The 144179-nt window shown below is 40.4% G+C and overlaps 1 protein-coding gene across 1 annotated transcript; it reads right to left on the bottom strand.

Annotated features, from left to right (window-relative positions):
* Positions 1-23014: 23014 nt before the first annotated feature.
* Positions 23015-141331, bottom strand: MARCHF11 (membrane associated ring-CH-type finger 11). The gene is made up of 4 exons (XM_060007102.1): positions 140787-141331; positions 139476-139631; positions 44212-44404; positions 23015-23612 (listed from the first exon to the last, which is right to left on the bottom strand). Exons 1-4 carry the CDS (start codon positions 141300-141302, stop codon positions 23290-23292), a joined length of 1188 nt encoding a protein of 395 aa, XP_059863085.1. The 5' UTR covers positions 141303-141331; the 3' UTR covers positions 23015-23289.
* Positions 141332-144179: the final 2848 nt, after the last annotated feature.

The following is a 144179-nucleotide window of genomic DNA, read 5'->3' as shown; positions in this document are numbered from 1 at the left end:
GTAGTGGTGGCTCCCGGGCTCTAGAGCGCAGGCTCAGTAGTGGTGACGCACGGGCTTAGTTGCTCTGCGGCATGTGGGATCTTCCCAGACCAGGGCTCGAACCCGTGTCCCCTGCATTGGCAGGTGGATTCTTAACCACTGTGCCACCAGGGAAGCCCATAGCTTACAATCTTAAGTCATAAAAATGCCACACATTTCCACCTTGTTCTTCTGCAACACTGCCTTTTAGAACCCAGCCACATGCTGCAAGGAAGCGAAGCAAACTGTAGAGATGCCCCGTGGAGAGGAACCAAGGCCCTTATCCCACGGCCCTGACTGAGCTCCCAGCTGACACCAGCACCACTTGCCAGTGATGTGAATGAAGGATCTGGAAAGCAGATCCTCCAGGCCCAGTCACACCACTCTGCCTTCTACCATGGGCAGCAGGGAGGAACCGTTCCTTTTGAGCACTTCCGAAGTACAGATTAGTCAGCAAAATAAAAGATAGTCATTCATTTTAAGCCAGAGTTTGGGCCGTTTGTTATGCAGCAGTGGATAACTGCAGTGAGTGCTTTGGGTTTCACTGGTATGTTTCACAGAGGGAATGGAGAACTTAGGTCAATTAATGGGTCTGTTAGGTAAACATCCCCTATAACTTCTCCAAGATTACACAAGGATTAAAAGATAAAATCTAGTTTTGAACCCAGAAGTCTGACTTCAGAATTATATTACTATGTCCCTGAAAACATTTTATAAGCCCCTGATAAGCCATATATAACAGCTGATGATTCACAATAATTTGGTTTTATTTCTTAACTCCATGCTTACAGACAAGCTCTTAACATTTACAGGGTCCAAGGCAGGAGTACAAATAAATCCCAAGATGTCTAACATTTAAAAGTTTAAAATGAAGTTTAAAACAGTTAAATACGTTTTATCCTCTTAACTGTACACATAGCTTCATGAAGTCTAAATGGCCAGGTTTGAGTTTTTGGACTCCATGGCTCTGCCCTCTCTCTTTCTACCCCTGGATCCTCACCTCACTGCAGTGGTTTTGGTCACATGTGTGCAACCTCCAGCCTATACAGCCAAGCTTCATTCATGGATCCTCTTGCCCCATCAGCTGCCTCTTGGACAGCCCTAAGTTCTATAGGGATGTTCATCCTGGTGGATGGTCAGTTCCAGGAGAATAACCGAGGAAAGAGGCTCGTGAAGACTCAGGAAGTAGACTTGAGCCATTTAGGTAGAAAATTCTGAGATCCTAATGCTTAGAACATGGTCCAAATAAAGAAGTAGAAGTGGGCTCTGGATGGACTCTGGTGGGCAGGTACCCTTGGCCTACCGTCCCCTTGTGCCATGTGAAGCAGTGTAGCTAGAGGAGACTAGAGCAGCACATACACCATGAGGGACACAGGACAGGGACCCCTGTTCTCAGGTCCTAGGACAGTAGTGACTCCACCTCCCACTTGCTGTTTCTCTCCAAGCCCTCTCCCCCACACCCTCGTTCACAGTGTCTGACACATGATGGGAATGGATAAATATTTACTGAATAGAGTAGCCTTATTCCCAAAGGCAAGTTTTACCCGCTCAGTCTTGGGTGCTGCTGGGGGTTAAGCCTGTCAGCCCTGGGTGAGGTCATAAGGCTGGAATAGGAGCCAGACTTCCCCACACCTCTGAGCACAGCTACAATTGATGCTAAGTGAGTCTAAAGAGCAAACATGATGAATGGGAATTAGATTTGGCTCAATGAATGGGAGCACAACACAAGCACCGGACGTTTGAGAAGGAAACCTTGAACACTGACTGTCCCAATGTTTTGTCCTGACAATGACGTTTTCCACTGACACTGAGAAACTGCTGTAATCTCTCCCAGATACCTGTGCCCAGCTGAGAGCACCCCCTCCCTACCCAAGTACATATATTCTTCTGGTAATGACAACCGAGTAAAGCGCAAGTGTTTGGAGCTAATAGTTGCTTTGTTGCTCTGTAGAATGTTGCAACTGCACATTTAGGAGATTTATTTAAAGAGAACTACTCATCCTGATTGTATTTTCAAAGCAGCCTCTGCAGAACCACAGAATCTTCCAAGTCCAACACCAGTAATGATCGTAGCACACTATTATTCACCAGACCTGTAAGTCACAGACCTTCCAAACTTGTGTATGTCATGGACAAAACCCCACTTACTTAGTTTCAGTGCTGTGTTTCAAGCACATTCTCTGCTACGTCCAGAAAAATCATTACCCATGGAAATAGTTGTTTTGGTTAATCGGAGCTAGATATATACAATTTAAGTCCAAACATAAAGGCCTTGAGTCATGAAGTCCTATAAAAAATTTCCCGTCATTTTGATTAAACAGTCCTACTAGCCTCAGAAAAAGACCAAGGTAAGTTATACCCCTATGTATTTTTAGTAAAAGTGAAAAGTAAAGGAAACTTTTCGTCTTGCAATTCTGTCACTAAATTTAATTTACTTTTATTTGGAAGGGGGTTAATGCAAATTCTTCATAAACATGGCTATGTGAAGATTTCTAATGGAACAAATGCTGAGGCATAATTCTCCTACGGTCTAATTCAAAAGTGCACTCGGAATTCTGTTTCCTCTAAAGGTATCAGATCCAAAGCAAGCAACAGGGATTAAAACCATGAGAAATGAATGTTGCACCCTCTCCCTGAATGTTCTTTGACATCTAAAACATCCCTCAGCTTCAAGAAATCCATCTCTACCTAAACTCATGTTTGGTGTTGTGGGCATAGATATTGACAAAGAATTATATAACTTGTTTTAAATGGTACTTTTATCTTTAGAGATTTTGAGAGTTTCATGAATGGGGGGGGAGGAAGAAAGCAAACTGTGGAGATCGAATTTATTAATTATTAACTATTAATTGTTTTTTCCCCCTATGTCCATGGGAAACTAAAATATAAGAGAATAATACTCCTCCCCCCATCTTCAAGGCTGTGTTGGCACCTTTTTCCTGTTATGGGCAGTTTATTTTTGTTTATTATTATTATTACTTTCCATGAGGAGAATTTCACTGGGTCCTGGAAGGGATGGGAGGTGAGAGATGCAGGGATGATGTGTTCTAGGTCAAAGAATGGCCTCCCGAATATGCCCAAATTCTAATCCCAGAAACTGGTGACTATGTTATTTTACATGGCAAAGGGGAGTTAAAAGGCAAAAAGTTTCAGAGTGAATAAAAAAACAGGACCTAACTATATCCTGTTTACAAGAGGTAAACTTCAAGTATAGAAACACAAAAAATTTTAAAGTAAAAGGATGAGAGAATATATACCATTGCAAATAATAACTATAAGAAAGCAGATATGGCACAATTAATATTGACCAAGTAAAATTTCCATATCAGAGATAAAGAACATTTCATAATGAAAAAGGTCAATTTATCAAGAAGACAAATGATATCTATAAAAGCAAAGCTTTAAAATATGTGAAATAAAAAGTTACAAGTGAAAAATAGACAAATCTACAATCATAGTGGAGTCATTTATAACAACATGTAAATTTTAAAAATCTGTAAGGATATAGATTTGAATAATACTGACCAATTCATCATTATAGAAATCTATAGAATACCACACCCAACAACTGCAAGAGCATACTTTTTTTCAAGAAGCCATGAAAACTCCATGAAGTGTAGTACATTAAAAATGGCCACATCTGGTGGGAATGTGAATTGGTTCAGCCACTATGGAGAACAGTATGGAGGTTCCTTAAAAAACTACAAATAGAACTACCATATGACCCAGCAATCCCACTACTGGGCATATACCCTGAGAAAACCAAAATTCAAAAAGAGTCATGTACCAAAATGTTCATTGCAGCTCTATTTACAATAGCCTGGAGATGGAAACAACCTAAGTGCCCATCATCGGATGAATGGATAAAGAAGATGTGGCACATGTATACAATGGAATATTACTCAGCCATAGAAAGAAATGAAATTGAGCTATTTGTAATGAGGTGGATAGACTTAGAGTCTGTCATACAGAGTGAAGTAAGTCAGAAAGAAAAAGACAAATACCGTATGCTAACACATATATATGGAATTTAAGAAAAAAAAAATGTCATGAAGAACCTAGGGGTAAGACAGGAATAAAGACGCAGACCTACTGGAGAACGGACTTGAGGATATGGAGAGGGGGAAGGGTGAGCTGTGACAGGGCGAGAGAGAGTCATGGACATATACACACTAACAAACGTAGTAAGGTAGATAGCTAGTGGGAAGCAGCCACATGGCACAGGGATATTGGCTTGGTGCTTTGTGACAGCCTGGAGGGGTGGGATAGGGAGGGTGGGAGGGAGGGAGACGCAAGAGGGAAGACATATGGGAACATATGTTTATGTATGACTGATTCACTTTGTTATAAAGCAGAAACTAACACACCATTGTAAAGCAATTATACCCCAATAAAGATGTTATAAAAAAGAAAAGGCCACCAATTAATTGTCCCTCCTCCTGTCAAATGGTAGAATCTACTTTCTCACCTTCTTAATCTGAGCTGGTCTTGTGACCTGCTTTGACCAATGGCATATGGTAGAATTGATGCTATAGTACTCATGAGTCAAGGCCTCAGAGGCCTTGCCACTTTATCTCCACCCTTTTGCAACGTTGCTGCCACTATGCAAGGAAGCAGAGGCTAACCTCCAAGAGACTGAAATATCACATGAAGAGAGGTCCAGACAAACCAGTGTCCCAGCTGGGCCCAGCCCCCAGCTAACCCTCCAGTTGAATGCAGTCTCATGAGTGAGATCAAGGGAAATTAGCATGAGAATCATCCAGACAACCAACAGAATCAGGAAAAATAATAATTTATTGTTTTTAAGCAACTAAGTGCTAGGGGTGGCTCATTATGAAGCAACAGATCACTGATACACTAAGAAAGACTGTATTCTTGGCCATAAAATCATCCCAACAAATTTCAGTGGATTTAAATCATACACAGCATCTTCTTGACCACAGTGAGTTAAATTATAAATCAATAACAATAAGACATCTATATGCCTACAAACATTTTGATATTAAGCACGTAGTTCTAAATCATTTATGGATCAAAGAAGAAACCACAAAGGAAATTATAAACTAGTTTGAGTTGAATAATAAGGAAAACATATGTCATGATATGTTGTGTAGTTAAAACAACACTTAGAGGGAAATGTATAGTTTTAAGTGCTTATATTTGAAAGGAATAAAGGTTTAAAATTCATGATCTAAGCTTCTACCTTAAAAAACTAGACAAAGAAGAGAAAAATTAAACCCAAATTTAGTAGAATGAAAGAAATAATACAGTCATTATTTATAGATACATACCTGATTATGTATTAGAGAACATCAGGTCAATAATAACAACAAAAACCTTGATAATAACGAGGAGATTTAGTCACATCTCAGGACACAAGGGCTACATAGAAAAATGAATATGTTTCTACATACTAGCAATAAACAAATAAAAAAGCTAAATTAAAATATACCACCTACAAAAGCATGAAAGTATAAAGTACATAGAAATGACTTTAACAAAATATATAAAGGACCCCTACACTTAAAACTATAAAATGTGGGGGCTTCCCTGGTGACGCAGTGGTTGAGAGTCCGCCTGCCAATGCAGGGGACACGGGTTCGTGCCCCGGTCCGGGAAGATCCCGCATGCCGCGGAGCGGCTGGGCCCGTGAGCCATGGCCGCTGAGCCTGCGCGTCCGGAGCCTGTGCTCCGCAACGGGAGAGGCCACAACAGTGAAAGGCCCGGGTACCGCAAACAACAACAACAACAAAAAAAAGCAATAAAATGTGGTTGAGATAAATTAATTGAAATCCTAAATAAATGTTTATGTGTTAATAAAAGACTCAATATTCTTACAATCACTATTTGCCCCCAAATTCATCTATAACTTCAATGCAATGCCAAACAAAAGCCCAACAGGCTTTTTTTTTTTTTTGCAAAATTGACAAGCTGATTCCAAAGTGCATATGGAAATGCAGTGATTCTAAAATAATCCAATCAATTTTGGAAGAAATGAGACAAAGTTGGAGGGCTTACACTAAACGTTCTCAGGACTAAACTACAACCAGAAATTCTATCTTAGATACGTTTATCTAAGAGAAATACTTTAAAATATATGTTCATAGAAGACTTGTACAAGAAAGCCATTTTCTTTGTAGTAACCCCAAACTAGAAATACCCTAAACGTCCGTCAAAGGAGAATGGATAAACAGTTTATTCGTGTAGTAGAATACTACTCAAAATACAAAAAAGAACAAATAACTGATACACATATATTGTGGATAAATCTCAAAAACATTTTGAAGAGCAAAAGTTGTCAGGCACAAAGTACACATACTGTAGTATAGAGTATATATGTATTTCATTTACATAAAGTTCAAGAACAGCCAACGCTAATCTATCTCAATAGAAACTACAACAGCAGTTTCTTCTGGAGGGCACCGAAACTGACTGAAAAGGTACATAAAGGAACTTTCTGGGGTGATGAATATGTTCTACATTTTGATTCGGATACTTGTTGCACAGGTGTATACATTTGTCAATACTTACTAACTGGGTGCATTTTGCTGTATGTACATTAAAATGATAGAATTAATTTATAAGAAAAAATTAATTAGCATGTCTGCAGGGAGTTTTCAACTCCTGGGACAAGCAAATCCCATAGGACAGGCAGCCCAAAGCTAGGAACTGACTGAAGGATCCGGGTGAGAGCCCAGGTTGGGGTGTCACTCAGCCAGGAGTGATTACCAGACTTCCTTGGGGCAATCACCACGTAAGCCCAAGTAAGAGAGGAGGCATGTGGGCTACTGGAGCAGCAGAGGTAGTAGGCAGCATGGCTGATGCCCAAAGACCCAGGGCAACTAGCTACACCACAGACTGGGGTCAGTGGAGCCTGTAAAGTAAGATCACATGCAGACCAGACAACCTCCTCCCACCAGTGGTGTATAATACAAATCTTTCCCCTTTTCCCTTCTGCCTCCTGAATAAAAGAGAAGAAAAAGGAGGAGTGTTGAAAATCATTTTTTAATAAAAATACTTGTTCACACGATACAGCTTTTATTTAGAAACTTGTGTTCTAAAGCAGAAGAGGTTGGAGTCACCTTAACCAGCAAATTCAAATACCCGACCCAGGCTATACCCTTGCGGACAGCAGGGGCGCCAAAACTCCATATCCACAGCTATAAAAATGAAAATCCCTTCTTTTGTTTTGTTTTTGAACATTTGGGCTACAGTATGTATATTTCAATCTTGATTCGTTCTGATTTTCAGTCTTCATTCTGGCTGGGACAGGTGGGATCATGGCAGGTAATGAGGCTGGAGAGAGAGAAAGGAACCAAGCCCTTGGGTACAATTTCAGGAGTTTGGATCTTATCCTGAAGGCAGAAAGGAGGAGGCTTTGACATTTTTTAAATCAGAGAGTGACACAATTAGATTTGTGACTTGGAAAAATGACTCTGACAGAAGTATGGGGTTTGGTGTGAGCAAAATTAGAAACTGGGAGACTAGATAAGAGGTTATTGCAGAAAGCTAGGCAAGGAATCGTGAGGGTAGTTTTTAAGAGAGTGGCAGTGGGTGTGGATAAAATGGCACTGAATGAGATCAAGGAAGTCAATCCACAAGAAGGCAGAATATAATCTACAAAAACAAACAAACAAACAAAATGGCTCTGAAGAACCTAGGGGCAGGACAGGAATAAAGACACAGACCTACTAGAGAATGGACTTGAGGATATGGGGAGGGGGAAGGGTAAGCTGTGACAAAGTGAGAGAGTGGCATGGACATATATACACTACCAAATGTAAAATAGATAGCTAGTGGGAAGCAGCCACATAGCACAGGGAGATCAGCTTGGTGCTTTGTGACCACCTAGAGGGGTGGGATAGGGAGGGTGGGAGGGAGACGCAAGAGGGAAGGATATGGGGGTATATGTATATGTATAACTGATTCACTTTGTTATAAAGCAGAAACTAACACACCATTGTAAAGCAATTATACTCTAATAAAGATGTTAAAAAAAAAGAGTGATGCCTATATCTTGGCTTGGGCAACTGGGTAGATTGTGATGCCATTTAATGAGGAAGGAATACAAGAGGGTTGGATTTGAGGGACAGAAGGAGGAAGATGACAAGTTTAGCTTTTATCCTGTTACAGTGAGATGCTGATTCAGGAGGACACCTCCAAGGTCCTGTTGCATTTTAAGTTTTAAAACTCAGCAGAGTTTTGGCCTGAAGTTAAAGAAAATAAAGAGATCAAAAAGGACTAAAGTAAATTCTTGCCTGAAAATTCTACAATGGAGTGGTAAGGAGAATTGGAAGATTGGGTGTTCAGTTTGCAACAAGATTGCTTTTTTTGTAAAAACAAAACCAAATCAGAAAATCCAACTACTTGACAGAGTTTTATTCGTCTCAAGAAAAAGCTAGGAGGTAAGTGGTTGCTGACATTGGTTCAGTTGTTCAATGATGTTATCACCAACGTATCTGAAATTCTGTTATCCTCACAATTTCAAGACGGCTGTTTCAGCTCTAGCCACCATATCCATTCAAAGCAAGGAGGAGACAGTATCACTGCTCTGATTCTTTTTATTAAGAAATCAGAAACTTCTCCAGAGCTACCCTACCTGGCTTGTGCCTGTGTCTCTTTTCCCAGAGTGGTGGCACATAGCCAATCCTGGCCAAAAAGGTGGAAAAGTGAGTATACTTACGAAGTGACATATATAGCTACAAGAGACAAGATACAAGGTAGTAGGAGATGGATATTGGGTTGACAAAGCAGCAGTGTTTGCAGAGTCCAAAGCAACACACAGGTGTTAGTGATGAGGCAAGTTGGACAAGTCTATAAAGGGAATCATGAAGGGTCTTTTTCTATTTTTTTTTATTATTGACTTGTAAGAGTTCTTTTTTTTAAATTTAATTTTATTTATTTTTTTTATACAGCAGGCTCTTATTAGTTATCCATTTTATACATATTAGTGCGTATATGTCAATCCCAATCTCCCAATTCATCCCACCACCACCACTTTCCCCACTTGATGTCCATATGTTTGTTCTCTACATCTGTGTCTCTATTTCTGCCTTTCATGCAAGGTCTTAATACCTTAACTAAATAGATTTTTTTAAACCCCTTATTTAGATATTTAGGGAAATTTAAAAAAAAACTGATTTGGAGAGCTTTATCTTTATATGATACTAAAACAACCAAGTGGTAGGTGGGATATCTTGGAGCTGAAGAGAAAGAAACTTGTCAGGCTGCCTGAGTTTCCACTCAGCTCTGCCACTCACCAAGTGGTAGCCTTCCACATTTCAGTTACCTCCTGTGCCAGAGTTTTTTCATCCATAAAATAGAAATAATGAACATTCCAAACACTGCCTAGCACGGAGTAAAGACTCACTGATGTCAGCTGCTTTTATTAAATCATGCACTCTGAAGGTCTTCAAACAAGTCATTACATTTAATTATTATAATGGAAAATTACATTTAAAGAAGTAATCAGTTGATTTTTATTCTGAAGCTGTGCTTTCTAAAAAACATTCTCATCTATAATTTGTCAAATAAAATTGTATGTTTAAAACAATTCTAAAATTAAATAACAGTAACAAATAAATAAAAACAAAAGCAAGGGAAATTTAGAGAGTGACATGATTCTGCTTGCAGGTCTATCTGACTCCATTTCATTGCCAGTGAATTCGACTGGGCTTCTTTTTTTTTTTTTTTAAACATCTTTATTGGAGTATAATTGCTTTACAATGGTGTGCTAGTTTCTGCTTTATAACAAAGTGAATCAGTTATACATATACATATGCTCCCATATCTCTTCCCTCTTGTGTCTCCCTCCCTCCCACCCTCCTTATCCCACCCTTCCAGGCGGTCACAAAGCACCGAGCTGATCTCCCTGTGCTATGCGGTTGCTTCCCACTAGCTATCTACCTTACGTTTGGTAGTGTATATATGTCCATGCCTCTCTCTTGCTTTGTCACACCTTGCCCCTCCCCCTCCCCATATCCTGAAGTCCATTCTCTAGTAGGTCTAGTAGGACACAGTCTTTACTCCTGTCTTACCCTTAGGTTCTTCATGACAGTTTTTTTTTTTTCTTAAATTCCATATATATGTGTTAGCATACAGTATTTGTCTTTCTCTTTCTGACTTACTTCACTCTGTATGACAGACTCTAGGTCCATCCACCTCACTACAAATAACTCAATTTCATTTCTTTTTATGGCTTAGTAATATTCCATTGTATATATGTGCCACATCTTCTTTATCCATTCATCTGATGATGTACACTTAGGTTGCTTCCATCTCCTGGCTATTGTAAATAGAGCTGCAATGAACATTTTGGTACATGACTCTTTTTGAATTATGGTTTTCTCAGGGTATATGCCCAGTAGTGGGATTGCTGGGTCATATGGTAGTTCTATTTGTAGTTTTATAGGGAACCTCCATACTGTTCTCCATAGTGGCTATACCCATTCACATTCCCACCCAGCAGTGCAAGAGTGTTCCCTTTTCTCCACACCCTCTCCAGCATTTATTGTTTCTAGATTTTTTGATGATGGCCATTCTGACTGGTGTGAGATGATATCTCATTGTAGTTTTGATTTGCATTTCTCTAATGATTAGTGATGTTAAGCATTCTTTCACGTGTTTGTTGGCAGTCTGTATATCTTCTTTGGAGAAATGTCTATTTAGGTCTTCTGCCCATTTTTGGATTGGGTTGTTTGTTTTTTGTTATTGAGCTGCATGAGCTGATTATAAATTTTGGAGATTAATACTTCATCAGTTGCTTCATTTGCAACTATTTTCTCCCATTCTGAGGGTTGTCTTTTCATCTTGTTTATGGTTTCCTTTGCTGTGCAAAAGCTTTTAAGTTTCATTAGGTCCCATTTGTTTATTTTTGTTTTTATTTCCATTTATCTAGGAGGTGGGTCAAAAAGGATCTTGCTGTGATTTATGTCATAGAGTGTTCTGCCTATGTTTTCCTCTATGAGTTTGATAGTTTCTGGCCTTACATTTAGGTCTTTAATCCATTTTCAGCTTATTTTTGTGTATGGTGTTAGGGAGTGTTCTAATTTCATACTTTTACATGTACTTGTCCAGTTTTCCCAGCACCAATTATTAAAGTGGCTGTCTTTTCTCCACTGTATATTCTTGTCTCCTTTAACAAAGATAAGGTGACCATATGTGCGTGGGTTTATCTCTGGGCTTTCTATCCTGTCCCATTGATCTATATTTCTGTTTTTGTGCCAGTACCATACTGTCTTGATTACTGTAGACTGTGTAATATAGTCTGATGTCAGGGAGCCTGATTCCTCCAGCTCCATTTTTTGTTCTCAAGATTGCTTTGGCTATTCGGGGTCTGTGGTGTTTCCATACAAATTGTGAATTTTTTTGTTCTAGTTCTGTGAAAAATGCCAGTGGTAGTTTGATAAGGATTGCACTGAATCTGTAGATTGCTTTGAGTAGTAGAGTCATTTTCACATGTTGATTTTTCCAATCCAAGAACATGGAATATCTCTCCATCTATTTGTATCATCTTTAATTTCTTTCATCAGTGTCTTATAATTTTCTGCATACAGGTCTTTTGTCTCCTTAGGTAGGTTTATTCCTAGATATTTTATTCTTTTTGTTGCAATGGTAAAAGGGAGTGTTTTATTAATTTCACTTTCAGATTTTTCATCATTAGTGTATAAAAATACCACAGAATTCTGGGTATTAATTTTGTATCTGGCTACTTTACCAAATTCATTGATTAGCTCTAGCGGTTTTCTGGTAGCATCTTTAGGATTCTCTATGTATAGTATCATGTAATCTGCAAACAGTGACAGCTTTACTTCTTCTTTTCTGAATTGGATTCCTTTTATTTCTTTTTCTTCTCTGATTGCTCTGGCTAGAACTTCCAAAACTATGTTGAATAAGAGTGGTGAGAGTGGGCAACCTTGTCTTGTTCCTGATCTTAGTAGAAATGGTTTCAGTTTTTCACCATTGAGGTCGATGTTGGCTGTGAGTTTGTCATATATGGCCTTTATTATGTTAAGGAAAGTTCCCTCTATGCCTACTTTCTGCAGGGCTTTTATCATAAATGGGTGTTGAATTTTGTAGAAAGCTTTCTCTGCATCGATTAAGATGATCATATGGTTTTTCTCCTTCAATTTGTTAATATGGTGTATCACGTTGATTGATTTGCGAATATTGAAGAATCCGTGCGTTCCTGGAATAAATCCACTTGATCATGGTGTATGTTCCTTTTAATGTGCTGTTGGATTCCGTTTGCTAGTATTTTGTTGAGGATTTTTGCATCTATGTTCATCAGTGATATTGGCCTGTAGTTTTCTTTCTTTGTGACATCTTTGTATGGTTTTGGTATCGGGGTGATGGTGACCTCATACAATGAGTTGGGGAGTGTTCCTCCCTCTAATATCTTTTGAAAGAGGTTGAGAAGGATAGGTGTTAGCTCTTCTCTAAATGTTTGATAGAATTCACCTGTGAAGCCATCTGCTCCTGGGCTTTTGTTTGTTGGAAGATTTTCAATCACAGTTTCAATTTCAGTGCTTGTGATTGGTCTGTTCATATTTTCTGTTTCTTCCTGGTTCAGTCTTGGCAGGTTTTGCATTTCTAAGAATTTGACCATTTCTTCCAGGTTGTCCATTTTATTGGCATAGAGTTGCTTGTAGTAATCTCTCATGATCTTTTGTATTTCTGCAGTGTCAGTTGTTACTTCTCCTTTTTCATTAGAGAAGACTCTATTGATTTGAGTCTTCTCCCTTTCTTTCTCGATGAGTCTGACTAATGGTTTATCAATTTTGTTTATCTTCTCAAAGAACCAGCTTTTAGTTTTATTGATCTCTGCTATCATTTCCTTCATTTCCTTCTGATCTGATCTTTATGATTTCTTTCTTTCTGCTAAGTTTGGGGTTTTTTGTTCTTCTTTCTCTAATTGCTTTAGATGCAAAGTTAGGTTGTTTATTTGAGATGTTTCCTGTTTCTTAAGGTAGGATTGTATTGCTATAAACTTCCCTCTTAGAACTGCTTTTCCTGCATCTCATAGGTTTTAGGTCGTAGTGTCTCCATTTTCATTTGTTCTATGTATTTTTTGATTTCCTCTTTGATATCTTCAGTGATCACTTCGTTTTTAAGTAGTGTACTCTTTAGCCTCCATGTGTTTGAATTTTTTACAGACCTTTTCCTGTAATTGATATCTAGTCTCATAGCATTGTGGTCAGAAAAGATATTTGATACGATTTCAATTTTCTTAAATTTACCGAGGCTTGATTTGTGACCCAAGATATGATCTATCCTGGAGAATGTTCCATGAGCACTTGAGAAAAATGTGCATTCTGTTGTTTTTGGATGGAATGTCCTATAAATATCAATTAAGTCCATCTTGTTTAATGTATCATTTAAAGCTTGTGTTTCCTTACTTATTTGCCTTTTGGATGATCTGTCCATGGGTGAAAGTGGGGTGTTAAATTCCCCTACTATGATTGTGTTACTGTCAATTTCCCCTTTAATGGCTGTTAGTATTTGCCTTATGTATTGAGGTGCTCCTATGTTGGGTGCATAAATATTTACAATTGTTATATCTTCTTCTTGGATTGATCCCTCAATCATTATGTAGTGTCCTTCTTTGTCTCTTGTAATAGTCTTTATTTTAAAGTCTATTTTGTCTGATATGAGAATTGCTACTCCAACTCTCTTCTGATTTCCATTTGCATGGAATATCTTTTCCCGTCACCTCACTTTCAGTCTGTATGTGTCCCTAGGAGTGAAGTGGGTCTCTGGTAGACAGCATATATATGGGTTTTGTTTTTGTATCCATTCAGCCAGTCTGTGTCTTTTGGTGGGAGCATTTAATCCATTTACATTTAAGGTAATTATCAATATATATGTCCCTATTCCCATTTTCTTAATTGTTTTGGTTTTGTTATTGTAGGTTTTTTCCTTCTCTTGTGTGTCTTGCCTAGAGAAGTTCCTTTAGCATTTGTTTAAAGCTGGTTTGGTGGTGCTGAACTCTCTCAGCTTTTGCTTGTCTGTAAAGGTTTTAATTTCTCCATCAAATCTGAATGAGATCCTTGTTGGGTAGAGTAATCTTGGTTGTAGGTTTTTCTCCTTCATCACTTTAAATATGTCCTGCCACTCCCTTCTGGCTTGCAGAGTTTCTGCTGAAAGATCAGCTGTTAACCTTATTGGGAATCCCTTGTGTGTTATTTGTTATTTTTCCTTTGCTGCTTTTAATATGTTTTCTTTGTATTTAATTTTTGATAGTTTGATTAATATGTGTCTTGGCATGTTTCTCCTTGGTTTTATCCTGTATGGGGTTCTCTGTGCTTCCTGGACTTGATTAACTATTTCCTTTCCCATATTAGAGAAGTTTTCAGCTATAATCTATTCAAATATTTTCTCAGTCCTTTTCTATTTCTCTTCTTCTGCAGGGACCCCTATAATTCGAATGTTGGTGCATTTAATGTTGTCCCAGAGGTCTCTGAGTCTGTCCTCAGTTCTTTTCATTCTTTTTTATTTATTCTGCTCTGTAGTAGTTATTTCCACTATTTTATATTCCAGGTCACTTGTCCGTTCTTCTGCCTCATTTATTCTGCTAGTTTTCCCTTCTAGAGTATTTTTAATTTCATTTATTGTGTTGTTCATTGTTGCTTGTTTCCTCTTTAGGTCTTCTAGGTCTTCGTTAAATGATTTTTGCATTTTCTTTATTCTATTTCCACGATTTTGGATCACCTTTACTATCAATTATTCTGAATTCTTTTTCAGGTAGACTGCCTATTTCCTCTTCATTTGTTAGGTCTGGTGGGTTTTTACCTTGCTCCTTCATCTGCTGTGTGTTTTTCTGTCTTCTCATTTTGCTTATCTTACTGTGTTTGGGATCTCCTTTTTGCAGGCTGCAGGTTCGTAGTTCCTGTTGTTTTTGGTGTCTGCTCCCAGTGGCTAAGGTTGGTTCAGTGGGTTGTGTAGGCTTCCTGGTGGAGGGGACTAGTGCCTGTGTTCTGGTGGATGAGGCTGGATCTTGTCTTTCTGGTGGGCAGGTCCACGTCTGGTGGTGTGTTTTGGGGTGTCTGTGGCCTTATTATGATTTTAGGCAGCGTCTCTGATAATGGGTAGGGTTGTGTTCCTGTCTTGCTAGTTTTTTGGCACAGGGTGTCCAGCACTGTAGCTTGCTGGTTGTTGAGTGAAGCTGGGTTTTGGTGTTGAGATGGAGATCTCTGGGAGATTTTCACTGTTTGATATTACGTGGAGCAGGGAGGTTTCTTGTGGACCAGTGTCCTGAACTTGGCTCTCCCACCTAGTGGCACAGGACTGACTCCTGGCTGGAGCACCAAGAACCTTTCATCCACACAGCTCAGAATAAAAGGGAGAAAAAGTAGAAAGAAAGAAGGAAGGAGGATAAAATAAAATAAAGTAAGATAAAATAAAATAAAGTTATTAAAATAAAAATTAATATTAAGAAATAATTTTTTAAAAAAGTAAAAACAACAAAAAAAAAGGACGGACAGAACCCTAGGACAAATGGTGAAAAAGCAAAGCTGTACAGACAAAATCTCACACAGAAGCATACACATACACACTCACAAAAAGAGGAAATGGGGAAAAAATAATATATCTTGCTCTCAAAGTCCACCTTCTCAATTTGGCATAATTCGTGGCCTATTCAGGTATCCCACAGATGCAGGGTAAATCAAGTTGATTGTGGAGCTTTAATCCGCTGTTCCTGAGGCTGCTGGGAGAGATTTCCCTTTCTCTTCTTTGTTCTCACAGCACCCAGGGGCTCAGCTTTGGGTTTGGCCCCGCCTCTGTGTGTAGGTCGCCTGAGGGCGTCTGTTCGTCTCTCAGACAGGACGCGGTTAAAGGAGCAGCTGATTCGGGAACTCCAGCTCACTCAGGCCGGGGGGGAGGGAGGGGCATGGAGTGAGGGGTGATCCTGCAGCGGCAGAGGCCGGCGTGACGTTGCACCAGCCTGAGGCGTCCATGCGTTCTCCCGGGGAAGCTGTCCCTGGATCCCGGGACTCTGGCAGTGGCGGGCTGCACAGGCTCCCGGGAGGGGATGTGTGGATAGTGACCTGTGCTTGCACACAGGCTTCTTGGTGGCGGCAGCAGCAGCCTTAGGGTCTCATGCCTGTCTCTGGGGTCCTCGCTGTTATCCGTGGCTCGCGCTGTCTCTGGATATCCCTTAAGCAGCGCTCTTAATCCCCTCTCCTCGCGAATCAGGAAAGAAAAAGGGAAGAAAAAGTCTCTTGCCTCTTCGGCAGCTCCAGACTTTTCCCAGACTCCCTCCCGGCCAGCCGTGGCGCACTAACCCCTTAAGGCTGTGTTCATCCCGCCAACCCCTGTCCTCTCCCTGCGCTTCGACCAAAGCCCGAGCCTCAGCTCCCAGCCCCGCCCGCCCTGGCGGGTGAGCAGACAAGCCTCTCTGGCTGGTGAGTGCTGGTTGGCACCGATCCTCTGTGCGGGAATCTCCCCACTTTGCCCTCCCCACCCCCTGTTGCTGTGCTCTTCTCCGCGGCTCTGAAGCTTGCCGCCTCCGCCACCCGCAGTCTCTGCCCGCGAAGGGGCTTCTAGTGTGTGGCAACCTTTCCTCCTTCACAGCTCCCTCCCACTGGTGCGGGTCCGTCCCTATCCTTTTGTCTCTGTTTATTCTTTTTTCTTTTGCCCTACCCAGGTACGTGGGGAGTTTCTTGCCTTTGGGAGGTCTGAGGTCTGCCAGCGTTCAGTAGATGTTCTGTAGGTGTTGTTCCACGTGTAGATGTATTTCCGGTGTATATGTGGGGAGGAAGGTGATCTCCGTGTCTTACTCTTCCGCCATCTTCCTCAACTGTCGAAAAAAATTTTTTAAGGGAGGGAGAAATGAAAACTCTGCTCTGAGAATACAGCCATTTTGTACTGTCATTCATAATTAGATCACAGTTTCTTCCCCACCAACAACTTCACTGATACTCCATAGTCCCGAGCTGACTTTTTCGTTGCAGTTGACACTCTTGACCTCCTTTTCCCTTTTGAAGCAGTCTTTCCCCTTGACTTCTATACATTCAACTCCTTTGGGTTTTTTTTTCCCACTCTGGCTGCTGCTCTTACATGGCCCCCAGGTGCTGGTCCATCTATACGCTGATCACTCCCGCACGTACGTACATCCCGCAGAGACCTTGCTCTTGAGCTCTGGACTCACACATCCAAATGCCTTTTGGACATCTCCATGCTGCTGTGTTACAGCCACGCAAACTCAGTGAATCCACAGCAGAACTTAGAATCATTCTGCCACCTCCTCCTGCCCTGTGCTCCCTGTTGGCACATTGCCCCTCTGCTCTCCAGACCCTGGACAGCTCTCAGTTTCTGTCTCCCTCCACCCCTTAAATCTCCAAGTCTTCTGCTCATCTCCAGATGTACTGGCTTCCCGTGAACGCTCCCTGGCTTCTGCTTCTTCAGGTTCTCAGTTTGGAGGTTACCTTCTGTAGGAAACTTTCCCTGAACCTTCCATCTGAGTCATCTGCCCTTCTTAGGCATTCCTTTCTTAAATTCTTGTTTGTGGCATCACAGCACTTAAAACCACCTAATTGAATCTCCAATTTACTTGACCTCATCCTCCCCAAGACCACAAACTTCTTGAAATCAGCCTGTCTCTTATCCTCATCCCCAGGTGGCCTTCCCTCATTGTTGCCTCCTGGGCAGTCCCTTGGACTTGTTGCCACCATGCCCCACTTTTTCCTGTCCCTTCATTGTTGCTGCCTCTCCTGACCTCTTTCTGACCTCTCTAAGGGAGGCACTCTGTGCAGCCCATCTGGGAAGCTGGTCCTTAGTAATGTGCCCACCAGAAGCAGCCTGTTGTGTGCCTGGGTCAGAATATTTGTAAGAATGGCCTAATGGGGATGAAGCCACCTCGTTTGCCTAAGGCAGGATTAATGAATAAGGAGGGGAAGGTACAGAAGGAAGCATCCTGAGAGCTGCAGCTAACAAAGCCATCACATTGTGAAGAGCATAGTTAAATGGTGCTGCATTTTTCTTCTCCTGTTCTCTGAATCAATGCTTTGGCTCCTTCTTCTTATTAAGTCCTGACATTCCCAAGACTATTACGGGAAGGGTGTCCAACAGAGCATCTCCAGGCTCTATCCACATGGCCCTTGTTGCCATAGTAGCCTCTGGGCAGATCTCCTGTATTCCCAAAGCCCCTGTACAGCTGTGACGAGGAGGTAAAGGTGGCACTGTCAGAAGACATTTCTCCCTTGGTTACTCACCCACGGGTGACGTCTTTCTGTGGTCCAGCAGTCAGGCTGAATGTTCCTGCTTGATGGCTCCATAAGACAGGATATAAAATGCCCAGGTCATCATTACCCGCCTACATACATTAGGCTTCATTGCCTGTGCATCTGAGAGCAAACCTCTTTTTTCTTCTTGTGGCACTAGAAAAAGATAATTTTCCCTTAAAGCCCTGAAAAATGTCTCAAAAATATGAAAAAGTTTCAAGAAAACTAAGGGACTGCTAACTTGTCTTGGAAAATCACTGTGAAATGCTTTGGCGTAAGGTTTATTAAAAAATATAATACACCTTCAAAATTTTACGGGAGATCATGCATTGTTTTCATTCTCCAATGGGCTCCCAGGGGAAAATCCCTTAAAATAACTTTGTTTATTAGTCTTTGACTAATTTACTAGATAAAATCACTGTGTATAAAATAGCAACTTTATGAAGATGGTGAGTAATTCTGTAGATTCCACTGAGGCCTGGAACTTTGAGCTTTGCTATAAATTATGGTACCTGTTACAGTCCTGTACCACACACATGATGGGAACATTTTTTTCTGAACGGATAAACTGGAACTAAACTAGTTGTGTGAAGTATCTTCTTAAGATCTTTAACCAATTATTTCTAAATATACAGAACATAAATTTATGAGTTACATCATTTATACAAACATATATATTGAAAATAAAAACCAAATTTTGATAAAGGATGTTTGATAAAGGATGATCTTGGAAAGATCTTGGAAAGATCTTTGATAAAGGATGATCTTGGAAAGATCTTGGAAAGATCTTGGAAAGAAAATGATAGAATATCGTATATTTGCAATCTACTGTCATTAAAATGTGTAAGTAAAAAAAAAATAAGTCTTAAAGGAAAATATGGACAAATAGTGACCTCTGTTTAAAATAAACATCAATTGCTAGATGACAACAAATCAAATTCTGGATTAGCAAAGACAAATCGATTTTGCGATTTAACTCCATAGATAAAGAAGGACTGAGAATCAAACGTAATAGGCTATGTTAACATTGCTAGTCTATGGGAAAATAAGGAAAAGAATAGCAGACCCAGATGGAAACAGAAGCAAGAGCGAGAGCGTGCTTTATTTTGGCATATTTTTAGCTGAACATATAGCATTCAAACATTTTTAAATGAAGTTTAAGAAAAATCAGAGGATAAAATTTATTTACTCTGGGAAATATTTGGAAGTGCTTTCAATAACGGAGAAACTATATTCTACCTCACAAGAGCTACGATATGCTTTCCTCTTCTGAATTAAGGGTTTTGCTGTCTTCTGGGAGAGAGGAAAGCCGTTTGATGCTCCAATATTTCTACTCTTTTAGCTAATTTATTGCAATAGTGCTTGCATGTGACTGCTGCCTACTATTTCATTTTGTAGGATGTCTTCAAACGCTTTTGAGGATAGGGTCACAATTCATTACATTTTACCCCTGACCTTGAGAACTGGGAGTGTTACCCATAGGTATAAGGTCAAGAGAGGACATCCATCCCCCAGAGATGACCTTGCCAACCTTTACCATCTGTTTCTTGAGCACCATCTTCTCATGGGTCCCTGTGGGCTTCAGTCCCAGCTACCGAGCCAACCCCATAGGGCTGTGTCATGTCTTCAGATGTGCGCTATGCTCTCCCACATGAAATCTCCCACAATTACCGGGACACGCCTCTCTTTTACCCCCAAGCTCTTCCCAGAATGTTCTTCTCCACTTACCTGATTGGCAAACTTCTACTCATGCATCAACGCCCAGGTCCCACCAGCTCCTCAGTGATGCCTTCTCCAGTTGCCTCAGGGCAACCTGACTGCTCCCGTGGACTGTCACTGCCCTCCACTCACCTGTGACCTGACACTTACCATGCTGGACGGCACTTCACCCACTCTGAGTCTCCCTGTGAAGCTGGGTCATTCCGTGGCCACAGCTCATGGTGTCTGGCACACAGCAGGTACCCCATCAATGTTTGTTCTGTAGATTAGTGGTTGAAAAGAGACAGACTGGATACAGGTCTAAGTTTCTATATATTTGAAAAGATTTTTAAAGTATTTCCAACTAATTTTTTTTTTTTACCACGAATGGTTTTGCGATTTAAGACAGGCTGAGTTTGAATTACAGCATTCACAATTGAAATTTAATTGTTTATATCATAACTCATACAGCATATTAGAATTTTATTTATTTATTTATTGGTCCTCTGCCCACACTCCCGCGTGGCATGTGGGATCTTAGTTCCCCAACCAGGGATGGAAACCACGCCCCTTGCAGTGGAAGCATAGAGCCTTAATCACTGGACCATCAGGGAAGTCCCTAGAATTTTTATTTTTAAGCAGTGAATTCAATTCTCTAAATGCACCCATCCCACCCTTCACCCAGAGTGCTGGAGTCTCTATGTAATCATATCATGGATTGTACATTTTGAGTGGAAATTCTGCCAGATCCTTATTCCCATATTGATTTGTGTCACATATGGGTGTGTGAGTGTGTGTGGGCGTGTTAGGAGCTGGGGCCTGTGAAGATGGTGAAGGAAGAAAATGGGTGTAGACGAAAGGGGCATCCAAAGGGCAGGGCCCTGGGAAGGAGGGGAAGCTCGGGGCACACGTTCCTTTCAGGCTGACAAACCCGCTGTGCATCTCATCTCCAGGTGTCTCTGCCTTGTGCACCCCATACAGGGGTTACAGAGAGAGGGTTTCCCATCCTCTGCCCCTCCTTGCTTTTGAGTGAGTTGATATGAATACAAAGGTGCATACTAGTTAGAATACAAACGTGTACGCTTGCTAAATACTGGAGCAGTGATAGTCTAATCTGTGTCTAAAGTCTCTTTATCTGGTATTTTTAACACAATGCTCTAAACAACAGTACCCACAATTATTCTCCATTAAATGTGGCGCCATTGATGACTTCCCTTAGTGATTAAAGTGTCCAGGACAAGCACCCACACCTGCGGGACACAAATAATGGATTGCTGCTTTGACAGCAGGTCTGCATCCCTGGCTTCTCTATTAAACAGTCTGCCTTCCTGTCCCAGGTGGCTAAACTCAGGGCAGAGACCAGGTTGCTAGGACTGATCTCCACCTCTCAGTGCCTCACCCAGGACTGTGCTCACGTGACATCAAACAATCAACAACACTCTCATTTCCTATATGTGCCCCGAAAGAGTGGCTGAATTTTCCTTCTTTCGTTACTTACTGATTCTTCATATTTCTGCAAATGGTCACATCTTTAATTCATTTGTGACACACTTTTTTAACTGGGAAAATATTATTTCAAGTGTTGGTAGAATTTGCTATGTAGGAATCACAATGCTACCTGTAAATGTTAACTATTCTATTATGAATCATTCAAAGGTTATTTTTTAGAAAATATTAATAGAATGTAAAGCATTTTATTTCATATGCTTTAAAATCTAATCATCAATTACTTCAAATGACCTACATGTCCAACTTCTGTTTCTAAGGAAAGCATGGCCTCCGGCCTCATCTATTCTGTTGCTACCCATTAAAATATGTCATTTACCTCCATTAGAAGGAGAAAAAGGTGCAAAATCCCCAGGTATCACTATTTAGCAACCTGTTCATGGGGAGTCAATAGCCTCATTTTTCTTTTCCTCTTTTCATTTGAAAAATACTTATCTAGTCAAAGAGAAACACTTCTCGCTGCTGGAGAATATTGCTTCATTAAACCAAGTAATAGAATCAGTGTTTAGATGATTAAGTAGGTATATAAGCTTTCACAAAAAGAAAATCTAATTAAGATGGTACTCATAGAAATCAAGACACGAATAATTAACAAAAATAATTGCGGCTGGTCTATGAGAGGGCTATGCAAATGTGAAGCAGTGTTATTATTACACGTGCAATGGTGCAACATTTTGGTGAGCTTTCAGGGTTATAAGTATGCAGGGTGCCTTGTCTGTGTAATATGTACTGCAGGACAGGCACACCTTGTTTTATTGCGCTTCATTTCTTTTCTTTTTTTTTTTTTTAATCGTGCTTCGCAGACATTGTGTTTTTTTTACAGATTGAAGGTTTAGGGCAACCCTGTGTCAAGCAAGTCTATTGGCACCATTTTTCCAATAGCATTTGCTCACTTCATGTGTCTGTGTCACATTTTGGTAATTCTCACAATATTTCAAATTTTTCCATTATTATACTTGTTATGTGACCTGGGATCAGTGATCTTTGATGTTACTATTACAACTTGAAGGTTCAGATGATGGCTAGCATATTTTAGATTTTTAAATTAAGGTATGTACATTGTTTTTTTAAGAATTAATGCTATTGCACACTTAATAGACTGAAGTATAGTGTAAACGTAACTTTTATATGCTCTGGGAAGCCAAAAAATTTGAGTGGTTTGCTTTATTGAGATACTTTATTGCGGGTCTGGAACTGAACCCACAATATCTTCAAAGTATGCCTGTAAGACTATTTTATTCCAATTATCTTTATCTTTTTACAAGCTCTCTGTACTGTTTCAGAAGTTAGAAAACAAGCCATAATTCCTAGAACTTGCATTCCTGGTGACAGGTTAATTCATCCTACACAAAAAGTCATGCTCAAGTGTGCCAACCAGCCTGAGGCATGAGGAAGACCAGTGCATCACAGAATCACCTCTGTGCTTCGCCCTTGATGGGCACTTTGGAATTTGCCCACAGCATTCTAAACTCTTCCCCATTGGTAGCATGCCTGAAAAATTACACATGGAGCAAAACGTTTGATAAAAATATATTTAAAACAAGCAACAAAAAAATAGTTTTGACCTTAAGGATAATGTTCACCATTCTTTTAACCAAGTAGAGTTAAATAATATGTATAATGATTTCAAGTACCAACTTATAAAAGATGTGATAAATCAGAAAGCAAAGAACAGGAAGACTCTTTTTTTCAGAAAAATGTATTTGCAATTCAAATGTTCATATAAAAAGCATAAATTTTAAAAAGTTCATAGATGTGTGTTTTTAGAAGTGCTATGGTTTTGCCATTCACTGCAATTACATTCCAAAATGTGCAGGGTGGTCCACACCGCACCTTCTTAGCTTTGTCACACTGAAGTCACTCTCATCACAACCTCCCCCGAGCTGTTATCTTCTGACAAATCTTCATGGGGCCTCATCCGATTGAACAGATGTAATAACATGTAGCCACACTGAAACCTTGGGGAGGTCAACTGTGTTGGGTGGACCAAGTTCCTGTTTCGTAGAGCCGTCAATGGCAACCATAAAGTTCTGCTTGTGGAAGACTCTCCCCGGCTACTTTCTTCGATGTCTGTGGCTTTGTCATAATTTAATACATCCCAGTGTAAGTTGACAGCTCGCCAGCGTTTAAACACTCTGTAAACTGCAGCTCCTTCATGGACAATGAGACCTAAATTTGAGGGAAAAATGAAAAAGACTGGTCATCATCAAAAGTTGAGAATGTTATTTTGTATACAAGTAAGATTAAAGATATAGTCTATTCTCTGTTACGCATCATCATCAAAAACGTGGTATTCTGACTGCTCAAACACTATGTCTAATGGCAAGCTATTACCTGTATTACATAGGAGTTGTCAATATTCAAAAATAAGAATCCACTGCCATGCAGACAGTAAAGTCATCATGGGTATAAATTACTTGCTCCATTATGGCTCAGAACATCCTTAGGCATTTACGTTGCCTTAGGAGAACCATTAGGTTCGTTTCTTCATTCAGCATCTCTTTCTTGAGTGCCCACTGTGAGCCCAAGCAATGTGTTAGAGACTTGGTCCCAGTTGGCAACTTGATTTGTGAAAGAGACAAATATCAAGGTCACTGCCACCTCCCCAGCCTCTAGAACAATGTCTGACACACAGGAGATACGATCGAACCTTTTGTTATTTTTCCTCTCCTCAACAATTCAACAAATATTTATTAAGCGCCTACTTGAGAGATTTATGTATATTATCTCATTTATTTCTCACCACCCCCTTACAAAGTAAGCACTAGCATGTCCCCCATTTTACAAACAAGAAGTTGCTCAAGAGCAGACAGGTGGCAGCAGTGGAACAGGGATTCAAACCCAGGCAGGCGGGCTCCAGAGGGCTCTTTGCTGCTATACAGGGAATTGATGATTCCACATTTCTGAGACGAACTTTCAGGAAAGTAAACAAAATAATACGGGAACCTTGGGGACTACAAACTAGCCAACCGTAAGTTGGATATGGTGCCCTGTCGCATGGCTCCATCTCCACCATCCACTCCAGATCCCACCATACCCTGCATTTTTCACACATTTATATTTCAATGTGTAGTCCAAAAGCTTTTGAATCTGTGACCTAATACAAAAAGGAGTTCCTGGTGGGGAGGTCCCTTCAGGTAGAAAAGTGAGGAGGAGCTTCTCTCAGAGGAATTTGCAATTCCATTGAAAGTTGGAGGAGAAGCCAATGAAGTCTTTCTGAAGAATGGAATATGGCACGTAAGGAGGATGTGTCAGTTTTGACACAATCACTTTTAACCAAAATTTGAAAATGAGAAGATCTTACCACCTCCTAGCATTTAGAATCTCGGGAGTATGTCCTAGAGAAGCTCTCATAAATATGAAAAAGGAAGCATGTTCAAAAATGTTTATTACATATTTGTTTGAGAAAAAAAACGCAAACAATCTCAATGTCCATCCTGAGAAGAATGGACAAATTGTCCTGGGTGGATCCAAAGGACTATAGCAATGAAAGAGAAGGGAACAAAGTCACATGCACTAACACGGATAAATCTTAAAATAAGAGTGGAAATCTCAAAGCCACATAACAAATGAAAATTTCAGAAGTATAAATGATTGAAGAAATACTATAAATTTTTATGGATACAGATACATATGGTTAAAATGTTAAAACGTGCATGGGAATAATAACCATTAAATTCATGATAGTGAGGGAGGGTGAAATTGGAGAGAGGCTTCAAAGAGGGCTTTCTATTGTGCCTTTAATATCGCGGTTTTTTTAAGCTGGGTGGTGGGGATATGAATGTTTAACGTGTTATTCTATATACTTTTCACGTACCCAAATAATTCATAATTTCAAAAGTTATGGAAAATTTATTAGGAAAGTTGACCTAAGATGGGTTGAAGAATAGACAACAGAAGTAGGGGAGACAAGTAAGGAGGTTACCACGTTATATGTGAGGAGCAGAGCGTTAGCAGTAAGGAGAACACAGAGAAACAAAGCAATAAACTTGTCAGAGGAAAAACTGACAGAAATTGTAAATGCAAGAAGGGGAAAAAAAAAAATCAGAGGCTCACATTTTTAAGGCTAGAAGCCTGGGTGACTGAAAGGATGATAGTAACCTTCCCAGAGGTATAATGAGTACGGGTTTTGAACAAGTTTTTATTGAGGAGATTCTTTCTTTTTTTTTTTTTTTTTTTTTTGTCAATTAAAACAACACCACAGAGATGATGGAGATACCAAGTCTTTGAAAAATCACACCTACCTAATATGAGAATTTAAATTTTACATCTATCCCTTACCAGGAGATAAACGTCTGGCACACGTGACTTAAGAGCATTCCAAAGATACTAACATAGGCCACTAAAAAATGCATATGCTCTAATAGATAAAAACGTCTTAAGCCCAATTATTGTACATCACCAAAATAATGAGAAGTAATGTAAACTTCTGCTAATCATAGCAATTCAATGGTTTGATTCCTTTTTCCTAAAGAATAATCAGAGTTGACCCAACTGACCAGATGTTTTGGGGAAACAGTCAGAATTATAAGTCAAGACTACCAGAATTTAATTGGTAATTCTAATATTAGCTTTTTGAAATCTCCCTGGCTAATGATTTAACTTTTCTGGTTCTGTTTTTCCTCCTTAAAATGCAATTGGAATGCCTAATCTATACATTCAGTGGGATGGTATGAAGATAAATTGGAATTCATGAACTATAAAGCACTCAGATTTCTTTGGAGATGGTAACTATCTAAATACAAGACATTATTATTGATTAAAAAATCAATAGTGAATCTATGTGGTGAGAAGCATTCATTCACACTAATCATAAGACCATTACAGTCTGCAACAGGTTCATTCTTGTTAAGTGCAGTGATGGGGGGCTGACTTCACCAGGGGAAACCACTTGTTTCACAGGATCCTCTTCTTTTTTTTTTAGTGATTTCCTTTGAAAGGCCAGAAATCAGATCATTTACTCAAGCTGAAAGTCATTTTCTGGGAATATATTCCTGGTAGCACTTTTCTAAATATTATACATAAATCTACCCAACGTGTAGAAATAAATCCCATAGGTCTTTATAGTACATTTTGAACTAAATTTAAAGAAAGAGAACTACTTGAAGTTCTCATGAAGACATAGTCCTCCTGAATTTCCAGCTCCATGTGCTGCTTCTTCATTGCATTCAGGTTATGAGTGACATTTAGACTTTGCTTTATTCCCCGTGAAAGTTTGGAATTACTCCTCATCCTCTAGAGGCTTAAATTTTACTGAAATAGGAGGAACCCCATCTCACCCTCCTTTTTAATGTAAACTTTTCCCCTTTTCCTTAAGATTTTTCTGGGGCAGTGGCAAATGCCATTTGTACTAGTGGTTATGAGAAGACTTGACTACTGTGATCATTGAAATCCAGAGGTAAGGATTCATTTAACTCTAGTACAATGTGTTGAGAATCTGGCTATTAAAAAACGCACTGCCCTCCTGTCTTACTGATGATAGGTCCCCTCTTGTTTCATAACTGATCAGTTCACATCCTTGAGTAGCCTTCACTCTCTGTGTAATACCTCAAGTTAAGCCTTAAAATGAATCTGTCACCTTGACATTTCAGGTCATAGGAAGACAGGCTTGGATTTGCTTCATCTGAGTCACTAACTCTGAAGGGAAAAGCAATTATAATTTCTATAAAATGTAAATATTATATGTTACTTGCTACATTATTAATGGCAAAGGTGTCAACAAGGTGTGATTCATGGGAACTTGGGGTTTTGAAACTTGAGGACCGTGTGTGTGTAGGTGTCCCTGTGTGTGCAGTTGGTTGCTTCTTATCATTTTCTTGCCAGTAACATTAATTTGAGCATTCCCTTATTGATGTGCAAAGGAACATTTTTGTTAGGGAATAATCTTTAACGACAGAGCAGGTTTAAGTATTTTTTGGTTTCATTGAAATAAGAGCACAGTGTTTATGTAAGTAAAATATATCCCAAATTTGGAAATGGTGTGTTAGTTGAAATTCTTACAAGGTAGTAGAAAATGGGCTAACTACCCATGAAATAATGGGAAGACTCTCAAGGTACACAGACTCACGCATGTGCATGTGTGCGCACACTCACCAGTTGTCTATGTTTATTTCAATATAGACAAATGGTGTGTTACAATTAACGGAGACTTGCAAAATTTATGTTCAAATACAAACAAATGTTGATATTAGCTACCAAACCACCAGTCTAACCATTTCACTTCTTGTGTTGCTTGTTTCAGCTTTTGTTTGAATAGATTTGGTCATTTTTCATAATTTAAAAACTAAATTGTTATCAAGGATCTGTTCTGTGCCAAGTGCTTTTACATGCACAATTTTCATTTAATCTTGACTGCGACTCTACAAATATATATTATTGAATAGTTTCATAGTTAAGGAAATTGAGACCTAGAGAGATTTAGCCAATTGTCCAACATTATGAAGATATCAGCTCTGAGAAGGAAGCCCCAAAATTTGTCTATATGTAAACCTTGAGTGCTACAGTGCTATTCATTCTAAATATCCAGGGGATGGCAGCCTCTCCTAGTCACAGAATGACCAACTGAAAGAGATATTGCTATGGACTGAATGTTTGCATCTCCCCCAAATTCATTTGTTGAAGCCCCAATCTGCAACATGATGGTATTTGGAGGTAGGAGGTAATTCATGAGGGTGATTAATGCCCTTATAAAAATTGGGAGAGACATAAGTTTTCTCTGTGTGTGTGTGTGTGTGTGTGTGTGTGTGTGTGCGCGTGCATGCACCAAGGAAAGGCCATGTGACAATATAACGAGAAGATGGCTGTCTGCAAACCAAGAAGAGAGCCCTCACCAGACTGAATGTGCCAGCACCTTGACTTTGGACTTCCCACAGCCTTCGGAACTGTAAGAAATAAATGTTTGTTGTTTAAGCCACCCAGGCTGTGGTATTTCGTTAGAGCAGCTCAAACAGGCTAAGACAGACCTGGTATAAAAACTACATCATCCTCATTTAAAATATGAGTAAATTAAGCCCCGGAGACTATGATTTGGGCAAAGTTATACAATTAGTTGCCATTTTTAATATCCTTGTGTGTCACTGACACTGTTTCATCTCTAGGAGTGCCAATAAAACAGTGCCTTCCATCTGTCCCCATCCTAGGAGAGAAGAGGGTTGAGGAACCTCATATGAAGGCAACACTGTAAGTGGTGAACACTCCATCTGGTAAGCTGCACTCATCCTGAGCTTTCCCAAGAAATGTAAGATCCTGATAACACAGCCTAAACGCCTGTGTGCTGTTCAATCACAGAGACCCTTGGGAAAGCTAAAGAACTCGCAGCTCGCAGCGGATATTTGGCCAGAAAAGGCTCTCTTGATTGTGTGAAAATGTCTAAGATTTCTCAGTTAAATTTAACCATTCTCCCTGGCCAAGATTCTCATTCTCATTCTCCCTCTCTCCCCCTACCTCTCTCAGTGAGTTTCATTCTGGAAAGTCAGCGTGCACCAGAGCGGAATGGTGACTTTGGGGCCCCTATGGTTACAGTTAAGAAGAACAGGGCTTCCCTGGTGGCGCAGTGGTTGAGAATCCGCCTGCTAATGCAGGGGACACAGGTTCGTGCCCCGGTCCGGGAAGATCCCACATACTGCGGAGCAACTAGGCCCGTGAGCCATGGCCGCTGAGCCTGCGCATCCGGAGCCTGTGCTCTGCAACAAGAGAGGCTGCGACAGTGAGAGGCCCGCGCACCGTGATGAAGAGTGGCCCCTGCTTGCTGCAACTAGAAAAAGCCCATGCAGAGAAACGAAGACCCAACACAGCCAAAAATAAATAAATAAATAAAATTCAAAAAAAATAAAAGAAGAACAGATTAGAGAAGATTAGAGTCAACCTCATAAAGTGGCTCCATTTTTTAGTCCTTAATTCCCACTGGAACTTGGGGAAGACCAGAGTGTGGTTGCACAAAAGAGGGTTAACTAAATGCGACTGTGGCCCAAGATACCCTTTGTTGGGAATCATCATTGCTAGAATGTAATCAAACGCGTGAATCCTCCTGGCACATCTTCCCAAGATACTCTACATTTAAATGCCCAACCATTATGGAAACTTAGTAAGTGTAGAGGTGATCACTTTAAAAGTTACTCTTCCATTGTTGAATCTTGTTAATATGAATCCTGAAGAAATAACCACAAGTCATTTCTATATACACTGAATGGTTTTTGTTGGGACTCAACTATATATGAAGCTTAAAGTAAAACAAAAACCAGGAAAGAAAAAAAAAGCAAAAATATAAAACTTAAAGAGAGATATAAAGATTGAAAGACAATACATATTCCATTACAGAAATCACTAAGCTCACAAAAGAAAGCTATCATCAGCTGATATCCTAAAATCTAGGCCTCTGCAAACTACAGTATCCTGATTATACATGGGGATTTTTGTGAAACATATTTCCAATATTGCCCATCAGAACAAATAAAGAAAAGAAATATCCTGCATAAAATGTACTTATATCTCTAAAAGATAAGTTGATTCTTCTATTGTTGAATATTTTATATATATATATATAAAATAAGAACCAAGTTGAGAATGGCAGGTTGGTCATCAAAGTTTAAAGCTCAGGGGTTCAAACACAGATTCATCATTAGCATTGGTAGTAAGATCTGCTTTGCTAAGAAATGTGATAAGGACAACGAATTATTCAGAAACTTTCCACAACATGAAAACCCTTGACACTAGGGGCTGGCTAGTTTCCAAATATGGATGAGCTAATCCACCTCACCCCCAACGTAAAGAACAGCACACATGAAGAAATGATTATGACAACGATTATGACAACAGAGACTAAATGACCGTTTCTCTGAGAGCACACCAAAGGAAATTCATGGTGTTTGTTTTACAACACTGCCACCCTCTATGTCTCCCTCTCTCCACTCAATGAAATCTGCCGTCATCAGCCTGGTTGCAAAGAACACATTTGTGCTGTTCCTTCAATGCTGAGGACCAACACTGCCTGGGCACAGAACAAGATGCAAAGGCAAATTTTAACATGGAGTGTAACCTCTCACTAGTCGGCAGTGAGGGAAGCACCCCCTTTTCTAGAAGGTCTTGACATAGGTTGGATCTGGTTCTTAACCTACCATCTTTATTTCAGTTAATGATCATCCCCCAAGTCAGTTAAGCTGAAACCCAAGAATCACCTAGACTAGTCTATCCTCTTGCATGAAATTCTGCTAATTCTCTCTTCTTAGCAAATCTGAGATGAAACCATGAAACACAGAATCATCTCTCCGTGACCCCAACCAGTCATGTGCTCCCTGAGGACAGGAACCCTATTCCTACTTCAATTACTGTCATGAATCCAATAGTCACAAAATGACGGTGCCCAGGCCAAAAGCCTAAGAGGCAGACATGGATTCCTCTCTTCTATTTCCAGGCAAAACAGGAGAATTAAAAAAATGCTGTCCATTTATCTGACCACTTGCTCTTCTGAGAAGCCAATCCATCAATCAATTATTTTAATGAATTTTTTTATTCCTTATTAGAGAGGAGATTCCGCTGAACTTTCAATTACTAGCCCTGGAGCACAAATCTACCATAGGCATATTCACAGAATATTCCTCAAAAGCTGCAAACTTGTTATACATTATAAAATACATGATATGTTAATTTTTTAAAAAAAGGATTAAAAGAATTCACTGGAGAGAAGAATTGTTATATTATCTAAGTTTCCATCCAAAAGGGCTTGAGGAAAAAAAGATCTATGGATATGATTATTTCAATAAAAGAAATAAAGGAATGAGTCCAATACTTTTATAGGTAATAAAGGTATCCTAGAGTTCCCCTGTAACTGGGAGCATGATTTAGAATCAGTTTAATTTCAGCTGAATGCAACTCCAATTCATGGACAGATGGAACACCTGGTAGCAAAGAGTAACATCATATCACAGAGATGAGAAGTTGTCAAATGTAGTCACTGAATTTCAAAATTAGGAAATATTGGGTATGATTTAACCCAACCTGTTCACATGGGGGGGATGAAGTCTCTGAGGCCCAGAGAAGTGGCACGGCTTGACCAATGGGCCACAGTTAAGTGTCCAAGCCCAGAATCAGAGCCAGACCCCTGATGCCTGATCCAATGCACTCCCTCTGCAAGAACTCATATCTCAGGAGCCACCCCTGGCTGAAGTCGGTCCTCGCTAGTGTCTGTTTGGCCCATGGGATATTATACTGACTATGAAGTAGACAGAATCAAAATCTCTTTTCAGACTAAGATGGTCAGTTCTCCTCTGGCCTTTATTCTAAAGTGTGCATTGCAGCATCTGGATGGTAGATGGGAGTGATCCTCCCAGTTTATAAAATAAATAACTCTGCAAACCTCAATATTACAGTATTTGGTTAAAAAGCCTATCAATGTCTATCTTCTGGGTTAATTAATGCCTCAAGGATTGGGAATCTACTTTGGTAGATTTCCATTTGTTTCCCACACTCTGGACCAAACTGTCTACTCCAAACTTGCAGATTATGATTTTATTAATCTTTGGGGTAAACAATACATGTATTGATTGTTCCATTTCAGGGGTGAGAACAGCATTTTAAAAGTTTTAATTGATCTAATTAAAACCTGTGGGCTTCCCTGGTGGCGCAGTGGTTGAGAGTCCGCCTGCCGATGAAGGGGACACGGGTTCGTGCCCCGGTCCGGGAAGATCCCACATGCCGCGGAGCGGCTGGTTCCGTGAGCCACGACCGCTAAGCCTGCGCGTCCGGAACCTGTGCTCCGCAACGGGAGAGGCCACAGCAGTGAGAGGCCCGTGTACCGCAAAAAAAAAAAAACATAAAAAAACAAAAAAAACCCCAAAAACCTGTTTCTCTCTGGACCTGACATAGGCTATTTCACATTTGTTGGCTTTGCTTTTCATTTCTCTTAAATCACACAGACTGTGGGTAAAAATTCCAAACAGAAGCGACCATCCCAGCATAAGTACAGTTTCTAACTCTCTGAATTCATCCACATAACATCAGTAAGATTTTTAATTGAAAAAGCAATAAAAAATTTTTATCCTGAATATAAAAATGCTCAGACCTTAAGTTTCCTTAATATTCTATTCTGTGATCTAGCAAGAAAATTCAAGGTTGAGATGTGATTCTTTACATAAATTATTCTTATCAAGAAACTGTTTCACTCAGAACAATGCAAAGAGAGAGACATGGCTTTGGGTATGGTATATTTTCCATTCTCTTTACTAATGTTTCTGTATGTTGTGGTTCTATGAATTTACAATAAATAAAGGCTTCACAAAACAGCTACATTACTTTGGGTTTCTAAGGAAATTTTTTTCTCTATTTCTGATCTAAAATCAGTAGTTGAAGAAAGTATTTATTCCTGATTCCGTGCCTTAGGTGTTCGACACAGCAACTGACGAAGTAGTTTCACTTTATTGAATAGACAACATTTTGTAAGTTAGCCATTTGAGCTCACCGTATAAGGAGATAGATAGAATTAATCACATAAATAGTTTTACACAGGCTCTGGAGCCGCAGTGTCTGGAGTCCAATCTTGGGTCCCTCTTCCAATCTGTGTGACCTCCGGAAACTGGTTAACGGCACCTTAGTTTTCTCATCTCTGAGGTGAGGAGAACAGTACCTACACCTCATTGGGTTGCTGTGAGGACTGAGTGTGAAAATGCAGGTAAAGTGCTTAGAATGTTGCCTGGGCCAGGGTAAACACACTCTTAGTCATCACTGGAGATTTGATTTTAAAACCTCCTTTCAACGTATTTGGAAGCAGCTGAAAACATATACAGGCTCCACTTCTCTGCTCCTCTGTGTGCTTCCTCATGACCCCAGAGAAACCCTGGCAGCGTGCCGCAGTCCCACATCCTCCGTGCGCTACGTAGGAGCATCGTTTAGAAAAATCACGTTCACACTCTCCGTCGTGAGAAAGTTCTTTGTTGCAAAATAGCGTGAAGCCAGGAGGCTCCCAAAGAGGTCGGTGCCAGTTCTGAAGAAGAATCTCCAGCTTCTCAGGTTAAGGGAGCTGTGTCATCTTGTCATGGTTCCCATTACCACGGTCTACTCTGCTTTCTCTTCCAAGGAAAACGTCCCATGTCCAAGTTGAATTGGCCTCTTTAAGAACCTCATTTTAGAGTAGCCTAGGGATGTACTCAGATCTCTCTAAAGTATTTGCAATTGTTCCAGCCCTCACGTGTTTAGAAATCACACAACCACTCTCGTGGAAAACAGTAAAGACAAAGAAAGAGTGAAGTCGCGCAAATCACACGTGCGCGCGAATGTGCGAACGCTCACATACAGAGCGAAGCCACAAGGGGTGTCCCCTCCTGATGCCTCAGCTGACCCCTACAATCTCAGATGATTTGTCCCCTGGCTCCTGGATCTCCTCAGCCCCACAGACCCACACTCCTCAGGTCCATGTGGAAGACTTGACCATGACCTGACCTGCATAACACTTGCCCTCCGCTGTCCCTCCTTCACTCCACCCCGGGCCTTTCCCTTCCAGAAACTGGTCCAAGTGCAAAAGCCCTGACACTGTACCAGCACTGCCGACAACCACCACCTCCACTGCTTCTCACTCACCCGCTTTCTTCCTTTCAATGAGTGCACCCGTTCTACTTCCTGAAGACCTCGAGCCCCTCTATTGGGCAATCTTTCTCCACTCTGCCAGCTTCTTTCTGGCTCTGGTTGCTTCCCCAGCCACCGAGAAAGCAACGCCATCCTGTAATCGTCCTCCACCACTCAAGGTGAAGGGCAAGGTTCATCTCGCTGCTGGTCTCCCAGCAGCTCTGTATATAAAACCTCATCTTAGCCCAGTCTCACCATTTCACCGCTCTGCACTCACTCTCAGCGCTAGTGGGTAAGAATACACAGCCTCATAGCCCTGGATGTTGGGGCCACCCCCGGCCCAGCCTCGGGAGGGCACGCAATCACGCCCAGTGGTTTTTCATGTCTCCTGGCTCAGCTCCCCTCCCCGAAGCCCTGCGCTGCTGACTGTCATTTTTAATTCTCTCCACAGACTCCTGTCCCCAGGCTGTGCCTTCCCTGTCTCCACAGATGACCATACTATCTGCCTGCCTGAAAAAGGGGAGATCTTTGGCAAGGAGGACCATCCACTTACCCTCCCAGAGCAGCGTGTGCAGCATCTCCAGCTGCGCCCGCCCTCTCCTCCCCCCCATCTCAGGGGTGAGGGCGCCCTTCCTGTGCAAGACACGGACCCCTCCCCTGTGTGCTGGGCTCTATCTCCGCACCTCAGGGGCATCAAGGTGTCCCCTCCCACCTGGATCTTCAACCTGCCTTCTGATTTCTTCTGGGTCTGTCTTCTCAGCATTTTGCTCAAACCTCGCTCCACCATTAAAACAAATAAACAGGAACTTTCCTCAATTCTACACCTACCCCCCAGATTCTACCCTCATTTAACTGTGCCCCTTTTCCGCCAAGACTTATGAACTTACATTTTGAGCCCCTTCTGCCTATCCCAGCCATTCTCAGCAATCTTGTGTCTGTCCACCGAACCCCCGTATTGCCAGATCCAGTGATACGTTTTTGTCTGGATTTCACCTGCTCTTGGTAAGGCATCTGGCACTGTTGGCCACTTGCTCCTCTGCCGCGGTCCCTTCCTCCCCTCGCCCGGCCCCACTCCCTCCTCCTGTGGCCGCTCTCCCCTCTCTGCCTGCTCTGTGTCTCACTGTGCTCCGCAAACTGCTGCTCATATCACCCAAATCACTTGCCCTCGCAGACGCTGGTTTCAACCACCAGATACAAACCCCCGGCTCAACTTTCCAACCCTAAGTATGATTAACCTTCCCCCACCTGCACTCACATACATTTCTCTCCTGGCACTTTCCACATTGTATTTTATTTTATTTTTTATTTTTTTGGCATTACACGGGCCTCTCACTGTTGTGGCCTCTCCCGTTGCGAAGCACAGGCTCCGGGCGCGCAGGCTCAGCGGCCATGGCTCACGGGCGCAGCCACTCCGTGGCATGTGGGATCCTCCGGACTGGGGCCCGAACCCGTGTCCGCTGCATCGGCAGGCGGACTCTCAACCACTGCGCCACCAGGGAAGCCCTCCAGGTTGTATTTTAATTGCTTATTTCCCTGACTGTCTCTTGTCAGCAGCTGGAGAGCAGGGAGGATGCTATATTCCAAAAGCTTTTCTGCAAAGGCCCAGATAGTAAATATTGTAGGTCATGCACACATCATGGTCCCTCTTTGATGAGGCTGCAAGCACTCACTGACAACATATCAGTGAATGGATATGACTGGGTTCCAAGAAAACTTTTTTTATGGCCACTGAAATTTATATATGATATAATTTTCATAGGCAGTGAAATAATATTCTTCTTTTAATGTTTGTTTGACCATTTCAAAATCATTCTTAGATCATGGATTATACAAAAACAGGCAGCAGACTGTGAACTACTTGTATTTCTATCCTGTACTTTATTATTGGGACACAATAAATACCCAGTGAATGCTGGCCTAATAGATGACTAATACTTATTTGGCTAAACCGCCCCAATTGAGACAGGCTGAAAGATTCACACTATTTCCTATGGAGGAAAGAAAAGTTAACAATAACAACATATTTGGTCTGCTGCTCGGCTTATCATGTCCATGTTTCTCCAAAAGAACTTGAACTGTACAAGGTCACAAGAGGGGAAGGTTTGGGGTTGCGTTTTCTCCCCCAGGAGGAGGCCTGAAGAGTTAACTCACTTTGAGAGACCATTTCAGGCACAGCCTTGAGGACAAGTAGGAAAAGCAAGTTCCTTTCTGCTTTCTCTCCGGGGGTTTTAAAGGCAGCGATACCACTAATAACAAACTATGATAATAATCTTTGGAAAAGTTGGTAAACATCAGTGTGATCAAGGCACAGGATAGCCTATAATTTGTACTTCCAGAGTAAAGAGATAATAACGGCCTGCTTCTCAAAGCATATAAAGGGTAAAGCTCTGTTCTTTCTCTAACGATGCTGAATTACAAGGGCCCATTCTGCCTCTCCGTCCAAGGGGCCTGGCTAGATTCTAAGTGAAGCTGGGGCACTTCCTGGGGCATCAAGCCCACGAACACATTCTGAGATCAGGAAATAATGATCTGTGCATGTAAAGGAATTCTGCTCTAAGGAACGATTCCAAACAAGCCAGGAGAGCATCCGAATCTGGTAACAGGCACGGCTGCAAGGATGACAGACCAACCAGCGCGGCCCACCTCGCAGCCCAGTCCCGGCCTGGGAGGAAGCTTGAAGGGAAACCCAGAGGGGCTCTGGGCCAGAGTAGAAGGCCTCTGTCCAGCTGCTGGGCAAGGGTCTCCCAAGTGGCCAAACTGAGAGGCTGGAGGGACGTTGGTCCCCGATCAAATGAGAGATCAGGAAATTGAAGCAGGAAATGGAGCAGAGGTGGCTGACAGTCCTCTCCCGTCTGGAGGGAAAACTGTGATAGGACGATTCAAAAAGGAAACACCGGGCTAATCGACTTCCTTCGTTATTTTGCCAGACACCGTTCAAGCTGAGCTGCTTTTTTCTCACGCCTTATATGATTCACGCAGACTCACCCACATCCGTGCTTCCTATGAAACTCAGAGTGAGACAAGGGCAACACCACCTCCCCTCATCCGCTGCAACCTAAAGCGCCAGCCAGGCACTCGCGCAGCCTTCTGCGTCTCCCCCCAGCCCCCCGCCTCCCCTCCGTGGCCGAATGTGGACCCACTGACGTCCAAGCTCCGTTTTCCTGAGTGATCCCAGTGGCTCAGATCCCAAACCTGGTGGTAGTGGTGGTGACTGGGGTGGGAACGGGTGGAGTGTGATGAAAGGTGGGCTCCGCCCACCAAAAAAATCTACTTTACGTAGATTTGAAATCTTACGATCAAACTCCCTGACAATTTTAAATGAGTTGGCGCTGTACCATTTGGCGGTCCTGAGAAGAGGTGTCCCCACTTCCCAGAGAGAAAGTCTCTTCGATGCGGAGACGCCCCATGTCAGGTCACACTGGACTGACTCCGTGGTCTAGGCTGTCCCCTGGGAGGGCTGAGACGTCTGTCCAACATCCACAACCCCTTCTGTGAAACAGAGCGCCCCACAGGCCCTAGAGAGTGTGGTAAGCTTGAGTGTTCTCTCGGTAATTTTACATTTTTCTCCTGGAACTATTTGATAACTTTTATATTTGCCCATAAATATACTGCAGCTTAAAAAAAATGCTATCTCTCTATCACGACCCGGGAGCTGAACTTTTTATAAATCTCGCCAACTGCTGTCCTTTCAATCACACATCTGTATGGTAATGACCCTGTGTGACAAGGTAAGAAGCAGAAGCCCTCTGGAGGGCGCTCCCCAGCAAACCCATTTTTCTCTGCTCTAAGTTACGGCATGTTTCAATTCCAATGTTACTTTCTTTCAGTAAATATGTTTTTCACCTAAAACACTTTAAGAAATATTGTCACCTTCTGAATCATGCTAGGAGATGCCAGCGAGCATGGACAATTTTAAACAGGGGATGGTTTCAATGTCATTTATATTTTGTTTGGAACGCATTAGAATTTTCTTCCCTTAGTTGATTCACTTTCTTACGCTTTGCTTATGCTAATTGGGTTATACGTGTTGAAAATGAGCCACAGGAAGGAAGATGACCTAAATGCACCATTTTAGGCGGAAGTAACCCTGGCATTCAATAGACAACTGGTCATCCTCCATGGCAAGGACTCATTTGTGGTAACCAAGACTCTGATTATCCTGAAATTCTTTGTCAAACTTCTTCACCTTTCCTCATATAATATCAAAAAAATAGAAAATGTACACTTTACATTTCACATTAATAAAATGTTAAATCATGTGTTACTGTTAGCTGCTCTATATGGAGAAAAAAATAGCAAAGTAAAGCAATACCAAAAGCAAGAGAGAATTACCGTGTCTTTTTTTTTCCCGGTACGCGGGCCTCTCACTGTCGTGGCCTCTCCCGTTGCGGAGCACAGGCTCCGGACGCGCAGGCTCAGTGGCCATGGCTCACGGGCCCAGCCGCTCCGCGGCATGTGGGATCTTCCCGGACCGGGGCACGAACCCGTGTCCCCTGCATGGTCAGGCGGACTCTCAACCACTGCGCCACCAGGGAAGCCCTACTGTGTCTTTTAAAAAGTAAATATAGGTCTTATATCACTAGTCCAAAACCATAGGAATAGGTTGTATTTATCTATTGTTCTAAAGTTCTATAATGAAATGTGAATAAAAGTTACCAACTGGTAACTCTAGATAGTTTTCTTACATGTGCCTAAGTAGCTTTAGCTTGGTATATTACCAACTGTGAAAAACAGATTTTCAAAAGGGCCATGATATATATAAGAATTTATCTGAATTTTAAAAAAATTATTTAGATTTGAAACTTAGGAAAAGAAAACTTCATGTTGAAGAGTATGAGATTTCTGCAGAAGAAACATTCTTCAATACTGACTATAATTGATACAGAAAGAAGAAGAAACTTTGATCAGATCCTCGTCCTAGTATACCTCAGGTTATTTTTGAATACCATACTGAAATACCGGATCTGCGCTATGAACACTGCACTGATTCTTTTAGAAGACAAAATCCAGCAGGGGTGGTCCAGATCACTGCCTCTCAAAACCCCTGGCTTCGCCAGCACGTTTAGGAGCTCTGGGGTCAGTTTCTCCTACCTATTATACTGTTGACACGGAGGGGATTTCAATTTTCAATCTCTTCTTTTCATGTAGTAAATGCTCCCTGAAATTGCTTTAAGAAAAATTGCTTCCCTCTGTCGCACGGCTCTGTGGCTAAAGTACCGATTCTGTTATTGCTGGATCTTCTGATTATTCTATTTCTCAAATTCAAGTGCAAGCATGCAGAACAGAAGAGGTACACACACACACACAGGAAACAAGCAGCAACCAAAAGTACCTCTCAGGGCGCTTTTGAAATAATGAGATAAAGTATAAGATGGTTGTTTATGCCGTCCTGCTTTAGAAAGCTTCACGTGGCATCCCTGGTGTCCCCCAGAGATGCCAGGCAGGATGAGCTGCATAGCAGCAAGGCTCACTCTTACTTTCTTACATAAAATTGCCCCGCAAACCTAAATTGTCAGAGAATGGATTTTTAAGAAAACCACTAGAATGGGGTTAAATACAGTCCAAGCTACAAATGTCAAAAAGCAAACTGTGAAAAAGATTTGGAGGATACACATCAAAATGTTGAGAGGGGACATTTCTGCAAAGGAAGTGACATAACAAAAGGGCAGTGACATAACAAAAGGGAAATCGTCTTTTTAAAAACGTTACATATTTCACAGTTGTAAACACAAAATTTTTTTAATTTGAATAGGCATATATTTATACTGTGCGGACGATTAAGAAAATCTTTAAAAAAAAACAAAAGTAATTCAAGTTTTTAAATTTTGTAGCCATAACCAGTTCCTTCCCTCACCATCCCAGGGAAGATACAAATATTTTCCCGACGCGGTTTTGGCACTAACTTGGAGTGTTAATGTGATTAGGTATAGGCACTGCTACCTCTGTTTCGGGAATCCCACTAACATAATAGGGTTTTCGTTTTAGTTTGTTGCTCCTACAAAGAGACTGAACTCACCTCATGAGGTTCCACCAGACACTGACGAGACTTGGTAAACTGCCCTCACCTTCCAGAGGCAACGTAATCAAATGACCCCCCGTCCTTATGGCTGAGTCTTACTTAGCCCCTCATTTCTGTGAGTCATTCACAAACGTATTCCTCTCGTGGCCCAAGCTTCCCTTGAGTTACACGGCCGATGGAAGTGTTTTATGTGCAAAGTGTGGAGCTGAGACCCAGGTCCTGTGCCCGGAGCCTTCCGCCAGGCATTTGCTTTTCATTTCTAAGTTTGCTAATCTTTCTTTGTCCGCTGTGCAAATCTTCTTAGGGAGCCAATGCAGGTCTGCTGTGATTATTACTTCTCCCTAAGTTGCTGACCCTGGGCTACAACATCTTGGTGATTTAAATCCTTTATATTAGTTTTCCTGGTGCACAATCATAGCCTGAATGCCATCTATGTAAATATTTATAAGAGCGCCACAAACATAATACAAAGTTATATCTCTTTGTACTTCCATTTCCTTAAGACGTCTCCCTCTTACAGCTCCCTGTTTATCTCTTGACCACCACCCTCTCACCTTTAACACCCTTCTCCTAACCCTCTTGAACTCATTTTCACTTTATTCATCTCTCATGGAACAGAGTTACTTTATCATTTAGGAAATACAGCCTGTTTATATAGACAAGGTGAAACTTGTTCATCAAACCCTCACACATTTACCATTCCATCATCTAGAAATCTGTCCAATATGGTAGCCACTAGCCACATATGACTGAGTTAAATTTAAATTAATTTAAATAAAATTAAATTTAAGATTCAGTTTCTCATTCTCACTAACTACATTTCAAGTGCTCAACAGCTTAATGTAGCTAGTGTCCATGGTATTGGACAACACAGATATACAACATGTTCATCATTGCAGAAAATTCTGTTGGACAGCCCTGATCTAGGTATTTGAACAATAATGGTACCTAGACCCTTGGGATAATTCAAACTTTAATAGTAAGAAGAAACTGGATCTTGGGAAAGCAGAAAATGTTTTACATAAAAATAAATGAAAGCAACAAACAAATTTACTTTGCCTGGAAATAAGTAAATTTCCCCAAGTAAATAAATTTTCTACAAATCTTTACTTTTCTATTTAACAATCCAATAAAAATCTCTTCCTAAACATTACATGCACTGGCTGGATTATAACATATTTTTGGTTCTGCAATGGTCCTCAGTGGGTTCGCAGAATTCTTTTTTAAGAAGAACATTTACGAAGCTGTCAATCTGCTCCTCGTTTAGGTACAAACAAGTTTGAAAAGCTTGGATGAACAGGAATACGGGAATGTTTGCAACTACTTTAAAGCCCTCTGTATGGGGAGCCAATCTTACATCCTCCAATGGTGACAGCGGGGCCATCTCCCCACTTGCCAAGCATCTCTTCATCCATCAGCCTGCTTGGCTATCACTTCCCCCATGAAATCTGCCTGAAAATGTTCCCTCCCTGCATAAAACAGCCAGCATCAATCTCCCCCTGCTTTGTCCAACGACCATCTCCTGTGCATATGTCCATCACTCTGCACATCCAGCTGAATTCTAGTTATTTCCACGTCTGTCCTGCTCTTGTGGCTGGGAGCCCTTAGGGGGACAGGAGAGTGACCGACTCTCATCTGCATCCCCAGCACTTAGTACTCTGTTTGACACATACAAAGTTCATTGAACTGAGCTGAACAAATAGGACTCAAAGTTGAAAAGCCTGCTTTTCACCCTAACTCTGACTCTGGTCTTGCAGTCAGGGGTATGTATCTGAGGTATAATCAATGTAATCTACTTTGTTACCGTCCACATCTAATTAGAAGACATTTTAATTCATTTGAAATGGTAGCAGGAGCTATTACCTGCTATGATCCAGTTGGCTGTTGGTAGCCTACACGTATTTGCTTTCTGACTATAATGGTTTCTCAATTTCTTGGGAAAAAAAAAATAAGATTTTCTCTGGGTCCAAACAGGCTAATGAATGAGATTGCCAAATGAAATGAGCACTGTTGTTCAATCTGAATTCTTTAATATTTTTCAAAATACGCATAAACTATTGTATGATGGGATTTTGATTTGATGAACAAAAAGACAATGAAAAGTATTGTCAATATTTAAAACTTAGATAAAAATCCACTCTCCAAAGCTTATTCAGGAAAATGTCAATTGGTTTTTGTCCCTAAGAAATTTGACTTTATAAAAAGGGCAAACACCCAAATTTCAAAAGGGAGGCCCAAAGACATCATACATTGTCAAAAAGATCGTTAGTTTATACGTATGTGCTCTTAAAACCAGAATCCTAATAATCTTGATTAAAAGACTGGCATTAACAATGAAAATTTAAGATATAATAACTCAGCATTAAATTCAGGCTGCGGAATTCAAGAAAATGATTTCCTAACCAAGAAATACATGGCCCTTTTCAGTGCTGTAATAAAGTCAACTGGAATTTTTTTCCCTTCAGGTTGGATTGGGAGCCTAATGGCTCTTTTGCTTTTCATCTCCCCTTTTAATATCAGTGGAATACCACATTTTATAACTTTTATGTTGAAATATAGAATAAACACTGTTTCTGAATTTGCTGAGGGATTTGTAGAACAATTTTGTAATCCTTCTTAATTTAGAGCAATACCCCAGAGACTATATTTGTACAGAGATTTAGAATTTCCAAATGCTTACATATGCATTGTCACATTTAATGCAAATTGTTCATATACATGATTAGCTCAGTTATTCAGGCAACATCTGTTCAGTTTACACATTATTCATGACATTTCCCTCCCTTCTTTTTCCGTTTCTGGCCTGAAATTTTATACATTTCTTTCTTATTAGTCTTATATTAGTAACAAGAGAGGAAAGAAGAAAAGGAGGTGAAATCCAAGCTGATCATATCTTTTAAATGTATAGAGCTCTTTTCGAAAAAAATGAGGCTATTAAAACTGAGAGTTAAATTAAGGGTCTAGTGAGTAGAGGCGTTAATTTAGGTGGTTTGAAGCATTTCAGTGTTCGTGACTTATTTAAATACTCTTAATCTACAACTTCCAGTTAACAGCATAATTATTTTATAATAGCTATTTCCTGTACGCCTGTGTGCTAGGGATGCTTATTCCCATTTTTATAGGTGAGAGAGAGGACTATGGAGAGACGAAGTTGATCTATCCAAGCAGAGGCCAGCGTTGCAAACCAAGGCACCTGATCCATTCTCAAGCTTCATCGCACCTTGGCGAGCTTGTGAACACAGACTGCTGGGGTGGGGGGCACCCGGAAGTTTCTGATTCGGCAGAGCTAGGGTGGGTCCTGAGAATGTGCATTTCTCAAAAGAAGCACTGCAGATGCTGCTGCCATGGGTGGTCCTTGGACCATTCTTTGCAAACCACGGCTGCCTCCCTCGGCTCTTTTTACATCCTTTAAGCTGTAAACCACATCAGAGCAGGGAATCTCCTGGATACGGTGCTGCCTCTCTCCATCCCCATCTCCTATTGCCAACTGGTCACCATCACAATGCCTGTGGCACCTCACACACACTGGGTAGACGCTGCATGAATTGAATCGACCCCCATTTTCTCATGGTATAAGGGAAACAAGAGATTGGTTAAGTGAGACACGTACGGAACCTTTTTTGTACGGTCTATTTAAGGTAAAATATTCTATCCTTTATTTCTCTTCTAAGCCACTGAATTTAATAAGTGAAACAAAGAGGCACAGGACAGCAAGGAAAACTGTCCCCAAGTCCCTACCCTTCCAAGGGGCCCTTTATGCCCTCGGAGTCACCACACCACCACGTAAGACCTCCAGGTTATCAGTGCTCTCCCCAGATGTACCATATCGCCATTGGTACTAGTCAGTGCTTTCCCAGCTTTGTGAGGGGGATTTATGTGCTCCCATCCCTCAGAAATAAAGGACTATCCTTCCATCGCCCACTCCAAATAATTTCTTCAACTCCACCTTCCTTGTGTTGCAAAACAGATCACTTTAAACGGGCATTATCCTGTTCATTTTTTCAGACTACTTGAGAATAGAGATGCTATGCTTTTTGAGAAAAGTGGCGAGATTGTGACGCCCCAGATAGTCAATGAGCTGGATAACCGAGATCACGTGAACCACAACATTCTGCGTTAGATCCAACTGATGAAAACGTAAGAGCTGCAAGAAATGGATTACTGACAGTTTGTTAACGTTGAAGGTCATGATCTTACCTATGCACACTAGATCCATAAAACCATACATTCCATAGCAGATTTGAAAAAGGATGTCCTTCCTCTGCCACACTGCATAGGGACTGAAGGCTGACCAGAGGAGCCAGGTCACACTCGCTATTAAGAACAGGGATCCTAGGATTACAGCAATCATCTGAACTTTCTCAACCAGTGTTATAGAAATGCTTTGCCACTAAAAGAAAAACAGAGGCAGGTAAGAAAAAGGTGCTGTGTATAATTGAAAAAGAAAAAAAAAAACATTTTTCAGCCCCATGTTTCTCTTCATGTTAGACCCTTTTCAATCTGATTGGCCCCCAAATGAATTTTTCCATTTCATCCAGGCTATAAAAAATAGACAAGCAGATAAAGATTAATGAATGGTCTCTACTTCATTATTTTCAGTAATTCACCATTCTACAAGTTGAATCTAGTTTTATTCCAGATAACCACACTGAGTGTGAATGGTGAGGAATGTTTAGTACCTAGGAATCACATTATCATCTTTCACATGTGCATGAAATTAAATACACTCTGAAGAAATATGGTGAGGACTCTTCTATTCGGAAATTTATTTTGCTCTTAACACATTTGCCTACTGCAAAAAAAAGGGAATTATCCCTTTTTTATGAAAAAAATGTAAAAAGCAAACAAATAAGCTATATAAGAACATCCGTGAAAAAGTCATTTAACACACTGAAATAATTATAAGGGAACTAGAAAACTGTATGTTATCTGTTACTGGTACATTTCATATGCTCAGATATTACTGGCCATTCATTATCTAATGAGTAATCCATGAAGCCATTCTTGTCAAGATTTAGAATTTGTACTTGAAGGAGTATCTTTGAAACTCACAAACTGTGTAAGCACACACCATTCAATGGAGAAAGTAATTTGGTGTCTGAAGCATCAACGTTTGAGAGGGTTTATAGTATAAATGATGAAAAACCTTTCAAGGGTGTTATCAACTTGAGAGAATTTATTAGTCATGTTCTCACTTTCGCATCGCTGAGACAGGAACAAAACTAGAATTTCTGTTATAGTCTGCCAGTAAACAATGAAACTCAAAACAACCTGCACAATCTCCCTGTGTGTGAGAGTTATGGCTGCTGCAACATGGGGCTTGTCAGCAGAATCCCTAAACAGTTTAAATAACCTTGAAAACAACAAACTTGAACAGTCAGCATCCATTGGGTGAATCAGATATCTCCTTAACCTCTTTACTTACCTGAAGTCTGAATATGTGCATCCCCAGATAGGGGTCTATCACTACTCATAAATTCCCTCACTGCCTCTGTCTCTCATCATAAAGAATTAACATATAATGACTTTAAATATGCTTTGAGTCTTGCATATTCTTAGATGCAAGGTTCTAAATTCTATACTTGTTAAAGATTAAATATCAAAATGCATTTGAAATATTTCATTCTCTCAGGTCATTTACTTCATGTTTCTCTTAAAAAAGAACAGAACCAAATGACAAAGGTTGTAGATTCTATAAGAAAGGTATTTCTCACGATTTTAATACTAAGATTCATTGACTGAAAAGTGGTTCTTGCTTTTGCATGAATAATAACTGAACTAGTCAATATTATTTTATCATTACAAATGAATCAATGTTGTATTTCAAGCACGTATTTGAAGTTTTTTTTTTTTTACTAGCATCCTGACATAATTTTAAACACATTAATTTCAAATGACTAGGCATTTGAATTTTAAACCATTTTAGATTTGGTGTCACAAGTGTGAAGTGTCAATGTCTGTGGTCTTGTTTAGTTCTGATGCTCATTAAAATCTGCATTAAATACAACATGGTAAATGATATAGAAAACTACTTCCAACTAATATCCGTCCTAGATGGATGCTATCGTGTCTGTATGCACTACGTTAGCCTTTGTCAATTTATTAATCACATCAAATAGATGAAAACAAATCATCGTTTTAAATCCATGAGGCAAAGGTGTCCAACTTGTGTGCGTGTGTGTGTGTTTGATTTTCCCATGATGTGCTACATGTTTCAAAATACATATGCCTGAAACACAGAAGTCGGGTAATCAAAAATGAGTGAAGAGGATTCACCAAGAATGCGTTTTACATACTGAAATCTATTTTCCTTTTGCCAGGAATCCTTTATGTTCCAGATTCATTATGTGATTTTAGTGGAGTTAAATTTGGACAGCTCAATATTGTATAATTAATTATATTTAGCTTCAGTTAGGCTTATTAGTTAATTAGTTGATCCGGCTGCCTGCATGCCAATTCAGTAACAACATGGTGGCCCCTAGTAGGCACTCGGATTTGGGTGAACTGGTGGGTATAGTTTTATGGTGCTGTGGTGTGTCCTGGGACAAGGAAACTGGTGGCTTTGGTCTCAGAGTCAGCATGATTGCCAGGACCCAGAGGCCATACTCAGGTGGCAGGCTTCCCACACATGAGGCTCAGCTGTGCCTTGACAAGGAAGGTGAATGAGCAAAGGGACAGACTTGCTAGGAATAAGAAACATATGATATGGCTTATATGTGAAATCTAAAAAAAAAAATTGATACAAATGAACTTATATACAAAGCAGAAATAGACCCACAGACAGAAAACAAACATGGTTAGCAAAGAGGAAAGGTGGGGGGAGGGATAAATTAGGATGTTGGGATTAAAATATACACACACTACTCTATATAAAATAGATACGCGGGCTTCCCTGGTGGTGCAGTGGTTGCGAGTCCGCCTGCCGATGCAGGGGACACGGGTTCGTGCCCCGGTCCGGGAAGATCCCACATACCGCAGAGTAGTTAGGCCCGTGAGCCATGGCCGCTGAGCCTGCGCATTCGGAGTCTGTGCTCCGCAACGGGAGAGGCCACATCAGTGAGTGGCCCGCGTACCGCAAATAAAAAATTAAAAATAAAAATAAAATAGATACGCAACAAGGACCTACTGTATAGCACAGGGAACTCTACTCAATATTTTGTAATAACCTATAAGGGAAAAGAGTCTGAAAAAGAATACATATAATATATATTATATAACTGAATCACTTTGCTGTATACCTGAAACTAACTCAACATTGTAAATCAACTATACTTCAATAAAAAAAGAAAGAAACATCAATGCTTCACACTTGTTTGGTGTTACCAAATTTAAAATGGTTTAAAATTCAAATGCCTGGTCGTTTGAAATTAATGTGTTTAAAATTATGTCAGAAAGCTAGGAAAAAAAGAACAACTCGATTACAATACACTGGGAGGCTCAATTATTTACTATTATCACAGAAATTATTTTTGTTGTGGATATAAGAAGTAATTTGGGATTTTTGAAGTTTACTTTTAAAGAAGGATAAACTGTTTAAAATCTATAATGAGCCCCTTAAAAGTTTGGTTTTATGTCACTTCGCTAATAATGCAGGTGTGCAAATGTGTCTGAAAGTGCATAGATACTCTTCACATACTGATGAACCCTAAAATTAATACCATTTCACTGAATAGCTAATGAGGACAAACTGTTATGGAAACAAAGTTTATTAAACCAATTATGAACTTAGCGATTTCCCTTTGAACACTGATAACATCTTGATAATTTCTTTTCTCACTATACACTGCTCTCTTATTTTTACCATTATGTGTGAAAAGTGGGATAGCTCACATTCTTCCCCTAGGAAAAATAATGCTGCTTCCTACCACTAGGAAACAGCCACCTAGCGTCCTTGCCCTGGAAGACACACATCAGCTACTAGGCTCAGCCTAAAGGAGCTGTGTTAATGCACCATTTGCTTGGACAATATAAACAGAAGAGGAGTGTCTTGGGTCTTCTCTCTCTACCCCAATGCTACGCAAGGCCTGAATTTCAGTTTGTAAAGCACTTCTGAATCTTGAACAAAATTTGTCAACTGCTGAGCACACTTCTCTCCTCTAAAACCTGATATATAAGTATGTATATACATTTTTTTCACTTAAATTTCTTCCCATATTTGGAAAGTAATATAACAATAACCAGATTGGCTTAGAGCCAATAATTGCTATTATTTTCTTTCTTTCCATAATATGTGAGTGTGTGTGACTCTTTTATAGCCCTGAAAAGCTGTTCACTTCTACACAACTATTGAACCTATTGTTTCTAGCAAAAATGGGCCCAATTGGTTCCTCTTTGGGAAGTTCATTCTAATTTTCTGTACTAGAAGAAGTCATTGAATATTCACAGCCTGTATTTATCTAGGGCTAATATGTGCCAGGCACTTTTCTAAGTCCTACGTACTAATTCAATTCATTCAATTCCCACAACAACCTTAGGAGGGAGGTACTATTATAATCCCATTTTACAGATAGGGAAACAAGCAGAGATAAACAATTTGCCCAAGGTTAAACACCTAGTAAGGACTGGAGTCGAGATATAAACACAGATAAGTCTGACTTCTAGGCTCATGCTCTTCACCCTTATACTATTCTGTGTAATGATTCCACTGAGCTCTGATAACAATTAATTGCACACCCCCCATCATTTCAGTGCCATGGCAATTTCCTGATAAAAGCTTCAAGTCTGTCTTCTCCGGTCTACCGAGATAGCGTTCTAGCTGGATGTCCAGCTGTGAGTCATTCGCTGATCCTCCATGTAGCTCCCCAGTCTACATTCCTAATGAAAGAAAAGCTGCCCCTGCTGGGCTGGACTCCAAGCTCCATCCAGGAGGCTAAATATTTGGTTCAGCACATATTCCCAGTGCCTGGCACGTGACTGCTGCAGGAAGGATGAAGAAAAGAGATGTGGGAATATTACAAGGAGGAGAGGAAAGAAGAGAAGAAGAAAGTTGGAAGGATGAAGGGAAAGAAAGAAAGAAGGAAGGAAGGAAAGAAGGAAGAAAGGAAAAAAGGAAGGGAGGAAAAAAGGAAGGGAGGGAGGAGAGACAGAGGCACACTCCTCAATTTAGCTTCATCTGATTCTTCGTATTCTCCCAAATGCCGGGTACTTTGGTCCCTCTCTGCCTTTGAGCATGTATCTCACTTGATGAAATCTCTCATCCATCCATAACTGGCTATGATGCCAGCTCTTCTAAAAAGCTGTCCCCCTCCTGCCCCTCCTTTTCTAAGCAGAAATCCTCCTTAGGGACCCCACAATCCACTATGTATACTTCTGCTTAGTGTGTATTTCTTTCACTGGAATCCCAGATAGCTGTTTCTCTCCCTGTTGTCCACGGACTGCATACCATGATAGCAGAAGCTGAGTCTCACCTCCCCTTATGTTCACCAAACAGCTGAACACACCTAGTCAATGCTTTAAATACACCAGAGGCTGATTTTCGTTTCCATCACCTATCTGATTGCCAGATTAACGTTCTCTCCACATCCATTCTATCACTGCCTACAAGATAAAGTTCAGCTCTGGCTGAGCCACCAGTGAGTAGAGAAGTGAGAATTTAAACTCAGATCTGTTTCCAAAGCGTAAGTTCTTTCTAATGTGTCCTTCTCTCTGCATAACGTCTGCCCTTCACACCTTCTCTCTGCCTACTTAAACTGACACATTTTACATCTAAAAGCAAAACCAAAAAGGACATAGTTACACCTATCTAAAAGGTAGCTGTAGGGGTGAAAAAAAAAGTCAACAAATACAAAACGCAGCTCAGCAGAGTATCGACTAAATCTGACCTATAACTTCCCAACTGGCATCCTCACATACTTCTTGAGTCTGAAAGCTGCAGTTTATTAAATGAGTATTAACATAAAGATGACACTCTCAAGGAGTTATACTTCTTTAATTTTAGTGAAGTTTGGAAGGAATTAAATAAACTCATATTGGAAATTATTTAATATTCTCTTTATATATGACTATTCAGAGAAGCACCAAGTAAGGTCCCTCAGCCCTGGAAAGATACAACGTGTGTGGCCCCAAACTGGGCATCACTGTGTGTGAGGGTCCACGTTGGTGTGGCACCCTTCCTGTGAAACTGGATAAGTACCCCAATAATTACCACAGACTGCTCTGAAACCATGGCACTAATTGTTGCCCTTACCAATGAAATTATATCCCAGGTTTACTACTGCCTTCAGACAAAAAAGGATAGAAGAAAAAGCTCGGAATTTTCTTTAAAGAAATGATGGGAGTCCAAGCCATGATAAGCCCGAGTCTTCCCCTTGTATAAATCACTTCTAGCCAGTAAGATAAGAACCAGAGAAAGGAGTGCACTCCATCAGGCCTCCTCCAGGAAGCTATTTAGAAAGATGCTCTTGTCATTCCATTGTCTGAAAGAGTTGATGCAGCTTCTCAATTTAGAATCAATTTCCTCCCTGAAAATAACACATGCTCAGAGGGAATGAGGCTGAACTCAGAGAAAGTAGATCTTTCAGTATGCATTAGATCACTCAGTCTGAAGCACTGTTTCATCTTTGTTTTTACAAGGTAGGCCAGATATGAATCTTAGCTAATAGATTTGTAGTACAATGATTTATAGCATGCAGTGTGACAGGTGGGATTAGTTACTAGTGTCACAGGAGAGAACACCTCCTCTTAAGAAGTGTCCTCTTCAGAAAAATGAATTTAGCTGAGACCTATTTTCAGTCATCTTTAGATGGTGTTTAAATTGAACCACTAAAGTTGGGATTTGAAATGCTGGCAGAAAACATCTCAACGTGTAATCAATTTGACATGCGGATAAGACATTCAGTTAATTATATGCCCATTCTTTGTAGAGTTGTATTTATATGCTGCATATTAAAAAATGATTTCATGGTTTAATTTGCGTCTTCTCTGCGAGAAAAGCATTTTCATAAACTTATCAGACATGAGGTAAAAGTCAGACAAAAGAAATTTACTTTGTCTGAGAAAGGTGAAATCTAAACCACCTAGAGAAAACAATTAGGGAAACACGAAACTGCTTCTTTTAAATGTTAACAAAACTGATAAAACTAGCAGGACTAACCAAGAAATGAAAGAGAGGATATGATGATGGATCCTACAGATGAAAAGAGAAGTAAAAGAATATTATAAACAGCTTTATGCTAATGAATTCAATTATACAGATGAAATAGACATGTCCTCTGAAAAACACAACTTCTCAAAACTGACTCAAGAAGAAACAGAATGTATAGAAACAGAATAACGCTATATAAAATAAATTGAATTTTTAATCAAAAGCCTTCCACAAACAAATGAACAAACACCTCCAGGACCAGATGGTTTCACTGGAGAATTTTATCAAACATTTAGAAAACACAATGTCAATTTAACATATACTCTTTCAGAAAATAAAGGAGGACAGAATATTTCCCAACTCTTTTTATGAGGTCAGCATAAACCAGATACCAAAACCTGACAAAAACATTACAAGAAAAAAATAATTTCGGACCATATTCCTTATAAGTATAGGTGAAGAAAAAAGTCCTCTACAAAATATTAGCAAATCAAATCCATCAATATATAAAAATAATAATGCAGCACGAGTGAGTGGAGTTTATCCTAGGAATGTAAGGTTAATATAACATTCAAATATCAATCAATGTCTAAAAAAAAGCAGGAATAAAGATGCAGACCTACTAGAGAATGGACTTGAGGACACGGGGAGGGTGAGGGGTAAGCTGGGACGAAGTGAGAGAGTGGCATGGACATATATACACTACCAAATGTAAAAGAGATAGTTAGTGGGAAGCAGCCACATAGCACAGGGAGATCAGCTTGGTGCTTTGTGACCACCTAGAGGGGTGGGATAGGGAGGGTGGGAGGGAGACCTAAGAGGGAGGAGATATGTGGATATATGTATATGTATAGCTGATTCACTTTGTTATGAAGCAGAAACTAATAAACACACCACTGTAAAGCAATTATACTCTGATAAAGATGTTAAAAAAAAAAAAGATAACTCATGAGAACCTACTGTATAGCACAGGGAACTCTACTCAGTGCTCTGTGGTGACCTAAATGGGAAGGAAATCTAAAAAAAAGGGGATATATGTATACGTAAAACTGATTCACTTTGCTGTACAGCAGAGACTAACACAACGTTGTAAAGCAACTGCACTCCACTAAAAACTAATTTAAAAAAAATCAATGTAATTGATCATAAACTAAAAGCTAAAAGAGAAAAAGTCTTTGGAAATAGGAGGCTGAGTCCCAAAGACTATCCTATCTGGCTGTCTCCAGATGCCCAGGAAGATAGCAGATCAAAGGAGTAGAAGGTGTGACGTTCTCTCATAAGGGACGAGTATCCTTAGTTTGGAAGGTTTCACCTCACTGAGAAGTCTCTCAAGTGACTGAATCAACAGGAGCAACAGCTTTTTGAACTAACAAGCATTATTTTAGCAACTCTAGGGTCTGGAGTCTACATGAGGACACCATAATTCTGGATCTCACTTAAGAAAAAGCATATTTGTTCCTCCAGGTTTTTCTCCTAATTCTTTCAAAACCATCCATATCTCATTTCTCAATGTAATCTCTTTGTTTGTTTTGATTGCTACAGATTTCCATATTTTTCAAGGGCATGTTGATCCAGATTCAACAGTCTAAATGTTGAAATAAAAATACACTTTAGCTCTTCAGTGTTCAAGAGTTTATGCTGCACTTTCCCTGTCTGTGTTCATTCTTTCTTGCAAAAGCAGGTGCTATCCATTATTTCAAATCAGGGAAATTTGCCCCAAGTGTCAACTGTCTAATATAGTTAATCTCAGTAACCAGATTTTGTCCCATATGAATTAAAAGTGTATGTCTGCATGTAATGCATTTTTGTTTCAATATTCTTCTCAGTATTTGGTATTAATGATGTTTGAACACAAGCTCCCCAGGGGATCTCTAAGTAATTAGTAGGTGGTCATAATCGTATTTATTTGTTCTCTCCACAAGGAGTTGAAAGCTACCTTTGCTAAAGGAGCTTATTAAAACTCTCAGTGGGCTGTTAACTGTTTTCAACCTTGTTTTTGGAACAGAATTTTCATGGAAAGCAACTACCTTCCCATTTGAAATACTCAGTTCATGCGGACTGATAAAAGAAATGTTCACATATTGAGGTATGGGGAAATCATTCTGGCTTATACATGAGTTAACATGAATTTTATGCTAACTAAAACATCCTGTTTGAGGCCCATCGAACACACATTGTACACCTGCTTTAATTATTAAAGAAAAGGGTGCATTGACCAGAAGTAAAGAATGTCCAGGTTAAAAATAAAGTTTAAATGCCTCCCTTCCCGGATGCCAATGCCGGTACTTCTTTGATAATAAGACTGTCTTCCCAGGTGCCAAGGCCATACTGTCTGGGTGTGTATATGCTGGTCTGTTTTTCTTGAAACCTTGAAGGAATGTATCCCTGACTTGTTTCATGTTTTCTCTTCTGACAAGATACAAAACTGTGCTGAAAACCATGCTTCTCTGGAGCAGTTCCTTGGAGTTATATGAGAGGGTGTCTCCTGGGATATACTCCTCAGTTTGTCTCAAATAAACTCTTTTCTATTCTTATTATAGATTGTTTATTTATTATTTTCATCGACAAGACCGAACACTGTATATTCTCCTGGTGGTCAGAAGAGCACCCTTGGTAATTAAGGACCACAGCATGAGTCAAGGTCACCTCTTCTGTGTAATTTATGCAGAGTCTTTACATAGTGGTTTTCCTTGGCTCTGGGGAGGCAGTATAATGTGCTGGTTCAAACAGAGAGCTGTGAATTGGCTCTTAGACCAAGTGAGTTATTCTTCTCATAAGGACCTCAGTGTTCTTCACTATAAAGTGACATCTGACATAGCTGTCTCAGAATAATTGTGTACTGACACCTCCATACCTAGCTCTCCTTCCTTAACTGGGTTCTAGACTCTGAACCAGTAGCTGTAAGACAGTGAAGCTGGTGAATCAGTAACAGGGAGGACAGAGCCCAAAAAACTGAGCATTGAACGTGCAGTGTCCACTGCGTGAAACTGGGCTTTGCCTCAGTTCTTGGTTAGAGAAGTCTCACTATGGGATGACACCACCAACGCAAAGGTGCATGGAATTCTGCCGCCTTTAAATTTCTGACATGTATATGTTGTCCATTCAACATATACTTACTTACCGGCAGCCTGGTACGTGCCAGGCCCTACAGAAGGCAGTAGACTGAGGAAAAAGCCTTTTTCTCATGGGATCACTCACAGATAGAAAAAGAAATACATAAGGCTTCCAGGACAAGTGAGCTGAGTTTAAAAGTTTAGGTTAAGAAAAAGGGCTCGGTGGAAAGAAAGTATGCTGAAGATTTGGCAGAGAGATGGGAAGGGCAGGCAAAAAGAAGCATGTGCAAAGGAGCTAGCATATTTTGGAAAGAGTGAGATTTTTATTGTCACTGCAGAGTAGAATTCATGTTGGCAAGCGGTGCAGGCCAGCTCAGGAGGGGCTTCCAGGATGTGGCTGTGGAGTTGCACTGTATCCCGTCAGGCAACGGCTGTTAGATAATCACAAGAAAGAGCGAGGTCTGAAGGTGACAGGATGCTTCCTAGTCCCGTCACACCTACCACCATGCCTGGGTACATAGCCGGTGCTCAGGCAGCTATAATTATCATCCCAAAGGCAAAAGAGCCTTAACTGAAAACTTCTCTGAGACAGGGAAACCTTGAGCCCTCCACTTTTAGATGTTTCTAGATGAAGTCTGGTGGAGAACCACCACCAGTGTGTCTGGGGACGGCTGCCCCACCCAGCTCCCAGATACACCTCAAACCGTGACCCATTTCCTGACATCCTGCCACGGTTAACATAACACTTTGCTTAAGTGCAAAAAATCCTTTCCACTGACATAAGAAACTATAAATTCCTTAAGCAAGATTTGGCAACTCATTAATCGCCAGTAAGGGGGAGGCGAGTGGTGGGAAGAATAGCTATGATATCTTCTCATATCTTATTCTTTACTCTGAGCAATATTTTGAACAAAACAAAGAGACGAATGCTTCCTACTAGTTCCTGGAATTCCTCACTGTCTCATAGTTTCCCCATCATAAAGGTTTTATATGAATAACAAAGAAGAAGCTTTTCCTCACTAAAGAGAGCTTCCCTTTGCTTAAACTTGAGGTCATTTGTTCACATTTGAATTGAGAACCTACTATTTGCCAGGCCAGGTGGAAGTACAGGATGGGACACTACTGTGAGATATGTCAGCCCCTGTTCTGGATATCTGAGCGTTGAGACACAGGACAGGTGCCCGCAGGGGATCTCCCAGCAACCACATCTGTGCACACAGCGTTCTCCAAGTGCAGAGCATAGGTACCCTTCATAATAGGCAGCCACAGAAGCATAAAGAAGGAGGTAAGGTGCTCTGGGGTTTGGAAGCATCAGTAGAGGCGCGTTAGGCAGAAAAGAACGTGCCAGACAGAAGACCAAGCGGCTCTCACTCTTTGGCTACAGGTTTTGCTTTAATTTCATTTTATCTTTCACGCATCTTCTCTAATAGATTTGAGTTCAATTCCCACACCTAGTTGTGCAAGCCAGTAGCAGTCAAATAGTGAGTTCTTAGACCATTAACGTAAATATCCCAGTATAAGACCTGGTTTCCACCTCAAATAGCCCATAATCTACTTGAGTGATGAGGCCACTACATGGGAAACAGAGGGGGATCAAATAATGCAGCATGCAGTTAAGCCATAAACCGTGCAGAAGAGACTGTGAGTTTCATAATGGGAGTTTGGTGGTCAGACATCAATACAAACTCAAGCAATCTAGAATGGCTTCCTGGAGGAGACTGGCCTGCCTATGAATGGCAGGGAGAACATGGAGATGTACAAGTCTGAGATTAAGACCTTCCAGGCAGGAGCGACCTAAGCACGGCTCCAAGGTGGGGAAATGAACAAGGGATGTTTCTGTGGTGCCCAATTTAAAGTAAGGCTGTGTCTGCAGAACCCCCGAGGAACCATTTGAGAAGTGATAAGTGACAGAGAACAATCTGATAGATACAGAACATCCAGCAATATGACTAACTGTCTCCCTATTAAGTCACGCTGATACATGATTATCTGTTTACACGTCTGCTTCCCTGACCTCACTGTGAGCTCTGTGCAGGCAGGGATGGGACCTTATGGATGTCTGACTGAGTCCTTGTTACTTGGTACAGTGCCTGGCACATCAACAGAACTCACATTTGGTCAGTGAAGGAGACTTAGTTTTGCTTTACCTCTTTATGTGAGTGATTTGTTTTGACAGCATGAAAGGACCCCAAAGTCACTGTAACTTTCTAGTCTAGTTCTCAACCAGGCCCCAAATGTCGATAGTGCCAAGGTCAATAAACCCTAGTCTATCACACGTAAGACTAAAATAGATGCTGTGTTTGGACTGTGGCTGTTTTAGTTGTACTCTCTTCTGAACTTAAAGCACGCTTATCTTTAAAAAAAAAAAAAACGAGGGGGAAAGAGCCTGATTCTTTTCAAGATAATTGCACTTAATTTCCTGGGAAACCTAACAGCAGTGATGTCCAAAATGTGTCACGGGTCATCTCATCAGCCAGCAAACTGCATTACACGGTGACTCAGCCAGAAAATGCATGAGAAACAGTGCAGGGAGGATAATGTCAGATGGTGACTAATAGGCTGATATGTTCAAGGTGCCTAATTAAAAACAAATTCAAATTCCTTGTGATCCTGCATGAAATAAGCTACAGCTATATAGTAACACAGGACGCTAATTTTTGAAATGAATGATAGATGATTCAATGAAGCATTGATAAAGGAAGGAAAAGCATGTTGCTTAAGGAAAGATTTCTTTATAACATGGGATAGATAGATAGGGATGCATGGAAAGAAACGAGGGAGGGGAGGGATAGAGGGAGGAAGGAAGGATAGATGGGTGGATGGATGGGTGATAGGCAGATAAATGGATGGATGGATAAATGGATAGATGGACAGACAGACTGAGCTACCCTCATCCAAGGCCACAGCCAAGGTCACTATAACATCAATAACTGTATGGTCATCCTGCACTGTGTCTCTATTCACTGAAATAACCCAGATTAGTAAAAGCAGCTGGCCTTTTCTGTTTTTGATTAGGAATTGGAAGAAAGCTATTCAAAAATGTTAGGATAATTCTAATATTTTGACACCAAACAGCTTCCAGATTAGGCAAATCAGAGAGGGAAACTACCTTACAAACTAAATGATTGTGCTGTTCTAGAGAATGGATAGCTCTTCAGATAAGAGAGAAAAGCAAAATCAGTCTGGTTCTGAGGCAGATGATGGGCACGGATGAAAAAAAAATGTGTCTACTGAGGAGGGACATCAGCCTATTCCAGATCTGAACATACCTATCTGAAAACCTGTCCTCATCAAAACACATTTGGAAGGAGGCAGAGAGCTCTTCAGAAGGGAAAAGAGTGGTCCAAGTAGAGAAGTAAGCTGCTGGGCAAGGCCACAAGCTGGCTGGCGGGACAGCAACATGACCACTGGCATCGATCCAGCCATCCTTTTACTCTGCCATGATGCCTCTGAACTCATCCTGAAACCTCTCCCTGTCTCAAACTGGGTCATCTTCTCACTCCTATGGGCTAATGCACTATTCACTCTAAATTCTTTCTTGCCAGTCCCACGGAGACAGCCCATTACTTATGATAGTGGCAGAAACCACCTGCCCCATGACCCACAATGTCAGAGGCAGCTCGGGAGAAACTAAGCATGCTTTGCAAACAGTGAAATAAGGCAACCTGTATCCCCAAATAATTAATAAATTATTAAATAGCTACAACAATATTAAATGTGCCTCCCCACTAAAAGAAATAAAGCCTAAATCTGGGCAAGTTAGAGCTAAGAGATTGGAGAGGGACGGCAGGCACGGGGCTGCAGTGGTAGATGCAGAACTTGGAAGGTCCTGTCTTAACGTCTATCAGGGAAGAGAAGGGGGACCTGCCGGTGGCAGAACTGTCCCTACGCAGGACAAGCTCCAGATGGAGAAAAGGAGGGGCACAGAGGATCAGATCTGTTCACTTCCATAAGCCCCAGTGGCCTGGGGCAGGGGAGGGAGGGTGAAGAGGGGGCTGCAAAGTGAGAGATTCGGAGTTGAAGTGGCCCAAGAGAGCAGGCAACACAAAACAAGGCCAATGTATTTCCTAGTAGCTGAGGCACATGAGAGAAAAGTGTGCTCTGGTCTGTGTTTCTCCTGCAGCTGCAGAAACAGAACTCTGCATAAAGAGCTCTATGGAGAGAACGTTTGTATAGTGTGTGTAGTGTCTGTGTGTGTGTGTGTGTGTGTGTGTGCGTGCCTATGAAAAGGGAACATTGCCAGCCATTCCAGTAAACTGCCATTGTTGCCCACCATCAAGCCATCAGCCCCTGCAGTGGCATCCAATGGTGTGCCCTGAGGGGAATGCAGAATGAAGAAAACCAGGAAATGATCTATATTCTGGATACTGGCCCTAGATAGTTAAGATGCATATCTAAGAAACAATTTCAATGAGTCTAGACTCCTGCATCTCCCGTACATAGAAAATCACTATAATCCTTTTTTTGTGATTAGCAGTACTTGTGATGTTTGACAGCATGTTTTTTTCAGCAAGAACTCCTGTATACCCTGGCTCCTCCCTTACCTCTCTGGAACTGTCCCTCAGAGCTTTCTGAAAGGCTGGCTCATGGGCTATAGTCCTCAGTAAGGTCCCCAAATAACTTAACTCACAACTGGTATGTTGTGCGTTTTTCTCCAGTCACCACACACGTGTGTACGTGTGGGTGAGTGTGTGTGTGTTCATGACCACATACCTGTGTCCTCCTGGCGCTGGTGATGGTTAACATCACAAGCCTCAGTGTGGTCCAGCCTCAATGAGAGTCCTAATTCTGCTATTTCCTATATAACCTTGGAAATTTGCTTGACCTTTCAGAGCCTCAGTCTCCTCATTTGCAAAACAGGATAATAATACCTACCTCACAGGACTGTTGTGAGTATCACAGGAGACAATTTTCATAAAATGCTTAGCAGCATCCCTGGAACAGAAGTGCTCAGTGAACTGCATCTAGCTATTAACTGTAAACATGACAGAGTTCCCAGAAATTCACCAGCTGAGCCCTGAGAGAAGGCAGGCCCAGGCATGTTTAATCCAACAGGCAAAAACAGCAATTGCCCCTTTTTTTTTTCCAGGACCACTGGTATAACATACCATTGACGTTTCATTTAGGGAATATATTTTCTTCACAGATCTCTAAAAAACTAGGCAAATTATATTCATATATTTTTATTAATTTAGAAAATTTATAACATATGCAATTTTAAAGGTCTCCTTTAGAAGACAGAAATGATAAGACAAAGAATATTGTTTAGGACACTAACTGAGACCGAGATCACAGAATTCAGTTTCCATACTTTTAAGATTGTTTTGCGCACGTGAATCATTACATCCTGTCACTGGACTCAAAGGAGACCAGATGTAGTTGAAGAAAACCATATAGCCCAGCCATCTACTGCACTTTTCCACTGCTTATATGTGGGCTACTAGTTGTGGGTGAAGACCAGCATTTTTCATATATGAATGCACAATTGTAATACAATAAAATAAAACTATATAATATTAAATAGATATTTATTTGAACTAGAGAATATTGGAGGTCAAAAACAAGGCAGAAAGCCTACCTCAAGAAACAAGAAAAACCTCAAATAAACAACCTAGCCTGCCATCTAAAGGAATTAGAACAAGAAGAATAAACACAGCCCAAAGTCAGCTGGAAGGAAAACGTATAACAAAGATCAGAGAGGAAATAAATAAAACAGAGGCCCCCAAAACAATAGAGAAGATCAATGAAACCAAGAGTCACATTTTTTGAAAAGATGAACAAAAGTGATAAGCCTTGAGTCAGGCCCATCAAGAAGAAGGGAGAGACGACCCAAATAAACAAAATAAGAAATGAAAGAGGAGAAATAACAACTAATACCACATAGATACAAAAAAGTCTTAAAAAATACTATGAACAGTTACATGCCAACAAATTGGACAACCTAGAAGAAATGTTCAAATTTCTAGAAACAAAAACCTGCTGGGACCAAATCAGGAGGAAATAAACAATTGGAAAACTGTTAACTAGTAGTAAAATTGAATTTGTAATAAAAATTACTCTCAGTAAAAATAAGCCCAGGACCAGACAGCTTCACAGGGGAATTATATAAAACATTTAAATAGGAGCTAATATCTATCCTTATCAAACTATTCCAATAACTTGAAGAGGATGGAACACTCCCAAATTCATCCTATGAGGTCACCATTACCTTGATACCACGACCAAAGACACAGACACTACATAAAAAGAAAATTACAGGCCATTATCTCTGATGAATATAGATGCAAAAATCCTCAGCAAAATCTTAGCAAACCAAATCCAACAGCATATAAAAAGGATAATACACCATGATCAAGTGGAATTTATTCCAGGGATGCCAGGACGGTTTGATATTTACAAATCAATTAATGTGATATAGCACATTAACAAAAAGAAGGATAAAAATCACATGATCATCTCAATAGAAGCAGAAGAAAGCATTTGGCAAACTTCAACATCCATTCATAATAAAAACCCTCATCAAAGTTGGTATAGAGGGGGCTTCCCTGGTGGCGCAGTGGTTGAGAGTCTGCCTGCTGATGCAGGGGACACGGGTTCATGCCCTGGTCCGGGAAGATCCCACATGCCACAGAGTGGCTGGGCCCGTGAGCCATGGCTGCTGAGCCTGCACGTCTGGAGCCTGTGCTCCGCAACGGGAGAGGCCACAACAGTGAGAGGCCCGCGTACCGCCAAAAAAAAAAAAAAAAACAAAAAGTTGGTATAGAGGGACCATATCTCAACACAATAAAGGCCACTTATGACAAACCCAAAGCTAACATCATACTCAGCAGTCTTTGCTCTAAAATCAAGAATAAGACAAGAATGCCAGCTCTCATCATTTCTACATAATATAGTATTGGAACGAGAAAGCAAGAAAAAAATTATGTTTAAAAATCTCACCAAGAAGAAAAAAATACCTAGAATAAACTTAACCAAGGAGGTGAAAGACCTGTACTATGAAATCTATAAAACACTGATGAAGAAATTTGAATATGATACAAAGAAGTGGAAAGATATACTGTGTTCCTGTATTGGAAAAATTAATATTGTTAAAATGTCCATACTACCCAAAGCAATCTACAGATTTAACACAATTCCTATCAATATACCCATGACATTTTTCAAAGAAATAGAACAAATAAACCTAAAATTTATACTGAACCACAAAAGACCCTGAATTCCCAAAGCAATCTTGAGATAAAAGAACAAAGCTGTAGATACCATGCTTCCTGACTTCAAACTATACTACAAAAGCTACAGTAATCAAAACAGCATGGTATTGCCCCAGAAACAGACACACAGATCAATGAAGCAAATAGAGAGCCCGGAAATACACCCACGTACTTATGGTCACTTAATCTACAACAGATGAGGCAAGAATATACAATGGAGAAAAGACAGTCTCTTCAATAAGTGGTACTGGGAAAACTGGACAGCTACATGAAAATGAATGAAATTAGAACATTTTCTCACACAGTATAAAAAGATAAACTCAAAATGGCTTAAAGACCTAAATGTAAGACCAGAAACCATAAAACTCGTAGAGGAAAACTTAGGCAGAACACTCTTTGACATAAATCTCAGCAGTATTTTTTGGATCCCATTCCTAAAGCAAAGGAAATAAAAGCAAAAATAAACAAATGGTACCTAATTAAGCTTAAAAGCTTTTGCATGGCAAAGGAAACCACCAACAATACAAGGAAAACAACCTACTGAATGGGAGAAAATATTTACAAATGATGTGACCAATAAGGGGTTCATATCCAATACATATAAACAGCTCATACAACTCAACATCAAAAAAGAAAAAACCTGATTAAAAAATGAGCAAAAGATCTGAATAGACATTTTTCCAAAGAGGACATACGGATGGCCAACAGGCACATGAAAAGATGCTCAACATCACTAATCATCAGGGAAATGCAAATTAAAACCACAATGAGATATCACCTCACACCCGTCAGAAAGGCTGTCATCAAAAAGAACACAAATAACAAATATTGGAGAGGGTGTGGAGAAAAGGAAACCCTCCTACACTGTTGGTGGGAATGTAAATTGGTGCAGCCACTATGGAAAACAGTACGGAAATTCCTCAAAAAACTAATAATAGAACTACCATATAACCCAGCAATTCCACTCCTGAGTATATATCTGAAAAAAAAAATGAAAACACTATTTCAAAAAGATACATGCCCCCCAGTGTTTATAGCAGCATTATTTACAATTGCCAAGATATGGGTGAAACCTAAGTGTCCATCCACAGATGAATGAATATATCATACACAATGGAATACTATTCAGCCATAAAAAAGAATGAAATCCTGACATTTGCAACAACATGGATGGACATGGAGGGCATTATGCTAAGTGAAATAAGTTAGACTAAGAAAGATAAATACCATATTATATCAGTTATATGTGGACTGTAAAACATACAATAAACTAGTGAATATAACAAAATAGAAACAGACTCACAGATATAGAGAGCAAACTAGTAGTGACCAGTGGGGAAAGAGAAGTGGGGAAGGGGCAGTGCAGGGATAGGGAATTAAGAGGTACAAATTAATGTGTATAAAATAAATAACATACAAGGATATAATATACAGCACAAGGAATATATCCAATATTTTATAATAACTATAAATGGAGTATAACCTTTAAAAATTGTGAACCACTATATTGTATACCTGTAACTTATATAATATCGCACATCAACTATATTTTAATTTTAAAAATCTCAGCACCATGATGTCTTTGAAAAAATTTTAAAAATATAATCCTCCCTCCTAATAACAACACTTTATATCAAGAGCATATTTTTATTTTCAAAAGAAAGCTATTATCTTAGTTTTTCACAGAGCTGGTTTATAGTGCAAGAATTAAAAGTTAACAGAAATCTTGGTTTTAATATGTAAACTGAGATTTATGCAACTCAAAAAAAAATACAGAAAGAGGCTAAAATCTGAAAAAGATTTTTTGTGTTTCATTTGTGCAGTGATTAGGTTTGTAGGTCGATTGCCAACATGCCCTTTTTTCTTACTTCCAGCTTGGTTGTCTCCAGTAAAGCATCATTACTCTTTTTTTTTTTTTTAACATCTTTATTGGGGTATAATTGCTTTACAATGGTGTGTTAGTTTCTGCTTTATAACAAAGTGAATCAGTTATACATATACATATGTTCCCATATCTCTTCCCTCTTGCATCTTCCTCCCTCCCACCCTCCCTATCCCACCCTTCCAGGCGGTCACAAAGCACCGAGCTGATATCCCTGTGCTATGCGGCTGCTTCCCAGTAGCTATCTACCTTACTTTTGGTAGTGTATATATGTCCACGCCTCTCTCTCGCTTTGTCACAGCTCACCCTTCCCCCTCCCCATATCCTCAAGTCCGTTCTCCAGTAGGTCTGTGTCTTTATTCCTGTCTTACCCCTAGGTTCTTCATGACATTTTTTTTTCTTAAATTCCATATATATGTGTTAGCATATGGTATTTGTCTTTCTCTTTCTGACTTACTTCACTCTGTATGACAGACTCTAGGTCTATCCACCTCATTACAAATAGGTCCATCATTATTCTTGAGTAGTAATCTCCCTTTTTGGTCCAGAGGTGTCACATTGCCCAAACAGTAGATTAGGAAGACCTTCTGTCATGTGCACAAGGGCTGACATTCTTGGAAGTCTTTTATTATAAGGAAGACATGGTTGCCATAATTATAAATATGAAAATGAAATACAATGTGGTTTCTCATGTTTCCCCTTGATTAAATCTGCTCTGACTACTTGGATTGTTCTTTTAAGAATAAAAAAAGACCTGTGCTATGGAATCAAAAGCCATTATTCTAGGCTTTTCTAGTTGATGGTATTTGTCTATAGCACTTACCTGCACACCATGGCTTACCCCGTTGCAATTATTTCATCCTTTTGCAGTGAATAAATTCCTGTCATCAGTGAAAGTCATGAATAAGATTGTGAGTCTTGACTCTGCAGTAACATTTTTAATGGAGGCTGAGGTGGGACTTTGTAAAGGGCATTTTGCAATGAGCATAACTTGAAATAAAATATTTACTCAATCTATTTCTTATGATAAAATTTGTGAGTCGAATTTAAAACATTATTTTATAGTGAGTGCCCTCTCATTCCTTAATTCGCCCATTTCCATCATAACACTTGCATTCAACATGCACTTAGATCCTCTTTCCTGTGCTTCCCTGAATTGCGTCTGTTGTGCTGCTGGCTTTCTCCTCAGCTGAGGAGCACCGTCAAGTGCAGCTTGATGTCACAGTCTCGTGAGTTTAGGAGAGAAGAATGAACTCATCAGTAAAATCTGAATCAAGAGCCCAGCAAGGCAGAGGAGAGGACAGAAGCAGTGACAAGCAAAGAGAATCCTGCTTCTTAAAGAAGCATTTACAGGAAGCATGCGAGTTAGGAGTCATCTGGAATTTTTAACAAATCGGGTAAGAGGGATAGAATAAAAAGAGTGACCTAAAAATTTTGTTATCAGTTAAACTGAAACTTGGAGCTTGTTTAGTTTTTTAAACCTCATCTTTTTATCTGGGGAAATTTCAGTATAAACAATTGGGTTGAGACTGGTTTTGCAGGTTCCTCTGTGGGAACAGGAAGCACAGGTTGACATGCATTCTGCATGCATTTCGTGAGGCTGAGCATCGCTTACAGTGAGATGGCAAAAGTTTAGTGGCATGATTCTTGCCTTCAGAAATGTACTTATTAATGACTGTCAATAGAGAGACGCTGCAGGCAGCAAAGAAAATCATCCTCTTTATGTTTAATTATATCAAGTCAGTGAATAGTATTCTTGATGTTAGTGTCCTCAATCTCATCTGTCTGTCGGCAATCACAAAGTTGAATCTATCTGTAAGAAATCAAACTGGCTGCATTTTGGTGCCTAGAGCCTGGGATTGATTCCCTCTCACCAGGAAATGTACTGCACCCACTACACTACCTTCATGACATGTGCCCCGTCTAACAGGGAGCTGGGATTGCCTGCTTTTCCATGCTTACGATTTCATCAAACAACTCTGAGTACCTCCAATGGCTTAGTTCCCTGTAACCTCTACCCCCAATTGCAGAGAACTGATATTACAGGTGATTTAGAAAATCATTTCTGCTACCATATGAACTCCTCAAAGAAAGCAATACTGAACCACTGATTGTACCCTGTCTACTTTGACAGAATAAAAAGATCCTATAAGGACTTTAGAAAAATTAATCTTAGGTTACTGGAATGACAAGTAAAAGCTGCTATGCTACTGTGCACAATTATATCACATTTTGAAATATTTGGAAAGAACTCAAAGGTATCACTTCATGCAATGATGAATAGGACTTCAGCATCCCAAAACAAATAGTATTCATGAATAGCATCCTTTAACATTTTAAAATCTCAAAGCTTGTAATTTTCATGGCTCTGGAAATTTAAACAAAACTATCTAAACCTAGGGACAAATGTTTAAGAAATCGAATTTGGGTAAAATTCCCCAAAGCACTCTTATAATAGAAGTTGCTTTCTCAGAGTCCCATCACCTCATGAAGGGTCAGACAGCAGGAAGCGCTAAGACTTTTTTCAGGCACAGGGATAAAAGCTCAAGGAAAAGAACTGACACTGTCCAGCTAGGACATTTAAGGAGGACACAGATAATGGAGAAGAACTAAACTCTACTGTAAATGTCATTCTGGCGATTAGAACCTCAAAGCAATTATTTAAATTGCAAGTCAGAATTACACTGAGAAGGACAAATGGGCAAACACTGCAGTAGTACCGGCCGTGGGGATCTTACCAGAGAGGTAACAAGAGCAAGAGAGAGGATGAGTTTTACAGCTGTTCCATCTGAAAAGAACCACCTAACTTAACACACAGAGGAGGGGAAGTGGGTAAGCACCAGGAGACCAGGATTGCTCTGGAAATCTCCTCAAATTGATTTCCTTCAATCCATAAATAAATAAAATATGACTGAATCAGCTGTGCTGTAACATGGCTCATTTGGGATGCTGTGAATTATTTATTCCTGACTGCATACCCATTTGGCATGTTGACTCACTAACCTTTTAAAGCCATCTGATAAAATGATGCAAACTTCTTAAATTGATTCATTTGGGTAGATATGCTTCAGGACCAGCTTCTTTCTTTGCAGTCCTGAACTAACTTCCATTTATACATCCGGAAAAAACCATACATGTAGGAAGTGCTCTACACAAAGCGACAGAGCACAGTCACACCCACATGTGGACTTGGTCCCTCAGGATGGTCACAGGCCCAAGGAAACTGATGACCGCTTTCTTCCAAAATAAACTAGGAAATAAAACTCACTCGTTCATCCTATAACTTAGTGCTTACTATGTGTCTGACGTGGGACGTGCGTTGGCGAAAAGACAGGCAAGATCCTGCATATGTGATGCTTACAGGCTAGCAGAAGATGCAGACATTAGAACAAAAATGGCACAAAGAAAGTGGCATGTAACTATACATTGTGACACTTACTATGGGCAGGCACAGGCTGCTCTGAAGGAGGAAAGCAGAAAGTACTCATCTGGGTTTTGGGGTTCAGGGAAGCCTCCTCATTCAAAAGGCTCTTTATCCTGAGACCCGAGGGATGGGTCTAAGGTCTCAGGATAAAGAATTCATCAGGAGAAGAGCCGGGGGACAGGTGTGCATGGCAAAGGGAAAAGCACTGAGCACCTGGGGGGATTTTGAGGAACACGTAGAACCGTAGGTGAAATATGGCCGGTGAACATACAAGTAACATGAAAGGAGCTCGAAGATGCAGGCATGGCCTGGGTCAGGCAGAGCCTGTGAGTCCTTTTAAGGATTGAGGTTTTCTTCCAAGCTCACAGGGGAACCAGCCACTGAAGGGTTTTAAGGCAGGCGGTGATGTTTCCTTCACTGCCATATAGGCAGAGAATGGATCTGAGCAGGAGAGAAGTAGAAAATCCATGTAAAAGGTCATTCAACTGGTCCATATAAGAGGTGGCCATGACTCGGGCCAGACGGTGGCTTGAGACGGCAAGTGAATGGGGGCACAGCACATGGAGATGGGGAGACTGGAGGAGGACGAGGTTTGAGGGGAAAGACCAAGAGTTCAGTTATAGACATTTAGTTTGAAATTCCCGTTAAACATTCAAGGGGGGATATCAAGTCGGTAGTTGGACTTATGAGCATGAAAGAATTACCATATTCGATAGAGAAGGAAGAACCAGGATGAAAATCAAAACAAAAAACAAAACAAAGCAGTCAGAGAGATAAGAACCCAGGAGAGAGGAATCAAGAGCAACAGAAGAAAGGAAGAGCCCACTGCCCACCGTGCCACGCTCTGCGATGTCTGAAGACCCCTCTTCCAGGCCATGACTGGGTTTGTCAAGAACATTCTCAGCAAAGTAGCAGAAGAAGAATCTCGCTTAGAGTGGGTTGAAGAATGACAGGGAAGTGAAGAGGTAGAAACAGTTAATCACGGGCAATACTTTTAAGGAGTGTGATGGGAAAGAAAAAGAGAGCAGTAGCTGAGTGGGTCAAAGGAAGGTTTATTTGTTAGCTTTTTGCTTTTTCTGTTCTGTTTCTTAGAATGGGGGGGAGACTCTAGAACTCTATACAACTACTCTTGGAAATAATCCAATTGAAGAAGAGATGCTGAAGAGTCAGGAAAGAGAAGAAACAACCAGGGAACAAAAGAAGAGAAGAAACATGAGTCCTGAAGACGCTACTATGTCCTCTCTGGTACAAGGTGGGGAGAGATCATGCAGGAAGCATCACTGACATTACACACAGGGCTTGGAAAAAAACTGATTTTAATCCAAACTCCCAGAGCCATGAAGACCGGAAGCCTTGAGATTTTAAAATGTTGAAGGATGCCTACCCACGAAGACTATACGTTTGGGGATGCTAAAGTCCTATCAGCCAACAAAACAATTATGTTTACTGACTGCTGACAATACCTTTTAAGAATCCTCCAAGTCTGAGTTTACTTCACCAATTATTCCTCTAAGGCAAAGAAACCCAAGACTCTGTGTTTTATTACTTCTATTTATAGTAATAAAAACTCAACCCACAGATTCAAATAAACATGCAGAATGAAATGAAGTAAAATGAACTAGCTTAAAATGCACTGTGTACTAAATAACCCTTCACAAATGGATTCCCTTAGGCTTTATGTCCATACTTATGCCACTAAGTGCTTAACTCAAGGACAATCTCCTCCCAGCAGACGGTCCAAGGACAACAAGCAGGGCCTGCACCTGAGCAGCATCCATGAGCATCCTAGAGCCAGTGGGGTCCCTGGAGGAGTTTCTGAGAACGGGGCTCCATTTCTTTCTGTAAGTTCACCTTGGAAATCTAAAGTCCAACAGATTCATTTACTCATTCACTCATTCAACAAGTATGTATTGATCATCCACCATGTGGCAGCCATGGTCCTAGGTACTGAGAAAACTGTGGAAAATCAAACATTCCTTGCCCACAAGGATCTTGTACTCAAGATGACAGAGAGAGAGAATAAGCAGGGGATGGCTTCCAACATATATCTAGAATGTGGTCAATTCTCACGACTTTCACTGCTTCCACCCTAATTCAAGTTGCCACTAAGTCTCTCTTAAGATTATTGCAACAGCCTCCTAACTGGACATTCAACTTCCACTTTGCCCCTTTATGATCTCTTCACAGAGCAGCCAGAGAAACACTTTTCAATTATTAATTCAGATATGTCAAACTCTGCTCCAAAGCCTCAGATGGCTTTCCAGCTTACATTTACAACTTACATTATGAATAAAATACAAACCTACATTTACAGCTTGCAAGGCTGCACTCCTCTCTGACCTCATGCCCTGCCACTCCCCTCAGGGTAGATTGCAAAGAAATGGCCACAGTGCTTGGCAGTTTGTCCCATCAAGACGTGGAGCCAGTTCCCCACCCCTTGAATCTGGGCTTGGCCATGGGACTTGCTTTGACCAACCGAATGTGGCAGAAGTGACTCGCCGTATGAACAAGCATCCAATAACCTACTGTTGGAATATCAATGTGGGCCAGAGACTGGCCATCCTGCCTGTGGTCCCCAAGGCCAATCAGCACTCAGCTTCCTGATGGCTGCCAGAGACACATGAGTGAGCCCCATCAAGACCAGAAGAAGAACTGCCCAGCTGAGCCCAGCCAAATGCCCACAAATAGGTTACTAAGCTAAATGAATGGTCATTGTTTTAAACCACTCAGCTTTGAGGTGGCTTATTATGCAGCAAAAGCTAACTGATACGTCTCCCCTTATCTGTTTCATCCCTGCCACGCCCGCCTCCTTACCATTACATGAATACAAGTAAATTTTGTACCTCTGACCCTTTGCACTTGCTACTCCCAATACTTAAGAGCACTCCTCACCCAGATATCCACAAATATCACTCTCTTGAGATCTCTGCCCAGCTGTGAGCCCTAAGGGAGGGCTTCCCTGCACACACTATACAGAATTGCAAACCCACCACTCCAGCCCAGCACTTCTTTGTTTCTCTGCATAGCGTTTCTCACCATCTGACATATGAAATTTACCATATATTTAACCTATTTATTTGTTTTAAATCTACCTTTCCCATTAGAATATAAGTCCCATGAGGACCGGGACTTTCTCTTGTTTTGTCATCCTTATGTCTCCAGTAACTAAGACAACGCCTGGCACATGGTAGGAATGCAATACATATTGGTTAAATAAATAAGCCAATGAGTGAATGAAACAAACTAGGAAATACAGCATAGTAATAACTACTATAGGGTGATAAGGTAGTAAGTGAGCAGGTGCTCACTTTAGATTCAGTGGCGACGGAAGGCATCACCGAGGTGGTGACATTTGAGTGGACACCTGAATAAATTCAAGTTCTAACTATACAAGGTTCAGTTTGCATGTAAGTGTCACACCAATAATGGCACTGTCCCCAGTTGCAGCTGACTCTGCTACAATGGCTGAGGGACAGTGTCCATTGATAGATCCAAAAAGCAAGGAAAAGCTTTGTACCCGTCCTGAAGTAGGTAGTTTTTCCTGTCCTCTTCATCAATTACACCATCAATATCATTATAGCTACACTATCACAGCTGCCAACAATCACATGAACCTTTTCAAGTGATTGTACTGTGCCAGGCAATGTCCAAGGTACATCATGGGCTTTACCTCATTGGTACTGTCATTACCGTCATTGTCCAGACAGAAACTAGGAGACAGAGAATATAGGTACTTTGTCCAAGGGCACAGGACTCAAAAGCAGTAGGACTGGATTTAAACACAGGCAATTTGAGCAATCCCACTCCTGGGCATATATCTAGAGAAGAACATGGTTCGAAAGGATACATGCACCCCACTGTTCATTGCAGCACTATTTACAATAGCCAGGACATGGAAGCAACCTAAATGTCCATCGACAGACGAATGGATAAAGAAGATGTGGTACATATATACAATGGAATATTACTCAGCCATTAAAAAGAATGAAATAATGCCATGTGTAGCAACATGGATGGACCTGGAGATTATCATACTAAGTGATTAAGTCAGACAGAGAAAGACAAATATCATATGATGTGACTTATACGCAGAATCTTCTAAAAATTATACAAATGAACTTATTTACAAAACAGAAACAGACTCACAGACTTAGAGAACAACTATGGTTACCTGGAGGGAAGTGGGGGGAGGGATAGATTGGGAGTTTGGGATTGACATGTACACCTACTATATTTAAAACAGATAATCAACAAGGACCTACTGTATAGCACAAGGAACTCTGCTCAATATTCTGCAATAACCTAAATAGGAGAAGAATTCAAAAAAGAATAGATATATGTATAACTGAATCACTTTGTTGTATACCTGAAACTAACACAACATTGTTAATCAACTATGTTCCAATATAAAATAAAAATATTTTTTAAAAAGTACATTGCAGTAACACGGATGGACCTAGAGTTTATCACACTAAGAGAAGTAAGTCAGAGAAAGACAAATATCATATGATATCACTTATACATGGAATGATACAAAAAATGATACAAATGAACTTATTTACAAGACAGAAATAGACTCACAGACATAGAAAACAAATTTATGGTGACCACAGGGGAAAGTTGGGAGAGGGATAAATTAGAAGTTTGGGATTAACAGATACACACTACTATATATAAAATAGATAAACAACAAGGACCTACTCTATGGCACAGGGAACCATATTCAGTATCTTATAATATCCTAAAATGAAAATGAATCTGAAAAAGAATAGAAGTATATGTAAAACAATCACTTTGCTGTACACCTGAAACTAATACAACACTGTGAATCAACTACACTTCAATAAAAAGGTGCTTTGAAAAACATAAAGTACCTATTTATACAGAAAAAAAGTAAAAACAGGCACTTTGGCTCTGTCACCCACACCCTTTCTCATCCACTACACACGGCCTCACGTGGATCCCGATGCCTTGCTCAGAACTTTGACAGAAAGAAACTTCGGGGCCCTGGGACCTAAGCATCATGCTTTCCCTGGGAAGCCTTGAAGCAGGCACGGGGCATGGGTCTAGAGAGAGGGAGCAGAGTCTCCCAGGAGAGAACGGAAAAGCTTCTCCACTTGCACAGTGAAAGGTGAAAGCCAGGCTTGTGCCACCTACTGACTGTTCAAGTTCCAGAACCCACGTTTGGTCAGCAATCTGAAATACCAGTGCTCATCACATATGTGATATTCATGTTTCATTATCTCTTAAGAGCCCAGCAGAAATAAGTCATATTGAAGGAAAAAAAATTATGTATTTTTTCTGCCAGTTTTATTGAGATATAACTGACCTACAGCACTGTATAAGCTTCAGGTGTCCAGCATAACCATACGACTTACATACACTATGAAATAATTACAATAAGTTTAGTGAGCATCCATCATCTCATATTGACACAAAATTAAAGAAATAGTTTAAAAAATCGTGTTTCCTTGTGATGAGAACTCTTAGGGTTTACTCTCAACAACTTTCGTATGTAACATAGAGTGTTAACTATATTTATCGTGTTGTACGTTACATCCCTAGTACCTTTTTATCCTATAAGTGCAGGTTTTTGTCTTCTGACTGCCTTTGTTCAGTTCCCCCTCCTCCACCCTCTGCCTTTGGTAACCACAAATCTGATCGCTTTTCCTATGAGTTTGCTGGTTGGTTGGTTTTTGAAGTATAATCGACCTGCAACACTACGTTAGTCCCTGGTACACAACACAGTGATTCGATATTTCCATACATTTCAAAATGATCCCCGTGGTAAGTCTAGTTACGATATGTCACCACACAAAGATATTACACAGTTATTGAATATATTACCCACACTGTACATTTTATACCTGTGACTCGTTTAGGAAAATTTTTTAAAACAAGAAGAATTATGCAAATGCCAGAAGCTCACAAAATGGCTCTCTTCTCACTGTGCCTAACAACTGCCTCGCTTTTCTATCTTACAGTGGTGGCCACGACGATTGTCCTCCATCCAGCCTGGATGCTCCATGCAGCCTTGTGACTTTCTCCCCCTCCTCTCTAGCATTCTCTCACCACACACCTCAGTGGCCCTGGCTTCCCTCTGCCTTGGTTACCCAGCGTGTCCCTTTCTAACTGCAGATTAAACCGCCTGGGCAGTAAGGCGAGGAGCCCAGTACAGTGGAGGTTTGTTTGCCCCATTTCAGAATGAAGGGCACATCACCAAGAGAGAGGGCCACAGAGATGTCTGAGAAAAACCAGACCACACACGTCCATGTTCCCTGAAGAAAACACCACTGGTAAGACAAGCTCTGTTAAGCAGAAAGGCGAGTCTACGCCATCTCAGTCTTGCATGTGTTACCTACAATGAGCCATTCTTTCCGCAACTGTGCTGAGAGCCTGTAAATTCAGAGGCGCTTCCTCACGAGCTCACCTTGCCCGTTCTTGTTGAAAAGCCGCCACTCTTCACACTCAACTCAGAAGCCACCTCCTCCAATGCAAACCTTTCCCTCTTTCAAACTCATCACTTCTTGTTTGTTCCATTTATTTCCCACATGTTATGGGCTGAATTGTGCCCCCCTAAAAATTTCCTATATTGAAGTCCTAACCCTCAGTGTCGTATTTGGAGATAGGGTCCTTACAGGTATTACCACGCATCTTAGTCCATTCGGACTGTTATGTCAAAGTACCATAGATTGGGTGGCTTTTAACAAAAGACTTTTTTTCTTACTGTTCTGAAGCCTGGAAGTCTGAGATCAGGGTGCCAGCATAATTGGTTCTCGTGAGGACCCTCCCCAGGGTGGCAGACTGCCTTCTTACCGCACCCTCACAAGGCAGAAAGAGAGCTAGGCATCTCTCTGGACTCCCTCTTCTTCCAAGGGCCATGATCTCATCATGGGGCTCCACCCTCATGACCTAATCACCTCCCAAAGGCCCCACCTCCTAATACCATCACACTGGAGACTAGATTTCAACACATGAATTTGAGAGGTATACATATATTCAGTCCATAACACCAGGTAACTGACATAAAATAAGGTCATTAGGGTGGGCCCTGATCCAATATAACAGGTGTTCTTATAAGAAGTGGGGATTTGAAATGCAAAGACACATATAGAGGAAAGACCATGTGAACACACGGGAGAAAGCCATCTACAAGCCAAGGACAGAGGCCGGGAAGAGACCTTTCCCTCATGGCTCTCAGAAGGAGTCAATCCTGCTGACACCTTGACCTTGGACTCCTAGCCTCCAGAACTGTAAGACTATAAATTTCTGTTGTTCAAGCCAGCCAGTGTGTGGCACTCTGTTACCGCAGCCCTAGCAAACTCATACACCGTAAATGGGCTTAGGATATGTCCTGTGCTGCCTTGTCACTGAACACCTAGGGTTTTATCTTATGACTTGATTTGGTTGCCTGGTATTGTTAGAAGGTGGTGAGGATGACAAGGAATTCAAAGATGAGACTCAGTAATCTGGACAAAAATGACCCTCTTCTTCATTAATCCAAGAGAGGACAGAACCGTGAGTTGTAGGCAAACAGTTCTACACGGGATGGAGAGCTGGATCTGGAGGCCAGCATAAGGGACTGAAAGTAGACGAGCAGGGAATACAAAAGCATGTTTTCTAGAAGTGGAATCAAAACTGGAGGCATGGCCTCTTTCTCTATATGCTCCATTAATAAAGTTCACTACGTCCCATAGGGCAGGCTGAAACATGCGACCCTACTAAGGAACCTCACATCCATTCACTTCAGTGACAGCTACAGGGAATTTGGTGTTTGAGGCATGTCCTCATCCTGTGTCATCTCAGTTGCATAATCGAATTAAAACCCAAGGTAAGCCATGGTTTTGGAAATTCAGTCACCAATTCAGGGTAAATAATGTCTCAAGATATGAACTGAGGTTAGTCTAATGCAAATTTGTAGACATGGTGAGAACTATCAGATTTCATAAGACCTTCAAAAGGTTTGAGGCACATGAATAAAAATGATCTGCTTTGTTCAAACGTGATTGGAAACTATCTTTACAGAAACAATGTAATAGATCTGTCTCTCTGTTTTGCATATTAATTTTTGAAAAGGTCTGTGTAATGATGGATTTACAGCTGAGGTTCCCAAATTTTCTCGGTTCATGGAGCCCCTAGCATCACAGTAAATTTTCTCACACTGCCCCTAGGCCAAAAGAAATAGCTTACAGTTCTGTTTATGAAGTAGTCAGATCCAGACAATTTAATAAGTACTTATTTCTTAACAACTTCGCAGCCATTTGAAAAAATACTAATAATTGTCATCATTAAATGACCACAATTGCTTGTAATAGAACATGTGACCCTGCTGGGCACTGCTCAGCTTCTCAAATTTTGGACTGAGAGAAGACACTGACACCGCCACTCCCTGTTCCACATCTGTCTTCACGGGTCACTTTCACTGTATCACGGCAATCCTGAAAATCTGACTTTACCAACTATGATATCATCAAAAGGAAACTTGAAACCTGAAACCATGAATTACCTTGAGCTAGTAATTCACCCAATTCCCAACAGGTGGTGCTGTATTTTCCTTGAAAATTTACAATATCCGGTGGTATCCCCAGAAGTTTCTGGGCATAAATTTCCAAGCCAGAGATTTATACCATCATTAGTTTATATCTCAAACACAACAATACACTTAGGGACAAGACTCATAATTAACAGTAGAAGATGCAAATCCACATCTTTGGATTTCTAATAATCTGTTAATCATTTCTAAGTTTTGGGCTGACTTTTCATCAGATCTGCTAGATTTGCACTGGTATGAGGAAGGCCAGCTGAGCCATGTTCTTATTGTTTGATTATGTGTGTATTATTATAATTGCCTTCAATCCAAGGTTTCTTTGCCAGAATATTTTTCAGCCTCTTGTCAGTTATGTGATGGTAAAGCGGAGTTTAAACCAAGTGTTGTCGTCTACAATATCAATCCCACAGGGTCCTGATAACGTGATATGTCACATTAAGCTGAAATGAAACTCCGGTGAGGGTGACACTGCCAGCCGCTCCTTCTTTGGAACATTGCTGATAGCATATTCATGACCAGCTGACGTTTGAACTGAGCACTGGCACAAAAGCCAACCTGTATATTAAACATCAGTAAAGCTGCTCTTGTGTGGACTGAGGATAATACATAACTGTATTATCTAGGACTGTAACTGTCCTAGAACTGGGATGGCACGTGGTTCAAGTTCAATAAATCCTATTATTGTCATTATCCTAGAGCCCTCAGTGCTGTGAAGTCTCCAAAATGGACCCCTGCCATGTGGCTTTTAAAGTATGAAATAACTCTCCAGCAATAGTTGAGCTGCCATGAAGAATCTAGCCCCAAGGCTGGCATCTAAGCATGGATTTGGAGCTTGTAAAAGTAGCCAAGACCTTAGGACTGTTTCATCCATGGACATCTCTCAGCTGGGGAACCCTGGCTACCCGTAAGTTCATATTGACCGCTGCTTCATAATATTATCTAAGGGATCCATGTCAGGAAATCCAGAATATGTGGCCTGGTTATGAGAAAATCTAACTACATTTGCTCTGTGAGGGACCGAAAAGTTACATAAATAAGTGGTAAGAAATTTAGTACAAATCACTTTCAAGTTCAGCTGACAAATGTCAGGAGGCGTGTGAGGTAACCTACGCTTTCTCTATGAGAAAAAAGACACAGCAAAGACATGTTGCCCCTGAAACCTCTATACACTAAGCCAATGTGATGAGAATTTTATCATGCTGATTTGTGAACATAACTTCTTGCTTGCAAATTTTTAGAAAGTGATCAGAATATGTGCTCGCTGGAAAGAATTCAGATGAATCCCTTAATTGTTTCAGTTGAGCTTCGGTGTCTTAAATAACATCACTCCAGCTAATGGTTATTGTGCAAATTAAGCACTGCAATGTGATGCAGTCAAGGAGAAATTGTTCACGAAGGACTAAAGGAGTCATCATTTTAACATAAACTATGGATGGTTGTAAGTTGGGGTGGTGGGTGGAAGGACCACATGGGGATCACTTGACATTTACAGAAAGGAAAATAAAGAATAAAGATAAATCACTTTCTCATCTGCATGGCGCTCACCGATTCCATGAAGTCACACGCCAAGAATGTGCCATATAAACGCCGCTAATTAACAACTAAATCATTTACAAGAAAACGTTGGCACATAGACCAATTTTTAACACGTGAATTATTTTGTACTTTATTTCAAATTATAATACTTCGCAGCTGGAATTAAACTTAAGTTCTTAATAGCAAAGCCTCTTTAGATTGTTCTTATTGTTATAATAGCTACTTTTTTTTAATGCCCTGCAGAGACATTTTATAAGCAAGAACTAAGTGCTTATAAAAATAAAAAATATGGAGACCTTCTAGATGGTGTAGGAGTAGGATGTGGAGAGCACCTTCCTCTCCTTAAATACATCAGAAATACATCTACATGTGGAACAGCTCCTATAGAACACCTACTGAACGCTGGCAGAAGACCTCAGACCTCCCAAAAGGCAAGAAACTCCCCACAAACCTGGGTAGAACAAAAGAAAAAAGAATAAACAGAGACAAAAGAATAGGGACGGGACCTGCACCAGTGGGAGGGAGTCGTGAAGGAGGAAAGGTTTCCACACACTAGGAAGCCCCTTCGCGAGCGGAGACTGCGGGTGGCAGAGGGGGAAGCTTCGGAGCCGTGGAGGAGAGCGCAGCAACAGGGGTGCGGAGGGCAAAGTGGAGAGATTCCCGCACAGAGGATGGGTGCCAACCAGCACTCACCAGCCCGAGAGGCTTGTCTGCTCCCCCGCTGGGGTGGACGGGGGCTGGGAGCTGAGCCTCGGGCTTCGGAGGTCGGATCCTAGAGAGAGGACTACGGTTGGCAGCATGAACACAGCCTGAAGGGGGCTAGTGTGCCACAGCTAGCTGGGAGGGGATCCAGGAAATAGTGTAGAGCTGCCTAAGAGGCAAGAGGCCACTATTTTGGGTGCGCAGGAAGAGGGGATTCAGAGCACTGCTTAAAGAAGCTCCAGAGACGGGCACGAGCCGCGGCTATCAGCGCGGACCACGGAGATGGGCATGGGACACTAAGGCTGCTGCTGCCGCCACCAAGAAGCCTGTGTGCAAGCACAGGTCACCATCCACACCTCCGCTCCCGGGAGCCTGTGCAGCCCACCACCGCCAGGGTCCTGGGATCCAGGGACAACTTCCCCGGGAGAACGCACAGCGCGCCCCAGGCTGGTGCAACGTCACGCCGGCCTCTGCCGCTGCAGGCTCGCCCCACATCCGCACCCCTAGCTCCCCCCAGCCTGAGTGAGGCAGAGCCCCCAAAGCAGCTGCTCGTTTAACCCCGTCCTGTCTGAGTGAAGAACAGACGCCCTCAGGTGACCTACATACAGAGGCAGGTCCAAATCCAAAGTTGAACCCTGGGAGCGGTGCAAACAAAGAAGAGAAGGAGAAATCTCTCCCAGCAGCCTCAGGAGCAGCGGATGAAATCTCCACCATCAACTTGACGTACCCTGCATCTGTGGGATACCTGAATAGACAATGAATCATCTGAAAATTGCGGTGGTGGACTTTGGGAGTAACGATATATACATTTTTTTCCTTTTTCTCTTTTTGTGAGTGGGTAGCTTTATGCTTCTTTGTGTGATTTTGCCTGTATAGCTTTGCTTTTACCATTTGTCCTAGGGTTCTGTCAGTCTTTTTTTTGTATAGTATTTAGCGCTTGTTATCAATGGTGGAATTGTTTTTTGGTTTGGTTGCTCTCTTCTTTCCTTCCTTTTTAATAATTATTTTTTATTTTAATAACTTTTTTATTTCATTTTCTTTTATTTTACTTTATTTTATTCTTTCTTTCTTTCTTTTTTGCTCCATTTTCTTCTGAGCCATGTAGCTGACAGGGTCTTGATGCTCCGGTCAGGTGTCAGGCCTGTGCCTCTGAGGTGGGAGAGCCAAGTTCAGGACACTGGTCCACCAGACACCTCCCAGCTCAACATAATATCAAGTGGCAAAAGCTCTCCCAGAGATCTCCATCTCAACGCTAAGACCCAGCTTCATTCAATGACCAGCAAGCTACAGTGCTGGACACCCCATGCCAAACAACTAGCAAGACAGGAGCACAACCCCACCCATTAGCAGAGAAGCTGCCTAAAATCATAATAAGGTCACAGACACCCCAAAACACACCATCAGACGTGGACCTGCCCACCAGAAACACAAAATCCAGCCTCATCCGCCAGAACACAGGCACTAGTCCCCTCCACCAGGAAGCCTACACAACCCACTGAACCAACCTTAGCCACTGGGAGCAGACACCAAAAACGACGGGAACTACGAACCTGCAGCCTGCGAAAAGAAGACCCCAAACACAGTAAGCTAAGCAAAATGAGAAGACAGAGAAACACACAGCAGATGAAGGAGCTAGGTAAAAACCCACCAGACCTAACAAATGAAGAGGAAATAGGTAGTCTACCTGAAAAAGAATTCAGAATAATGATACTAAAGATGATCCAAAATCTTGGAAATAGAATGGAGAAAACACAAGAAACGTTTAATAAGGACCTAGAAGAACTAAAGAGCAAACAAACAATGACGAACAACTCAATAAATGAAATTAAAAATTCTCTAGAAGGAATCAATAGCAGAATGACTGATGCAGAAGAACGGATAAGTGACCTGTAAGATAAAATAGTGGAAATAACTACTGCAGAGCAGAATAAAGAAAAAAGAATGAAAAGAATTGAGGACAGTCTTAGAGATCTCTGGGACAACATGAAACACGCCAACATTCTAAGTATAGGGGTCCCAGAAGAAGAGAAAAAGAAATGGAATGAGAAAATTTTTGAAGAGATTATAGTTGAAAACTTCCCTAATATGGGAAAGGAAATAGTCAATCAAGTCCAGGAAGCACAGAGAGTCCAATACAGGATAAATCCAAGGAGAAACATGCCAAGACACATATTAATCAAACTATCAAAAATTAAATACAAAGAAAAAATATTAAAAGCAGCAAGGGAAAAACAACAAATAACATACAAGGGAATCCCCATAAGGTTAACAGCTGATGTTTCAGCAGAAACTCTGCAAGCCAGAAGGGAGTAGCAGGACATAATTAAAGTGATGAATGGGAAAAACCTACAACCAAGATTGCTCTATCCAGCAAGGATCTCATTCAGATTCGATGGAAAATTAAAACATTTACAGACAAGCAAAAGCTAAGAGAACTCAGCACCACCAAACTAGCTTTACAACAAATGCTAAAGGAACTTCTCTAGGCAGGAAACACAAGAGAAGGAAAAGACCTACAATAACAAACCCCAAACGATTAAGAAAATGGTAACAGGAATATACATATTCGATAATTACCTTAAATGTAAATGGATTAAATGCTCCCACCAAAAGGCATAGACTGGCTGAATGGATACAAAAACAAGACCCACATATATGCTGTCTACCAGAGACCTACTTCAGACCTAGGGACACATACAGACTGAAAGTGAGGGGATGGAAAAAGGTATTCCATGCAAATTGAACTCAAAAGAAATCTGGAGTAGCAATTCTCATATCAGACAAAATAGACTTTAAAACGAAGAGTATTACAAGAGATGAAGAAGAACACTACATAATAATCAACGGATCAATTCAAAAAGAAGATATAACAATTGTAAATATTTATGCACCCAACATAGGAGCACCTCAATACATAAGGCAAATGCTAACAGCCATAAAAGGGGAAATCGACAGTAACACAATCATAGTAGGGGACTTTAACACCCCACTTTCACCAACGTACAGATCATCCAACATGCAAATAAATAAGGAAACACAAGCTTTAAATGACACATTAAACAAGATGGACTTAATTGATATTTATAGGACATTCCATCCAAAAACAGAATACACTTTCTTCTCAAGTGCTCATGGGACATTCCGCAGGATAGATCATATCTTAGGTCACAAATTAAGCCTTAATAAATTTAAGAAATTGAAATTGTATCAAGTTATCTTTTCAAACCACAATGCTGTGAGACTAGATACCAATTACAGGAAAAAATCTGTAAAAAATACAAACACATGGAGGCTAAACAATACACTACTTAATAACCAAGAGATCACTGAAGAAATCAAAGAGGAAATCAAAAAATACCTAGAAACATAAGACAATGAAAACACAACAAACCAAAGCCTATGGGATGCAGTAAAAGCAGTTATAAGAGGGAAGTTTATAGCAATACAATCCTACCTCAAGAAACAAGAAACATCTCAAATAAACAACCTATTCTTACACCTAAAGCAATTAGAGAAAGAAGAAGAACAACAAAAAAAAAAAAAAACGCCAATGTTAACAGAAGGAAAGAAATCATAAAGATCAGATCAGAAATAAATGAAAAAGAAATGAAAGAAACAATAGCAGAGATCAATAAAACTAAAAGCTGGTTCTTTGAGAAGGTAAACAAAATTGAAAAACCATTAGCCAGACTCATCAAGAAAAAAAGGGAGAAGACTCAAATCAATAGAATTAGAAATGAAAAAGGAGAAGTAACAACTGACACTGCAGAAATACAAAGGATCATGAGAGATTAGTACAAGCAACTATATGCCAATAAAATGGACAACCTGGAAGAAATGGACACATTTTCAGAAAAGCATAACCTTCTGAGACTGAACCAGGAAGAAACAGAAAATATGAACAGACCATTCACAAGCACTGAAATTGAGACTGTGATTAAAAATCTTCCAACAAACAAAAGCCCAGGACCAGATGGCTTCACAGGCGAATTCTATCAAACATTTAGAGAAGAGCTAACACCTATCCTTCTCAAACTCTTCCATAATATAGCAGAGGGAGGAACACTCCCAAACGCATTCTACAAGGCCACCGTCACCCTGATACCAAAACCAGACAAAGATGTCACAGAGAAAGAAAACTACTGGCCAATATCACTGATGAACATAGATGCAAAAATCCTCCACAAAATACTGGCAAACAGAATCCAACAGCACATTAAAAAGATCATACACCATGTTCAAATGAGGTTTATCCCAGGAACGCAAGGATTCTTCAGTATCGCATATCAATCAATGTGATACACCATATTAACAAACCAAAGGGGAAAAACCATATGATCATCTCAATAAACACAGAAAAATCTTTTGACAAAATTCAACACCCATTTAGGATAAAAACCCTCCAGAAAGTAGGCATAGAGGGAACTTACCTCAACATAATAAAGGCCATATATGACAAACCCACAGCCAACATCGCTCTCAATGGTGAAAAACTGAAACCATTTCCACTAAGATCAGGAACAAGACAAGGTTGCCCATCCTCACCACTGTTATTCAACACAGTTTTGGAAGTTTTAGCCACAGCAATCAGATAAGAAAAAGAAATAAAAGGAACCCAAATCAGAAAAGAAGAAGTAAAGCTGTCACTGTTTGCAGATGACATGATACTACACATAGAGAATCCTAAAGATGCTACCAGGAAACTACTAGAGCTAAAGTAGCAGGATACAAAATTAATGCACAGAAATCCCTTGCATTCCTATACACCAATGATGAAAAATCTGAAAGAGAAATTATGGAAACACCCCCCTTTACCACTGCAGCAAAAAGAATAAAATACCTAGGAATAAACCTACCTAAGGAGACAAGAGACCTGTATGCAGAAAACTATAAGACACTGATGAAAGAAATTAAAGATGATACAAATAGATGGAGAAATATACCATATTCTTGGACTGGAAGAATCAACATTTTGAAAATGACTATACTACCCAAAGCAATTTACAGATTCAGTGCAATCCCTATCAAACTACCACTGGTGTTTTTCACAGAACTAGAACAAAAAAATTCACAATTTGTATGGAAACACAAGACCCCAAACAGCCAAAGCAATCTTGAGAAGGAAAAACGGAGCTGGAGGAATCAGGCTCCCTAATTTCAGACTATACTACAAAGCTACAATAATCAAGACAGTATGGTAGTGTCACAAAAAGAGAAATATAGATCAATGGAACAGGATAGAAAGCCCAGAGATAAACCCACGCACATATGGTCACCTTATTTTTGATCAAAGAGGCAAGAATATACAATGGGGAAAAGACAGTCTCTTCAATAAGTGGTGCTGGGAGAACTGGACAGCTACATATAAAAGAATGAAATTAGAACACTCCCTAACACCATACACAAAAATAAACTCAAAATGGATTCAAGACCTAAATGTAAGGCCAGACACTATCAAACTCTTAGAGGAAAACATAGGAAGAACACTCTGACATAAATTAGAGCAAGATCCTTTTTGACCCACCTCCCAAGAAATGGAAAGAAAAACAAAAATAAACAAATGGGACCTAATGAAATGTAAAAGCTTTTTCACAGCAAAGGAAACCATAAACAAGATGAAAAGATAACCCTCAGAATGGGAGAAAATATTTGCAAACGAAGCAGCTGACAAAGGATTAATCTCCAAAATTTACAAGCGGCTCATGCTGCTCAGTATCAAAAAAACAAACAACCCAATCCAAAAATGGTCAGAAGACCTAAACAGACATTTATCCAAAGAAGATATACAGACAGCCAACAAACACATGTAAGAATGCTTAACATCACTAATCATTAGAGAAATGCAAATCAAAAGCACAATGAGGTATCACCTCACACCAGTCAGAATGGCCATCATCAAAAAATCTACAAACAATACATGCTGGAGAGGGTATGGAGAAAAGGGAACCCTCCTGTATTGTTGGTAGGAATGTAAATTGATACAGCCACTATGGAGGTTCCTCAGAAAACTAAAAATAGAACTACCATACGACCCAGCAATCCCACTACTAGGCATATACCCTGAGAAAACCATAATTTAAAAAGAGTCTTGTACCACAATGTTTAATGCAGCTCTATTTACAATAGCCAGGACCAGTAAGCAACTTAAATGTCCATCGACAGATGAATGAAGAAAGAAGATGTGGCACATATATACAATGGAATATTACTTAGCCATAAAAAGAAACAAAATTGAGTTATTTGTAGTGAGGTGGATGGATACAGTCTGTCATACAGAGTGAAGTAAGTCATAAAGAGAAAAACAAATACCATATGCTAACCCATATACATAGAATCTAAAAAAAAAAAAAGGTTATGAAGAACCTAAGGGCATAAAGCAGAAACTAACACACCATTGTGAAGCAATTATACTCCAATAAAGATGTTAAAAAAAAAAAAAAAAGAACCTAAGTGCAGGACAGGAATAAGGACACAGATGTAGAGAATGGACCTGAGGACACGGGGAGGGGGAATGGTAAGCTGGGATGAAGTGATAGAGTGGCATGGACAGATATACACTGCCAAATGTAAAACAGATAGCTAGTGGGAAGCAGCCACATAGCACAGGGAGATCAGCTTGGTGCTTTTTGACCACCTAGACAGGTGGGATAGGTGGGGCGGGATAGGCAGCATAGGAGGGAGACACAAGAGGGAGGAGATATGGGAATATATGTATATGTATAGCTGATTCACTTTGTTATAAAGCAGAAACTAATACACCATTGTAAAGCAATTATACTCCAATAAAGATATTTTAAAAAAATAAATAAATAAATAAAAGCCTTTGGCAGAATTTTCCTGAAAAGAAAAAGAGAAAAATATTAGCATTACATGATGGTCCTATATTTCTTAGGGCAAGAAAAGCTAAATGATATATTCTTCCTCTGGACCTCTCTTTGGTTCTAAATATTTGGTTTCGAATATTTCAAGAGTCTCATATAATGGGACATGTAGAATTAAGATTCTAATTGCAGAGTTAAGATTCTAATAAGTACTGACATTAAATCAATTCACCATATTAACTGCTCAGCATAATACTGTTTGTTCTAACCTTAAGATATGACATCTTCAGAAGTCCTGCTTTGATAAGCATCTACTTTTAATGGCCATGGACGATTTATATGGAGTTAAATTAATAACTTGATTAAAGCACTAAAAATTGGGGGCATATTTTTGAAGAGTTGTAAATCTTTAATAACAACATAAATCTACCTACTTACATCATCTCGACTCAATCAAAAAAATAAAAAATAAAAAGCATCTCCCACGGTTCTTCCAAAAATGAATGGTGGAGATAATTAAAGTCGCATATAATTAAATAATTAGATAATTAAAGTAGCATATCTAGAGTAACTAGTTAAACATTCAGGTTTCACAGGGTATGGTGGAAATCCCTAGAATAACAAGAATTAATGGATATGCAATCATGGGGGCTGAGTATTCAATTAACTTGGGCTAAGGAGTTCCACTCACTCTAAGTTACATTCATCGTTGGGATTCAGGCACAGAACACAGACTGTCAAAACTCTTCAAAATCCTGCCTTTCTTTGCATTCAGGGTGGAGCCATGTAACTAAGTGGTCAAGAGGATATGAGTGGCGAGATGTCAGCCACTCCAGGCCTGGCCATAGTATCATCTTATGTGATCCCCCCTCTATCGTCCTTCTTCTCTGGATCCTGGAGGCCCCGTGTTGCAAACGGTTTATCTACAAGACAGAAGGCACTTGACCCATCTTGGACTGGAACATGAGCAGGCAGTTCTCCTTGGGTTAAGTCACTGAGATTTGGGGGTTTGACCCACATCAAAACCTAACCTCATTTGATTAATACGTGGCATGTCTGGGCAGGTTTGGTGAAGTGCCTGGGTCAATGTAGGAGAAGTTTACTTGCCTGAGTAACCAGTCCCCTGGATGAGGACTCAAGCACCACAATTACAATCTTCATTGCTCTGCAGAGAAGAGGGACTATTCTGAGTGTGGCAAGGCATCTGTTTTGCAGATTTCTACTCTGACCCAGCTCCTAGGACCCATGTCTAGTGCAGTGTGGGAGAGGGGAGGGGAAGGAAAAGCTATGTGCCAAATACTCTTAGTTTGGGCCTCCACATCTCAATTCTGTCTTTCCCTGCTCTGTTCTTATGAAACCATCACATTAGCTCCCCTGCCCTCTGGCTTCAGGTTGGATGCAGCTACGGGAGGAGCCTGCAGGAGGTCAGAGGGAGGGAGGAGAGTGAAGTCGGGGTATCTGCTCCCCCTGCTTTTCCTTACCTGACAATGAACGTGGCAGTGGCTACATTCTTCTAACCTCAGCTCACCTCCTCTTCCACTGCCAAACCTCTGAACAGTCTCCAGGAAGCCTCCACCTGCCCCTTCACACCCTAGGTGTCCACCATCTCTTGTTGGTTCTCTTAACCCTGCTCACAGCATCTACAAGACACATCCAGTGATCCATCTGTTTCCTACCAGGGCTGATGCAGGCCACGTGTAATTTAAAAAGCTAAAACTATCTTTATTGAAATTTCTGTAAGATGCCAAGACACAGGCAGCATTATCAGGTGAAGTGTAACCGAACAAAGGAAGTGAGGTGTTCCCCCGTTCTGACTCAAGGCAAGTGCAGCTGGGCTATTTGCAGGCTCCCAGAAACCCACAGGTACATGAGGGCCCTAGTGAGTGAGTTGGCAGCCTCACAGCTCTGGTTGGAGGGACCCACAGGGACCACACCAGTCTGCAGGCAGCTCAAACATGGGCCCAAGAGGTTGCGGCTGGGTACTTCCAGGCAGCTTTGCAAATTGCTGAACAACTACTAACTGCCAAGGCGTACTCAAGCCCACTGAAATGACCCCTGGGGATGCCCAGGAATATTCCGGAAAGGGTCTGAAGCTGTTCAGGGTCCCTCTAGAGGAAGGAATGGCAAGAACCAGAGAAATAGAATTTAATGCTCTTGAAGTCACCAGCTATGTAATTCTATACTGACGTGGCCTGGGGAGATAATCTTTCTTAGAGAAGGTGGTGTAGGAAAAGTCTCTGAGTATAGAATGTGCCCTAACAAAAGAAATAACATCCTTGGAATGAATTTTAGAGTTTACCAGTCATGTACTAAACTCTGTGTGTGTGTGTGTGTGTGTGTGTGTGTGTGTGTGTGTGTGTGTAAAACCACGACTTCAAATGTGTCTTTCAGAGTCCATAAGAAAACATCCAATATTCCAAAATTTAGGGGAAAAATGTGAGTGAGCTTGACCATCTGTTCATGCAAGTAACTCATAAAACACCAATTCCAGATGTATATTTAAACCTTAGACATTCATTTACTCTGCCCTTTTGTGCCTAGTTGTTTTCATTTTCCAAAATGTCTCTTTTATTTTGTACATAAGACCACTCCCCTTTCAACATTTATGTTTATGCAAAGAAGTCCCATTAACCCTTGATTAGTAAGGGTTGATTAAAAGACGAGCTTACAGATAAATGTCTCTAATTTTAGTATCATAATTCAGTCCTTCATGTGGCAACTCAGAACTTATCGACTGTTAATCATAGTTCATGCAATTGGCACAATTGACATGTAACTGACATGAGCTGCTATGCTGCTGCTTACCCTGGAGTAATACTTTTTCTCATTTCTGAAAAGCCAGATGTCTTACAAATAAAACAGTAAATGTTTGACCATCCAAAGACATTTGTAGATATTTAAAGCTGGGGAATGGCTGGGAATGTTTTCTATCATCTTAACACTATTATCAGTGTTTTTTTTTTTTTTTTTTTGCGGTACGCGGGCCTCTCACTGTTGTGGCCTCTCCCGTTGCGGAGCACAGGCTCCGGACGCGCAGGCTCAGCGGCCATGGCTCACGGGCCCAGCCGCTCCATGGCATGTGGGATCTTCCCGGACCGGGGCACAAACCAGTGTCCCCTGCATCGGCAGGCGGACTCGCAACCACTGCGCCACCAGGGAAGCCCTATCAGTGTTTTTTGACTATATTTTCTTGACATTGCTTAGGAAATGCTTTTTCTAGCATATAGTTTGTGCCCTTCATTTTTTTCTATAAAGCAATGTACTAGAACAAACAATTTTTAAAGTCACAGTTTACAATGGAAAAATTTCCTTACTTTTCAGACAAGTGTTTTATATGAAACAGCTATGCCAAATTTAACTTTATTTAATATAAAGATGTCCAAATAGAGATATTTAAAATATTTATTTTAGGGTTATTTTACATTCCTATTATACTTTAAGTAAATTATTTTTCAAACAACTTGCTGACTGAGCAATACTTTATTTCTACACTGAGTTTCAGTGATTCCAAAAAAGACTGTATAAAAGTTAGCTGTAGAATTAAGTAAGATATTATTAATACAGTACCATTCTTGAGTTTGTTTTCAGGTGTTTCAATAGAGAAATAGTAATTTTCAATTGACATTCATCGCAGTAAGTTACATAATTGTTTTGTTTGAGGTCATTTTATGCCACTTGTCCCAACTTAATTTTGCCCTCACATGGCACTGGGACTATGTTACTGGAGTGAGGAATGCCTATTAGTGAGACAAGGACCAAAAGAAAAATAAATCAAAATGAAAAAAAAAAAGAGAATGCAGTCAAATTTGTGCTATGAAATACAAAGAGGATGAAATTTCCATATTTTCCCTTTCTTAGCATTTCAAGATATATCTCCTAGGAAATTAATAAAGACAAAATATTTCATCAGTTACAGAGAAAATGAGATATTTATTGCCCTTAAGACTTTACCTAACTGAATTATGTAAATATAGGTAAAATATCAATTTAGTAAATTCAATAATTATATCCAGATTCAATTTTGGAAATTTGGTCCACCTCTCAGCTAATAATTCATATTAACTGCTGTACTGATGGAAGCACCATCAATTCTAGGTGGTAGACGCACACGTATTATAGGTGTGTTCACATTTTTACTAACCATTTGTTAAACGTTGGTCAATGTTTCTAACCAATGAAGATCATGAGCTCTTCAAAAAGACTGTGTGTACAGACCTTGAACTTGAATACTTCTGCTATGCTAAATACACTCAAAAATTAGGATATTGTGACACAAAATACTGTTCTGATGATATCTGGGCTTTATAAACATAGTTTTGCTGTTTTCCAGACTTCTGTAGAGCTGTGGGATGTTACAGAACAAAATCAGTGCAGGGTGCCACTCACTGGAAGACTACTCACTCTTTGGAAAATAAAACATCCTTGGTTCTGGTAACAAACAAACAAACAAAAATATGGAGATTGGCTCAAGATGGTGGAGTAGAAGGACACGCTCTCACTCCTCCTTTCGAGAACACTGATATCACAACTAACTGCCGAACAAACATCAACAGGAAGACACTGGAACTCACCAAAAAAGATACCCCACATGCAAAGACAAAGGAGAAGCTGCAATGAGATGGCAGGAGGGGCGCTATCACAATAAAATCAAATCCCATAACTTCCAGGTGGGTGACTCACAAACTGGAGAAAACTTATACCACAGAAGTCCACCCACTGGAGTGAAGGTTCTAAGCCACACATAACGCTTCCCAACCTGGGGATCTGGCAATGGGAGGAGGAATTCATAGAGAATCAGACTTGGAAGGCTAGTGGGATTTGACTGCAGGACTTTGGCAGCACTGGGGGAAACAGAGACTCCACTCTTGGAGGGCACACACAAAGTAGTGTGTGCATTGGGACCCAGGGCAAGGAGCAGTGACCTCATAGGAGACTGAACCAGACCTACCTGCTAGTGTTGGAGGGTCTCCTGCAGAGGCAGGGGGCAGCTGTGGCTCACACAGGACACTGGCAGCACAAGTTCTGGGAAGTACTCCTTGGTATGCGCCCTCCCAGAGTCCGCCATTAGCCCCACCAAAGAGCCCGGGAAGGCTCCAGTGTTGGGTTGCCTCAGCCCAAACAACCAAAAGGGAGGGAACCCAGCCAGACCCATCAGCAGACAAGCGGATTAAAGTTTTACTGAGCTCTGCCCACCAGAGCAACAGCCAGCTCTACCCACCATCAGTACCTCCCATCAGGAAACTTCCACAAGCCTCTTAGATAGTTTCATCCACCATAGGGCAGACAGCAGAAGCAAGAAATGCTACAATCCTGCAGCCTGTGGAACAAAAACCACATTCACAGAAAGGTAGACAAGATGAAAAGGCAGAGGGCTATGTACCAGATGAAGGAACAAGACAAAACCCCAGAAAAACAACTAAATCAAATACAGATATGCAACCTTCCAGAAAAAGAATTCAGAATAACGATAGTAAAGATGATCCAGGGCCTCAGAAAAAGAATGGAGGCAAATATCGAGAAGATGCAAGAAATGTTTAACAAAGATCTAGAAGAATTAAAGAACAAAAAAAAAACAGAGAAAAACAATACAATAACTGAAGTGAAAAATACACTAGAAGGAATCAATAGCAGAATAACTGAGGCAGAAGAACGGATAAGTGACCTGGAAGACAGAATGGTGGAATTCACTGCTGCAAAAAGAATAAAGAAAAAGAATGAAAAGAAGTGAAGACAGCCTAAGAGACCTCTGGGACAACACTAAACGCAACAACATTCACATTACAGGAGTCAGAGAAGGAGAAGAGAGAGAGAAAGGACTGGAGAAAATATTTGAAGAGATTATAGTCAAAAACTTCCCTAACATGGGAAAGGAAATAGCCACCCAAGTCCAGGAAGCGCAGAGAGTCTCATACAGGATGAACCCAAGGAGAAACACGCCGAGACACATAGTAACCAAATTGGCAAAAATTTAAGACAAAGAAAAATTACTGAAAGCAGCAAGGAAAAAATGACAAATAACATACAAGCGAACTCCCATTAGGTTAACAGCTGATTTCTCAGCAGACACTCTACAAGCCAGAAGGGAGTGGCATGATATACTTAAAGTGATGAAAGGGAAGAACCTACAACCAAGATTACTCTACCTGGCAAGGATTACATTCAGATTCGATGGAGAAATCAAAAGCTTTACAGACAAGCAAAAGGTAAGAGAATTCAGCACCACCAAACCAGCTCTACAACAAATGCTAAATGAATGTCTCTAAGTGGGAAACACAAGAGAAGAAAAGGACCTACGAAAACAAACCCAAAACAATTAATAAAATGGTCATACGAACATACATATTGATAATTACCTTAAACTGAATGGATTAAATGCTCCAACCAAAAGACACAGGCTTGCTGAACGGATACAAAAACAAGACCCATATATATGCTGTCTACAAGAGACCCACTCCAGACCTAGGGACACATACAGACTGAAAGTGAGGGGATGGAAAAAGATATAACATGAAAATGGAAATCAAAAGAAAGCTGGAGTACCAATACTCATATCAGATAAAATAGACTTTAAAATAAAGAATGTTACAAGAGACAAGGAAGGACACTACATAATGATCAAGAGATCAATCCCAGAAGAAGATATAACATTTATAAATATATATGCATCCAACATAGGAACACCTCAATACATAAGGCAACTGCTAACAGCTATAAAACAGGAAATCAACAGTACCACAATAAGAGCGGGGGACTTTAACACCTCATTTACACCAATGGACAGATCATCCAAAATGAAAATAAATAAGGAAACAGAAGCTTTAAATGACACAATAGACCAGATAGATTTTATTGATAATTATAGGACATTCCATCTAAAAACAGCAGATTACACTTTCTACTCAAGTGCGTACGGAACATTCTCCAGAATAGATCACATCTTGGGACACAAATCAAGCCTCAGTAAATTTAGGAAAACTGAAGTCATATGAAGCATCTTTTCGACCACAACACTATGAGATTATAAATCAATTACAGGGGGAAAAAACATAAAAAACACAAACACGTGGAGGCTAAACAATACATTACTAACCAACCAAGAGATCACTGAAGAAATCAAAGAGGAAATCAAAAAATACCTAGAGACAAATGATGATGAAAAGACGATGATCCAAAACCTATGGGATGCAGCAAAAGCAGTTCTAAGAAGGAAGTTTATAGCTATACAAGCCTACCTCAAGAAGCAAGAAAAATCTCAAATAAACAATCTAACCCTACACCTAAAGGAACTAGAGAAAGAAGAGCAAACAAAACCCAGAGTTAGCAGAAGGAAAGAAATCATAAAGATCAGAGCAGAAATAAATGAAATAGAAACAAAGAAAACAATAGCAAAGATCAATAAAACTAAAAGCTGGTTCTTTCAGAAGATAAACAATATTGACAAACCATTAGCCAGACTCATCAAGGAAAAGAGGGAGAGGACTCAAATCAATAAAATTAGAAATGAAAAAGGAGAAGTTACAACAGACACTGCAGAAATACAAAGCATCCTAAGAGACTACTACAAGCAATTCTATGCCAATAAGATGGACAACCTGGAAGAAATGGACAAATTCTTAGAAAGGTATAACATTCCAAGACTGAACCAGGAAGAAATAGAAAATATGAACAGACCAATCACAAGTAATGAAATTGAAACTGTGATTAAAAACCTTCCAACAAACAAAAGTCCAGGACCAGATGGCTTCACAGGTGAATTCTATCAAACATTTAGAGAAGAGCTAACACCCATCCTTCTCAAACTCTTCCAAAAATTTGCTGAGGAAAGACAACTCCCAAACTCATTCTACAAGGCCACAATCACCCTGATACAAAAACCAGACAAAGATACTACAAAAAAAGAAAATTACAGACCAATATCACTGATGAATATAGATGCAAAAATACGCAACAAAACACTAGCAAACAGAACCCAACAACACATTAAAAGGATCATACACCATGATCAAGTGGGATTTATCCTAAAGATGCAAGGATTCTTCAATATACGCAAATCAATCAACGTGATACATCATATTAACAAATTGAAGAAGAAAAACCATATGATCATCTCAATAGATGCAGAAACAGCTTTTGACAAAATTCAACGCCCATTTAGGATAAAAACTCTCCAGAAAGTGGACACAGAGGGAACCTACTTCAACATAATAAAGGCCATCTACGACAAACTCACTGCCAACATCGTTCTCAATTGTGAAAAACTGAAAGCATTTCCTCTAAGATAAGGAACAAGACAAGGATGTCCACTCTCACCACTATTATTCAACATAGTTTTGGAAGTCCTAGCCACGACAATCAGGGAAGAAAAAGATATAAAAGGAATACAAATTGGAAAAGAAGAAGTAGGACTGTCACTGTTTGCAGATGATATGATACTATACATAGAGAATCCTAAAGATGCCACCAGAAAACTACTAGAGCTAATCAATGAATATGGTAAAGTTTCAGTATACAAAATTAATGCACAAAAATCTTTTGCATTCCTATACATTAATGATGAAAAACCTGAAAGAGAAATTAAGGAAACAACACTCCCATTTACCACTGCAACAAGAAGAATAAAATACCTAAGAATAAACCTACCGAGGGAGACAAAAAACCTGTATGCAGAAAACTATAAGACACTGATGAAAGAAATTAAAGATGATACCAACAGATGGAGAGATATACCATGTTCTTGGATTGGAAGAATCAACATTGTGAAAATGACTCTACTACCCAAAGCAATCTACAGATTCAATGCAATCCCTATCAAATTACCAGTGGCATTTTTTACAGAACTAGAACAAAAAAATCTTAAAATTTGTATGGAGACACAAAAGACCCCGAATAGCCAAAGCAGTTTTGAGGGAAAAAATCGGAGCTGGAGGAAACAGACTCCCTGACTTCAGACTATACTACAAAGCTACAGTAATCAAGACAATATGGTACTGGCACAAAAACAGAAATATAGATCAATGGAGCAGGATAGAAAGCCCAGAGGTAAAACCATGCACCTATGGTCAACTAATCTATGACAAAGGAGGCAAGGACATATAATGGGGAAAAGACAGTCTCTTCAATAAGTGGTGCTGGGAGAACTGGACAGCTACATGTAAAAGAATGAAATTAGAACACTCCCTAATACCATACACAAAAATAAACTCAAAATGGATTAGAGACCTAAATGTAAGACTGGGCACTATAAAACTCTTAGAGGAAAACATAGGAAGAACACTCTTTGATATAAATCACAGCATGATCTTTTTTGATCCACCTCCTAGAGAAATGAAAATAAAAACAAAAATAAACAAATGGGACCTAATGAAATGTAAAAGCTTTTGCACAGCAAAGGAAACAAACCATAAACAAGACGAAAAGACAACCCTCAGAGTGGGAGAAAATATTTGCAAATGAATCATCAGACAAAGCATTGATCTCCAAAATATATAAACAGCTCATGCAACTCAATATTAAAGAAACAACCAACCCAATCCAAAAATGGGCAGAAGACCTAAACAGACATTTCTCCAAAGAAGATATACAGATGACCAAGAAGCACATGAAAAGCTGCTCAACATCACTAATGATTAGAGAAATGCAAATCAAAACTACAATCAGGTATCACCTCAGACCAGTTAGAATGGGCATCATCAGAGAATCTACAAACAACAAATGCTGGAGAGGGTGTGGAGCAAAGAGGACCCTCTTGCACTGTTTGTGGGAATGTAAATTGATACAGCCACTATGGAGAACAGTATAGAGGTTCCTTAAAGAACTAAAAATAGAATTATCATATGACCCAGAAATCCCACTACTGGGCATATACCCAGAGAAAACCATAATTCCAAAAGACACATGCATCCCAATGTTCATTGCAGCACTATTTACAATAGCCAGGTCACAGAAACAACCTAAATGCCCATTGACAGACGAATGGATAAAGAAGATGTGGTACATATATACAATGGAATATTACTCAGTCATGAAAAGGAACGAAATTGGGTCATTTGTAGTGACGTGGATGGATCTAGAGACTATCATAGAGTGAAGTAAATCAGAAAGAGAAAAACAAATATCCTATATTAACACATATATGTGGAACCTAGAAAATGGTACAGATGAACCAGTTTGCAGAGCAGAAACTGAGACACAGATGTAGAGAACAAACGTACGGACACCAAGGGGGGAAAGCGGCAGAGGGGTGGGGGTGGGGGTGGGATGAATTGGGAGATTGGGATTGACATGTATACACTGATGTGTATAAAATGGATAATTTATAAGAAAATAAACAAACAAATAAATAAACATTAAGAAAAAATCTGATGATGACATACATTAAAGGGATAGACATAAAAGGGCAAAAGGCAATAACAATTTCATAGATGAAAACAACTGAGAAAGCATTATTAAACAAAGTCAGAGTGCTCAAAATATACTTCTAATTTGTCATTATTGAGGTAGAAGACAATCGTCATCACTCGCACATCAAACCAGTAACGCTGTCAAAGATCCAACCATAAGCTGACAGTCTAACTCCAGATGTGTTTACATAATAGGCACTACATTTTCCATTCTTACTGAAATTAGTTCACTTCCTAAATCTTTTTCCATCTCACAAAATTTATGGTGATCTCTATGTCTGAAGGCTCATGTTAATTTACCAGGCAAATATGATCTGATGGGATCCTTCATTTTAAATAGATGAAATAATGGTGAATATTTACACATGCTTTAGATACGCATTTTAAAGCCAGCAGTAGCTTGACTCCTCCATTTAACAGAGGAAAGCCTGGAGAACTAGGATAGAAGGACAGGCTCAACTAACACGGACGCACATGTAATATTAAGGCAAGTGCTGCAACAGTGAAACATAATTCCTTTTTAAAAAGTTCCAAACTCTAATCCTAATGGCAATAACTCCTTATTACTTTGTAAGGAAGAAACCAAACAATCATTATGAAAGAAATAGCAGGCAGTAATGTAGTTTAATTCACAAGCAGTAACATAATCCCAGTAGAATTACCTTTTGTGTAGAAATAGAAGCAGAAAATAGTAAATTACAATTTGTTACTTATGATTTTCTAGACAACCAGAAATAGATTCTGGAAATATTTTTGATTTTGAAATATAGAAAATATAGAAAATTGTAATTATACAGGACAAATGTGAAAAAGTTTTGGACCCTGGTAGTAGAAAGAAAAGAAAATACAATCTAAAATAAAATATGTTATCAGCAAAGTAGTGTAAAGAGCTGGGGGGAAAATAAAGGATAAAAAGGCAGTGGATTGATGGGACCTGGATCTGATTTCCCATTCTGGAATCATGAATGAATCATTCCTACCCCTCTGGGGCTCAGTTTCTTCCAGTTAAACCTGATGATCTCTTAGATCCCTTTCAGCTCAAATATTCTGGGAACACTGCCATCTCGCAAAGAACAGCTTAAACAGAAAGATCACTTTACTTTGTGCTTAGGAGCTGAAATACATGTCCTTTTTTTAATCTAAATACCTATTCAGTTCTCTCTTCTGCCAGCTCTTGATGTGAGGTATTAAATAGTGGTGATGTGGCATTTAAAAGGGAGACACAATAATCAGGTCACAGATGCTCTGAGCTAAGGTAAGGTTCACCCACATAGAAAGAACAGAAAAGAAAAGCAGAGAGGAAGCCAATGACTTCGGCCCAAGAGTGTAGTCCAGAGCCAGCTATGGAGGATTCCTTTCATCTCTGATCCATGGCCCCAGGGCAAGAGCTCAAAGCATCCCCAGCTGTGGCAGGACAATGTGGCAAGGGCAGCACTTCCTCTTACCTTTAAAGCAGAGCAGCTGCCATGTTCAGAACCAAGCGTAATAACGTGAGTTATTCTCAAGGTGTTTAAATGGCTTAAGAGCAAAGAGGAAATAATTATCTGGCTGAGAAAGAGAAGGTATAAAGTATAATGAGCACCATTCTGAATATGTTCCTTTTGGTCTGTTCTTACCAGCCTCACGCCAGTAAAGTGTGTCCTATCAGTCCAACTTAGTACCTATTTCAGGGCTCCATTCCTTGCTGGTCTAGAAGCTTCCATTTTGCATCCGCCTTTGGCTTCTTCCTCCCTAACATGGTCCTCATAACCCCCCTATAGTGTCTGGACTGCCAGGACCAATGATGTTTAATGATGGAAAGTTTGTACAGTCCTCCATGGTATCTGCAGGGGATTGGTTCCAGGACCAAAATCTGTGCATGGTCAAGTCCCATAGACAGCTTTCTGTATCTGAGGTTCTGCATCTGTTCATTCAACCAACCTTGGATGTGTAGTACTGTAATATGAAAAAAAAATCCACGTATAAGTGGATGTATGCAGTTCAAACCCATGTTGTTCAAGGGTCAACAGTACATGGAAATTTAGTTGTATATGGAGAGCTTTTTACAAGCAAGGTAATAAGATATGGAAAAAGTTTCAGTAACAGGCAAATGAAGGGTTGCATTTGGATTTGGATGATTTATATTTAAAGTGTCAGAGAACAAGATGTGTGGAGTGTTAGCCTGGAGACCAAAAATAAGAAAGCTGACGTTTTATTAAAGGAACCCAAAGAACATTTTAGAAGACTTCTTGGAAGCCTCAGAAGTATAAAAGAAGCAATGCCTATAAGAACTAGAAGCAGAAAATAACAAGGAAAGAAAATCCTCAGATGAAAAGTCAACAGGAACAGATAGAAACACAACTTACCAAGACAGAGGTAAAGATAAATAATTGCAAGGAAATAAAAACACATAATAGGCAAATCAAAATTCACATTGGAGTAAGCAACTGACATCAACACAAGGAATAGGAATAGATACAATAATCAAAGACATACTGAAGAAAATCTCCTTGCACTTAAAAAAAAAAGAGTAAAATTAATTAATTTTAAAATGTCTCTTAGATACACCCTAGAAAAATCTTTGAAACAAAAGGATGAGGAAATACCCTAAAAGAATCCAGTGAAAAAACAAAAACAAAAAACAAACAAACAAAAACCAAACTAGTCACCTACTGTGGAAAATTAAAAGAATGTCCACAATTATCCCCTCCTCCCTTTACCCATGCCTTTTGCAATGCATTTTGCAATTCCTCCCATTGAGAGGTGGAGGCTATTTCTCCACTCCTTGAATCTGGTCTGGTTCTGTGACTTGTTTTTGCCAATAAATGTATCAGAAATAGCTGTGTACCAGTTCCAAGCCTTTTTGGAACCCTACCATTTGAACAAGCCAAGCTAGCTTGCTGAAGAAGAAAGAACTGAGTTGCCCTAGCTTAGGCCATCAGGATTCAGCCAGCCTGCCATTGCCCAAAATGCAAGAGATTTTGGCTAAGATCAGCAGAAACAACTCCCTCCCTCACAGCTGACTGCAGAGGCATGAGACACGCCAGTCAAGACCAGAAGACCACATAGACTGCCCAAAGGCTAATAAACAATGACAAAGGATTATTGTTGTAAGACACTGAGTTTGGGAAATTTTTTGTTACACAGTGCTAGCTAACTAATTTACCTAAATAGGAACAAAAAATCGTCACATGCACACACACGCACCCACATATCCATACACATATATTTGTAAAAATATGAAAAATCTTGAAACATTTGAAATGCCTTCAAAGGATATAGGCAAAACTTTATACATCAACAGACAACTGGGCAAAGAATCTCTTTAGACAATTTACAGAAAAAATACAAATGGCTAATAAATATCACAGTTTACACAATTCCATAGATGAAAGAAAGAAAAATTAAAGCAAAGAAATGCCAGTTTTCCATTTCCTATATTAAATTGACAATAAAATTTAAAACTCATAAGGCTACATGCTGAGGTTGGCATGGGAAGGCAACCACTCAAAACACATTCCTGGTGAGAATGTAAAGTGGTAATGGCCATTCTCATGACTAATCTCATATTTTGAGCCTGAAAAATGCTCATGCTTATGTTATATTTCTGTACATGTAGTACTTCGCAATAAAACACTTAAACAAACAAGCAAATTGGCACCGAAAAAAAATCCTCACGCTCTTCCACTTATTAATTCTACATCTCGGACATTATCTTAATAAAAGAGTTATAAATACGGACAAAATTTGGTAATACAAGACCTTGTATTACCAGTAAGGGAGTGACTGACTAAATTCTGGTATAGCCTTATCATTTAAAAGTATGCAGCCATTACAAAAACTATAAATAAAGAATATTTACCAAAATGAGATAACATAGCAATACAAAGAGAAAAAATACTAAATTTTAGGTATTTAAATCATGACTAAAGTTTAATAAAATTATGTGTGTATATATACTTAAGACCAGAAGGAAACACAAAATCATGCTAAGTAAACTTTGTACCTGTAGGAGTATGATTATGGGTGATATCACACACACACACTCACATACACAGAGTTTTCAAATGTCCTACAGTAAGCATACATTAATTTTATAAATGCAACCAATAAGTTCACTTTTTAAACAATTAGTTATATAGCAACCTAAGTGCCCATCAATAAACGAATGGATAAAGAGGTGGGGGGTGAGAGGAGGGAGAATTAGATGAAGGTGGTCAAAAGGTACAAACTTCCAGTCATAAGATAAGTAAGTAGCAGGGATGTAATGCACAGCATGATAAATATAATCAACACTGCTGTGTTCTACAGGAAAGCTGTTAAGAGAGGAAATCCTAAGAGCTCTCATCACAAGGGAAAAATATGTTTTCTATTTTTCAAATTTTGCATCTCTATGAGATGATGGATGTTCACCAAACCCACCGTGGTCATCAGTTCACGATGTACGTGAGTCCAATCATTATGCTCTACACCTGAAACTCATACAGTGCTGTATGTCAATAATAAAACTGGAAGAAAAAAGCAATTGTTACAGGTTTGGATGAATTTTTGAAGTCAATTCCTGGCCCAGTACATTTTACAATCTCTTCATTGGTCACTACACAGTGGCACAGTATATAAACTTAATAACTTTGGATCTTTCACCAAACCAGAAGACTTTATGAATTCAGAATGACATTGTTAAATGCTGAAGTGATCGGAAACGAACAGGATGAGATCCGAAAGGGACGTCTGCTGGGTCATTTACAGAGGATGCACTAATTACACAATGCAATACAGAGAGTGAGTGCAGGTGTCTCTAATACAGATCCAGGAGTTGGTGGACCAGAAGCTGAATGGATGCGAATTAGAAAGCTGTATGTAAAGTCAAGTACGTTATTGAAAACTACATCAAAACTACAATAAAACATGAGATTAATTCCTCCCCACCCTACTGACCGTATATAGTCTTTATATCATCTATAGTTTTTTGGATCCAGAGTTTAAAAAAGAAAAGTTCAAAGGAAAACATTATATAATACTATCTCTTCAGGTAGAGATCATGTAGCCCAAAGGGAACACTATTGAAAAGTTTAGAAGTCTTAGGATAGGTGAAAGCTGCCAGTGACCAGGTGGTCTCCATGTCTACTGAGAAAACGCCCCCAACGACATGACAGTTACAGCCACATTTTTATTTGGCTGTAAAAGGTGTGGGAAAAGATATCAAAAACAATAAGAATGAAGGAGGGGAGGGAAGGAGAGCGTGGGAGGTGTGTGGTTGGGGGAGGGGGTGGGCAGAGAAAAGGAGGGAAAGAGGAGGAACAAACTTGGAAAGGTCTTCAATAGGAAGACAGGTGCCCCTCTAAAAAGACAGAGAGAAGGTAGACCTGGGTTTGAATCCTAGCCAGTCCTGTCTCTTACTATGCCTCAGTTTCTCATCTACAAATTAAGAAGGATGATAAATGAAATATGATCTCTAAAAAGTCAGGGAGAAAGTGATAGAAGTTAGATAAGGAGATGCTATATTTGCATAAATGGTGTCCTAGAATAAGGAAAAGCAAAAGAGACAGATAAATACATACGTATGTACATACATACAAGTAAGTAATGCAAGAAAATGTTTAGAAATAAACAGACTGGAAGTGCACACTGGGTACCAGAAAAAAAAAAAAAAAGATAAGTAACAATAAACATGAAGCTAGTGGAATTCAACAATAAAGAAAAATCCTTTGGGCATCCAGGTAGGATAAAGAGATAAATATATCTTGAAGGAAAAGACATGAGCTAACCTTGGCTTCTCCCCAGAAACATTCAATATTGAGACATGGTATAAGGCCTCCAAAGTCCTTGGGCAAAGAAAGCCAAGAGGCAAATAAAAACCTTCAGCAAAATGCCTAGTAGTGATCACTGACTGCATTTAATCAAGGAATGAGAATTAAAGCCACCGTGAAAACAGGAAGAGAAGCCAAAAGGTGGCAGAATGCACTGGTTGACTCACCTTTTATAGCCAGGGTAAAAACATAACATTTAAATCCGGTAAAGGAAAAGAAAAAGAAATGTAACCAGATTAAAAATATAAAGGGAAATAGTAGAACAACTAAAAATATGTAGTGTAATCAACTAAAATTAGGTGGTAGAAAGAAGGAATGGAAAGTAGAAATAAGTAGAATTATACATATTTCTTCATGAGTCTTAGGAGGCATAAATAGATACTGGTTAAAAGAGTATAATTAGCTAAATATAACTATGAAGCTATAGTTATAAAGGTTATCACTAAAAGAGTTATGACATAACTCAGGCAAGAACTTTCCAAATAACAGGAAAAAAACACACAATTAAACTGAGACCATATAATTAAAAGTTAAGTAATAAAGCGAAGAATAGCATAAAGTATAATTACAGAATTAAGACTAAATACATCCATTATAGTAAAAAACACATTTGCATTATGTGCAAAAATCAAAACAAAAAGCCTCAGACTGGTTCCCAAAGAAAAAAACAAATTGTATTCTCTATGTCAGAAACACCTAAAATAAAGTGACTCAGAAAAGTTGAAAATAAAAGTCTGGGTAAAGGCATGCCAGGCAAGTACCAACAAAAAATCAGAAATCCTGATCTTAGTATCAAGCACACTGAATTCAAAGCAAATAGCATCCAATAAGAAAAGACTCCTTTAAAACTGCAAGAGAATACAATCCACAGTAAGCAGTTATAAATATGGCATCATCATTTACATAGCAAAACCTATACGAAATACAAAAGCGTAAGAAATACAGACTATTGAAATTTATTTCCGCTGAAGAAGGATCACATGAACAAGAAATAAGAATAAAATCACAAAGCTGTTCTAATTGATATATAAACGGAATTCCATATCTTAAAGCAGAAAATATGACTTCTTCACAAATCTCCATGGAATATTTTGACCATTTATTAGGTCAAAAATAAAGCCTCAATCAATTACAAAAATTAAAATGAAATAAAAATAATTTCTGTTCACAGTAAAAAACCAGAAAATCAAGAGATCCCACCATCTGAAAAATTTTTACTTCTCCAAGATATACTTTGTGTCAAAAATGAAATTAAAGCTAAGAACACAGAATACGCAGAAAATAATAAAACGGAGTGCTCTCTATTGCAGTCTCTGGGATATAGCTATGATGTGCTCAAAGGAAAACGTACCACCTAAACTACTTATATCAATAAAAAACAAAGAGTCATCTTTTCAAGTTAAGAACGCTAAGGCCAATGAATGAGATAAACCTCTGACTAACCAAAATAAAGAAAAAAAATAAAGTGAGAATATAGAAATAATCACAAATTGTTCATGAAATATATGAATTGGCTGAAAAATATTATAATAAATGTAAAAACCTAAACGAATGGATGATTTTTGTACATTACCAATTACCACAAATGAAACTGTAGTACATGTTTAAAGAATGACCCCTCCCAGAGATGCAAGAGGGAGGGTATATGGGGATACATGTATACGTATAGCTGATTCACTTTGTTACACAGCAGAAACTAACACAACATTGTAAAGCAATCATACTCCAATAAAGATGTTAATAAAAAGAAAACAGAAAAGAATGATCCCTCCCAAAGTGCACCAGACTTAATCAATTTCACACTTGTGAATTCTACGAATCCTTAAAGGAACGGATAATTTCAATGCTATTTACAATGCACCCAGAAAAGGAAGAGAAGCTTTTGACGATTTCGACAAAACCAGCATAACATCAACACCAACATCTGACAGAGACAGCACATCCACAGAAAAAGAAACTATGGGCAAATTTCACTTACATTCTCAATGCAAAAATTTTAAATATGTGCCGTGAGCCCCAATGAACCAATTGTGCAGCTCACTGGGGCTCACAACAGGTGTTCGTGGACTGTTCAACGTTAGAGCATATGTCGACATAATTCTTTGTATTAGTAAGTAAAAGGAGAAAATTTATGTTTTCCACTAATTAATTAACTGGACAAAATTTGATAGAATTTAAGATTTATCCACTTTTGATTTTTAAAAACTCTTAATAAAATAGGAAACGGCAACATCGCAACATCATAATAATGACTAACATTTATAAAGTGCTTCTTACGTGCCCGGTGCTGTTTTAGGTGGACGTGTACCTATTCAGAACTGCGCTTTTTTCTTTTCCTAAAGTGATGGTGAAGTAAGGCAATGGCAGTGGGAGCGAAGGATGCAGGGAAGCAGAGCCCACACTCTAGGCTCCTGATTTCTTCTGAACGTTGCAGAGATCATCTAGCTGCCAAACCAGAAGAAGAAACATCTAAAGCCTACCTCCCAGAATTCTTTCAACCCTCTAGACAGGACACCTCAGGCACTGTGTACAAAGTGCTCTGCTTTATCCAACAGCTGATGCATAACCCATCAGATGGCAAACACACTCACGGAACACGCGAATATTCACTGAGTGCCTGCTGGGTGCTAGGCACCGTTCTAGGTGCTGGAGGTTTAGCAGTAGAATAAACTGCCCTGGTCTGTCTCACATTTCGGCCCTAAATCTAAAAGCAGGAAGAAGTGAGTAGTGCAAATCCTCTTCATTAGTAGCAAACACTCCCAAAATCTTAGGCACTGAGTAAAAGGAAAACAAAACTGCGGTCCTTCCCAAGCTGCCCGCGGCGCACACAGGCCGTGCAGGCCGTGTGGAAACAGGAACTGTGACTACCCTAGTCATTTCCTATTGGCAAAATAAAAGAAGGATGTCTTTGGAAAGTCATAAACAGAAATAGGAGAGAAATACACCCACCAGCAGCTAAATAATGGCTTGGGAACACCCTTGTCTACACGGCAGCATCACCTTAATATTCTGAAGGAAAATGACATTTTTAAGAACAATAAAATTTTCTTTCCATTCACCTTGAAAATGTGAATTGAAGCTCAGAGCCAAGAAGCACATGAGAACAATATATTCTGGCCTTGAGCAAAAAGAGTGGCATTGCCTTCAAAACCTCTACGTTGTGGAAAGTACTTTCCGGTACCTGAGCACTTCATGCTCATTACCTCACAGCACAGGGACCCCTCAAGGCCGTCGGCAACCAGGATGTTGCTTGATTTTTAAGAGATTTCTCTCCCTTTTTCCTAGCAAATCACTTTAATACAGAGATTTTAAAAGTCAAGTCACAGCCTCCCCGTGGTTTCCACATGAGTCACTGCCAAGAATTTAGAAGCCAGCCTTGTGATCCTTTTTAAGAGGAAAAATAGCAGATTCTATCTTATTCACAGAGTATCAACTCAGGCCAGTATGACTAAAAACCTCACTGGAAGAGCTAACATCACTATTTCCGAAACCAAAATGGTTATCAACAAGTAGTTAAAATTGAGGGGAAACTATTAAAGTGCAAAGGCAAGTCATTTCTGAGGTGAGCTGTTTAAGAGGCAAAAGCATCCAAGAACTTGACAACCATAACATGGCTTTCTGGACCACCTGGAACCTTCATCATCTCCTCTACCCACACTCGCTTTCCTTGTTAAAATAACAACATGAAGAGTAATTCTGCTCTGGGACCATTGGGACAGATTTCAAAACTCCCTCTTCTGAGTCCAACAGCGTCTTAAGCCAAGTAGATGGCTCATAACTCAACCAGATAAACAATATATCATAGAGTAAGTACCACAAGGCAGCCTGGTTTTGCACCGAGGATTCAAACTGCCGACAAGTTCCGGAGGCCAGCGTTTCAGCGGAGCACAGTGTGCTGTGCTGTCTGGTGGGCCAGGGGAAGTTCACCACCATCGCTGCTTCTCTTACCCCTGCCTTCCTCTCCTTTGTCAGTCCACTCAGAGGGAAAGCCCTGCTTATACCTTGTGCGTTTTACCTTCTATTGCATAAAAGCAAAGAGTATCAGACCTTAAAAGGGGCAAAACACCCCATCCCCTATCTCCTCCCTTCTCCTTTCTCTGTCCTTTGTCTCCTTACCTGTCCTTGGCTCTCCACTCTGAGACTCTTGTAGCTGACTGCTTTGTGCCATCCCTGTTTCTAAGATAGCACAGGGAGGTGGAGAGTCAGGGAGCACCGTGAACGTGCTGGAGTCGGGGAGGTAGGGTGGGATGGGAGAGGACAGCTGATGGGAGACACGTCTTGACCCGCCCTCTGCTCCTGCTTCCCAGTCATTCCCTGTCCCTCTGACAACTCAGTGCCTGGCTGGCCTCCCGGGCCAAGGCAGTCTGGCTGCCCTGGTCCTCCCTGGCTGGCCTGTTCCTCCTCACTGGCTCCCAGGAGCTGGCTCACTGTGCCACTGAAGGTAGACGTTCCCCCTTCTGAAATGAACTTGTCTTTAGAGTCCCTTTGACCTCGCAAGCAGCTAACCTGAACGCCATTCAACAAGAACGTGTACTCGGGTGAGAGCTGTCCTGAGCAAGAGCCACGCCCTAGATAGCATTCCAGGAACAAAGGAATCTTCCCTCAACTCCAATTCACTCTTTTTACCTCAACCAGACAGATACAGCAAGGTCAAAGAGAGAGAGGTGGACTTCCCTGGTGGCACAGTAGTTAAGAATCCACCTGCCACTGCAGGGGACATGGGTTCAAGCCCTGGTCTGGGAAGATCCCTCATGCCACGGAGCAACTAAGCCCGTGCGCCACAACTACTGATCCTGCGCTCTAGATCCCACGAGCCACAACTACTGAGCCCGCAAGCCACAACTACTGAAGCCTGTGCGCCTAGAGCCCGTGCTCTGCAACAAGAGAAGCCACCGCAATGAGAAGCCCGCGCACCACAAGGAAGAGTAGCCCCCGCTCGCCGCAACTAGACAAAGCCCGCGCGCAGCAACAAAGACCTAACGCAGACAAAAATAAAAGATTTTTAAAATAAACAAATAAATAAAATAATTTTTTTTTTTAAAAAAAGAGGGAGGCAGGTATTGAGAGAATTTTGTCTTTGTCTAGCAGAGGGTGAGCATGGAGTGGCACGTGCAGTCGTAATCCTCAGGCCTGAGTTTGGGTGACTGCTCCCCAAAAAGAAACCTGGCTGAGACATCCTGATAGTAAAGCTCCTCAAAAAGGAAGCGGGCAGGATGTCAGAAGTCGTTTGGCTTAAATGCATTGCAGTGGATCCCACTGCAAGAGCCGCCGTCCAGAGACCCACGTGCAGGGCTCCCTCCCGGTTCAGCCCTCCCTAGCAGTGAAGGTTACTCACTCGTGTTAACTGAAGCCAGTTGACTTGAACTGACTAACAGAAATTCCCGCTTCTTTATCTCTGAACAAGTGATCCAGGATAAATTGCTTAATCTCCCCAAGCCTCAATGGACCCAACTGTAAAATGGGACTAATGAAATTAACATCATATATTTTCACATGGGATTACTGAGCTAATGCATGTGAAAGCACCTGATACATAGAAAAACAAGAAGAAAATGTTAATTATTGTTTCTCAGAGAAACGGAATTAACACTGTAAAATGAGTTTAGTAAAGGAAAAAGTCAAGAATATGTTTTTGAATGCTCTTTAAATATTCGTTGAGATGACTTAATGCCCTTTAAAATAAGATTTATCAAATTGCTCCGAGACGCCCAGACCATACACCCTCTCCTGGTATGTTATCATCTCAATCATCTGCCATCATCAGCAGGTCCTCACTTCCCTCTCCATAATGGAACGCTTTCTAACAGCATCACTTACACTCTTATTCTCTCTTTTCTTCGTTCTCTAGCACTATCAAATGTGTGCTCACCGACCTTCTCTCCTCTTTATCCCATACATAATCCTACTTCTTGTTTTTCCATCAGCCCGTTTGATTGATTTGGGGGGTTTTGCTTTTAGTTAAAGCACGCAGCACTCTGATTCTTAATCAAAGCAACATATTGCAATCTGTTTATCAAGCACCCAGAGGAATGCTCAGATATGAGTCACATGGCTCCACATCCCTTGAAACTATATATAGTTTAATAGCAAAGTGAGAAATTCATGGTGCCAAAGTGTCTTACTCTGCAGCGCCAAACTCTGTGATTAAAAAATAATTTTCAGTTTGTTATCTGAATTTTTAGGCTATTAGGCAAACATTTAAATTAAGTGGTAACAGGATAGCTGACTAAATTTTTCAGTCTTAATCTGGATTTTAAATGCCGTGCGTGCACAACAGAAAAAAGGCAAAATTAAGAGTGACAGCTGACAGAAATGAGAAAAGGAGAAAGCACATGGAGCTTGCAGGAAGATCACTAGACAGTCTTCCCGTTAGAGTTAGGATAAGGTCAGAACCAGGATTCACTGAGACGTTACAGGTTAACAGAAGAGAGTTTAATACGTTCATTTAATGAAGTCAAAAATCTTGCACCCTTTGAATGTGGAATGCACTTGCCAACTTGTTTTCAAAGAGCAAATTATGGAAGGAGGTGGGAGGAGGAAGGAACTGTAGAGCAGAGAAACCTGACAAACACTGCCACAAACTGGGTGCTCAAGGCCAACATCAATGGTTATATATAAGTCCTGTTGGTAGCACGTACCCTCAATACAATGTGGTAAGGACAGCACTTCACCTCTATGGTCTTCCTCCCCAAAAGCCAGAATCATAATCCCAGTCTATCTAAGAGAGAAAAACATTAGCATACCCAAACTGAGCAACATTCTAGCAGGCACCTGGCCAATACTCCTCAAATCTGCCAAGGTCATCAAAAACAAGGAAGGTCTTGAAAATGTCACAGCCAAGAGGAGCCTAGGGAGACACGACAACTAAACATACAGTGGTGCCCTGGAGCGGATTCTGAAAGAGAAAAAAATTTATTACGGGGGAAAATAGTGAAATTTTAGTAAAGCTTAATCAATAATAATGTGCCAGTGTTTCTTTCCTAGCTGTGAAAAGTGCACCATAGTTAATATAAGATGCTAATAATAAGGAAAACCGGGTGTAGGGTATACAAGAATGCTCTATACTAGGTGGCAGAGATGGAGATGGTCAATCTGGAGGATGCTGAGCTCACCTCCCCACCATGAACACAGCAAAAATACAACTATAGTGGAGCATCTCTCACCGAAAGCAACCAGGAGACTGGCAGAAAGGCTCTCCTGCAGGCAAGGCTGTAACGAAAGGTCCACACAGAGTCTGGTAGGAAGGGTGGGGACCTGTACCCCTAGCAGGGGACACAGAAGAGGAGGAGGATATCACAGGCACAGTGATCCTCCCTAAGGAGTGAGGGGTTCGAGCCACTTATTAGGCACCCCAGCCCTGGGGTCAGACACCAGGAAGATGTGTCCCCTTAGCTGGTTTGAACACCAGTGGGACTTACCAGAGGGCTCTAAGAAACCGACATTCCACTCCTGAAGAGCACATGCACACTTGCTCACTCCTGGTCACAGAACGGAGGCAACAGACAGAAACTGCCTGGTCCTGAGGTTGGCTGGTCAGGACGGCCCCAGCGTGCAGCCCAGCCTGAGCCAGGCACCTGCTCCGGCCCTTCTTGCTCTGGTCCTGCTCTCCACTAGGGCAAAGTTTGCTATTGCCAAGGAGAGTGTGCATACTTAGAGGAAACAGAACCAACTCAGACCCAACCTTGCCTCTCACAAGGGTGGAGGCGGCATGTACAAGTGTGCGAGTCCCTGCCCACATCTGGGAGGAGCAAAACTAGCTCCAGGGCAGAGAATAACATTCCCTGCAGGAGCAAAGCCAGCTCAGTCATGAGGCACCAACCCCTCTGGCCCCAACTCAGCCTCTAAACAAAGGACCCACAGTGAGGACAAAGTGAAACCAGCACAGAAGTGCAGCCCCCAGCCACTTGCCACTACCCCAACCAAGGTGGAGACTACTCTCACACACTCGGGAGAAGCCCAATCCCTCAGGGCTTCTCCTCCAGCCCCTTGGGCCCCGACCTTACCCCTGATAGGATGGTGACCACCACTGAGCATAGGAGAAGCCCTGGCTCACAACTGGTTCTGGCTCTAGCCTTCCATCTCCAGCCTTACCTCCTACCAAGGAGGTGGCTGCAGCACACCTGGGGGAAGATGTGACCTATGCTCACTCAGATCCAGCTCTCCTCCCAAAGCCTCTGGGCACACACAGACGGCATAGGGATGCTCCCACACGAGAACACCCCTTCAAGACTGGGCTAGGTAGCTGTTGCACCTAATTTCATAGAGTCAGAGAAAGTTAAAACAAAATGAGAAGACAGAGGAACATGTTTCAAATGAAAGAACAAGGAAAAATAACCTGAAAAAAACACCTAATGAAATAATTTACCAGATAAATAGTTCAAAGCAACAGTAACAAGAATGCTAATTGAACTTGGGAAAAGAACAGATGAACACAGTGAGAATTTTAACAAGGAACTGGAAAATATATAAAAGAACCAGTCAAAGCTAAACAATACAGTAACTGAAATGAAAACTACACTAGAATGAACACTGTTAAGCAGACTAGGTGATACAGAAGCACGCATAAGCAATCTGGAAGACAGAATAATGGAAAACACCCAATCAAAGAAAAACAAATTTTAAAAAAATGAGGATAGTTTAAGGGACCTGTGAGATAACATCAAGCATACTAACATTCTCATTATAGGGGTCCCAGAAGAAGAGAGAGCAAAATTGGTAGAAAATGTATTTGGTGAAATTATGGCCTAAAACTTCCTGAACCTGAAGAAGGAAACAGATACCCAGGTACAGGAAGCGTAGAGAGTCCCAAACAAGATGAACCCAGAAAGACTCACACCAAGACATATATATCATTATTAAAATGGCAAAAGTTAAAGAGAGAATTTTAAAGGCAGCAAAAGAAAAACAGAGTCATACAAGGGAACCCCCATAAGGCTATCAGCTGCTTTTTCCACAGAAACTTTGCAGGACAGAGGAAGTGGCATGATCTATCAACTTAAAACAAGTAGATATAGTTATATTCAACATATATGAACTCCAGGGTAACCACAAATCTAAAACCTACAACAGATCCACAAAAACTATAGAGAAAGGAACACAAGCATAACACTAAAGAAAATAATCAAACTCTTTAGGGAAGAGACAACAGAAGAAGAAAAGAACAGAAGAGCACTATAAAAACCACCAGAAAAAAAGCAACAAAATGGTAATAAGTACAGACCTATCAATAATCACTTTAAATGTCAATGGCTTTAACGTTCCAACCAAAAGATGCAGGGTTGCCGACTGGATAAAAACACAAGACCCATTTATGTGCTGCCTATAAGAGACTCCAGAGCTCAAGACATACACAGCATGAAAGTGAGGGAATGGAAAAAGATATTCCATGCAAATGGAAACAAAAAGAAACCTGGGGTAGCAATACTCATATCAGACAAAGTAGGCTTTAAAACAAAGTCTATAACAAAAGACAAATAATTATATAGGCATTACATAAGCAATATAATGATAAAGGACTCAATAAAGAAGAGACTATAGCATTCATACACATGTATGCACCAAATATAGGAGTAAATATATACAGCAAAGATTAACAGAAATAAAGGGAGATATACACTAATAATGAACTATCAGAAAGAGAAAACAAGAACACTATCTTGTTTAAAATTGCATCAGAAAGAATCAAATACCTAGGAATAAACTTAACCACAGAAGTGAAAGACCCATACTCTGAAAACTCTAAGATACTGATGAAGGAAATTGAAGATGATATGAAGAAATGGAAAGATATCCTGTGTTCATGGACTGAAAGAATTAATATTGTTAAATGTCCATACCAAAGCCATCAGCATATTTAAAGAAATCCCTATTATGATATTCATGACATTTTTCATAGAAGTAGAATAATCCTAAAATTTATATGGAATCACAGAAGACCCTGAATTGCCAAAGCAATTTTGAGAAAAAAGAACAAAGTGGGACATATCATGCTCCCTGACTTCAGACTATACTACAAAGCTACAGTAATCAAAACAGTATGGTACTGTCACAAAAACAGACACACATAGATCAATGGAACAGAATAGAGCCCAGAAATAAACACACACACATATGATCAATTAATCTACAACAAAGGAGGCAAAAATACACAATGGGGAAAAGACAATTTCTTCAACAAGTGGTGCTGGGAAAACTAGACAGCTGCATGAAAAAGAATGAATTAGAACACGTTCTCACAGCATATACAAAAATAAACTCAAAATGGATTAAAGACCTAAATGTAAGACCTGAAAACATAAAACTCCTAGAAGAGAACATCAGGCAATACACTCTTTGACATAAGTCTCAGCAATACTTTTTGGATCTGTGTCCTCAGGCAAGGAAAACAAAAGCAAAAATAAACAAATGGGACCTAATTAAACTTAAAATCATTTTCACAGCAAAGGAAACCATTGACAATATGAAAAGACAACTTAGGGAATGGAAGAAAATATTTGCAAATAATATATCTGATAGAGGGTTAATATCTAAAATATATAAACAGCTCATACAACTCAATATCAAAAAAAAAACTTAAAAATGGGCAGAAGACCTGAATAGACAATTTTCCTAAAGAAGACAATACAGATGGCTAACAGGCACATGAAGAGATGCTCAACATCATTAATTGGCAGGGAAACGCAAATCAAAACCACGATGAGATATCACCTCATACCTGCCAGAATGGCTATCACCGAAAAGACAACAAATAACAAATGTTGGCAAGGAAGTGGAGAAAAGGGAAACCTAGTACACTGTTGGTGGGAATGTAAATTGGTGCAGCCACTATGGAAAACAATAAGGAAATTTCTCAAAAAATTAAGAATAGAACTACCATATGATCCAGCAATTTCACTCCTGGCTCTATATCTGAAGAAACTGACACCAATTCAAAAAGATACATGCACCCCAATGTTCATAGCAGCATTATTTACAATAGTCAAGATATGAAAGCAACCTAACTGTCCATCAACACATGAATGGATAAAGAAGATGTGGATAAAGAAGAACATATATACAGTGGAATATTAATTAGCCATAAAAAAGAATGAAATTTTGCCATTTGCAACAACAAGGATGGACCTGGAGGGTATTATGCTTAGTGAAATAAGTCTGACAGAGAAAGACAAATACTGTAAGCTTTCATTTATATGTGGAATCTGAAAAATAAATAAATGAATATAACAAAACAGAAACAGACTCACAGATATAGAGAACAAATGAGTGGTTACCAGTGGGGAAAGGGAAGGGGAGGGGCAAGATCGGGGCAGGGGATTAAGAGGTACAAACTACTATGTATAAAATAAATAAGATACAAGGATGTAATCTACAGCACAGGGAATATAGCCAATATTTTATAATAACTTTAAATGGGTTATAAGCTCTAAAAATGCTGAATCACTACGTTGTATATCTGCAATGAATGTGATATTGTAAATGAACTATACTTCAATAAAAATAATTTAAGAAGAACACTCTATACTATCTTTGAATCTCTTCTGTAAAGTAAAACTATTCTAAAATAAAAAGTTTATCAAAATATCACAGATCATTAACTGGAAAAACTAAAATTAATTACTTTCATTGCTAGCACTTTATAGGCCTCGGATAAATAGAAGGTAAATTTTGTTTTATTGCTGTTTCTACATCCTCAAATTCCATATCAGGCCTCTCTTTCATCTTCTTCTTGTCCCCCTTTCTGCCCTGGTGCTAGGTTTCTTCTGCTGCCACTAAACTGCCAAGGAGAGGCCTCCATCTCTAGCCAGCTCTCCCTCTAAAGGCCCTAAACTTAGTCCCTTTCCTGGCTGTACCCTAAACTCTACCCCCTGTTCCCTGGGAGTAACTGCTCCATTCATGGATGTTAATGTATCAATAGCTCTTAAGTAATCTACAGGTCACTGGAGTAATTCATTTAAAGACAACAAAATGAATTTAATATGAAAGGTCCATAAATTGGGGGGTAAAGCAAGCTTTTCTGGACTTTTCCATCATGCCCAGGGAACGTTAGAGGGCCCACTCTTCAAGGAGACAGCTGGATGGAATGTGTAAACTAAATCTCAGTGTCCTACTCAGACCTTAAGGAAAATCAACAATTAAACTGCTTTCATTTTGTAGTTATCTACTTAAGACCAAAAGTAAGTCCTTCCTGTGGACTGAATTATGTCCCCCAACAAAATTTTTATGTTCAAGCCCTAATCCCCAATGTGACCGTATCTGGAAATAGGATCTTTACGAGGTAATGAAGATTAAATGAGGTCATAAAAGTGGGGCCCTAATCTGACAGAAGAAGAGAGTCCTCCATGTGAGGACACAGGAAGAAGATGTCCGTCTACAAGCCAGGAAGAAAGCCACACCTGGAATCGCATCAGCCAGCACCTCAATCTTGGACTTCCCAGCCTCCAGGGCTGCGAGAAATAAAGGTCTGTTGGCTAAGCTACTTAGCCTGTGCTATTTTGTTATAGCAGCACAAGCTGACTAATATAGTTCTTTATGAAGGAAAAAGTAGTTTTAGAATATGGGAGCAAACATATTTACTCTATATAAAATGATACTTGTTGAAAAGATCAGTTTGTCAATGTTGACAGAGTGTATTTTGGGAAAGTATAAACCCTGTCCCTTTTTTTCTCATTCCAGCACATGCTCTTATCCAATCAAATGCATAAAGATTTTTTCTTTATGGGGAAAAAAGTGATTCACTGAATCACTATCTCCATATTTCAGTACGCACGTGACACATGACCCTCAGATGGGTGCCCTACACACGGTACATTTCCTTCCTTTTCTAGGTAAGTTTTATCCATATTTATCCAGGGAAAAAATTAGATAAAATTTTACCATTTTTATGCACTGGATCTTAAAAGAGGGTTCTGTGTGGAAGCATTTCAAATCCCTTATGTCTAATTCAGTTAATACTCCCCCAAATTTCATAACTGGGGTGCATGATCCAGTTGCATTCAGTTAGTGAACATCTGAATGCAAAGCTCATAATAATTTTCAAGAACAGGGGAAAACAGCTTGATTTTGTAAATAATTAAAAGAATTGGGACATAAGGTCAACCTCCTCAATCATGAGCGGCTAATGATCTTGTTCATCTCCCTGTGTAATTGCCAAGACCCAATGTGTTTCTATTTTATTAAAATAAAGGGGCAGGCAGTATCCCTATAATCTCTCACAGTGGCCTTCTTTGTATTATACCAATCATTCTAACTCACCGAAGTTGATGCCTACGACTCATCAGTTAAAATCACAACAAGGTACAGACAAGCAAAGGCTTCGATTTGCTAAAAGCACCCTATTTTTTTCTCTCTTTAGCTCTGATGATTGAAATAGTTTCAAAAAGAGTATTCATGCTACGAAAGGAAGACCTCAACTCAAGACTGCAGAATTCTCTCTGGTTCACCACCACTTGGAGAAGAGTGAAAATATCCTTGGACTGGGGGACCGAGACTTCAGGGCTCACTCCACCAGCTCTATGATCTTGAAGGTTTGGAGTATACGATGTCTGAAGTACCTGCAGCTCGAACAACTAAAAACCTGAAACTAATTCAAGGTTCTGATTTGAAAGGCTGAGAGAAGAAGAAGAAACTGTTTGGGGTGTGTTGTTTCCAAGTTTTGAAGTCTGTGGCACAATAGCTAAACTGGAGGATAATCCATCATCTCAGTTCAGCTTTCTGCTGTAACACAATTTGAAAGCAGTCCAGCTAGTGCAGAAGCAGAAATACAGGCTGTAGCAGGCACGTGGCTTAAGCAGTACGACTCCTGCCTTCTATTACAGTGCTTTGTAGGAGACCAGATATTAAGGGTAAAACCGGAAATTCTAGCTTAGCTATTCTGTGCTAAAACTCTTTAAAAGATGGAAACAGAGACTGACTGACAGAGACAGAGAAGATGCTGAGCTATAACAGCTTTCAAGTCAACCAGAGTGGAACCACTGGAAGTAGCTCAAGAGTTCTCAGATCAATTTTCTCAAAAGAAGGGACATTTCAAAGAACTCCCTTCATTTGCTATCATGGTAGATGTCATGTTTGAGGTGACTGTGCTTAGAGTAGGTCACAGCCATGACAGCACTGGTTTTGACTGGTTAATCTATAGGTGCTTCTATGAACACCTTGAACACTTTGAATCAATACTTAGTTTCCCTTTGCCTTCAACTGTAAAGCCCTTCCTTTAGAAAAACCTTGCTAACGCCAGCTGACATTTACTGAGTGCTTACTCCATGCATCCCTCTGCTAAATGCATTACATGCATCATCTCATTTAATCCTCCCCAAAACTCTGTGACACAGTTACTATTATTATCATCTGCTCTTGACAACAGAGAAAACTGGGACACCCAGAGGTTAAAAAAACTGGCTCAAGTTTACAAAGCAAGTAAAAGCAGACAGACTCAAAACCTGACCTGTGGGATTATTAAACCAGGCCCTCACCTGCAAAGCCACTTGGGAGAAACAGCAGACCCTAGTTCTTGACACGGCTCAGCCATTAATTACCTCGGGGAGCTTGGCTATCTCATCCCTTCTTTGAGTAAAGAGGATTGGTCTAGATGATCTCTAATGTGTTCAGGGAAATCTAAAATTGGGATTGCCCAGATATGTGGAAAGACCATGGCTCTGTCCTAGTTATCTCAGAGAAGCCTGTCCTGGGCAGTGGAGCCTACTGGATCTATTTATGCTAACTTAATATTGTGCTGCACACATAGCAATTCCTAACACTCTGCATGTTGGTTTGTAGTTATCTGGGTCCATGTCTATGTTCGACTAGAAATCCTTGAAGGCAGGAAACATAATTCATCACTGCATTCCTCCACACTGTCTACCCGGTGTCTTGAGTATGATTCACATTCAATGAGCACACCCCGATGGACTGAATCAGCTACGGAACCCAGGGAGGAACGGCTGCTTTATACAACTGTATATTCCAGGAAATGTCTACGCCACCTGCAAGGCCACTGGGGTGCACCCTTGGTGGCACTAACATGTCATGAGGAAATTTCTATAAAGTGTGTTTTTCTTAATCTGCCTCTAAAATTTTGCACACTTTAGGAAATTTTCAGGAAAAATGGGGGGGCCAGTTGCATTCAACAGCATATCTATTTAATGAATGATCAGAGTACGAAGTAAGCGTGCTATTAGGAAGCAGCGGATGTGAATTTAGTTTTTGTTAAAAGAAAAACAACTGGTAAGATTAAATTTATGGGAAAATCATATATGTGTATATATGTGTGTGTGTGTGTGTGTGTTTGTGTGTGTGTGTGTGTATACCCACACACAATGAGTCAAAAAACATACACATCATAAATGTAACACTGCTTCACGGTCCCAGATGATTTCTATACCCCTTATGAAACAATGGCTACCCAGAAATTGACCAAATTCAAGTGGCTATGTGGGATTTTCCTCTCCTCTTTCCTTCTTTCCTCACTAGTCTACACAGACCCCAGCAACATTTGGCCATCTTCCCCTACCACTGGCACCAAAGTCCAACTATAATTAGTATTGACCCTTGTCCAAATGCATGTGCACCATGGTGGGTTTGGTGATGAAGACAGGGAAAGAGAGAATAAGTCTCCCATCTTTTCATGGCCAGTTCCCCATGCCACCTATTAATTCTCCCCCAGCCAACAACTAGGCACCTCGTGAGCCGCCCCTTACCCATCTCCTTACCCAGGGTCCTACTTACCCTGTCCAGCACTGCTCCTGCCCCGGGGCCCTGCTCTTCCCCCAAGCCCTCACCCCAACTTCCAAGGCCTTCTTTTGAAACCTAAGTGAGGTCTTCCCAGAAAGTCATGAATACATCTTGTTTTAAAGACCTAGTGTCTAAGTGAAATGAAGAATAAGGGCAATGGAAAGTTGAGATGAGGAAGGAGCCTTTTTACACTACGGATGCTTCCTGACTGTGGTTAGAATTAAAAGTCATAAGTACCAAAGCATTGGCAAGGACGTGGAACAGCTTGAGTTTTCTTACACTGCTGGTGGGAATATAAATTCGTACAAGCACTTAGGAAACTCTTTGGTGGAACCTACTGAAGTTATATATACATATGTCCTATAACCCAGTGTCACTGACTACATACGGCCCAAGTTCTTCACCTTGCCCTATATCCATGTCATTAGCAGTGTAACTTTGCAGTTTTTCCCACATCTATTGATACACTTTCTGCTCCTTGACTTTGGACCCAGCCATGTGCCTGGCTTAGGCCAATGGAATGTTGGCAGATGTTGCTTGCATGCTTTGTCATGTTCCCTTGTGCCTAAGGCACCTCCTTAGAAACAACATGTCCAGTGGTCCAAGGGGAAAGACAGCAGTATAGCTGACCAATGGATGTGCATCTCTAGGGTGGCCATACGACAGTACTACGTGGCAGTAAGAAAGAGTTAACTACTGATGCATGCAATGATGAATCTCACAGATGTAACGATAAGCTAAAGAAGGCCAAGATAAACAGTAAATACGGTAAGATTTCATTTCTATGACGTCCATAAACAGATAAAACCAATCTAGTTTAATAGACATTAGAATCATGCTTACCTTTGAGAGACCATCTGCAGGGAGGGAGCAGCAGGAAGCGTGCTGGGGACTGACCTGGATGGTGTTTACACAGGTGTGTGTGTATACACACGTAAAAATGCATCAAGCCAGATTTGTGCCCTTCATTCTCTATGAATCATTCTTCCATGAAAGAGTACATCATTACAAATAAATTACATAATTCTTAGGCTTTAGAGGGGTCGAGTGTCTGCTTCAGGAACAGCAGGAAGCTCTGAGAACCCGTTCTGGTTGCACCAAGACAAGAAGCTGCACAGCTCAGAACCAGGATAGAGTAGGAGGAGGGGCTTGATTCCCCAGGCCCTGGACGCCCGTCACGCAGTTGGAGAGAGTAGAGATGAGGAGAAATGTGTTTCCTGCCCCCTCAAATCCAGAAATCAACTCACCTGAGAAGCACAGTATGCGCTGCTACTGGACATACAGGCTGACTGGCCTCCAGGGCAAGCCTGCTAAAGCTACGCTGTCTCCGTGAGTGAAAAAGCACTGCTATTTCCAGACAAGTTAAATGCATTACCCGTTGGTAGGCTGCAGGCAGCCTTTTCTGCCCGTGTAAACGTTCATGTTCATTTCTAGCACTGGTTACTCCCCAGCTTGCTAACCCATCCTCTGAGTTCAGCTCACACTCGTCACTCCTGCAAACTCCCCACATGCAGCCCCTCACCCTCTCCCCCTATTCACCACACTCTAGGCTTAGGTAGTTACCCGTTTCCAGTATTCGCACAGTGCCCTGGGCACAGCTTCATAGATGCATTTCCCACACTGGATTGTAATTTATGTGCTTTTATTCTCCGCTAGGCTATAAGCTCCTTGAGCCTGAAGGCCACAACGTATATGTGATTCCTGGTGCCTGCCTCACTGCATCACACAAACTTTGTTGGCGAAGGAATGCTTCACCCCAACCTAAGATGCTGTTCCCACCTCTCCACCCATCCAAACCCTAACTTGGATAAATGACTCAATTCAAGTGCTTCCTCCTGTGTGAGGCTCTCTTTGACCTTTCTGGCTACACTGAGCTTCCCCTTCGCCGAAACCCTGAGACCTTTAAGGGTTCATTGTAAGTATCTCTCATCACTCCCCATCAGCCTCGAGTTTGCATGTATCTTCCCAGTTAGATTTTTAATTATCAACGTCAATATTTTAGCAAATGTTTTTTCTAGCTATCTCTTTACATTCATAGATATGTTTAGATATATAGATATGAATCTACATATCTATTCAACTACTAAGTAGAATGAGAGCATACATGTGTTCTGGAACCTCCTTTTTGTCCTCGAAATAGGTTGTAGGAATTCTCCCAAGTCAATACACTTCACTGGCTTCGTAGTACACCACGGTATGGTGTCCTACACCCTTATGGATGAGCGTTTAAGTGTTTTCCAATATTTCTCTATCACAAACGAGGCAGAAATCCATATCTTAGTACATACACCATTTCAGACTGGTATAATTATATCCTTAGAGTAAACCTCTTGAGGTGTGATTGCCAAGTCAAAGAGTCAAAGATTTTATATTTGTATAAACATTCCTAGATTACTTTCCAAAAACACAGTGTCAGTTAATAGGCCCAAATCCTTTGCCCAGAACCACTCCTCCGCCACATCCCACTCTTTGAGACTGATTAATTACTTTCTCTCCTAGAAGGACAAAAACCTGGCAGCTTAATTTTGCATTTTGCCTTAAGAGTGTGTGTGTGTGTGTGTGTGTGTGTGCACGCACGCACGCGCGCACTATTGAAAGGCGATATCAATCGGAGTTCTCCCTTCCATGTCTCTAGTTACTGCCACAAGTAAACATTTCAACTCTCATTCTTAACACTGGCAATAAACATATGAAAAGATACCCAATGTCCCCACTAATCAAAGGAATGCAAATAAAATAATAATGACTGTTTTGGTTTTATTTTCTTGTTGTTTTTGTCATTTGGGGGTGAAGGCAAAGAATAATATTCTCTGTTGATGCAAGCGTGGGGAAAAGACACTTATGTTCATTTTTTGGTTCTCTTTCCTAATTGCGGTAGCTAGCACTTCCAGAAAATTTTCAAACTACTGCGGTGACAGCAGCGCGCATGTTCTGATCCTGACACTAGTAGTTGTATTTCCAGCATCTCGGTCATCAAGCACAAAAAAGTTTTTAGTTGAACTTTATATTTTTATTTATATTTCACTCACAGTTCGCTTATAATTAAATGACTTTTACCAAATGAAGTTTTTGCATATCTTTCAAGATAAATATACACTGATTCAGATGCTTACAATGGGTGTGATATAAACCAGACGGTTTCTACCTGCCTACCCGTCTGTCTAACAAAGAACTTTTTCAGTTTCTGTCCAAACATGAGGTTTGTTCCACGTTTCTGGACTAATGTGCAAAAATATAGTTAAAACACATGTCCTGAGTGTATGTACAGCATAAGAATAATAAGTACTATCAAGATCCATGTCACAAACCGTATCAAGCCCTGTTTATTAATTTCATCTTAGAGAAACTAAGCCACATTTTGGCAAGATCCAGTCTGATGCAAAGAAATCCTGTTTGAGACAAGATAGATATAAAACCACAGGATAAGATTACCTATAAACAGCTTTCACAGCAAAATCAGACATCCATTTCTTACCCTCAGTGAGACACAAATGGAGCCCAAGATGTTTCATCACTCCTTCCCAAAGTTTATGAAATAAAGTGCCCCCTGATGAATCCAATTTCAGGAACTGGCATTGTTTCTAAATTCTGCTTCCTCTATTTGGCTAAGAATAAATCTGTTAAAATATTAAGATATGCAGTAAGTGGTATCATGTTTTCTCTCCCCGCCTGCAGCTACTTATGGTATCTTTGAACTAAAAGCATCTCTGCTTATTACTGTGATCAAGCACTGACCACGTCATTTGGACCACACAGAGAATAGATTACGTTAATGTAATGTAATATTGTAGATTTGTATAAAATAAATATTATGGCACTAAATGCACACATTTTACAATCAATCAATCATTCACTTTATTTAACTTCCTTTATTGATGTATCATTGTCCAATGTTATACACATGGCTAGGATGGAAAAGTAACTCAGGCACCAGTTCTGCCCTCAAATGCTTCCTGGTGTAATGGAGAGACAAAATGTGGACACAGTTACAGAAGCTCAGAAAAGATAGTGTCGTGGTAGTTCCAACAGGAAGATTATGCACATTTTGGAGTGATCAGAGATGTCTCAATGGACATGTGGCTTTCAGATTAGACTCAAGAAGTAAGAGGAGATTTCTCCATGTAGAAAACAGAGAAATCGCATTCCTAGATGACAAAGGAGTGTCATCGGCACAGGAACTAAGACAGGGTTCACGGTTTGTGCTGGGAAAACAAGAATAACTCTTTGGCAGGATCACAAGAAGAAGCACAGGAAGCAGGCATACTTTTGGTAACTTCAGATACGGCCAGCTCATTTAAGACCTTGACGTCAACACCATGCTAGGGAGCATGAATGTGACTCTGTAGGCAACTGGTAGTTGCTGAAGAGGCTCTTAAGAAGGGGTACAGCATGCTCAGAGTTGTGTTTAAGATGTGGAAAAGGTGCAGTTCTAAGTATTTTAACAAAGATTGCACACAAACTTAAGTTTGGTATTCTTTATACTTCAGGACACTTGTATTCAATAAACTGAGTATTAACTGATAGATGTACGTATTGATAGAACTTATAGCAGAGACTGCTAATCGTTGCTCAATACCTATTTATCCCTTTTGTTAAAGTCCTCCCAAAATTAGGCTGGTCACAGGCTACCAGAATAAAGACCAAACAGTTCCTAGTTTGCCTTGCAGCTAGATGTGATCATCAGACTAAGTGGTAGCCCATGGGACATAGTCTGAAGTACTGTGCCCCACTTCTGAGAAGTGGCCTCTAGACATTTCCACACATCTCTAGAGGAGTGTTCTTTCCCTTCTTTTTTCCTTTGTCCTGGAATGTAGATGTAATGTCTGAAGCTGAAGCAGCCATTATCGGCAAGATGAACTTGAGATGGAGGTCACATATATCACGACAATAGGAGGAAGAGCTTGGACTCTGACACATGGAGCACCTGCACCACCCTGGAGCACCTTACCTGACATTTTTATGAAAGAAAGAAAGAAATTCTTATATTTTCTGAGCTTCAGATATTTTGGATATTCACCACTGGCATCTAAACCAAATCCTATCTGACATGGTTGGGAAAGGAGCTTTCTGTAGCTACATGTCCAACAAATCTGTTAGCTTCACCTTAGGAACTCAAAAATTCTGTAAGGGGTGGGGCAAGCTGTACTGGACAATCCAATTAAACTTGAGAAACTGCATCCAATAACTGAAGAAAACACATTCTTTTCAAGCACACATCACACATTTACAGAAATTAACCATATAGCTGGCCAAAATTCAAGTCTCACCAAATATTGAAAGACTGAATTCATATCAAGTATGTTTTCTAATCACAAGGCTATCAGTAACACAAAGATAATCCTCATACGTTTAAAAATTAACTGCATGATGACTTGTTAATGTCTCTATCCCAATTAGATTCTAAGTTATATAAGAGAAACTGACAGATCAAGCTGGCCAAGAAAAGGGGAAAAGTTTGTAATGATGTGAACGTAAATTTTTAAACAAATAAACTTGATCTCGATCAAAAACAGGCAAAGGATATGAACATATTTGCACACACACAGAAATGCCAATGGTTAGTAAACACAGAAAGCAGTATTCCACCTCACTAATAATTAAGAAAATGCAATTTAAAATAACAAGCTATTACTTGTATAAAACATTAATAATTTAGTTTACTAGCAATTAATAATTGATGATTTCCAGTGTTGCTGAAGATACAGAAAATGGCCACTGTCTCACGCTGCTGACGGAGAGTCATATTAATACAGTGCTGATGGTGGTCAATTTGCAAGTGTCTTTCAAAAGTTTAACGGCACGTACTTCATAACCCAGCATTTCCACATCTGGCTCAATCCTACCGTAATGTTCCCAACATGTGTGTAGGGTTATCTGCAGCATTTTTATAACAGTGAAAAATTATAAACTACCTAAGTGTCCCTCAACAGGAAAACTGTTAAATAAACTGTTAGATTCATTCTGAAGAATATAATTAATGCATTAGTTAAAAAAACAATAGTCATGTGTGATGACATACTATCAAGTAAAAGAAACTAAAGAATAAGGCACGAGGTGAGGGAAAAATACTATAGATACACAAACATATATGTACATACGTGTAAACGCATTCTTCAAAAAGTACTAGAAGGCTACAGACCAATGTTTTAACAGTGATTACCTGGATTGGGGTGGGGCCTTGGCGGTAAAAAAAGAGAGGAATTATCCATTTTACTGGTCTCTGTATTATCTGAATTACTAAAATTTTAACATACTTTTTATTATGTTTTCCTGAGTTACTTGTGTAGTTAAAAACAGTTCAGTAAATTATTAAATTTACCCCAAATCTCACAGTGATATGTGGTGACTCATAAACTAGGACTCAGGCTCCTTAACAGGTCGGAAAGTGTTTTTCCATTTTCCCAAAATGATTTAAACTTTTCTGAACGCCAGAGAGTTTGATTGATCCTGTACATGCGGGCACAACTTATACTGAAGCACCTCCAAGTGAGATACATTTTTCTACACGCTCGTTCTTACAGCATTTGTGAGAATTAAGTCAGGCAATGCCTCTTAAGCACACAAGAGCTCAATAAATGGCAGTTATTATTATTATCAGTTAGAATCTCTATAAGCAGTCCTTGTAGTGCGACACAAAATTTACAATAAATGTGCTTATTTTCTGAGCTCATCAAAGGCTCAGCCACAGTCAGCCTGAGAAAGCGTGTACAAGGGGAGATGCCCAAACATACCCTACATCCTCCTACACCAGATCGCTCTCAACCACACTTAAGAAACACTTTCAGTCCTGGAAATGATGTATTGGGATTTGCTTAAAGTAAACGCTTGTCTGATCTACATCACTTTACACTGTTGCTTGCCATGCAATCAAGTTAGTTTTAATCCATAAATATCTCTAAGTATACAAAGCAATATAATTTTTGTACTGAGTTCTGAATGGATTTACTAGATCCTTAAAAGATAATAATCGTGTAATTTAATCATTGTAAAGTCACTTTGCTGGCACTGTTTGGTTTTGATCAGACATGTAGAAGAAATTCCATTATCAGACTCTGATACCACATGAGAAATGAGCTCGCTTCTAAAGTGCTGGCCAAATTCTGACTCACAATTGATAAGGAGTTCTGTGTTACTTTTTAGATCATAGAACTGTCATCCATATATAATTAGCACCTTATCTGAAGTATAGTTTGCCTTCAAACTATAAACTAAAACTGCCTTCAACAATGGCCAATATTCTCCTAGTTCTTTATGGAAATACTAGTCTTATGTCAATGTGGAGCTGCTGGGAAATGGTTAAAGGAATACGTTTTAATACAGAACGTGTAATGCAGATACATTATTGATGTAAGAATTTCTCTACTTACTCTTAATGAAACTTCATGCTATTTCACTGAAAACTGTCCCAATTTGCTATCAATCCTTTGCTGCAATAGCACCATAAAATGAATACGCTCTGTATTTTGCTAAAGACTTAACTGCTGAAAACATGTTATTGTTCTCGCGAAATAATTTTAATTTACTTGTGTTTATTTCATTTAGCACCTATGGTCTGCTACTCAGACAAAAAGGCATTTACTAAGTAACATAAGCCATTTTTCTCACCCTATGAAAATCTGAGGAAGAACATTTTTCTAGTTGTCCAAACTAAAACATACACGATCAAGATATTCAGCTACAAATTAACCACGCTAATTTATGCAATCATTATCATGTTTAACTTTTTAAGTCTTCTCTGAAATCTATGCTGGCCTCAAAATACTTTCCAATTTTTAATAAGGCAAGAGTATCTTTATGTAAAAGGCAGTGTACTTCTTTTATATATTTATCTGTTCACTTAAAGTCCCCCCCCCCCACTTTACCCCTATTTAAAATATATTTAATGAATGTTATGCTCCCATAGTCATCTATTGGAAGCCTCATATACCTACAGGCCCCCACCCGGCCTGTGATGCTGGAAACCACAGTGTTGAAATGGTTTTCCCCGACAGAGCATAACATCCTTTCCACCTTTTACCATGCTTTCCTGTCCTTCTTAATAAATGAGTTACTCAGCCAAAAAGGCAGGGACAGTGTTACTAACCAAGTTCTTTGAGCTAGTTACGTATTGTTCATTTTCAGTAACTAACAGGTCATCTTTTCCAAGCATTGAACTAAGAGTAACTGTGGCCTCATTGCTCTGGAAAGGATAGTCACATACTTCCAGACAAATAATCTGTTTGTCTAATACCCACTATTAATGTTCTTGAAATGCTTTGTACCTCCAAAATAAAAATATAGTTCCCATTTAGAAAAAGAAAATTCTATCTTTCCTTTTTCCTTCCTCTATTTCTTTTTTTTTATTCCAGTTATTTCCAGGGTACAAAGCCTTTCCTGGGGACTCAAAACCAGACAGAAACACTCACTCTTCATGGTCCGTCCCCCGAGTGATGAACCTCAGGAGATGGCCGGGACCGCTTAATTAAGGTTCCTCTGGTTGTTAGCTAAGAACTTAACCCTCTTGGAAAAAATTTTCTCCCTCAAGCAAGATGACCTGCCATTAGTAAAAACAATCAGCAGTAATTAAAAACCTCATTTTCACACATAGTTCCTACGTTTTACATCATGAAAATTGCTTCTCATCTAATACTCTTTTAAAATGTTGCCCTGAGCAAAATAAAAGGCCCCCTTTGAAAAAGACTAAAGTTGAACAAAAGAAGCTGAAATATAATCAGTTTCTCTTTCAAATAATAAAACTGCCCCAATATTTGGTCAACAGTTTTTCTTAAATACATGAATCCAAATAAGGGATATTCTTTTCATCTTATTTCAAAAATATCTAAAATACTTGATCATCAATGTGTTACAAATACTTTGGCAGAGATGCTAGATGTCGTAATTATCTTCTGTTTAAACTTGTTGTACCCAAATATTCAACGGGCAATCAAAATGTGAATGTACTCCCTAAAATAACTTTAAATGGATTTAACATTCTGCTTGAGTTCACATGATTTATATTCTTAAACTATTTAATAAGTAGTTATTCCAAAATCTCTGAACAGACTAAAGTTTAAACCCCCAAACTTGCAAAGTGGAATAAAAAAAAACAGACAATGTTTGATATAATCAAAATCTAATCAAATTGGGGGGTGGGGGGAAGTGCCTTTTCTGAAACAAATTAGGTAAATAATAACAGATGTCAAAGCCTTTTAAGTAAATGGAACCTAGGCCAAATTTATTTTCAAACGAGATGGAAAAATATATATATAAATATCTCTAACCTAATGGAATTCTGGGCACCATGGGTCAAATTTCGAGAACATGACTGTAGTTATCAGGAGACACTAGAGGGCAGAGTTGCCCAGAGAAGCTCTTCTGACATCTAATTAGCAAAAGGGATACCAATAATCAGATGCTTGCTCTTTATATAAACCCTCAAGATACTGACTTATCTTGAAAGGTTTCAGACTTTTAACAGATGATCTAAACTAGTCCAGTACAATCAAACAAACAAAGGAAACCCACACTAGGGCTCCATGGAGAATACTTGTCCTAAGAATGATCTATCTTCCTTCCTGTACATGTTCATGACTATAACATCTCACTCCCCGTGAAACAACCATCACTTTTCTCCTGAATAAAAGATCTTGCTAACCCACTTATGCTCATGCCTTCAAAAGCTAGGGGCTTTAAGTTTCAGATGACATTTCCCATCAAATCTGGGGAACGGATTATTCCAAGTACCATAAGCTCAAACAAAATTTGTCTCCATATTATTAAACATTTTCTGAAGAGGAGGAAGAAGTGTTCAACCTTCAGAACTCCTTTGTGTTCATTCTCTGTCAGTGACAGAGGTTCAACAAAGATGGGCTGCCCGGCATTCCGCTGCACTGATTAATGGAAGCCATTTATGTCAAGTGGATTTTGGAAGCCCAAATATCAATTTCTGTAGCTCTAAGAGCAACATAAAAAGTCATTTCCCCTCTTTCAGCCACTGCATGACTCTCATAGTGGCCAAGTCATGTACAAGCCACATCAATAGCTCCTAATTATAGTAACTTGAAAATTAAAGCCTCACACATTCATTCTCCAAAGAGCCAAGTTTCCTCGATGGCATTCCATGAGGTGATGGAGCTTCTCTTCAAAACAATCCATCTCAGAAAATGTGTGTTTTTCAACAGAAATAAAATGTATTTGTCCTAGAAGAGTGTTTTATTATCACTGTATTTATAAAATATACTCATAAAAATCAGTATTTAAAATAGTTATAATTCAAATAGGCTGAATTTCTCATATGTTTCTCATATGTGATGATGGCTTTTAAGATCCTAACCCCTTGATAATTCTGTAGCTTGAACAGTGAATGTGACAACATAAACATATATTTTAAATAACTCAGGAAGAGCAAATTGAGCATTTGTGATTCTTAGAATCTAGAATACATTTTTCACTATTTCTCACTACTCTTTTTCTTTTAATATCTGTCTGATCGTACCCTTTTTTCCTGGCTTTTAAAACCAATGTCTTGAATATTCACCATAATATCCAAGATATACATACAACGGATCAAGGAAATTGGGCCCCTATTGAGGCATTTAATATATTGATGCAAATTATAAAACTATAGTCTGTAAAATATTGACCTCTCCAGTCCACTCGTGGAAAACTAAAACTCAGAATGAAATGTACTTCAGCAGGAAAACTAATCATGGTAAACATTCACTAGTATATCTTATTTCTAGAAAGCCATAGATGAAGAATTTCTGTCAATCAACATCAAAGATGGCCTTCCCTAACCACTTCATCTAAAATTTTAACCACCCCTCTCAACATTTCATATCCCCCTTCTTTGCCCAGTGTTTTTCCCTTAGTACTTACCATTAATTAATTTACTAATTCTTTTACTTGGAATTTTTACTTGTATATTATCAATCTCCCTCTCTGGAATGTATGCCCTCTGAGGGCAGGGATTTTATTTCTTTTGTTTATTCTTTTTTTCATCTCCAGTCCCTAGAACAGTGCCTGGCACCTAGTAAAGTAATTAATAAATATTTGCTGGATTATTAAATGGATGAATAAATAAATGAATAAACAACAAATCCAAAACCTGGCAGAACTGTACATGTTCCAACAGAATAACAGATCCTTCTAAATTGATAATTGCACAAAAATAGCAATCTCAACAACATTCGTTGACTTTCGTAAGGCTCTATTTCAGGAATAACTATATACAGGTCCAAATAACCCAACTATATGCTGTCTGCAAGAGACACACTAGAGATTCAAAAACCAAATAGGTTGAAAGTAAAAGAATGAAAAAGATACATCACAAAACAGTAACCAAAAGAGAGCTGGAGTGGCTATACCAATATCTTAAAGATAAAAATTGTTACTAGAGACCAAGGCCATTTTCTCATGATAAAAAAAGTCGATCTGTCAAGAAGATTTAACACTTACAAATGTATTTGCCCTTAATAACAGAGCCCCAAGATATATAAAGCAAAAACTGACAGAATTGAAGAGAGAAAAAGACAATTCAACAATGACATTTAGAGACTTCAATACCCCACTTTCAACTAGACAAAAGATCAACAAGGAAATAAAAGACATGAACAACACTAAAAACTAACTACACCAAGCAGACCTTTATAGAACACACCACTCAACAACAGCAGAATACGCACTCTTCTTAAGAGCACATGGAACAATTCTACAAGATAGACCATATGTTAGACCAAAATCCCTTACCCAAAACACTTTGGGCCATATGTGTTTCAGAATTCCAAATTGTCCAGATTTTGAAAATATGATATGGTACATTTTTATTGTATTATGTAATATCCCACATGCTCAGCAGGATCTAGGTCAACATCCTGTAACCAATCACAATATTTCTATGGCACAATATATGAAAGTTGACACTACCTGAGATAAAGACTATAAATAGCTTCAACTCAGTTCAGGTGTTTTGTCACAAAATAAATTACAAAAAATTTTTTTAACTCTTGCTTCTACTTTCAAAGCATTTTCCAAATGGATCCACTCTTCTTCATCTGCTGCCATCATCCTAATATGAGCGCCCCTGTTATGTCCTTCCCAGCCATCAGGGAGCATTCTAACAGCACCCCTGCTCTCAGCCCAGGCTCCTTCCAACCCAGTCTTTACAAGGTAACCAAAGGCATTTGTTACTTTTATTATATTGCTCCTCTGCCTGAGACTCTACAGTGATGTCCCATTGCTCCTAGAGTGAAACACGCCTCCCTCACGATGGCCTCCGTGGTAAGGTGCATCCCGGCTTCCCCAAGGTCTCCTACTCCTACTCACTCGTGGACTTCTTCTTACTCCCTTCAACGCAACAAGCTCTTTCCTACTTAGTCTTTAGTCTAGCTGCTCCCCCTTCCAGAATGCTCTTCGAAGAGCTTTTTCAGAGGGGAATCATCATCAGTCTTTAGATCTAAGCTCGGATGTCATCTCTTCAAAGACTTTCCCTACCCCTTCTATCTAAATACACTTAGCCTTCCCCATACCTTTAAAACAAACAAACAAACAAAACACGGGGGACTTCCCTGGCGGTCCAGTGGTTAAGATTGCAGTGCTTCCACTGCAGGGGGTGCAGGTCGGATCACTGGTCAGGGAACTGAGATCCCACATGCCGCACAGCGCATACAAAAAATAAATTTTTTTTTTAATTTTTAAGAAACTGAATTTTAAAGTTGCTTTAGATGTACATAAAAGTTGCAAAGATAGTACAAAGAGTTCCCATATATGCGGCGCACAGTTTCCTCTACTGTCAACCTCTTACATTGCTAAGGTACATTTATTTACAACTTAGTAAACCAACCCTGGTACGTTACTATAATATTAACTAAGCTCCACACTTTACTAAGGTTTCACTAGTTCTTCCCTAATGTCCTTTTTCTGTTCCAGGACTCCATCCAGGACACCACATGACATTTAGTCATCATGTCTCCTTAGCTTTCTCTGCTCTGTGACAGTTTGTCAAACTTTCCTTGTTTTTTCTTCACAGTGTTGAAGAGTACCGGTCAGGTATTTTGCAGACTGTCCCCCAACTTGGTTTGACCTGCTGTTTTTCTCATGGTTAAACTAGGGCTATGGAGTTTTAGGGGGAAGACCACAGAGATAAAGTAGTCTCATTACATCATACCGAAGGCATACAGTATCAACATGACATCACCAATAATGTTAAACTTGGCCACCAGGCTTAGGTAGCATTTGCCAGGCTTCTCCACTGTAAAGTTACTCCCTCTCCCCACTTTCCACTCTGTAACCAATCTACTCTTTGGAAACAAGTCACCAAGTACAGCCCACACTCAAGGGCCAAGGCGAGTTGAGGTCCACCTCCTGGAGGGGACGGTATATAAATAAATAATTTGGAATTCTTCTGTAAGGGAGATTGTCTATTTCCCCCATTTACTGATTCATTCAGTCATTTATTTATAACAATATGCACTCATAGATGTTCATATTAGAGTTTAGGTTATAACCCAAAACTACATTATTTGTTTCATTGCTCAAATCACTCCTGGTTTAGCCACTGGGGGCTCTTTCAAGTTGGCTCTTATGTTCCTTTGCTATGCCTCATCCTTTTGTCTTTTTGAGCACTCCACTTTCTGGAGCAAGATACTCCAGTCTCATCTCGTGTAAGAATAGCACCTTGTATGAGACTGGTTCTTTTTATTGGAGAATGGTTTTGGAAACCAAGATCTGGTGCTAGGTAAACTTATTGTTACTGGGGTGTTACTATTAGGCCTTCCCAATAGACAGAGCTAGGAAATGTATGTGTGTATACTAACCCATGCACAAGCACAGATCTAAAAATATTTCCATATGTAACCGTTTGTATCTATATTAAGCAAAACATGAGTTTATACTGATGTTCCCACCTCTAATCCAGTATCACATGATTCGTTGTAGGATTCCATTTTTTAATCACTCAGATTCTTTTCCACTGGAATTATTAACATAATCTAAAATTACCTAGTTTGTTCACTTACTGTTTGTCCCTTATCATCAAGAATTTAAATTTAGAAGCAGAGGTCTTGCCTGTTTTAACAAATTCTGGCGCTCTAGAACCTAGAACAGTGCCTGCAACATGGTAGTGGTTTATTGATCAGGGAAAAAATAATCGATAAAGAAGTACTGATTATTTGATTTATAGTAGGAGAAAAAAGATGAAATATTTTGAGGCTACCCCTTGATATGAGTAAGATCATCTTCTAAACGAAAAATAAACACATATTCATCCAACGCTATGCCCTGTTATATTAATAATCTCCACGCATTCACCATCACTTGGCATTGGAATTTCCCCCACAAGCAATTCAAGGAATGCTTGACAATTTTCCCCTAGAGTTTACTGTAGTAGAGCTTAATCATGTCCAAAATGAAAGTAACGTATTTCTTCCTCAGATTTCCTCCTATGTAACATATACTATCTTCAGTCTTAGTAGGGTGTAGGTCAGAGAGAAGAGGCAGACAGGAGGTAGAGAGATTCCTCACCCATCCTTACACGTTTCACTAAACTACCCAAGGAGGTTTCAGTGTCTTTCCCCCCATAGTCTAAGGACCATGTGTCACTCAAAGCTACAGTTAGTTGTAATTTTGTTGGCTTAGCATTTTCCTACTTCTTTCTACTACTTCTCAAATTGCCGAAAAGTCTTGTCTAGATCTGAAAATGCCTTTCATAGAAGCTACTGTGGTATGAAAGGCAAAGAAAGACAGTTCGGGAGGGGATTGAAAGGGATTTTTCATTCAAGATTTTCTTTAACCTTCCAGGTTTGCACTTGGGCATGCTTGTTGGTCCTAGAGAACACAATGTGGGCAAGGGCTGTCACCCCTGTTCACTGTGTCTTTCTCTCCAAAGAACTGGAGGTTCCCCCGGAAACCTCCCATCTACTTGCTCCCACTAAAAAGATACGGGTATGTCAAGAAAAGAAAGAAAGAGGTGGAAGGAGGGTAAGAGAAATACTGAATGCTCAATGTATGCCTGGCAAATCCTGCGCTCTTTACTACCCTACTCTCAAGATTGCAACTAATTTTACCAAAATTTGGTAAAATTTTTTTAATTTTCTTTATTTTTTTTCCTTTAAATTAATAGAGGGGGCACTTACATACATACTGATATTAAAATCTGCAAATGTAACACAGAAAAGAAGTTAATACTGGGGCGGGGGGAGAAAAGAGCAAAAGTCTTTCCCGTGGCTTCTGGAATATTCTTTCACAATAAGTAAAATCCCCTAATATTTGTGAGAGATGTTATCCTTCTTAAAATCTTTTTTTAAAAAAAAAAACAAGCTGAACAAACCAAGGCAAGCCTGTATATATTTCTTGAAATAGTTCCTTGTTTATCTGAACTATTTTGTACCTCGGAGCCATGACACGTAAGTGTCAGCGCACAACTGCACGTCCATATATAACAAAGGAGTGCCCAGAGGGTTCCCGAAATAAGAGCTTGATGCTCCGTTCATATGAGGAGGGCCCCCTACGCCCAAATTAAGCCTTGGCCACTTGCACATAATTAGCATGCCAAAATGAGAAATGAAACCAAAAGGCACACTAGGGCAATGGAACTCTGTTACCATGTTAAGGATACAGTGCCCAGGTGTCATCAGTCAAAATGAACTATGTCAAAGAGATGAAAACTGAAGAAAAAAACAGGTTTTCAGACAGCAGCTTTCAGAGCATATACACCTAAAGGAAGGACTGAATAAGAAATATCTCCCCAGTAAGTTCTCTTATCGACTTTACCTACACAGAAACGCTTCCAGGTTTTTGTCACATCTTCCCACGGGACTGCTCCCAGCCCACCTCTACTCATGTGGGACTTCATTTGGCTGAGTCATAAGAACAGCTGTTGAATTATGAGTTATGGGCACAGGCAAGAAGCTGTCAAATGTCCAAGGATACAGAAAGCACAAGCCACAAGTGCAGTTTTTCTTGGCCAAGTCCTCAGTGTCTGCCATCCATTTACTTGTAATTGTAGGTGATTATCTCGTCCCCTCCCTGCCACTCTGAAGGGTCGGAAGCACTCGAGCTGTGCCCTCAGAGTCATCCCATTCTACTCTTAGAAGGTCCAAAAATAGAAGGAAGCTGAGTTTCCTTTGTTCCAATCCTTTCAGCAAACATCAGTCACATCACAGCAAAGCCACGCGCCAAGACAAAGCAGGAAATGAGTAAGGGATAAAGAGTCTGTTCTCTTGCTGCCTTTCCCTGTGTTGGAGTATTGTACTCACCAGTGGAAACTCATTTTCGAAGTTATGTTGCAGCTGTACAAACTGCTCATTGAAAAAAAAAAAAAATCTGTCACCTTGTTTTCAGCCCAGTGGCAGATTTCACATCAAAAATATTGTACCCAGTAGACATTCCTAGCAGTTCATCTATATCTTCAATCATACAGTAAAATTTCCAACAAATTATTCAAATTCTCTGAACAAATGCTAGATGAAATCCTTCAACCAGTGACAACCTCAAGAAACCAAGTGTGTCACACATGGGTAATTTCACATTCATGGAGGCTTTTCTCATGACATTTTATTTTCTGAAAAGAGCAGATATGTCTCACTGGAAGCATTTTTTTTTTTATTTTAGGTTTTTAAAAATAGATCCTGCTCTTAAGACTTCTTCCTGTGGTCTGAAGAACTGAATATATTTTTCCAGGCAGATTCAGAATAGAATTATCAGATCAATTTAAGAACAAGTTGAAAATTGACAGTAGATGGCTAATGGGTGAGCGGTAAATGCAACTTGTTTCCTTAAGTCATATTCTCACTGCAGAAATATGAACATGACCCCCATGATTCTCTCTACCTTTCTAAAACACTGACTCATGTATTCATTCACTCATTCATACCACAAATACTCACTGAATACCCACAAAGTGACCAAGAAAATGACTGTCAAGCTACATTGAGCTGTGTCACATAATCTTTTCCAAAATCTATCCCACTCAGATCTTCCTTTCTTCTACAGGCAGCTGAGTGGAGAGGCCAAGAGAGCAAAGAAGAGAAAGCCGTCGAAAGGAAAATACATTTAAAAAGAGCTATAAAGAATGTAGAAAAGCAAACACATGTGGAGAAGAAAGTTCTGGAGAGTTATCACCATCGGGACCACATCAGCCCCAATCCTCTCTGCATAAAGGATAAAAGCAAACACCAGTCCACGATGCCCTAAATGGTCCCCATCTTTTTTTTTTTTTTTTTACTACCATCTCAGAACCATCTGGCTTTGAAACAAATTGTAAAATCACTGTACATATGGTCTATACAGTAAATAAGATGGCTATAGTAGTAGACAAAGTATAATTTACATATTTTATTCACTAGAGGATCATTAATCTGTTCTAGTGAGTAAAATGCAGATTTGAGTGTTTTGAGAATTAGTAAGCAAATGAAACAAAAATCACCTCAAAGGCCAGAGAGTTGCCTCGTGATGTGTGCTTTGTTAATTCTGACGTTTTTAATTACCTATCAAATATGTCAGTACATGTATTTAAATACTACGTTTTAACATTGTTCCTTAGTTATTCAGGCATGGTAATAAAAAGCTTCCCCTCTGCTTGTCATTTGCTATCAAACCTATAAGAGCAACAGTTAGAGAAGTAAAAGTGGTGGCTTTACCACTTCAACCAGGCTGTATGTATGCAGACATTCTTAATCCATAAAATACAAACGCCTTGAAGTATTTCAACTGACAGCATGCAACACTGTCATGCGCTGACGTTTTCTTAACACACTTTCAAAATCGCACGTCAATTTTCAATGAGGATTTGTCAGTCTCTTCTAGTGCATCAGCTATGTCATGAGAACAACTTAATCAGTTCTGAAGAAGGAAATACCCCTTTCATGACAGAGCCCTATTTAGGAAAATAATGATCAGAGGGCCCTCAAGAATTTCATTAAAGTTCTATAAACGCTTTACAAATAGGTTCAGAAGCTGCACCTTAGAACAGTAGCCAAGGTGAACCTACCTAGTGCCAACTTCCTCTCTAATTCAAAACTATCATGATGAACCCCATCATGATAAGAATATGGATAAAAATGAAAACTACCCTCCTTCCTAGGAGTCTCTCCAGTCATTCTCACTGCTGTAAGAAGACTTGCTGCCCATTTTAAGAGTTTAAAGGAAAAGCAGTAAGGGGAAGACTAATACAAAAGTTAAAGGCTGGTAAAGATGGCCAGGGCTCTACCATCCGCAAAGACAGGTGGCCCATCTGCAAGTCTCAGTCCCTACTCCGCAAGTCCCTTGCCAGTCCTTTCCTCTGGTGCTCTGAGTAACAAAGGAGGAAAAAAAGCTGATGGACACCACGATTCGCTGTGACTGATGCTGGACTACCTGCCTGTGTCCTTTGCGATTGCCCCTTGCCCGGGATCTCTGGGGGTTCTTCAACCTCCTGCTTTACTCACATACACCCCAACCACCAGGGGCCTTTCCAAAGCATAAACACACACCGGTACCCAGTGACGCCGAAGAGCGCTGCCTTGTGCTTGGCCACATGCAAAAGCATCTCATAACTCCGCTTATGAGCTGACTCCAATGAAGACCCATGGGGAGGGACGACTGGAGAGTAAATATGCTCCCATGTGCTGAGATCATTATAGCTCACTACATCTGATTTTTTTTTTTTTTTGCGGTACGCGGGCCTCTCACTGTTGTGGCCTCTCCCGTTGCGGAGCACAGGCTCCGGACGCGCAGGCTCAGTGGCCATGGCTCACGGGCCCAGCCGCTCCGCGGCATGTGGGATCTTCCCGGACCGGGACACGAACCCGTGTCCCCTGCATCGGCAGGCGGACTCTCAACCACTGTGCCACCAGGGAAGCCCTACATCTGATTTTTTAAATGCTGATTCCTTCTTTATTTACAATAACAAATTTGGTCAGAAACCAAGGTGGGCTCACCTAGAAAAAGCAGGGAGTAAATATCCAGAGATAAAGAATGATATGGAAAGAAGAGTCATTAACTTCATTTTGGTGACAAGAGATTGAAGGAGATAACGGGGACCTGTGAGCACTGCTGCTGTGAGCAAATGAAGGTCCCCATCTGCTAGCTGACTGAACAAGTAAAAATCATCAGCGCCAACACTAAAATGACACCTACTATTGTTAGCACTATTCTAAGCACTCCATAGGTATGTATGTATTTCATCCTCAAAATACGTATAAAACAGGCGCCATTATTATCTTTTAAAGATGAGTGAACTGAGGCACAAATAGTTAAGTAACTCGTCCACGGTAACACAGCTATTGCCTTCCGTGAACGCTCTATTTTCCTGTGTTTAGGCATTATAGTCCATCCCTTACAAAAAGTTTAAAGTTTCCCGTACAACACTTCATCTAGTAAATGTCATCTCTTCAAACATCTCTATTTCTCGAAAAAGTACTGAAAGCATTCATAACCCTAAATATACTCGCTTAATTAGTTTAAAATATCACCATCTCAAAATAAATTTGATCTTATAGGTTCTTAGATTGCACTTATTTTATACCATACTGTGAGATTCAAAACAGAATTAGCTTTTACTCTTAAAATATCATTAATGCATCATCTTGAATATGGTAATCGATAAAAGAGATTCTGCAAGGAGGTAGGAACGTAAATGCATGTTAATTATTTCTAATGTCTTAATTAACTCCTACTGCTAATGATACAGTAATTAAGGTTTAAATATATTGTAGAGGATACATCAGTTTTCTATTGGGTCGTGTTTAAGCATTAAACATGATTAAACAGATTAATCATCACTAAAATCTCACAAAATGGGGAGATTTAGATCCAAATTCTCATTGAGATTAGAATTCTGTGTCTAAAACTAAGGTTTTAGACACAGTGCAACATGGTTTCCTCACACACACCTGCTTCCTGGTTAGCTCTTCTTCTCCTTCTCTGTCCCCATGTCCCTCTGAGCACCCAGAGGTACGTCATGGCAATAACCACTTCTGAAAGTGGTTTAGTATATGCATCAAGCACCACTGATGAAGTCAAACTCCCATACATTTTTTTAACCTTCTTGATTTCTGAGCCCTGGGAGGGAAGTGATGGTGATGCCTGTTGACTGACCTGGACCTGATGAGGACCTAATGTAAAGACCAGAGAGGTAAAGAGTGCCATTTTAGAAGCTATCTCCTATTGTGGATTAAAGAGGTCCACTCCCTTTAAAGAAGGGCAGACTCCAGCGGTGGAGTCTATTTTTCCTTCTCTTTAATCTGGTTGATCCTGTGACTTGCTTCAATCAAGGGAGTGCAGCAGACATAAAGGCATGTCACTTCCAAGGCTGGGCCTTAAGAGATCTGCAACTTCCTCTTTTATGCTCCTGGAACCCAATCATCACGGTTGTGAGCCATCCAAATCACATGGAAAGAGAACTGAGTAACCAGCTGACAGCCCCAACTGAGCTTCCAACCAACAGCCAGCACAAACAGCAAGTCAAATGAGTGAGCCACCTTGCATGTTCCCATCCAGTCAAAACTCTGAATGATGCCGCATGTGGACAGCAACCTCCCAATTGATCTCAGTCAACCCGCAGACTCTTAAGAGATAATACATGATGGTTGTTGTTTAAACCACTAAGTATATGAGGTAGTTTGACTATACAGCAATAGATAGTCAAAGCCTTTCTAGACCCTCAAAGAGACTCAGGCTGAAACCAGTTCCTGCTTGACTTAGCATAACACAGGATTAGCCGTGGTGGACCCAGACACATCAGGATGGCTACAAGGAAGTTGAAAAGAACACTTTCCAGTGGGGGCACAGTGGCTAAGACCATGAACCTCGGAGCCAGACTGTTTGAATCCTGGCTTTGCCTTTTACTAGATATGCACCTAGTAGAGGTTATTTAACTATTCTGTGCCTCAGTTTGCCTCCATATAAAATAGAGATAATAATATTCTCTACCTCATAGGTTTATTTTGAAGACTAAATATCAGTATCACTATGTGTAAAGCACTTAGAACAGTGCCTGGCACAAAGTAAGTGTTCGGTAAATGTTTATTATTCTCTTGAACGTCCAAGGAACCACCCACTCACAGCTCTGGGAGGGCTCTATACTTAGAACAAAGGGATATGGAAAGTGAAGGGGAGGGTCATAACATGGTTCCTGTTTGATCCTGTGCCATGAGGAAACGGATCTCTGCCATGCCATAAAAGCACGAATATGATAAATGCTAAATCTGATTAGCCTCACACCAGCAAGGGAGAAACCCAAAAATCAGAGTAAATGCTCAGTTTCTGGGTCATCAGTAATAGAAATGTCAGACAATCAGTCACATTTTATCTGAGAATAAACTACTCCTAGGTATAATAATCCACACTTTGGATTTTATAACTGATTTCTGTTCATTAAGTGTCCTGAGCTTTATAAACGTATAATGCAGTCCTGGTAAGTTATGTTCTCAGGCATGATCTGAACTACCATCATCATACTCATATCAGTTTTGTTTCTAAATATTATTTTGCAGTTCACTGCAACAAACAGATCAGTCTACCGATTACAGCAGGTTTTGCATATGTCATAATAAAATTAATCTTAAATGTATTAGTAATACCAGGTTAGTTTTTGGCTTTTGGTTGCTTTTTGTTTTCTTTTGATTTTTTGGTCATATCATATACACACTTCGGGAACTGTTTTTGTTAAAATGATTATTGATTTTTTTAAATGAAGCAAAATACAGTAATAACTCATTTTGCTATAGGATTAGAATTAGTAACTAGTATTTTTTGCCCCAACCCTTTGTCTCTTCTCTATTTTAAAATTATATCAAGGACCTATTTATATTTACTTCAGAAGTAACCAGCCCAAGTGAATTAATATATTGTGGCCATAAGTTAAAGTTTTTGAAATATTTAGCAATCTTGAACATCTGACCATAGCACTTCTCATGGGACTTTTCACTGGAGCCGCAAAGCTCTCCATTTCTCATCTCCACATACTCTATTCATAAAATTATTGCAGATTCAATTATACTACTCATATTCTGGTATTTGGACATGTCTCCCTCTGTTTTTCAAGAGAACTATGATGGATCAATAAATTGATACCAAGTAGTTCAATCAATTAGCAGTTCTGAGAAAATATGTCAGGTTTGTGCCTATCTTCACCATGATAACATCATTCATCCACATTAGTTATTCATCTTCTTTCCAAATTATTTATAAGCCTGAGATCAGCTTGAGAAAATTCATACTTTCATTTCATACCTGCTAGTCATGCCTTAAATGGTGACTATCAGAGATGCAAATTAATTGCAACTATATGAAGGATGCACAAACTAAAAACTATGAAATTTAAATTATTAATTCAGCATCCAGATTCCTTCTGCAATCACTAACAATTTCACCTGTTTTATTGCTCAATGCAAACTAAATTTGGTAATTTAAATAGAAATAGAGAACACTAGACCTTATCACTGTTTCCCTCCTAACTTTAAGTCCCTCTTCCTTTTCCTTCCATTATCTCCTTCGTCTCTGTGTTTTGAACCTACTCTTTTATGTCTGCTGAACTTCAGTCCCATATCATTGTCAGATCTCATCAACTACACATTATTCTGCTTTAATCTAAGATGTCATTCTTAATATTATTTTACATCCCACCAGTCTATTCCAAGAACCTGAATTCGTTCCACTATACCAAAAAAAACCAAAAGCCTATTTTTCCATGGGCTTTTGTCGGGTTATGGGCATTATGTTATTATGTGATTATGCACTAAAAGTTTTAAGAATATATACAATTTCGGTAGTATTATTGAGAGTAACTGTTGGGAATACTTCTGCATCCACTATGTAGCTGAACAGAGCAATGAATGAAAGTAGGCAAAATGTAACTGTGAAAAAAACTCATATGAAAAAGAAAGCTTGGTTAAGTAAAAAGACTGTTCAGATTAGAACTAATAGGTTCAACCAAAGTTTTCAGACTAGTAAAGTTTTGCTTTACGTGCATCTATTTTCTGTAAATGGAGCCCGTTTAGAGTTTCAATGCTTAAATTAACAAAATAATTTGTGTAACGTTTCTAATGAATAAAATTGAGTTAATTGAGTGTAAGACATTTGTACCAACTTGCCCTTTTAGAAACAAGGATGGGTATAATTTCATCAATAAACAACAAATAAAGGAGAACATTTGAATAAAAATGGCTTTTGAGTTTCTCAGATAAAAATGTCACAGATTTCTCAAAGCACATCTCTACAAATTCTAAATCTTGGTTTTAGTGTGATTTGCATAAAATGTCTTAAGTAGCATATGCAAATATTCTCATGTCTAGCAACATTATTTCAGGGGGAAAAAATGTCACAAATGTCTACCTGGCAAGGTTGCTTCATTTTAATGGCTATGACATGGTATCTGTAACAGCAGAGTTCACAGGTCCAGGAACCCCTCTCACTGATCCACTTCAGCAAGCAAAGCTGATGTGTATACCGAACGGACCCGTCACATCGGCAGGGGTTTAACAGCTCCCCCTGGAAAGAAAACAACTCAGTATGAATATATATTGTGTCTCTATTTTAAAAAGCCAACAGTTGCTTTCTTTTCTTTCAAAGCCATTTACCCAGAAGGATACAAGCATCAAACTCTATCCTAGAAAATGAAATTAAATGTTCATACCTCTGGTGGGAATGCAACTAAAGTCTTAAAACTATTTCAAAGATATTACTTAGAGTTATGACATAAATGTTCTACCAACATACGAAATATCTGCAGGATACAGCTCCCAATACCCTAGGGGAAAAGCTGTACTATTAAATCTCTTTAATAACTTTTAAGTGGACGGTCAGATGCAATTCCTCTGCAGTTATTCTTAATCATTGCTAAAGAAGAAATGCATGCCATCCCAGAAAGTAGCTTGCAATAGCATTATGCTTTTATTTTTTCTAACTGTGGCATCATAAATATTGACTTAGGGGACTATATTCCTGAAAGCCTTCATATTCTTATGCAATTTCCTTACTTTAAAAAATATTAAACCTAATGTTTTCTCAGACCACACATTTTGTAAGAGAGATGTATTATCCCTGTTGTCTTCGTGATTACTCGCATGTAAGTTTGCATGCACCTCTAATGGAGTTTATAATTTTAGAATTGTGTTTCTTTCTTTCACAAGGTCAAAGTAGTTTTAGTTCTCTTATGAAAACTCTAACATGCTTTTCACCTCAGTGATATTGAGTCACCAAAATGGGCAATAAGGAAAGACCCTGCCCTTTTTGGTTTTGACATGACTCACCCCCTGTTTGTCCTCTAAGACTATCTGCCTCACGATACACCTGTAGAAAAGGAATACAGGTTTGTCTCTATGTATAAACCAGACCCATCAAGGAATTCACACAAGAGATACTTATGGCATTAACACTAAAACACCTGAGGAATGTGTAACTGCAAAACCAGGTAGAAAAAATCAAGTGTAGCCCAAAGCAAACACTATTCGCCACCGGGACAATTGTATCTGCTTTCACAGGAAAGGAAAAGGGAACGCGCAGGAGCCGCCAGGCAACCGCTCAGCCCAGGAACCCAGAGGCGGGCGCTGTCCGTGGTGCTGACAGGGCGCCGTCGAGAGCGGGAGCCAGCCCAGCCCTGCCGGACCCCACAGCAAGCTGCGCCCGGGGCCCGCCGGGCCTTACCTGCTCGGCGCCCTGGAAGCAGATCTTGCAGATGGGCTGGTGGTGCTGGTGCTGGTGCCCGGAGCGCCGGTCGCCGCCGCCGCTGCTGCTGCTGCGGCTGCTGCATACCGAGCGCGTCTCGGGCCGGTCGCTGGAGCCCCGCCGCTCTCCCTCCCCACCCGCGCGGACCTCCGGCTCCCCGGGGCCCTCCTTCCCCGCCGCCGCCTCCGGGACCGTCGTCTCCGGAAGGCGCCTCGGACCTGCCCCGGAGTCGCCTGCCGCGGCCACCTCCTGCCCTGCCGGCGGCAGCTCCTCCGCGCCGCTGCGCCGCGGGACCACCTCCGCTGGCGACTCGTCTGGCCCCGCGGGGCGCTCGGGGGACGCGGGCGGCGCGGGCAGCGGTGGCAGGTAGCGCGGGGGCGCGGGGACCGAGGCTGGCTCTCCTGGCGACGGCGGCGGAGGCGACGGGGGCGGCTCGGCGTCCCCGCTCTCCTCCCCGCGGCGCCGACTGCCGCTGGGGCCGCCCTCAAAGCTCATGGTGGTGGGGCCACCGCCGCCGCCCTCCTGCCAGCCCGGCTAGCGCCCCCGGCTCGGGCTGCAGGCGAAGGGAGAAAGGAGGGGGGAGGAAGAAAGGAGGGAGGAAAGCGGGGCGGGAGGAGGGTGGGGACGGAGCCTGGGGCGCCAGGGGCCGAGGGGCGGGACGGGGAGGGGACGCAGAGGGCCCGGCTGCGACGGCGGCGGCTGCTCCGCGGAACCGCGGGCTCGGCTCTGATGGAGGCGGTGCCGAATTCCGCGGCGCGTGAGAGCCGGGCCGCTGGGGGGCGGGGGGGGGGGGGGCGACGGCGGGGGCCGGGGAAACCCGGGGAGGGGGGAGGAGCGGCGCAGCAGAGGGGATGGGCCGGGGGGAGGTATTTGGAGGGAACTGGAGCGGGGCGGTAGGTGTGGAGGAGCGGAGGGTCGTTCCCGGGAATGGGGATGTGGAGGGCCGGGTGCGAACCCCGGGGGAGGTGCGGAGACCGCGGGCCGGCATTGGGGGCGTGGGGGAAATCCCTCAGCCGCCTCCGCCGACCCCGCCCCAGGGCCGCTCACGTGTGTTCCGGGGCGGATTACCCCTCCCCAAGCAGCGCGGCGCTGCAGCTCTTGTGAGCGGGGGCGGGGGGGACGGGTGGAGGAGAGGGGGAAGGGTCGGAGGCCACGGGTCCAGAAGCCGTTACTGGATGGGCGAGTGGGATTCCGCGGCGCGGGGCTGGAAGGGGCCGGGATGATCGAACGCGAGACTCGCGAGGGCAAAGGGGGTCGCGAGACTGACGCCGCGGGCGCGCCCGAGCCGGCTAAGCAGGGGTCGAGGGGAAGGTCGCGTGGGCCCCGAGGACTAACGGACGCTCCCAGGAGACCGCTTCCAGCCCTGTGCGCCCTCTCCCTCAAAGGTACTCTCACCGACCTTCCAGAGCCCCCAAAACAGACGCCTCTGGAACCTGCATCCTCCCTCTGCCCTCCTCGCCCTCTCCCTCCTGCAGGGAGTATCTGGGTTTATTTGAAACCGTTCTGGTGACTTTGTAAATATCGTTTCCTGCAGTGGTTGCTCCTAGTGAACCCTGGTGCCACGTTCTGTGGCGGGCGTGCTCTTCCACCCTTGCGGTAGGAGAAAGGACTCAAAGGACACCTCTCGTGCAGAAGTTGCTGCAACCGCGGATTTCGGTTGTATGCACCCCGAAGCCAGCTGGTTTCTCTATAGTTAACTCCACTCCGCAAAACCTCTCTGGGACTTATCTTCCGGCAGGGCAACAGTGCCCTCAATTCTTTTCTGAAAATAAACTACCTTACCTGCAGGAAAGTAGACGAAAACAGTGCACAGGCAGTAGTTTCTAAATTCGAACAGTGTAAACGCATAAAGCAATAGATTTATATATAGTGCAATGTGTCTAGTCAAAGCCTTGGTGATTTTCACTAGTGTAACCCTTTGATGTCTTTGACGCAACCGACTTGCTCTTACGGCAGTCATTTTTGGCTGCATAGAGCCGGGATCAGATAGGCAAAGTAACTTGTTCAAGGTCACAACTGTTAACGAAGAACTTTTGAGCTCCCTGACTCCAGATTTTCCGGCTCAAACACTGAATGCTTTTTTTTTCCCCTCAGTTCTCCTGCCTCCTAAAACAATATGTAATACATGGTGCGTTTGGTGGCACTGACTACCATTAATAGTTAGATGGGTTTTTTTTTTTGGGGGGGGGTGTTTTTTTCTTTTGCGTTACACGGGCCTGTCAGTGTTGTGGCCTCACCCGTTGCGGAGCACAGGCTCCGGACGCGCAGATCCAGCGGCCTTGGCTCACGGGCCCAGCCGCTCCGCAGCATGTGGGATCTTCCCGGACCGGGGCACGAACCTGCGTCCCCTACATCGGCAGGCGGACTCTCAACCACTGCGCCACCAGGGGAGCCCTAGTTAGTTGTTCTTAAATGGTTAAGATAAACTACCAGCTTAAGTTAATTTTTCCAGTATACATTTTGGCAGTAAGAAGTATATTTGGTTTAAAAAAAAAAAAAAGGTCCAGCTCTTTTGACAGAAATTGGTCTGGTTGGAAAGCAGAGAAGGAGGTAGTAAAAAAAGTCAAGAATGCTTTGTTACAAATGGTCCCAGATGAAATAGCTCCCAGAAATGTCCTCTAACACTTAGCACCCTCAGACTGACTTAGTTTTGGTGGCGAAATGGCAAGCAGCAAGCACATTTTGTTAGAAATCATAATCCCTGAACGTCCTAGGAACTTATCACACTGAAGAAATGTGGTTGTAGATAATGCTTTCATTCTCAGTCTTCACCTGTCAAAATGACATTGCGCAAGATTGTGTATTGCCACAGTCATAAGATAATCCTAAACCTTGATTCTAAATTCTTGAATTAAATGGAGTCTAAATTCAATTTATGACTAATACATTTCTACCAAGTATGATAAAGTACATTATTATTTGAAGGACAGCATAAAAGCTGTGGGTTCTGGATAAACAATGCACAGTGACTCAGGCAGCAAAGTAACATGGATGGAAGAGGAGAAGGCCACAATGCTAGATGTATCCTCTCAGTTGATTGTTGGAAAATAACTCCGGTAAGAGAAGATTAACCTTCCTTGATATGGTGAGTAGCCACATAAAAACATAATTTCCTAGCGTCTGTGACCTCCAAAGCTGACCTCTCCATGAAAAAGGGAAACTTGTTCATGATCTTCAGTTAACTCAGTGAGTCTTCAACGGATCAAGGAAAAATACCTTTGTAACTTTGATTGCATCCTCTGCCATAAAAATATAGAACAATGGGGAACACAAAAAGGATGAACCACTCTCAGCTGCTGGGACCCAAGTAGAAGAGCTGCTAGAGAGACACAGACATCGCATAAAGAACAACAGGGCACCCACAGCTGCTGA

This window comes from Delphinus delphis, chromosome 3, assembly GCF_949987515.2.
Source record: "Delphinus delphis chromosome 3, mDelDel1.2, whole genome shotgun sequence".
Taxonomy (NCBI): Eukaryota; Metazoa; Chordata; class Mammalia; order Artiodactyla; family Delphinidae; genus Delphinus; species Delphinus delphis.
Note: the sequence above shows the minus strand (reverse complement) of the source record. Positions and strands in the feature narration are given on the sequence as shown.

What these genes read in the sequence shown, in the direction of transcription:
- MARCHF11 (XM_060007102.1), bottom strand. Translation starts at nt 141,302, where the DNA reads ATGAGCTTTGAGGGCGGCCCCAGCGGCAGTCGGCGCCGCGGGGAGGAG. An exon ending in GCTTCCAGGGCGCCGAGCAG is followed by an intron (nt 139,632 to 140,786) that starts GTAAGGCCCGGC and finishes TTTTCTTTCCAG; the next exon opens with GGGGAGCTGTTAAACCCCTG. An exon ending in AAATGAAGCAACCTTGCCAG is followed by an intron (nt 44,405 to 139,475) that starts GTAGACATTTGT and finishes TTTTTCTTTTAG; the next exon opens with TGGCAAAGCATTTCTATAAC.